Here is a 144,179-nt window from a genome sequence, read left to right on the forward strand (position 1 = left end):
ACATGTATGCTCAAACTGTCAGGAAATATATAAATGCCAGATTCATCAGCCGTACCCTCAAGGTAGAGCAAAACATCACCCGTTCATAACGCAATGCCATCCAGGCTCTCAAAACTAATCACAACATTGTCTTCAAACCAGCAGATAAAGGAGGAGCCATTGTCATTCAGAATAGAACAGATTACTGCAAGGAAGTGTACCGACAACTGAACAACCAGGAACAGGCAACTACCAGCTGATCCGGCCAAAGAACAAACCCATGAATTAAACACACTGATCAGAACTTTGGATTCAGTCCTTCAGAGTTCTCTACGCGCCCTCTTCCCACGTACTTCTCGTGTAGGCGACTTCTACTGCCTTCCAAAGGTACACAAAGCCAACACACCGGGACGTCCCATCGTGTCGGGCAATGGGACCCGATGTGAGAATCTCTCTGGCTATGTGGAAGGCATCTTGAAACGTATTGTACAGGGGATCTCCAGCTTCTGTCGCGACTCTACAGATTTCTTACAGAAACTCAGCACCCATGGACCAGTCGAACAGGGAACATTCCTCGTTACAATGGACGGTTCCGCACTCTACACTAGCATCCCCCACAAGGATGGCATCGTGGCAACAGCCTCAAAAGCTAATGTGCTTCCAATTAAACCTGTTGGACTATAACCTGGTGTTGTGTGATTTTTAACTTTGTACACCCCAGTCCAACACTGGCATCTCCGAATCATGACCCACCAAAAGAAAGTCGTGATGCGTGCCTTCCGTGCAGCCAGGAGCATGCGCATTTTCTTCCTGACACCGGCAGTATGCGCTCTGGCGATGCTGACAGAATTTAAGTGTCCAAATGCCATGTGAAGTAAAAATAGGGGAGAGTCACAATTTTTTTCCCAGGTGATATTTACCTTTCCAATACGCCTCATGATTTTATAATTCGAAATAAGGTCACCCATCAACCTGTGGTCGTCAATAAGGCGACCAGAACTGTACTCCCAATCTTAGCCACATATCCCAATCTTGAATCAGACTGGTTCTATTAACCAAAGTAGGAATTTATAAAATATTACATGGATTGACTGCCTGCAGTTTGTGTGCTTTTTGAGCAAAATTGAATATGGCTTCACCAATATTGCAAAAATCCTGTACAACCTCAACATGATGTCCCAATTCTTACACTGAACGGCTTTAACAATGAAAGCAAGTGTGCTAAACGCCTCTTGCACCACCCTGTCTACCAATGATGCAACTTTCAAAGAATTATGTACCTGATTTGGAGATGCTGGTGTTGGACTGAGGTGTACAAAGTTAAAATTCACACAACACCAGGTGATACTCCCAACAGGCTCATTTGCAAGCACAGCTTTTGGAGCGCTGCTCCTTCATCAGGTGGTTGTGTCTTCTGATCCTGCTCCACAAACACCCAATGAAGAAGCTCGTGCTGCCAACCTGATGATGTGTGAATTTTAACTTTATGTACCTGAACTCCTCCACCCCACCCCATGTCTCTGTTCTACAAGACGAAGCAGGGCCCTACCATTAACTGTACAAGTCCTGTCCGTCCTTGTTTTAGTAAAATGCAACTCCTTACCTTCATCTGTTACTCTCTCAGACACACCCAATACTCACACCGTCTCACAGGCTTATACTCCATCCATCACACACTTCATTAGCATGCATGCATAAACACGCATTCACACACAAGTCTCTGGAGTGACTTTGCATTTGGAGAATTATATTTTCAGATATATTCAATTTTGCTCAAAAAGCACACAAACTGCAGGCAGTCAATCCATGTAATATTTTATAAATTCCTACTTTGGTTAATAGAACCAGTCTGATTCAAGATTGGGATATAGACTCAAACCTCACACCTTTTTTGCAGTATCTGAGCTGAGATGTCACCTATTTTTATAAAACATCTCGAGAAGGTGAATTAAAAATAGTTCAGGGGTTTACATATTAACGAACTGAAACCTGCAACCCATGGTAAAAGATGAAAGACTAATCCACAATCTAGGTTTGTACAATATATCCTTTTAGTTGTATGACACTGTGAGCTTTTGTTCTAAATTCTGTGTCTTATGATCCTGCTCCACAGCTACCTGATGAAGGAGCAGCGTTCTGAAACCTAGTGCTTCCAAATAAACCTGTTGGACTTTAACCTGGTGTTGGGTGATTTTTAACTTTATCCACCCTAGTGGACACAGCCCACACCTCCCAGCGCTGCCAGGAAACTGTACAATGCCGATGACGTGATGTAGTACCTGCACTCCTGAAAAATTTACAATTTCTAACAATACTGGCTACTCATTCACTGCTGCAACCGGTACACAACATTGGAAACATAGTACAGGAGGTTATAAGAAATTAGCACAACAGGTCAGGCAGCAACCGAGGAGCAGGAACATCAACGTTGCCCGATATGTCGATTTTCCTGTTCCTTGGATGCTGCCTGACCTGCTGTGCTTTGCCAGCACCACTCTAATCTCCAGCATCTGCAGTTCTCACTTTCACTTGTAAGAAATGAGCAGTTTTAAAACAAAAACCTGTCGCAGTTCAAAGCTCTCAATGAGAGTCTGAGCTCGGTGGGAAGTTCAGGTAATCTTTTTTGCGACCCAACTTTGTTACAGCTTCAGAAGCTCCCAGCAGAAAGGCGTAGAAAAAGTAGCAATTTTTAAACAACAGCTCAAGGTCAAAGTGCACACACCCCCTCCAACCCCTCACTTTCTTCATTATTGGTCACCACCAAGTTGTCCCTTTGTAATTGGATCCTTGGTACAGCCTTAACCCGGAGGAAGTATTGCCTCACTCAGCAATTTCAACCCATACCTTGTCTCCAAGTAAGTTGGACGGGCAGGTGTAGAGTCAACCAGACTGCTGTGGGTCTGGAGTTACATGTAGGCCAGACTGGGTAAAGGATGCAGCTGGGACGACTGAGTGAATCCTCTCCCACAATGACAGTTTACTTCCCTAAAAAGGAACTGAGTGAATCAGATGGGGTTTTTTTTCCACCCCCAGCCCACCATCAATGGTTTAATCGTTAAATTCCAACCTCCAGATTTCGGACCAAATTCCAATTCCACCATGTGTCGTGGTGGGAATCGAACCGGGATCCCTGGAATTGGGTTGATAGTTCAGTCGGTAATGATGGCCGTTAGTCCTTCAATCCCCCTGCAATGGCATGTGAACTCACAGGTGGGAGAAGCGGGTGAAGGCCTTCCCACACTCGGGACAGCTGAAGGACCTCTCCTCTGTGTGGACCCACTGGTGGGTCAGCAGGTCGAAGGAATTGCTGAAGGCCTTCCCGCACTGGGGGCAGCTGAAGGGCCTGTCCCCCTTGTGGACCCGCTGATGCCTAGGCAAGGCAGAGGAATCGTTGAAGGCCTTCCTTCACTCAGGGCAGCTGAAGGGCCTCTCCCCTGTGTGTGGATCCGCCGGTGGGTTAGCAAGTTGGAGGCCTGGGTGAAGGCCTTCCCGCACTGGGGGCAGCTGAAGGGCCTGTCCCTCGTGTGGATCCGCTGGTGGGTCAGCAGAGCAGAGGAATGGCTGAAGGCCTTCCCGCACTGGGGGCAGCTGAAGGTCCGCTCCCCCGTGTGGACCCGCCGGTGGGTCAGCAGGTTGGAAGCCTTGGTAAAGGCCTTCCCGCACTCAGGGCAGCTGAAGGGCCTCTCCTCTGTGTGGACCTGCTGGTGGGTCAGCAGGGTGGAGGCCTGGGTAAAGGCCTTTCCACACTTGGGGCAACTGAAGGGCATCACCCCCGTGTGGATCTGCTGGTGGGTCAGCAGGTTGGAGGCCTTGGTAAAGGCTTTCCCGCACTCAGGGCAGCTGAAGGGCCTCTCCCCTGTGTGGACCCGCTGGTGGGTCAGCAGGTTGGAGGAATTGATGAAGGCCTTCCCACACTTGGGACAGAAGAACGGCCTCTCCCCCGTGTGGATCCGCCAGTGGGTTAGCAGAGCAGAATAATGGCTGAAGGCCTTCTCGCACTTTGGGCAGCTGAAGGGCCTCTCCCCTGTGTGGACACGCTGGTGGGTCAGCAGGGTGGAGGCCTGGGTAAAGGCCTTCCCACACTCAGGGCAGCTGAAAGGCCTCTCCCCTGTGTGGACCCGCTGGTGGGTCAGCAAGTCGGAGGAACTGATAAAGGCCTTCCCACACTCGGGGCAGCTGAAGGGCCTCTCCCCGGTGTGACTGCGCCGATGAGTCTCCAGAGCAGACGGGACACAGAAGCCTTTCCCACAGTCGTCACACTTCCACAGTTTCTCCACGGGACGGGAATCCTCGGGTTTCTCCATGGCCAAAGCTTCAGCCGCACACAAATGTGTGTACAGCCCCTCCCCGGCGTGAATTCCTCTTTCTGGGCTGTACAACTGTTTCAGACTCCACTCTCCGTGTACCGCAATGGTAGGGTCTCTCAGCCAGTCCCACGGATGCTGAAAACGTACTCAAACAGGAACCACAAAGCTTTGCTCCTTCTCACAGAATCATAGTTGAAAACAATTGTGGTCCCAATGGATTGAGTGACTGTCAGACATTGACGTCAAAGTGAGGACTGCAAACGCTGGAGAGTCAGAGTCAAAAAGTGCAGCGCTGGTAAAGCACGGCAGATCAGGCAGCATCCGAGGAGCAGGAGAGTCAACGTTTTGGGTAGAAGTCCTTCATCTATTAATTTTGAAACTTTCGTCTTCAGATCTTCAAATACTCTGTAAAAAAAGAGATTACAAATGTCTCACTGTCAGTCCAGCGTGGGAATTCTGAACAAGCAATTCTACTTTCTGTGGAACATTCTTTTCTTTTATTATTCCACAAAATTGAAAGCACCATCCCACTCTCTCTCCCCCTCTGTTCTCACTCCGTTCTAACTAATTCTCCTGAAGGTGCTGATTCAGGATCTCACAGGGGCAGAAAAGCAAAAACATTAAGACTGACACGGGGAGAATTTTGGATAACTCCACCTGAAAGTTAATATCTTTCACAACATTGGGATACTGCTGAGAGTGAGCAAGTCTGATTTTGGGAAGCAAAACAAAAGTTCTCTTTTCTTTAGAGAATCCCCACAGTGTGGAAGCAGGCCACTCGGCCCAAATATTCCACACTGTCCCTCCGAAGGGTAACCCAGCCACACCCATTCCCTTACCCCTATTGCTCAGCATTTACCCCCTAATTAATGTGCCTAACCTGCATGTCCCTGGGCACTATGTAATTTAGCACGGTCAATCCATCTTAACCTGGACAAAGTTAAAAATCACACAACATCGGGTTATAGTTCAACAGGTTTATTTGGAAGCACTCGCTTTCAGAGCGCTGATCCTTCATCAGGGGACTGTGGATGAATAAGATCATAAGGGTGGCACGGTGGTTAGCACTGCTGCCTCACAGTGCCAGAGACCCGGGTTCAATCCCTGCCTCGGGCAACTGTCTGTGTGGAGTTTGCATTCTCCCCGTGTCTGTGTGGGCACCCTCTGGGTGCTTCGGTTTCCTCCCACAGTCCAAAGATGTGCAGGTTATGTGAATTGGCCATGCTAAATTGCCTGTAGTGTTAGGTGAAGGGGTAAATGTAGGGGAATGGGTCTGGGTGGGTTGCTCTTCGGAGGGTCGGTGTGGACTTGTTGGGCTGAAGGGCCTGTTTCCATACGAAGTAATCTAATCTGAGACACAGAATTCATAGGAAAACATTATAGTGTCCTGCCACTGAAATGATGTATTGAACAAAACTGGATTATTAAGTCTTTCATCTTTTAGAATGGTTTCCAGTTATTATTACCATGTAAATCCCAGAAGTTCTTGTCGGTCACTTTCTCAAGATAACTTGATTTGAAAGCAAAATGTGACAGCTCAGACAATGCATTAAAGGTGCGAGGTCAGAGTCTGTCTGTTTCCCAATCTTGAGTCAGACTAGTTCTATTTCCAAAGCAGAATTTACAAACTATTACATGGATTGACTGCCTGCAGATTGTGCAGTTTTTGAGCAAAATAGAATGTATATGCATTTATCATTCTCCAAGTTCAAATTCACCCCCATGGACTTAAAAGTCTGTATGTGCATGAGAGAAAAAGAAAAGTCTATTTCTATGCTGTATATTTCTGTGCCTGTTTGATAACAGTCATGATTTAGAGATGCCGGTGTTGGACTGGGGTGGACAAAGTTAAAAATCACACAACACCAGGTTATAGTCCAACAGGTTTAATTGGAAGCACACTAGCTTTCGGAGTGACGCTCCTTCATTAGGTGGTAGTGGAGGGCTCAATCCTAACACAGAATGTATAGCAAAAATTTACAGTGTGATGTAACTGAAATTATACATTGCAAAATTGATTGTCTGTTAAGCCTTTTATCTGTTAGAATACAGTGATAGTTTCACTTCTTTCATGTGTAAATCACAAAACCTTTTTTTTTAAAAAAAGTTGCATTCTCGGGTTAGCATTCTCAGGACAGGCAGCAGAGAAAAGTGTTCGAGCAGAGGCTGATAGCTAAGTTCGGTACCCATAGGGAGGGCCTCAACCGGGATCTTGGGTTCATGTCACATTACAGATGACCACCATTGCACTATACGCACACACACAGATACTCCTACACACACACACAGACAGACACACACACACACCCTTACAGACACACACACTCCCACATTCACCCCCTCACAGACTTAAGACACTCTGCACTCACTACACACACACACTTTCTCACACTCTCAACCCCCAACCCAGACAGACAAAGACCCACATGCACACATACGTCTATTTTACTGCTCCTCGGATGCTGCCTGAACTGCTGTGCTCTTTCATCACCACTTATCCAGAATCTGTTATAGTGACATGTTACAGTGACTTTCCATCTGTTTTTACTGGGGCTTGTGCTTTTTACCCTCACTGTTTTTTTAATTCCTGTGCTGTTTACCCTTTGCTGTTACTTGTGCAATTGCCTAGGGTAGTGTGTAAATACTAGTGAAGGAGATTATGCACCAGCATGTATATGTTACCCAGTCACTGAAGGGGCAGGACCTGTTCAGAATGGTTAGTAACGCATGTGATGCACCAACCCTTGTTAACATGGATATAGTTTGTCATTTGTCAAAGTATACTTTTTATTATTTAGTGCCATAGAGTTGTACAGCTCGGAAACAGATCCTTTGGTCCAACCCGTCCATGCCGACCAGGTATCCTAACTCAGTGTCGAGAGTGTAGTGCTGGAAAAGCACAGCAGGTCAGGCAGCATCCAAGCAGCAGGAGAATCAACATTTCGGGCATAAGCCTTTCATCACGAGGGTTGGTGGCAGGGAGGAGCGGAAGGGAGGGGGAAGGACTGGGAAGGGAGTTGGGGATGGGAAGGGAGGTTATTTGAATTGGAGAACGCAATGTTGAGTCCTCTGGGCTGTGGACTGCTCAGGAGGAAGGTGAGGTGTTGTTCCTCCAATTTGCGGCTTAGTTTGTTGTGGCAATGGAGGAGGCCAAAGATGGTCATGTCAGAAAGGGAGTGGGAACGGAAATGAAAACGGGTGGTCCGTACGGCCTCTGCAGACCCGGCTGCAATGCCTGGCGAACCATTCCCCAAGTTTACGCTTGGTCTTCCCAATGTAGAGAAGACCACAGTTGGCAAACACATGGCAAATGCAGTACCACAATGTGAAGTCATAGCTTTTGTTTAAATGGAGATGTATTTGGATGTGGAGGAAGTGAGAACTGCAGATGCTAGAGATCAGAGTCAGAAAGTGTGGTGCAGGAAAAGCACAGCAGGTCAAGCAGCATCCAAGGAGGAGACTCGACATTTCGGGCACAGGCCCTTCATCAGGAATGGCGTGTGGGTGTACAAAGTGGCCTCAGCGTCCTCCTACACCAGTCAATGCCACTCATCAGACAGATGCAGCAAGCAATCAGCAAGAGGAATTGAGTTCAGAATTGGGGATATCTCCCTGCAGTTAGGGGGTCCTTGAATATATTCAAGGCTGAGTTCATCTGATTTTGGAACAACACAGAAGTGGATGTTTATGGGGGAAGGCAATAAAATGGTTTTAAGACCAGTACAGAAAAGTGACAGAGTCAGACAGCACAGAAACAGACCCTTCAGACCAACTAGTCCATGCGGATTGTGTTCTCAAACCAAACTAGTCCCAGCTGCCTGTGTTTGGCTCATATCCCTCCAAATCTTTCCTATTCACGATACATAATCAAAACATTGTAACTGTATCTGCATCCACCACTTCCTCTGGACATTCATCCCACACACGAACCACTCTATGAAAAAAATGATGCCCCTGAAGACTTTTTAAAATCTTTCTCCACTCACGTTCAAAATTTGCTTTCTAATCTTGAAACCACCACCCGAAGGAAATGACACCTGCCATTCAACTCATCTATCCCCCCCCCCCCCCCCCCCATGATTTTATAAACCTCGATAAGGTCACCTCTCAACCGTCTATGCTCCAGTGCAAAAGTCCAGCCTATCCACCTCGATTGTAGGTAGATCCATATCCAGTTATGATGTGTTCAATACTGGTGCAGGGTCAAAAGACCAAATGGCCAACTCCTGCTCCCATTTTCTCTCTCTGTGTCCTGGACAGCAAGAGACCATAGGACATAGAAGCAGAAATGAGGCCATTCAGCCCATCAGGTCTGCTCATACCATTTAATTGCAGCCAATACGTTTCTCAACCCTATTCTCCCACTTTTAGAAAAGTGAAAACTGAGGGAGTGTGTGGGATGGAGATATTTAGCTTCTAGGGAATAAGAGAGGAAAGAGAGTTCACTATAAATTAGAATTGATTGGATTGGCCGAGCAGTGGCAGATGCAATTTAATTTAGAGAAATGTCAGGCTTGAATTTTGGTCAAGCAGGACTGACACAGTCAAGGGGGATGTTGCAGAATAAAGACACCTTGGAGTGCAGGTTCATAGTTCCTTGAAAGTGGAGTCACAGGTCGACAGGATAGTGAAGGCGGCATTTGGTATGCTTTCCTTTATTGGTCAGAGCATTGAATATAGGCGTTGGGACATCATGTTGTGGCTATACATTATTTTGGCCTATTTTGGAATACTGCGTTCAGTTCTGGTCTCCCGGATATAGGAAAGAACTTGTGAAACTTTGAAAGGGGTTGGAAAGCTTTACAAGACTGTTACCGGAGTTGGAGAGGCTGAGTAAGCCAGGGAAATTTTCACTGAAGCATTGGAGGCCGAGGGGTAATCTTGTTGACGTTTATTAGGGGCATGGATAGGGTGAATACCCAAGGTCTTCTCCCCAGGGTAGGGGAGTCCAAACTCGAGGGCATATGTTAGAGGTGAGAGGAGAAAGATTTAAAAGGGACCTCAGGGACAACGTTTTCACGCAGAGGGTGGTGCATGTATAGAATGAGCTGCCAGGGGAAGTGGTGGAGGCTGGTACAATTACAACATTTAAAAAGCATCTGAGTGCGTACATAAATTGGAAGGGTTGAAAAGGACATGGGCCACATGCTGGCAAATGGGAATCGATTGATTTCGGATATCTGGTTGGCATGGACGAGTTGGGTCGAACTGTCTGTTTCCATGGTGGAGGACTCTAATCATCTTTGGTGAAAGCAGAAGTATAGTGTGAAGACTGGACTTTCAGAGCAGCTTTCATAGATGCTTTGCCCTTACTGGGACCGGAAGAAGTTACAATGAAATCTTTCATTTGTGAGACAGCAAGCAACTAAATTAGTACATCCGGGATTTTGGTGGAAAGTGGGAATTCGTTGCACTGTGGGGATGAAGCCATACCCTATCCAGTTATTTCTGCTGATGGTTTAGACTAGGCCAAAGGATTTGGAGGATGGGATTTAGAACACAGATGAGGAGGAACTACTTTTCCAGGAGAGTAGTGAATCTATGGAATTCTCTGCCCAAGGAAGCAGGAGAGGCAGCTTCATTACAAATATTCAAGACACAGTTGGATGGGTTTTTGCATGGTAGGGGAATAAAGGGTAGTTGGGATAATGCAGGGAGGAGAAGCTGAGATGATGTAAAGCTCAGCCATGATCTTAACGATGGTGGAACAGGCTGGACGGGCCAAATGGCCTACTCCTGCTTCTCTTACTATGAAACTATAACCCTGCATTTCCCATTGGCTTACCCACCTAACCTGCACATCCATGGACACTCTGGGCAATTTAGCATGGCCAATCCAAATCAAGGCTGGTGAGTGATGTGGAAAACGATCAGAACTAAAGAAAGGGACAAAGAGAAAAAATATACCAGCGATCAAAACTGGATTCTAAGGATCACAAAAACTGAAACTAAAAACGGTGTGTCTGAAAGTGTGATGCATTGTAACAAAAGTGAATGAATTGACTGCACACATTGAAGAGAATAATTATGATCAGAGACTCCTTACAGAGACCCGCCTTCAGGATGGCAGAAATGAGATCCTGAATATACAGGGTTTGGTCAAATGGGAAGCTAGGTAAAGGTAGAGGGTTGGCACTGCTAATCAAAGCACTGACCACAGGGTAGTCTGGTGTCAGCTCGGATTTCAGGTCCTGATTTCTCTGTCCCCTGTTGATCTCCCTGTTCCCACAGAGCAAGATGTGTGTCTGTTCTCTGCTCTGCTGGATTTCTGCTCAAGCTCTGACCCCCTGCTACACCTTCCGGAACAATAAAACATTCAGTCCATTGAGACCCAACCCACAATTGACCAGCCTGTCAACCATCCAGACGTGGAGTGTAGTCATAGCAGGGTTAACAAGCAAATAAAATGAAACAAAACTAGAAATAAATAAGTGCTTGTGTTTAATGTTTGTTCATTGGGAAGTGTATTGGAAAATTAACATTTGTTGTGAAATCTATAAAAGCATAGGGGAACAAAGAAGTAAGGGCCTGACTTTGCAGAGGGCAAGCATTGCAGACAGACAGAAAAATGTAAAGTTAAACCGACCTAACAGTAGACTTTCAAGGCCAGTAAACTACTATATCAACAGTCAAGTAATGAGAAAAACAATTCCATATATGGAAAGGAACTCGAGTGTTCCAGGCTCCTAGCCTTGAGGTGTTGATAAGGAAAAGTGAATTATATTATAAAGGGAATATGGGAAAGCTATCAGGCACCCCTTACATGAGGCGTCTTGCCAATGTATCACGTCCCTTTGCAGAGGTTAAAAATAAACTTTTTCTTTGCTCTTGCTAATAGTCGAGTCGATTTAATTTGCATGATAGTAAACTTGGGGGCTCGCCCAGGACCCCGCAACTGGGGAAGATTCTGAAGATTCCAAGGAGGTGTAGGCGCCAGCGCATTGAAGGACTTTCACTTCATCTCGAGCGCTAAATTGGCCCCTTTCGCAAGAGGGTTGGGAATCTGTGGATCATCCTGGCGCCGGGATCCGAATCAAATAGGTTCCTGGTAAGAGTCGTGGTTTAAGTAATCCTACATCGAGACTCGTTCTAAGAGAATAAATAAATCAGGAGGAGGGTCCAGTGAACTCTTGCGTGGTATTGGAGTAAAACTCAAGAGAAAGGATTGCTGTCTCTAGAGTGTTTAAGAGAGAGCAGGTTTAAGGGTGGTTTTAGCCCTGGAACCACCACTGGCTGAGTTGGACTTGCCCGGATGCGCCCAATGAGAGGGAACCTCTGGAGATAAAAGTCATATTAGCAAAAAAAAAGATAGAGACAGACAGAGAGAGAGAGAGAGAGAGAGACACACACACACACACACAGACAGACAGACACAGAAAGAGAGAGAGACAGACAGAGAGACAGAGACATTCCCAGTATGAATGGACATGACCAAAATTGCAATGTGTAAACAACACGAAGGTGAGACAGTGTCCCAGTACCTTCCGCGCCTCACTCTAATCCATAATGCCTGGAGTGGACTGACACCACCCGAGGACATAACGACGGCAGAAATCACACCGTATGAGGCACACCTGAGCAACAGCTTCATCAATGGAATGAAGGACAAAATAGCAAAAAAAGGTAAAAGACACATTTATTACCTGGGACACGGGAAAGCTCAATTTGATAGAACAACACGCGATACATGCTGAAAAATTGCTGGCTCAAGAGAAGGATAAGCTCAGCTTGCTATGATGCAAATGGTCGCCCAGCCGTTGGAGGGAGATGCTGTGGGAAAAGGGAGAGGCAGAGGTGGAGGTCACGGAAGAGGGGCTGGCAGAGGTAGATCTGGCAGGTGCTTTGTTTGTGGAACAATGGACCACCGGGCGAGGCAGTACCCACACAGACAACCTCAGTCAGCCCTGAAGGCTGGACAGCAGGGTGACTGACGGGGGAAGGCTAAGATGGAGGTGGGCAGCCCACAAGGGACAGTTAAGCCTCTTTCCTTTATTCTTGGCAATGAAGACTCGCTTATGCTAATCTCTTCTACTAACCTTACAGGCACTGAAACATGTCCCACCTCCACAGTGAGTGCTGAGATTGCGGAGCGTGGACCATACGTTCACTATAACATTGATGTGTATAGGTTGATGCCTACCTCTAGGTCATACGTGGAACGTACACCAGTTACCTTTTTGGTAGGTACAGGGACAACATATTCAGTCCTTAAAATCAAGCCAGTTCAGAGAGTCAACGCAAATAAAGATGAGTGGAAGGTTCCTGGACTCAATGGGTGCATCAGGAGTTGTGATAAGAGTGGGGTTTACCACATCCCTGTTGTGCAAAACCAGTAATTGGGAAACATTCCAATTCTCAGTTTTGTTATCGGAATTCTGTCCTTTAAATCTGATGGCTCAGGATCTCAGTGAGACTGGGGTTGGATTTGCTCAGTATCCCGACAGGCTTGCAGGTAATACGAAAAGATGATTTACCAGTGCAGGCTGTAAAATACAACTCACGACCCCTGATGTATGTCTATGAATGACGATTAAGCCAGACAGCGATAAGTTCAGTGAGCGATTCACTCGCCCTGGAAGCAAGTAACCATGTTCATCCTGTTAACACCGATTTTCTCGCTGGGGATATGCTGCACTGCACAGCACACATACACCGCAATAGCCCTGACAAATCATATGGGAAGGATTGGTTCAGGAGACGGGTTAAACCAGATCAATTGTCATTGTGCGAATTTCATTGGAATGACGACAGATGTGCAGTCAGTGTGAACTTATCTAAGGTCTCTGTGATGGCAAGGAGAACCTATCTTTTTGACGTGGAAGGCTCTTTTTCTCATGTGTCATTGGCGAAAGCGTCCGGCAATGGGTGGCAGGATTTGGGACCATGGGTATGAAAGGCATAAAAAACAAAAAGATTGGGTCTTGAGGGACGATGTGGGTATCTGGTTCAGTGAAGATATGTGGACATAGAGGAAGAAACTAAATTGGCTAACTCAGGCAGATAGTGCAGTCCAGGTAACCCCGGCTAGCCCTGGAGAGCCTAGGAAGGTAGCCTTATACTATATTGGCATTTTGCTAAAGTAGAAATCTCGGACCCAAGATTGAGAAAGGTCCCTACTGAGCTGTGGGCAAAAGGCAAACATGACGTGGGGCTCATATGAGGCTGTGAATCCATACAAATAACCCCCAAGTCTGAGTATCGGCCTTGCAGAGCACAACACCCGTTAAAACCCGAGGCTATCGAAGGAATTACTCCAGTCTTTGAATCCCTCCTAAAGGCTGGAGTGATAATCCCCGGTGAAAACTCACTAGCGAGAACACCCATTTTTCCAGTCAAAAACGCAAATATTCCGGGTGAACCAGAGGAATGGAGGTTTGTTTAAGACCTGCAGGCAGTCAATAACGCTGTTGTTCCACACGCCCCAAATGTTCCCAACTATATAACCTCACATTCCACCGGACAGTAAATGGTTCTCTGTTGTGGATTTAGCAAATGCTTTCTTTAGTGTAACCAGTACACCCAGAGAGTCAATCTGGTTCACTTTTTCATTCAAAGGAAAATCGTATACCTTTACGTGACTTTGTCAAGGTTACTGTGAGTCCCCCCACCATATATAATGAGGCTCTATGCAGGAGTCTAGAGTCTCTTGTTTTAACCCCAGGGTCAGCGCTTCTGCTGTATGTAGATGATTGCTTAATAGCAGCACCAACAGAGGAACAATGTGAGAAAGATACCCTTGCATTGCTCTGCCATCCAGCAAGGGAAGGGCACAAAGCTAGTCTCGCAAAGCTACAATTTGTGCAACAACTGGTGAAGTTCTTAGGTCACTTAATATCTGAACAAGGGAAGGCCATTGGTCAAGACAGAGTTCAAGCAATCCAGCAAATTCCAAAGCCTCACACGAAGAAACAATTGCTGTCCTTTTTGGGCATGTGCTCCTACTGTAGAATGTTTATCCACATTACACAACCCTTGAGGCATCTCTAAGTGACATAGCCCATGGCAAAGGGTTGCTGAGCCAGAGTCCGTTGCAGTGGACCCCAGAGGCCAAGAGTGCCTTTGCTGAATTGAAAAAGACCCTCCAAACTACACAGACACCGGGGATTCCGAATCCAAACAAGCCTTTTGTACAAACGGTAGATGAGAAGCATGGCTGCATGACATCTGTGCGGTTGCAGGATCATGGGGCAAAATTGAGACCGGTAGCTTATTCTTCGGCAAAACTAAACCCCATAGTGGAGGATTGCCTAAATGCCTGCGAGCTGTGGCTGCAGCTAAAAGGGGTGTTGTAACATCCAGGGATATAGTCGGCTATAGTGAATTAACCCTACTGGCCCCACATGCAGTATCTTTACTGCTACCCACGAGGTAGTCAAAGCGGGATCACTCCCTTCTCATCTGTCAGCGCAAGTAGCAGAGCTGATAGCCAAATTACATGTCTCAGTCAAGGCAAAGGAAAGGACAGTGAATATTTACACAGACAGCAGATATGCATTTGGGGTTGTACATGATTTTGGAACCCTATGGAAACACAGGGGCTTCTTGACCTCCTCTGGAAAGCCCATCACACACCCTGGCCTGATGTCTGACCTCCTGGAAGCGGTCCTATTGTCCAAATCACTCGCTGTGTGTAAGTGTGAAGCCCACAAAAAAAAAACGATTCCATTTCTCAAGGCAATGCGAAGGCAGACTCAGCAGCAAGGACAGCAGCCCAGCAGCCGCCAAGCGATCAGTCTGACGGTGTATGACAAAAATTTGTACCCCAACAGCAGACATATGGGAGTTACAGTCACAGGCCACGCCGGAGGAGAAGCGTGAGTGGACAACGGCAGGATGCAGCATGAAGGAAGGGGTGTGGTGTGGCCCCAATGGTAAACCCTGTCTACCGCGATCATTATTCCCATTCTATGCCAAACTGACACACAGTAAGGATCATGTGTCAAAAAGGTGGTTGGTGGGGGGGGGAAATGTACAACAGGATTGTAGCACACTGATACACTAAGGGATTTACTCACTACTCCTAGAAATATTGTGAATGATGTGTTATCTGTGCCCCTATTCGTGTGGGGAGGGGAATACAGATGAGTCAGACAGCACACCCCCAACCCCAAAGACCCTTTGAACATTTACAGATGGATTTTATTGAACTAACACACAGCTAAGGGAAAAGGTATTGCTTGGTAATAGTTGGTATGTTTTCCAAATGGGTGGAAGCATTCTCCACGTCTAAACAGGATGCCAGTGCCGTAGCCAAGGCTTTGCTAACTGAAATAATTCCAAGATGGGACATCCTTGAAAGGCTAAGTAGCGACAATGGGACACCATTTGTCAATAATGCCTTACAGCAGATCAGTGATTACTTGGGAATAAACATGAGACAACACTGTGCCTACCACCCAGTGAGCGATGGGACAGTGGAACGAGAGAATGCTACCCTAAAAAATAAATTGACAAAATGCTGTGAGGAACTCGGGGTGACATGGACAAAGGCACTTCCAATTGTGTTAGTGTATATGAGATCTAGGAGGAGAGGAAGACCCAATCTTAGCTCGTTTGAGATTTTGTTTGGTAGGCCGCCCAATACAGGAGTTGGCCCAAGACCTAAAGCAAGACAAATAACAGACCACTGTGAGGATGAGATGTTGTGTTACTGTATAAAACTCTAGACTTTTGTCTCAAATACAGAATCAAGTGAAAGCGGCACTACCCCAACCAGCAGGAGGGAAACTGCACGATCTAAAACCTGGAGACTGGATAGTGATGAAAGAATTCAGGAGGAAAAGCTGGAAGGCGAAGAGATGGCTGGGGCCGTTTCAAGTGCTCCTTACAACACAGACAGCTGTTAAGATCACCGAAAGAACCACCTGGATACATGCCAGCCATTGCAAATGTGTAGCTGGACCTGAGGAGACATCGGACAGCACCGGAACCAAATAAGTGCAAGCAGTGAAACTCCGATAACCAGATTGGACTTATATAATTGGGGATTGTAAGGTTGCTAGATGCCTCATATAAATTTGGGGCTGCCCCAGCTCACATTATCAGTAAGCGCCCTGGCAGGACTATTCCCAAGGGCAGGGGCGTCTGAGATACAGCTGCAGACGGTAATCATAACCGAGGGTGCTAAGGGGACCTTTAAATGCAACCCATGGCTGTTTAGTAACCAGGATGACTATAAATGGGATGATAAATATTTATGCAGGGGTCCTTGTGTCCCAGTGACTGGCACTTAATAGTGGCCACCACGGCGACAAGGACACCTGACACGGGAAATAGGTATTCTATTATCAAGGAAGGAGGTCCCAAGACACGGGTAATAATAACCAAGACTCAGAAGAATGATGAGGGTGTCTGGTGGTGTGGAATAGATAGACCCTTCTCCGACATTTATAGAAAGGTGAATATAGTGGTACAGTCCAACCCCCCCCCCCCCCCCCCCTCACTCGGCAGAAGGTCCTACAGAAGATAGTAGCACCAGGCACGGCAACCAAACAAACCAAATCATGGACATAACCCCAAGCAGGGCAAAGGGCATTAATGTCACACCAGAACCTAGAGGGAGTCAGCCGGGGCTCAGGAGCGAGTCTAACTCGGTAGTGGAATTGGCCCTCCATGAGATAAATGGTGTAAGTGTGATGCTAGTAGGTTGGGAGGTGCGAAGGGCCATCGCTAGATGTAAAGGGAACAGGGCTTGTGCCTTGGCCCAAATACAACACCGGAGATTAGAGGTTGGCTACCCTTGTTGGATATGTTTGCACACCGCCCAATGGTGGACTGCCAAACCAATAACAGATCCCAGCAAGAAATGCTAGCTGCCTGCTTCTGCGGGCAGCAACTGCCCTGACCCTGATAGGGGGAGCAATAAGGGCAAAACTCGCGCCAGCACCCAAACGCAAGGCTAACTGCAGTCCAAAGGCTGACACGCTCCCAACCACAGCCTTCCATATAGTGGAAGGCAGGGGAGAAACGTGTTTTTGCACAAATCAGGGGAGACTCCATTTGGGGATCTCCCAATGTATTACAACATTGTACTTGAATGACGATTCTTGCTCAGCAACTTACGCAAATGGTACGATCAACATTACTTGTTCCTTTAATCAGTACTCAGACCATGATGGTGGGTATAATATGGGCCTGTGGAGAGAGAGGGTACCACCACCTCCCTCTTGGTCCCAAAAGCTAGTAATGGGCAAACCCGAAGGGACATGCCACTGCATTGGAAGGGGAACACACTCGCAGACCCCTGGACTACACCAGGAGCGAACATTGGGTGGTCCATTCTCTTGGGAGCTGGGACAACATTGGCAATAAACAAGATTAATGGCCTGGCATATAGTATATTACTGTTAGCAAATGAGACGGAGGAAGGTCTAGCACTCACCATTACTGAATTTACAGCAGTAAGGGAAGCAGCGATACAAAATCGATTAGTACTAATCATACTGATGGCACAAAGAGGGGCGTCTGCAAATTGTTATGCACCTCCTGCTGTTTTAATATTCCCGATGAGTCCCAGAATATCACTAGTGTGATAAATCATATGAAGGCGGCAGTAAGACCGCCTCCCCCAGCATATAACTCTTGGTTCCAAAGCTTACCGCCCTTTGGGGAGCTTGGGGGTATTGGATCCTACACGCTCTAGTAGTTGTAGGGCTGGTCATACTGATAGTGCTTTGTATAAGGACCCTGTTTGTGTACCAGCCTATGGCGTTTGCTTATGAGTGCAGCAGGATACCAAGAGGTAAAACGACCAGAGATTCCACCGCAGGAAGACCTGATTGCGTGGATCCCACCATACAGTAACGTTGAAGTGTGTGACGTGTGAAAATGAGCTATGTACAGGGCAGCAGGTCAGGCAGCATCCAAGGAGCAGGAGAATCGACGTTTCGGGCATGAGGCCTTCTCCAGCATCTGCAGTCCTCACTTTCTCCTATGTATAGGGCACACCAGAGCAAGTGCCAATAACACCAGAAAGCTGTGTTACAGGTAGGTGATGTTGGAGGAAAGGCCTGGTGCTCCCTAAGCAGTCTGATGTATAGCTATCTGGCTCAGTATATTTTCATGTCATTGTTGTCATGAAATGGAAAATTAACATCCATTGTGAAATCTATAAAGGCATAGGGGAACAGAGAAGTAAGGGTCTGACTGGAACTAAGGGTATTGCAAACAAACAAAAATGTAAAGGCAAACCGACCTAACAGCAGACTTACAAGGCCAGTTAAACTACCATATCAGCAGCCAAGAAATGAGAAAATCAACTCCATATATGGAAAGGAACTTGAATGTTCCAGGCCTCTAGCCATGCAGGAGCTGATAAGGAAAAGCGAATTATAGTATAAAGGGAGTATGTGAAAGCTATCAGTGCCCCTTACATGAGGCGTCTTGCCAATCTATTGGGTCCTTTTGCAAAGGTCTGAAATAAACATTTGAATCGAGTCGATTTAATTCCCACAACAGTTGTTACTATGTCATCATGCTCAGTGTCTGACGATAAACAATGTATATGAGCTCTATACAAACTCTGGTAAAGTCAGCGGATTATTTTGGCGGTCTAGAAGTACTCATCCTTCTGGGCTGATCAGAGTCTACCGACCCGGCCATACCAAAGAATAAACAATTGCTTGTGTGATTAACAAAGCGTCATTTCCAGGTGCATTTATTGACCAATCCCAGAAACCCAAAGACCCAGACAGCAGTCCAGATCATCAGAACAACCAGACAGGAAATGGTTAATGTCCCCAGGATGTGGGGAGCAAAATGAGACATCAAGGCATTAACACCAACACCAGAGAGAAACTGAACAAACAGACATGGCAAACGTTAGAGAGTTACAGCAGAGAATAGTCCCTTCCGTCCAACTCATCTATGCCGACCAGAAATCCTAAATCTATCTCGTCCCATTTGCCAGCGCTTGGCCCATGTCCCTCTAAACCCTTCCCATCCATATACCCATCCAGATACCTTTTAAATGCTGTAATTGTACAGCCACCACCACTTCCTCTGGCAGCTCATTCCTTATATGCACCACCCTCTGAATATAGGAGTTGCCCCTTAGGTTCCTTTTAAATCTCACCCTCACCCTGAACCTATGACCCGTCCAGGGAAAAGACTTGTCTATTTACCCTATCCGTGCCCCTCATGATTTTACGAAAGTTTGTAGGGTCACCCTCAGCCTCTGGTGCTCGAGAGAAAACAACCCCAGCCTGTTCAGCTCAAACCCTGACAACATCTTTGTCAATCTTTTCAGAACCCTTTCAAGTTTTGCAACATCCTTCCTGTAGCAGAGAGACGAGAAGTACACACAACATTCCAAAAGTGGCCTAACCAATGTCTGGTGCAGCTACAACATAACTCTCAGCATTCCCAGCTCGTATAATCAGAGGATTGGGAAAGTTTTCAAACCCCAGAAAAGACAACCGGGAAAGAATGGAGGGACAAACCGAACTTTTGCGGGTCAGCTTGGCCATCAGGGCGGGGGATGGGAATGAGGGAAGGAAGCTGAATGTGCTGGAGCCAAGGCGCAGGAAGAACAGAGGATACAAAACCGGCTTCAAGCTGCAATGAGGAATATTGCATGTGCTGTACTTGTACCTGCTGCAGTTACTTGTGGGAATCGGGTGCATTTTAAAAATAAAAACAGAAAAGCCATCTACCCTCCGCCTTCCCAACGTCGATCCTTCTCTTCCACCTCACCCGGATAACTAAGACACATACCTGAGTTTGCGGAGTCTGCTCCCTCCCTGGATTCACTCCAGTTGCTACAAGTGACCAATTTCCCCTCCTGCCATCTCTGGCTCCCTCCCAGGACGAAGAGCTGCCCAGAGGGAGGGGGATTCATTATGAAACTGACAGGGCCACTTCCGCCTTGTGACGTCAATAATGGAACGAGGGGCGGGGCGAAAAGCGGAGCAAAATGACGGTAAAGGCGGCGGGACGAGACCGAGAGTGGCCATTGCACTGCGCATGCGGTGCCTGGCAGCACAAGGGGAGGACAACACCCCATAAGACATAGGAGCGGAAGTAAGGCCATTCGGCCCATCGAGTCCACTCCGCCATTCAATCATGGCTGATGGGCATTTCAACTCCACTTACCCGCATTCTCCCCGTAGCCCTTAATTCCTTGTGACATCAAGAATTTATCAATTTCTGCCTTGAAGACATTTAGCGTCCCAGCCTCCACTGCACTCTGTGGCAATGAATTCCACAGGCCCACCACTCTCTGGCTGAAGAAATGTCTCCGCATTTCTGTTCTGAATTTATCCCCTCTAATTCTAAGGCTGTGTCCACGGATCCTAGTCTCCTCGCCTAACGGAAACAATTTCTTAGCGTCCATCCTTTCCAAGCCACGTATTATCTTGTAAGTTTCTATTAGATCTCCCCTTAACCTTCTAAACTCCAATGAATACAATCCCAGGATCCTCAGCCGTTCCTCATATGTTAGACCTACCATTCCAGGGATCATCTGCGTGAATCTCCGCTGGACATGCTCCAGTGGAGATGTCCCTCCTGAGGCGTGGGGCCCAAACCTGGACACAGTACTCCAAATGGGGCCTAACCAGAGGCTCAGTAGCACATCGCTGCTTTTATATTCCAACCCTCTTGAGATAAATAAACTTCAAAGAATCCCCACAGTGTGGGAAGCAGGCCACTCTGTCCGACGTGTCCACACCGACCCTCCCAAGGGTAACGCATCCACATCCATTCCCCTACCCCCACTGCTCTACATTTAACCCTGAGTAACGCACCTTAGCTGCATATCGCTGGACATTATGCATGATTTAGCATAGCCAACTCACCCGAACCTGCACTCCCTGGGCACTATGGGTAATTTAGCATGGCCAATCCACTTTGTCCAGATTAAAGTTTAAATCTCAACTCCAGGTTGTAGTCCAACAGGCTTCTTTGGAAGCAGTAACATTTGGAGTGCTGCCTCTTCATCAGGTGGTTGTGGAGGATAAGATCATAAAACACAGAATTTATAGCAAAACATTAAGGCATCCTGCCACTGAAATGGTATATTGAACAAACCTGGATTGTTAAGTCTTTCACCTTTTAGAATGGGTTGCAGGTATCATTCCAATGTAAACCACAGAATTTCTTGTTGTCACCTTCTCGAGATAACAAGGTTTTATAGCAAAAGGTGACATCTCAGCTCAGACAATGCATGAAAGGTGTGAGGTCAGAGTCTGCCTGTATCCCAATCTTGAGTCAGACTGGTTCTATTTCCAAAGTGGAATTTACAAACTATTACATGTATTGGACTGCCTGCAGATTGTGCATTTTTTGAACAAAATGGAATGTATCTGCAAATATACCTCCCCAAACACACACAAGTTTGTTGGGTGAATTTGTACTTGCAGAATTACATCTTTACTCAAAACTGCATGAATCCATGTAAGATTCTGTAAATCAGTTTAACCATTGTGGCACAGACAGTATCACACAGTGGAGCTCACACCTTCAATACATTATCTGGGCTGACACGACACCAATTGCTAAAGTTCACATGAGAATTTAACTTTTAAAAAGCATTGTGATTTACATATGAAAGAACTGAAACCAACATGGTCATTCTAACAGATGAGAGACTTAACAAATCCAGGTCTTATTCAATATATAATTTCAGTTACATCACACTGTAAACTGTTGCTATAAACTCTGTGTCTTACAATCTTATACTCCATAAACACCTGATGAAGGAGCTGCACTCCGAAAGCTAGTGCTTCCAATTAAACCTGTTGGACTATAGCATGGTGTGTGTGATTTTTAACTCTGCAAATATAATTCTGTAAATACATTTACTCCCATGGACTTATGTGTGCGCGTATGTGCATGAGAGAGAGAAAAGTCTACATCAGTGTTGGATGCCTTTATGTCTATTTGATAACAGGTGCTTTATTTCTATTGATGTAAATATTGTAGTAAATCTTAGCTGGGTACTAATAGTTAGATGTAAGAGAGAGAGAATTCTTCAAGTAGGGCATGATAAGAATCCTGGGAGACCCCTATTTCTTGTTTACTTCCTAATGAACAAACATTACGCTCAATCGTCTATTTATTTCTAATTTTGTTGCATTTTCATTGTTTTATTCCTTGTGGTGATGTGGGAGAATTGTGAGATTTGGGTCAGCCATTTTGTCACATATTAAAGCCTGGAAACCATTTTGAATCTCATCTTAGTGCTTGCTTGCTAAAAGTTATATGTTTCCTAGGCTAAGATTGTGTTTCCCAGGCTCAGCAGAGACGGTTGGCCTTGCAGCTGTACTGCTCCCTGATAAACAAATTCTTTCTTTGCATGGGATTTTATTTCCATCCCCCACAGTTGGCGAGTCAGGCAGGAGATACCCGGGTCCTGCCAGGTCACTGGCTGATACCCTTTGAGAGATGAAATATAGAGGGTGGTTGCTGCTTTGTTGTGTCCAAATAAAAAGGAAAGCTGGCCAGGGACAAAAATGGTGACACAATTCTCGCTACTCAGCCACAAGATACTAGTGAGAGTGTCCTGACGTAATGCTGCTGAGAGCAGCTTATGCTTTAAAAAATTAGTAATGAAGAATTTGCTTGCCCCAGGGTTATGGCTGGTGAAACCCTCTTTGATAAGACCTGGACCCACACTGAGGTCTGCGGCAGGCTTCAAAATGCCACCGATCCATTCAAATGCCCAACATTAGTTTTAATTGGCTAGTAAAATTCTGCAATAAGTATAATTGCTTGCTTCAGGACGTCCAGACTTGAATAAATTTGGCATAGAGGATGCAGTGGGCAACTATTAAAGACTCTGTTGTATTTCCCCTGGGTTGTGGACTAATGCAGAGACACTAACAACTTGCCTTGAAAACAGTGTACAATTTGCAAATGGAACAGCTGACAGGTATTTAGAGTTTGCACACTTGGTTAGGCAGCTATGTGTCACAGCCAGGATTTATGAGGCTCAACTCCCGAACTTGGACTGTTCTGGAATGAGTGCCTCATTACCCTTGGAAGGAAGAAATAAACAAAAACTGACAAACTGAAATTCGAAGAAAGTTGAAAAATATTGCAGAGAGAGATATGTCGGCAGAGAGAGAGAGACGCGCAGGCAAGCAGAGAGAGAGAGGGGCGCAGGCAGGAAGAGAGAGAGGGGCGCAGGCAGGAAGAGAGAGAGAGACAGAGAGACGCAGACAAGCACAAAAAGAGAGAGGCGCATCGGCAGGCATAGAGAGAGACAGACAGGGAGAGACTGACTCAGTGCCGACACAGAGGAGAAAGCGAGGACTGCAGATGCTGGAGACCAGAGTTGAAAAATGTGGTGCTGGAAAATCACAGCAGGCCAGGCAGCATCCCAGGAGCAGGAGAATCGACGTTTCGGGCCTGAAGAAGGGCTTATGCCTGCTGTGTTTTTCCAGCACCACATTTTTCAACTCAGTGCCGACACCCTCCAGGTTGCATAAAGGTTAACACTTTGTAATCTGGTTTGAATGCACATTTGCCTGGGTATGGTGCTGAAATCACAGGGGATGCCCCTGAAGAAGAGCACAAAGTATGGCCTCAAATAGGGTACTCCCTCCACACCCAAACAAAAATGTGGGTGACCCCTGCTGGACTGGTTTGTGTTCCTTCTTTGCTGCTGCCTATTTCATTTGATTATACCCAATATTGTACACACTTGGGCAAGGAGGGAATGGATAATACTCTGTTACAAACTTGGTGACACCCAGATTTTCAGAAAGCAGTGAGGAAAAGAGCTGAAGAGTGTTTAATTTGTAAATAAACAACATGCATGCTGTAAGAGGGCTGCCCTGAATTTGTTAACCACTTCCTTGCCTAGTGGGCCTTTTTACCTGTCTACAACTTGCTCTTATAGAATTACGTTGCGTATGTTGTTATGAATATTGTCTAATAAGAGTAGATGTATTTAGTAGATGAATCAAAACCATCCCAATGATTGAAACAGCTGCCACTATAGTGTTGGACAAATGCGAAATATTTGCATCAGTTAACCAAAACTCTTCAAAGTTTGCATTCACAGATACACCAAGCCTAAGAATTAGTACTGGGCATATTGGAGCCGAGATGGAAGGGCCCATTCCTAGTCCTGTTGGTCACCCATTCAGCAGTCAAGGTCAAGGGAGGCCGCATGGACACACACAACACAATGCAAAAGAGCGCCACCTCCTGGAGGAACACCAGAAGACCCGTCAGAGACACATCTTCAGCCTTCATCCGCAAATGGCTCAGCCTGATCATTCTGCCTTTCACTGCACTCTTTCTTACCTTTTTTTCATGAACTACATTTGATTGGACCTGATAACCTCTAGTAAACAGGAATTACAGTTTAATACTTTTCTTTCTACACAGAAGGTCAACCACTCTAGCTGCTGGGTATGTGCCCATATCCCCATCCATCCCAAACTTGCAACAAGCGAGCCCTTATAGAATTTGACAGACTTGCAGCTTTCTTTTCCCCTGCCTTTGGAACTGCTCGACTGAAAATCAAAGTCACCCCACAGATAATCCTGTGGACGGCTCAGTTCACTGTTGTGGCCCTCCTCTCCAGCGATCTCTCAGATGCCGAGATTTCCCCATCTTGATGATGATTCCCAACCCCTGGAGCCTTCTGCCCCTGTCCTTACTGAACCAGAGGACTATCTGTCTGATCTCCAACCACCACCCCCTGACAATCCCCCTGGCTCTGGGTATAATTCCCTTTTTGCTGACACCCCGAATCTCTTCTTTTTAATAAATAAATGGAGGGATTGTGGGAGAATGTGACCAAAATTGACACAAAACTGCATGGAAGTCATTTTGTCACAAAGCAATGTTAGCAGTAAAATGTAGCCTGTTAACATAATGCTGTCTGAGCCCTGGCTAAGGAATTCTGTGTTGATAGCCTGACCTTGCAACTGCAGGCTGTCTCTGCTCCTCAGGCCATTAGACTGTGCTGCTTCATAGAATGATGGATTGGTTCTCTCTGTTCCTTATCGGTAATTCGAGCCGAGCTAAATCTGCAGTAGAAGATAACATTCAGTTTTGCAGACATTAAGAAATGTGAACCTTACAACTGCCCCTCCGTTGCATAATTAATGGACAGTAGGCTTGTGTTTTACCATAAAACTTGTAACATTCTGTATTTCATTGTTCAACACAAAGTCAACGTATTCCAAATAGGTCTTCCCCATGGCAATGAATAAAGCTAGTTAATTGCTCAAAGTCTCCTCTCCTGACTACTTTGCTTTAAATGATTTGGCACACGAGTTACTTTGCCCCAACAGTACTAACAGTTACATCTAAGGGAGACAGAATTCCTCATGTAGGGGACATCAGAATCCTGGGAGACCTCTATTTCTGGTTTACTTCCTAATGAACAAACATTAAGCATTTATTTTATTCTAATTTTGTTTCATTTTTCTTCTTTGATTCCCTGCTATGGCTACACTATGTGTCTGGATGGTTGACAGGCTGGGAGATTGTGGGTAGGCTTTTGATTGACTGAAAAGACATTTGGATAAGTACATGAACAGGCAAGGTTGAGAGGGACATGGGCCAAGCACTGGCAGGCAGGACTTGTTAGGTTCGTGAATATAGTCAGCATGGACCAGTTGGACTGAAGGGTCTGTTTCTGTGCTGTATGATTCTGTAAGTGTTCTATACTGGTTTTAAAAAATCATGCCTTCCCCTATAAACTTCCACTTCTTTGTTGTTCAAAGATCAGATGAACTCAGCCTTGAATATATTCAATGAGCCCCTAACTACAGGAAGACATTTCTGAACCCATTTTCTCGTTCCTGATGAAGGGCCCGTGTCTGAAGCATCGACTCTCCTGCTCCTTGGATGCTGCTTGACCTACTGAGAGTTTCCAGGGCCACACTTTTTGACGCTGATCTCCAGTGTCTGCAATGCTCACTTTCTCCACATCCCAATGTATCACTATTTAAACAATACACCTCCTTTCTGCTTTTTTTTTTCCACAGCAAAAGCTATAACTTCACATTGTGGTAGTGCATTTGCCACATGTTTGCCAATTGTGGTCTTGTCTACATTGGGTAGACCGAGCATAAACTTGGGGAACAGCTCGCCGAGCATCGCAGCTAGGTCCACAGAGGCTGACCGAACCTCCCAGTCACCACCTATTTTAATTCCCCTTCCCACTCCCTTTCTGACGTGACCATCTTTGCCACCTCCATTGCCACAACGAACCAAACCACAAGTTAGAGGAACACCACCTCACCTTCCGCCTGGACAGCCTACAACCCAGAGGACTCAATAACTGAGTTATCCAGTTTCAAATAACCTCCCTTCTCAGCACCAACCCTTCATTTCCACTGCTCCCTGCCACCAACCAGATTCCTTCTTCCTACTGACCAACCAGATCGTACCCTCAGCCTGTCTTCACCTATCCCCACTTCACCCCCCTGCCCTTTGCACCCCCTTTATCTGCATCTCCTCCTACACCCGTCCCCAGTCCCGAAGAAGGGTTACACCCGAAACGTCAACTTCTTCATCTACTGAAGCTGCCTGGTTTGCGGTGTTCTTCCAGCCTCCTGCCTGTCAATTTTGCCAATTGAGACACATCTGCACCAACGTTTCCAGAGTCCGGATTCACTCCCTTTTCTTTCGATTGCTGCAAGTCAACAATTGCACTACACAATGAAAAAGAAATGGGAAAAGGAATGAGAAAACAGAGTGCCATACTCACAGAAGTTGGACAGAGGAAAGAATTTACAGTCTGGGTGAAGCTTAATCTTCATTCACAGACAGGAGCAGGAGAAGCTCATGGTCCAACGGCCGCATTCAGACGATAGCGTGACTCTGAATGGCAGGAGGACCAGACTCCTTCCGGTCCTCCAGGGCTCTCTATTGGTCCATCAAGAAAAGGTCGCGCGCCTTTTTCTGTGGACAGCAATGAGCATGCTCAGTGTTTTGCTGACACTGGTGGACATGCGTACTGCTTTGCTGACACCGGCAAACATGCGCGGTATGCTCTACGCGGGTGCTGGTGTTACTGACAGATTTTAAATATCCAAACGCCAAAAGGAAAAAAAAAGGCAGAGCCACAATTATTTTTCCCATGTGGTTCAATATATTATTGCTTTTGCATTTTGTCTCGTTGCTCAACTTTTATATGTTTTTTCCCCTTGTTGAGAGAGAGTGTGCCCCAGTGAGCTGACTGTGGGAAGGAGCCATAACCAGTTACACAGACTAAAGAAACATTACACTATTCGCAGCAGCGGGATGACTGTACACGTTTCCTGAGTGTGATCCCAGTTTCAATTGTTCAGCGGAAACACAGAGCCAAAAGGACACCAGAACTGCGGAGAAGTTGTGGAAATGTGGGGACTGAGGGAAGGGATTCCATTCCCTGTGGTCACTGGAGATTCATCAGCTCAGTCGCAGTGCGGCGAGGCCGTTCTTCAAAAAAAATTACCATCAGTATTTACTGTGGAAAAGGATATGGAAGATATAGACTGTAGGGAAATAGATGGTGACATCTTGCAAAATGTCCAGATTACAGAGGAGGAAGTGCTGGATGTCTTGAAACGGTTAAAGGTGGATAAATCCCCAGGACCTGATCAGGTGTATCCGAGAACTCTGTGGGAAGCTGAAGAAGTGATTGCTGGGCCTCTTGCTGAGATATTTGTATCATCAAAAGTCACTGGTGAGGTGCCGGAAGACTGGAGGTTGGCAAACGTGGTGCCACTATTTAAGAAGGGTGGTAAGGACAAGCCAGGGAACTATAGACCAGTGAGCCTGACCTCGGTGGTGGGCAAGTTGTTGGAGGGAATCCTGAGGGACAGAATGTACATATATTTGGAAAGGCAAGGACTGATTCGGGATAGTCAACATGGCTTTGTGCGTGGGAAATCATGTCTCACAAACTTGTTTGAGTTTTTTGATGAAGTAACAAAGAAGATTTATGAGGGCAGAGCAGTAGATGTGATCTATATGGACTTCAGTAAGGCGTTCGACAAGGTTCCCCATGGGAGACTGATTAGCAAGGTTAGATCTCATGGAATACAGGGAGAACTAGCCATTTGGATACAGAACTGGCTCAAAGGTAGAAGACAGAGGGTGGTGGTGGAGGATTGTTTTTCAGACTGGAGGCCTGTGACCAGTGGAGTGCCACAAGGATTGGTGCTCGGTCCTCTACTTTTTGTCATTTACTTAAATGATTTGGATGTGAGCATAAGAGGTACAGTTAGTAAGTTTGCAGATGACACCAAAATTGGAGGTGTAGTGAACAGCGAAGAGTTACGTCAGATTGCAACAGGATCTGGACCAGATGGGCCAATGGGCTGAGAAGTGGCAGATGGAGTTTAATTCAGACGAATGCAAGGTGCTGCATTTTGGGAAAGCAAATCTTAGCAGGACTTATACACTTAATGGTAAGGCCCTAGTGAGTGTTGCTGAACAAAGAGACCTTGGAGTGCAGGCTCATAGCTCCTTGAAAGTGCAGTCGCAGGTAGATAGGATAATGAACAAGGCGCTTGGTATGCTTTCCTTTATTGGTCAGAGTATTGAATACAGGAGTTCGGAGGTCATGTTGCGGCTGTACAGGACATTGGTTAGGCCACTGTTGGAATATTATCTGCAGTTCTGGTCTCCTTCCTATCGGAAAGATGTTGTGAAACTTGAAAGGGTTCAGAAAAGATTTACAAGGATGTTGCCAGGGTTGGGGGATCTGAGCTACTGGGAGAGGCTGAAAAGGCTGGGACTGTTTTCCCTGGAGCGTCGGAGGCTGAGGGGTGACCTTATTAGAGGTTTACAAAATTATGAGGGGCATGGATAGGATAAATAGACAAAGTTTTTTCCCTAGGGTCGGGGAGTCCAGAACTAGAGGGCATAGGTTTCGGGTGAGAGGGGAAAGATTGAAAAGAGACCTAAGGGGCAACTTTTTCACTCAGAGGGTGGTACGTGTATGGAATGAGCTGCCAGAGGATGTGGTGGAGGCTGGTACAATTACAACATTTAAGAGGCATTTGGATGGGTATTTGAATAGGAAGAGTTTGGAGGGATATGGGCCGGGTGCTGGCAGGTGGGACTAGATTGGCTTGGGATATCTGGCTGGCATGGACAGGTTGGACCGAAGGGTCTGTTTCCATGTCGTACATCTCTATGCCTCTATAACATTATTTCCCATTGACAAAAACACATTCACGCTGCCTGATTACTTTGAACTTATACAAGTGCCCTGTCATAACATCTTTAATAATAGCTTTGAACATTTTCTCTATGACATATCTTAAGGTAAACGGTCTGCAGTTTCCTGTTCTCTATCTCCCTTTTTGAAGAAAAGAGTTTACCAATCTTAAGAAACCTTCCCTGAGACTAATGAGGTTTGGAAAATTTAAACCAATGCATTAACTATTTCACTAGTTAGTTTTTCTTTAAGAGTCTTGGGTGAAATCCTTCAGATACCTGGGACTTGTCAACTCGTAGTTCCATAGTTTACTCAGTAATACTTCCCTGGTAATTGTAATTTTCTTCAGGTCCTTCTTCCCTTTCAATTCCTGATTTACAGCTAGTTCTAGTGTGTTACTTGTATGTCTCTAGTGAAGACAGATTCAAGCTCTTTTCAATTCATCTGCCATCTCTTTAGCCTCTGTTATTGAATCCCCAGACTCATGTTCTGCAAAACTAACACTTAATTTGTTAACTTTTTTAAAAAAAGCTAATGAAACTTTCCTACTTGTTTTTATATTTTTTGCTAACTTTCTTACCCTAATTGCTGTGCTCCTGCCTGTATTATTTCTGATATTTTGCCCCAGCTCTCAACTCTAGCATCAACCTGTCTGCTTATTCTATTGAACTGACCTTGGTTAAGTGTTGCAAAACACACAAGGGCAAATCTTTCCTCTCCAGAAAGTCTTAGTACTTAACACGATAACATTCACTTTGAAGTATTGTTCATTAAAACTTTACCATGCACACACTACAGATTCAAAATCCCACAATGGCACCCAGTTTTGGAATGACCTTTAATTTTGAAGAGAAATCTGAATATCCAGTGATTAACTGGAAGAACTGTTTGCAAAGTTTTCACATTTTTAAACAAAAAAAACTGGAGTAACTTAGCAGAATAGCATGTATGGCCTTAAATTGTAAATCTAGTTTTCTTTCGAGTGATGGAGTAGGTCCACACCAGATGAGGATCTAAAATCTGGATTTAGGCTGTTGTCAGGAGCAACAAGTGTGTGTAAGCTTTTATGAACCACAAAATGGCATCTCAATATAAATTAAAATGACAAAATGGCTTCAGGCTGCAAATTAACACTGTGTTTAAAATGGCTAAAAACTGCATTCCTGAGCTAACTGAATTACAGATTAACCAAACAATGCCTTCTTCATCGTATGGATCTAATTAAGCTCGAAAGGATATTACTGACCATCCTAGCTAACCTTGAAGCATAAGTATGAGGAGATAATGCATGTGAAACAACATTGTTTCCTAGGAAACATCATTGGCCTGTGGTCCATTATGTAATTTTATTACATTTTATTGGATTTATTCTGTAATTAAGGCTGTACTGTCTCTGAAGAAACATTTGAAATTGCTTTTGGTTCCAAGTTAATCACGCATTTTCTCCAAGGAACACAAAAACTTTCAACGTCTGTGTTGCTGGACAAATCTTTGCCCGGCCGTTACCACTTAAAGTATGAAACCTTGCTGAAGCAGACCATACTCCTCATGTTCATTTGACCGATTGCAGAACTGAGAGAGCCCTCCCAGGGGTTGAGATCTTCAATTCTCACTATGCTTTTGGTGTGACCCATGGTTACAGATCCTTGTGGGAACATAAAGAACTTTTAACCCCCATGGACGGACTAATAGTAACAACATTTTGTCCAAGCAATCTGGCAGCTATCAAGATGTTCGGCTCATGCTGAGGCAATGGATACAGTCTCCAAAGGAATGAGCAGATGGATGCTGCTGCCAAGCAGGCAGCCTGACACCCCAAACTTCTGGTCCCATTGGGTCCCCAGCAAAACCGGATAGAGACAATATGGGGACAGGTACGCCAGGCCTGGCTATGGGACTGAAATCACAGGGGAGGCCCCCTGCTGAACAGCACAAACTATGGCTTCAAATAGGGTTCTCCCTCAATACTCAAACTGAAATGTGGGTGGCCCCTGCTGGACTGCTTTGTGTTCATTCTTTGCTGCTGCCTATTTCAGTTGATTATGAGCATAATTGTACACACTTGGGCAAGGAGGGAATGGTTAATACTCTGTTACAAACATGGTGGCACCCAGATTTTCAGAATGCAGTGAGGAAAAGAGCTGAAGCGTGTTTAATTTGTAAACAAACAAGATGCATGCTCCAAGAGGGATGCCCTGTGTTTGTTTGTTAACCACCTCCTTACCTGGTCGGCCTTTTTACTTGTCTATAACTTGCTTTTATGGAATCACCTCGCGTATTGTTATGAATATTATCTAGTAAGAGTAGATGTATTTAGGAGATGAACCAAAACCCTCCCAATGACTGAAACAGCTGACACTGTAGTGTTGGACAAGTGGGAAATATTTGCATCAGTTAACCAAAACTCTTCAAAGTTGACAGTCACGGGTACGCCAAGCCTAAGAATTAGGGCTGAGGGATATTGGAGCCAAGATGGAAGGGCCCATTCCTAGTCCTGGTGGTCACCCATTCAGCAGTCATGGTCAAGGGGAGGCCGCATGGACGCACAGGACGCAATGGAAAAGAGCGCCACCCACTGCAACACCAGAAGTCCCTGTCAGAGAGACATCTTCAGCCTTCATCTATGAATGGCTCAGCCTGATCGTTCTGCCTTTCACTACACTCTTCCTTATCTTTCTTTCACTAACTATGTTTGATTGGGATACAATGGATAACCTGATAACCTGTAGTAAATGGGAATTACAGTCTAATACTTTTCTTTACAGGACATACCTTTATGCAGAAAAGGACAATCGTTCCACCTGCTGGGTTTGTGCCCATATTCCCATCCATTCCAAGGGAGGGATCCCCCGAGATCCATACCTTTTAATGAATCTGACCCTGCTGAATGGGGGCTGCATCAGGGTCGTTCTGCTGCTGTCACAACTTTTCACACCCCCTGGTTTCCTTAAGTTGGTGGGCGTCCAAACACTTCCAGAGATAACTCTGGTGATCAGTGGATATAAGATGGACACATTTAAATGTTGTATCCAGCCTCAATACAATCATCCCGTACACCTCCCTCCCCGTTCCTCACCAATCTCTCGGCCACGACTCCACCTCTAGGAATATTTGCATCAAGAGCAAGCATCCCTCAGGATGGCAGGCTGGTTTCAGTAAGTGTCTGCACTCCCTGCTCATTACTTCAACAGCTTACCGGTCCATTGTGGACAGGAGCATATCTAACCTCAGGGTTCCCAACAAGACCACCATCAATTCCTCGTTTCCCACGTTTTGGACTGGAGCCCAATGCAATAATCTGTTGCCCTTCAAGGGCACTGATTTCTTTTGTGGTCATATGGCCTACTCCTGGCTGCCTACCTCCTGGACTGGTAGCTGGTATTTAGGTTATGATGTCTCTTTCCTTTAACACTCCCACACTTTGTCTTTTGAGAATTCCAAACCACAAATCAAGAGAGCGCTCAACCTTTCAGCACCTTTTCTCTATCTTCTCCCCTCCCTATGCTACCCTCCACCTTCAGTCATAGAGTCATAGAGATGCACAGCATGGAAACAGACCCTTCGGTCCAATCCGTCTATGCCGACCAGATATCCCAACCCAATCTAGTCCCACCTGCTAGCACCCGGCCCATATCCCTCCAAACCCTTCCTATTCAAATACCCAACCAAATGCCTCTTAAATGTTGTAATTGTACCAGCCTCTACCACATCCTCTGGCAGCTCATTCCACACACGTACCATGCTCTGTGTGAGACGGTTGCCCCTGAGGTGTCTTTTATATCTTTCCCCTCTCATCCTAAATCTATGCCCTCTAGTTCTGGACTCCCTGACCCCAGGGAAAAGACTTTGTCTATTTATCCTATCCCTGCCCCTCAATCTTGTAAACTTCTATAAGGTGGTTGAGGTTCGGCGAATTGCTACCACTCTGGAAGAGATTGCCAATGCCACATCTTCAGCCTTTGACCTGCTCAATGCAGGGATGGTCACTGTCTGCACCATTACTCTCCAAAATCACATTGCCCTCGACTACCTGTTAGCCGAGAATGGAGGCACTTGTACCCTTATCAGCTCTGACTGCTGTGCCTGCATCCCTGACTCCAGTGAGAACATTACTATCATGGCCGCCCACATTCACAAGGCAGCCTCCTCCCTCCATGACACTACTCCCCGTTGGGACCTTTGAACATGGGTGGGTGGCTGCTTGGCTCTTGGGCTTCTGCCCTCCTCCAGGGTCTTGTGCTTCTCATTGCTGGTTTTGTTCTGCGAACACTTAGCATTATTTTCCAGAAACAGTGCTGTGCCCATTTCGGCTGCCTTCTGATGCTGAATATCCCAGCATCTTCCCAACTTGTGCTGCTTCCCTTTTCTGACATTCCCCCACCAATGGATGGTTTCACTGACTCTGACTCTCTCGATCCTGGTGACCCTGACTATGACAGTTACCGAGGCGACTCTAAACCCCCACCACCAACACACACCATTGGGTCTGCTACGTCCCTCCTTTGGCCGGTTCCTCTGAACTTCCCTTCTGATTTGGTGAAAAGAAGGAAGCAATTGTGGGAGAATTATTATATTCTGGTCAGCCATTTTGTCACATATTAAAAACCTAGAACCATTTTCAAGCTTAGCTTAGTGCCTGCTTGCTTAAGCTTGTTTCCAGGCTAAGATTGTCTTTTTCAGGCTCATCAGAGACAGTCGGCCTTGCAGCTGTACTGCTACCTGTTAAACACATTATTTCCTTGCATGGGAATATTCTTCTCTTTGCAAGGACCTATTATATTCTTATCAACTACTAACCAACACTGTCTAGACACTAAATCACTGGGCAAAGTGACTTAGTTTGCTAATTGTGAAATTTTTGTAACCTATATAATCACACAACTCTCTCTTTCTCGTTGGAGTGACTTGTGACCATTAGGTTGACTTGGCTCTCCCCGTGAGCTCCTGAATGAACAGTCAATAACCCAAGGTTTTGTGTCATGATTACATATCTAAATTGGACTACTACAAGCAAGTCACCCACAGCACAATCTACTTCCATCCCCAGCATGGATCAAGGGGCCACCCTTTTTTGCCAGACAAGTAAATGTGTCAAGCTGAGGAAACAAAGCCTGTCAAACATTAATAGACACAAATCTAGACCAACATTTTCCAGAGTCTGTCCCTTCCCCTCGATTGACTTTCTTTTTCCCTCAGCTCCTACAGACCAACAGCTGAACCCAAGGATGAGAAAAGAAATGGAAAAGGGGGGTGAGAAAAAAGAGTGCGGTACTCCCAGATGTTAAACAGAGGAAGGAAGTTGCAGTCTGGGGTGAAGCTCAATCTTCTTTCAGAGAGAGAGGAGCAACAGCAACTTCAGCAGCTCGTGGTCCAACTTCCGCATTCAGACAATAGGGGGGCTCTGATTGGCAGGAGGACCAGTCTCCTTCCGGTCGTCCAGGGATTTCCAAAGGTTAATCTCCCCGTCCATCAGAACGATGGACATCTCACATCTCACACATGCGCACCATGAACACTACTCACGGCCGATAGAGCGGTTTCTGGATCGCCTGGGATTATGGGGGCGACATCGGCCATTACCGAGATGAAATCAAGAGTCCCACATGCCTTCTTAATCGTCCTTTTCCATGTGTTGGTAACATACACGTCATGAGCCAATCTTTAATCGATTTTAAATTGATACACTGAATGAAACGCTACAGCTATTCAACTTTAAACTCTATTTCCAAGTCAGTGTCAGCACATCGCTCTTTATCTGTCCTCAAATAAGGACTGAATCAAAGCCTGACATCTATCCCACCTGAACGTCGATTTTTTTTTAAACTTGCGGGTTCCAACCCTCTGTTTCAACCATGGGCATGTCTGGCTGGCCAGCATTTATTTCCCCTTGAGAAGGTGGTGGTGACCTGCCTTCTTCAACTGCTGAAGTCCACATGCTATACGGTGACCTGCAATGCCCTTATGGAGGGAATTCCAGGATTTAGCTCCAGCGACACTAAAGGAACAGCAAGTTGCTTCCAAGTCAAGATGGTGAGTGGCTTGGAGGGGTACTTGCAAGAGGTTCTGTTCCCAAGTATCTGTTGTCCTAGTCCTTCTAAATGGAAGTGGTTTGTGGTGTGGAAGGTATTTTCTAAGTATCTTTGGTGAATTTCTGTGGTGCAGCTTGTAGATCGGACACACCTGGGTCCCTGGTGCTATGAGGCAGCAGTGCTAACCACTGAGCCACCTGTAACCTGTTCTTGTTGCCATTGTGGCTGTGGTTAGTCTAGTTGAGTTTCTGGTCAATGGTAAACCCCAAGGATGTTGATAGTGGGGTGTTTAGTGACAGTAACACTATTGAATATCACGGGGCAGTGGTCAGATTATCTCTTTTGGGGATGAGTCATTGTTTGGCATTGGCATGGCATAAATATTACTTCCCACTCGTCAGCCCATTGGATATTGTTAAGATCTTGTTGCATTTCAAACTGAAGTTTGTGAGGAGATGTGAACAGTGCTGAACATTGTGCAATTATTGGCGAATATTTCCACCTCTGACCTTTTGATGGAGGAAGGTCATTGATGAAGATGGTTGAGCCTAGGACACTACCCTATGAATTCCTGCAGAGACGTCCTGGAACTGGATGACTGACCTCCAACAACCATAGCAATTTTTCTATGTGCCTGGTATGGCTTAACAATTAAGACACACAAACAATATTTCAAAACTAATTGAAGGAATACATACAAGACACCCCTCTTCTGGGAGTCTCCAGTGCAAGCTTTTCTGTTCGAGAAACAATCTGATAAGTGTTGACTTTCATCAACCTTTTTGATCTTTGCCACTCACTGCGTCCCCTGTCCATTCCCCCCACCACCCACAGCTCCCCTTGTGCATTCTCTCTCCATCCCCAGCATCTTGTCCATTCTCCCTCTATACTCCGACCACCCTGTTCATTCTCTCTCATGCAACCCTCTGCACCCCTGTTGTTTTTCTCCCCACCCTCTGCTCCTTTCCAATCCTCCTACCCACCCTGTGCCCCCATCTATTCTTTCTCATCACACCCTCTATCCCATGTCCATTCTTCCAACCCCCCACCACCCATTCTCTCTTTCTCCCTCCCACCCCACCCCCACCATCTGCCACCCCCGCCCATTCTCTCTCCCCTGCTGTGGGAAAAACACTAGGCTTAGAGTCAGAATTGGGGTTCAATGACAGAGTTTATTGGATAATGAAATACTGGAGCTCTGGGGAGAGAAAGACACCAACAACACAGTGTCAGCTGCGGGTCTTCTCTCGACCCGGAACACATGTCAAGAAACGTTTATGCATCTTGTGATACAATCGATCAGTGATGAGATTATTGTCTTTGTAACATAGAGTCATAGATATGTACAGCATGGAAACAGACCCTTCGGTCCAACCCATCCATGCCGACCAGACATCCCAACCCAATCTCGTCCCACCTGCCAGCACACAGCCCATATCCCTCCAAACCCTTCCTATTCATATACCCACCCAAATGCCTCTTAAATGTTGTAATTGTACCAGCCTCTACCACATCCTTTGGCAGCTCATTCCATACACGCACCACCCTCTGCGTGAAAAAGTTGCCCTTTAGATCTCTTTTGTATCTTTCCCCTCTCACCCTAAACCTATGCCCTCTAGCTCTGGACTCCCCAACCCCAGGGAAAAGACTTTGTCTATTTATCCTATCCATGCCCCTCATATGATTTGCTTATGGTAATCATTGCAGAATCGTTTATAGTTTCGATACAGTCTTTGTCAGTTCCAGCACAACCTCTGTTAATTTCCGCACAGTCTTTTCAATTTCAGTGCAGACATTGTCAATTTCAATGTCTGCATGGAAATCTTTTGTTGTGGTAATGGGCGCTAATTGCTCTTCCTGAGAAGGACGATTCCTGCAGCCCCGGCTATTAGCATTTTGTATTGAGTCTGTATCAAGCTGTTGGCTGGACTCAGACACTTCGGCGGGCAGTGTTCATTACTCATGTGTATTTTCTACCCCACCCGCCTTAAACTAATCAACTGGGTTGCGATCCATTGTGGTGGGCCCAGGCAGTATCTGTATCTGCTCTGCTGTTTCCCTCCCTATTGTGATCCGGGGGCCTTTTTGTGTGTCAAGTTGGCCAACGGATGGCTCAATGGCCATCTTGTGTATCCGTGTGCCAAGTGTCACCCTGCCCTGTGCCAGCTCCCACTTCTATCCCTGGCCATTCTCTCTATCAAGCGTACTCATTCTCTCTGTCTCTCTGTCCCACCCTCTGTACCCCCCAGTCTCTCTCTACCCCCATCCTCTGCCCCCGATGAAGGGTTTTTGCCCAAAAAGTCGATTTTGCTGCTCCTCGGATGCTGCCTGAACTGCTGTGCTCTTCCAGCACCACTAATCCAAAATCTGGTTTTGCAGCATCAGCAGTCATTGTTTTTACCTAATGAAGGGCTCCTGCGCCTCGGTTACTGTCTGGCCTGCTTTGCATTTCCAGGTGAACTTTAATCTTGACTGTAAAGGGGTGAATGGCCTAGTCCAAGTCTTGTGAAGTAGATTTCGACGATCTAAAAATAGAGTCACAGAGCACAGAAACATACCCTTCGGTCCACGCCGACCAGATATCCTAAATTAATCCAGTGACCCATTTACCAGCATTTGGCCTCTTATCCCTCTGAATCTTTCCTATTCATGTTCCCATGCAGGTGCATTTTAAACATTATCATTGTACCAGCCTCCACCACTTCCTCTGGCAGCTCATTCCATACACGCACCGCCCTCTGTTCAAAACGGTTGCCCATCAGAAATCTTTCCCCTCTCACCCTAAATCTCTGCCGTCCAGTTCTGGACTCGCGCCCCTACCCTGGGGAAAAGACGCATACAGGTTGAGCAGCCAGACTGATTGCAAAAGCAATAAAATGTCGAATCACAGGGAAAAACAGATTGTGGCTCTACCCCTCTTTTCCCTATTGGCATTTGGACTCTGAAAACACCAGCGCCCGCAGTGAGCGGACTGCGCATGTTTTCCGGTGTCAGCAAAACTGTAGCATGCTCATCGCTTTCCGGAAAAAAGCGCGCGACCTTCCTCTGATGGCCCAATAGGGAACCAGGGAGGACCGGAAGGAGACTGGTCCTCCTGCCAATCAGAGCCAGCCCATTGTCTGAATGCGGAAGATCGACCATGAGTTTCTGAAGCTTCTGAAGGGTCTGTTTCCACTTCTCTCTTTCTGAACCAACATTGAACTTCACCCGGACTGCAAAATCTTTCCTCTGTCCAAGATCTGTGAGGACGGCACGCTCTTTTCTCGCCCCCTTTTCCATTTCTTTTTCATTCTGGGGTTCAATTGTTGACTTGCAGCAACTGAAAAGAAAGGGAGTGATTCCGGGAGGTGACAGACTCTGGAAACGTGGTCCAGGTCTGTGTCTCAATTGGCAAAATAGACAGGCAGCAGGCTGGAAGGACACAGCAAGCCAGGCAGCTTCAGGAGGTGGAGAAGTCGATGTTTCAGATGTAACCCTTCTTTAGGATTGGGGATGGGTGCCAGGGCCGGGGGCTAAAGTGGGGATAGATGAAGATAGGGAGGGGATACGATCTGATTATTCAATGGGAGGAAGAAATCAGGTTGGTGGCAGGAAGGAGTGGAAATGAGGGGCAACGGGCTGAGAAGGGAGTCAGGGGATGGAAAGGGAGGTTATTTGAAATTGGAGAACTTAATGTTGAGTTCTGCAGGCCATAGGCTGCCCGGGTGGAAGATGAGGTGTTGTTCACCCAATTTGTGGTTTGGTTTATTGTGGCAATAGAGGAAGCCTAAAGTGTTCTTGTCAGAAAAGGAGTGGGAAGGGGAATTAAAATGGGTGGTGACTGGGAGGTCTGGTTGGCCTCTGTGCACCTGGCTGCGATGATCGGCGAACTATTCCGCAAGTTTACGTTCTGTATCCCCGATGTAGAGAAGACCACAATTGACAAACACACAGCAAATGCAGTACCACATTGTGAAGTAATAGCCATTGCTGTGAAAAAAGCAGAAAGGAGGTGTATTGTTTAAATGGTGATATATTGGGATTTGGAGAAAGTGAGAACTGCAGACGCTGGAGATCCGAGTCAAAGTGCGGCACTGGAAAACACAGTAGGTCAGGCAGCATCCAAGGAGCAGGAGAGTTGACGTTTCGGGCACGATCCCTTCATCAAGAATGATGTATGGCTGTACAAATGATCAATGTCCTTCTACACCAGTCACTGCCAGTTGTCAGACAGGTGCAGCAAGCAATCAGCAAGGCAAGTGGGATATAGCAACAGGAATAGAGTTCAGAAGTGGGGATATCTTCCTGCAGTTAGGGGGTCATTGAATATTATTCAAGGCTGAGTTCATCTGATTTTGGAACAACAAAAAAGTGGATGTTAATGGGGGAAAGCAAGAAAATGATTTTAAGACCAATATAGAAACAGACCCTTCAGTCCAAGCCAACTATATTCACAAACTAAACTAGTCCCACCTGCCTATGTTTGACCCATATCCATCCGAACCTTCCTTATTCATGTACTTATTCAAATGGTTTTTAAATGTTGTTACTGTACCTGCATTCACCACTTCCTCTGGACATTCATTCCACACACAAACCACTCTGTAAAAGAAAAGGTGCCCCTCCTGCCTTTTTAAAATCTTTCTCCTCTCACTTTCAAATTTACTGCCTAATCTTGAAACCCCCACCCTAGGGAAAGGATACCCAGCGGTCACCTCATCTATCCCCCTCATGATTTTATAAACCTCTGTAAGGTCACCTCTCAACCTCATGTGGTCCAGTGAGCAAGTCCCAGCCTATTCAGCTTGATGTCGGCAGATTCACAACCAATCTGTTGAATGTTGGTGCAGGCTTGAAAGACCAAATGGCCTACTCCTGCTTCCAATTCTCTCACGCTGTGTCCAGGACAGCAAGAGAACATAAGACATCGGAGCAGAAATTAGGCCATTCAAAGTCTGCTCTGCTATTCAATCATGGCTGATAGGTTTCTCAACCACATTCTCACACTATGTCTCTATAACCCTCCATCATCTTGATATTCAAGAACGTCTCTATCTCAGTCTTGAATATCCTCAGTGACCTGGTCTCCACAGCCTTCTGTGGCAGTGAATTCCACAGATTCACCACTCTCTGGCTGAAGAAGTTTCTCCTTATCTCCATTTTAAAAGGTTTCTCCTTTACTCTCAGGCTGTACCCACTGGTTCTAGTCCCTCCAACCAATGGAAACATCTTCCCAACTTCCACTCTGTCCAGGCCATTCAGTATTCTTTATGTTTCAATTAGAACCCCCCTTAGTGTGGGCCTGTTAATCAGCATGAACCAGACCCTTCAGGATAACGTATGGCAGGGATTAGGTGAGCAAACTGAGAATACAGGGAGAGCGTATGGGATGGAGATTTTCAACTTCGAGGGTATAAGAGAGGGAAGAAAGTTCACTATGAATTAGAATTGATCGGATGGGCTGATGGGCCAAGGAGTGACAGTTTACTTTAGAGAAATGTATGGTTTGCATCTTGGACAAGTAATCTAGACAGGACTGACACAGTTAAGGGGAGTGTTGCAGAACAAAGAGACCTTGGAGTGCAGGTTCATAGTTCCTTGAAAATGGAATCACCAGTAGACAGGATAGTGAAGGAGGTGTTTGGTATGCTTTCCTGTATTAGTCAGAGTAGAGAGTACAGGAATTGGGAGGTCATGTTGTGGCTGTATAGACCATTGGTTAGTCCACATTTGCAAGACTGCATTCATTACTGGTCTCCCTGTTATAAAAAAGATTAGATTAGATTAGATTAGATCAGATCACTTACAATGTGGAAACAGGCCCTTCGGCCCAACAAGTCCACACTGACCCGCCGAAGCGCAACCCACCCAGATCCATTCCCCTACATTCACCCCTTCACCTAACACTATGGGAGGAAACCGGAGAACCCGGTTGTGAACATTTGAAAGGGGTCAGAAAAGATTTACGAGGCTGCTGTCAGAGTTCGAGGGTTCAGGCTACAGGGAGAGGCTCAATAGGCTGGGGATATTTTGCCTAGAGCATTGGAGGCTGAGGGGTGACCTTATAGACATTCATCAGAGGCATGGATAGGGTGAATATCCAAGGTCTTTTCCCCAAGGTAGGAGAGTCCATAACTAGAAGGCACATGTTTGAGGTGAGAGGAAATTTTAAAAGGCATCTGAATTGGTACATGAATAGGAAGGGATATGGGCCACATGTAGGCAAATTGGATTAGATTAATTTAGGATATCTGTTTGGCTGGACAAGTTGGACCAAAGGGTCTGTTTCCGTTCTGTATGACTCTAATCTCCTTCGGTGAAAGCAGAAGTGTGATTGTGAAGGCTGGAGTTTCAGATCAGCTTTCAAAGATGTTTTGCCCTTAATGGGAGCAGAAGAAGTTGCAGTGAAATCTTGCATTTGTGACACAGCAACTGAGTGAGTGAGTACATCCGAGGTTTTGGTGGAAAGTGGGATTTCATTGCACGGTAGGATGAAGCCCTCCCCTATCCAGTCATTTCTTCTGGTGAATGAAACCAGGCCTCAATATTAGGAGGAGTAGATTTTGGACAGAGATGAGGAGGAATTGCGGTTTCTGGAGAGTAGTGAATCTATGGAATTTTCTGCCGAAGGAAGCAGTAGAGGCAGCTTCATTAAGTATATTTAAGACACAGTTGGATGGGGTTTTGCAATGGTAAGGGAATAACGGGTAGTTGGGACAATGCAGGGAGGAGGAGCTGAGACAATGGATAGATCAGCCATGATCTTAATGAATGGCTGAGCAGGATAGGCGGGACAAATGGGCCTACTCCTGCTTCTATTACTATTTCCCATGGCTATCCCACCTAACCTGCACATCCCTGGACACTATGGGCAATTTAGCATGGCCAATCCAAATCAAGGCCCGTGAGCAATGTAGTCGTGTGGGAAATGAACATCAGAGAATGACAGAAAGGGACAAGGAGAGTAAATGTACCAGCAATCAAAACTGGATTCTAAAGATCACAAAAATTGAAACTAAAAACAGTGTCTGAATGTGTGCTGCATTGTAACAAAAGTGAATGAATTGACTGCACACATTGAAGAGAATAATTATGGTCTGAGACTCCTTACAGAGACATGGCTTCAGGATGACAAGGATTGGATCCTGAATATCAAGGGGGTAGTCAAATGGGAAGCGAGGTAAAGATAGAGGGTTGGCACTGCTCACCAAAGCACAGATCACAGGGTCAGCTGGTGTCAGGTCAGATTTCAGGTTCTGATTTCTCTGTCCTGTGTTGATCTCCCTGTTCCCACGGAGTAAGATGTCGGTCTGTTCTCAGCTCTGTGGGATTTCTGCTGAAGCTTTGACCCCCCCCCCCCCCCCCTTTACACCTTCTGGAACAATAAAACATTCAGCCAATCAACTCCCAACCAAAATCTCCCAGTCTGTCAACCATCCAGGCACAGTGTAGTCACAGCAGGGAATCACACAAAAAAAAAACAAATTTGAAAGAAATAGGTGCTCATGCTTAATGTTTGTTCATTAGGAAGTAAACCCGAAAGGGGGTCTTCCAGGATTCTTATAGTGCCCAACCTGACGAATTCTCTCTCCCTTACATCTAACTATTAGTACCCAGCTATGATTTACAACAATATTTACACCAACAGAAGTGAGGCATCTGTTCTCGAATAGATATAAAGACATTCAGGATGGAAATAGACATTTTCTCTCTCACATGCACACACAAACATAAGTCCATGGGAGTGAATGTATATTTTTGCACAGCTGAGCTGAAGTGTCACTTTTTGTTATAAAGCCTTAAGTTATCTCAAGAAGGTGCCTTACAGGAAGTTCAAGATTTACATATTAATGATGCCTGCAACCCATTCGAAAAGATGAAAGACTTAACAATACAGGTTTGTTCAATATATCATTTCAACGGCAGGTCATTATAATGTTTTTCTATACATTCTGTGACTTATTCTCCATACCCACCTAATGAAGAAGCAGCGCTCCACATTCTAGTGCTTCCAAATAAACCTGTTGGACCATAACCTGGTGTTGTGACTTTTAACTTTGTCCAGGTTAGGGGGGGATTTGTTACGCTAAATTACCCATAGTGCCCAGGGATGTGCAGGTTAGGGTGGATTGGCGGTGCTAAATTACCCATATGCCCAGGAATGTGCAGGTTAGGTGTATTAGTCAGGGGCTAAATGTAGAGCACTAGGGGTAGGGGAATGAGTGTGGGTGGGTTACCCTTGGGAGGGTCGGTGTGGCCTTGTTGGGCCGAGTGGCCTGCTTCCACGCTGTGGGGATTCTCTGGAGGGAAGGGAATTTCTGCAAACTGTGCAAGGCAGCGCAGGTGCAGCGTTGGGTCCCACTGCTGGCTGAGCCCTGGATCTCGCCCCTCCCCTTTCTCTTGCCCCTTCTCCCGTACCCTACCCCACCCAACCCATTGATGGCGTCACAACACAGAAGTGGCCCTGTCAGTTTCAGAGTGAAGCTCCTTCCCGCTGGGCAACTCTTCCTCCTGTGTGTGAGAGAGAGGGGAGGGGGGAAATCTATTCACTTGTAGCAACTAGAGTGAATCCAGGGAGGGAGCAGACTCTGTAAACTCAGGTATGTGTCTTAATTACCCGGGTGAGGAGGGACAGAAGGATGGGGTAGGGCTGTTTTCCCCATCGCGCCAGAGTCTGATAGGTGACATTATGGACTTTTATAAAATGATGAGGGGCATGGATAGGGGAAGTAGACAAGGCTTTTTCTTTGGGATGGGGAAGTCCAGAATTCAAGGGTAATAGGTTTCAGGTGAGGGCGGAGGAGATGTAAAAGAGATCTCAGGGGCAGCTTTTTCATGGAGAGGATGGTGCATGTATGGAAGGAGCTGCTGGAGGAAGTGGTGGGGGCTGGTACAATTACAACAGTTAAAAGGCATCTGGATGGGTGCATGAATACAAATGGTTCAGACAGATAGGGGCCAAGTGATAGCAAATGCGACTGGTGTCATAGAGGTGTACAGCATGGAAACGGACTCTTCAGTCCAATTCGTCCATGCCGACAAGATAGCCAATCCAATTTAGTCCCACCTGCCAGCATCCGGCCAATATCGGGGCCAAATAATGGCAAATGTGACTTGATTAATTTAGGATATCTGGTAACTCAAATGAGGTGGGCCAAAGGGTCTGTTTCGATGCTGTCTGATGCTAATTGTCTTCGGTGAAAGCAAAAGTGTAGTTGTGAAGACTGGACTTTCAGCGCAGCTTTCAAGTATGTTTTGCCCTTACTGGGAGCAGAAGAGTTTGGTTGAAGTGTGTCTGTGTTAATGCCTTGATGGTCTCATTTTGCTCCCACCTTCCTGGGGATGTTAACTATTTCATGTCTGGTTGTTCCTCAAGAAGCTGCATGGCAGGTTCACCCTGAATTGATACACTTTTTTTTGCTTCCCAAAATCAGACCTGCTCACTCTCAGCAGATCCCAGTGTTGTGAAAAATATTAACTTTCAGGTGGAGTTATCCAAAAGTCAGAGAGATGTCAGTCTTGACATTTTTGCTTTTCTGCCCCTATAAGATCCTGAATCAGCACCTTCAGGAGAATGAGTTCGCACAGAGGGGGAAGAGAGTAAGTGGAATGGTGTTTGCAAATTTGTGGAGGGGACGGCACTGTAGCTCAGTGATTAGCACTGCTGCCTCCCAGCGCCAGGAACCTGGGTTCGATTCCAGTCTTGGGCGACTGTCCGTGTGGTGTTTGCACATTCTCCCAGTGACTGCGTGGGTTTTCTCTGGATGCTCCGGTTTCCTCCCACAGTCCAAAGATGTGCAGGTTAGGCGAATTGGCCATGCTAAATTGCCCGTATTGTTAGGTCCATTTGTCAGAGGGAAACGGTTCTTGGTGGGTTACTCCTTGGAGGGTCAGTATGAACTTGTTGGGCTGAAGGGCCTGTTTCCACACTGTCGGGAACCTAATCTAGAAACAAAAGAAAATAACATTCTGCAGAAAGTAGAATTAACTGTTCTGAATTTCTACCCTGGATTGACAGTGATGACTTTTGTAATCTCTTTTTACAGAGTATTTGAGATCTGAAGTTTCAAAATGAACAGCCTTGATGTCTCATTTTGGAGGGGACGGCCTTTTGGCCCTATGTCCAAAACAGACTCTCCTGCTGCTCTGATGTTGCCTGACCTGCTGTGTTCTTCCAGTGCTGCACTTCTCGACACTCACTGTCTAGCGTCTGCAGTCCTCACTTTGACGTCAAAGTCTGACAGTCACTCAATCCATCGGGACCGCAACAATTTTCAACCATGATTCTGTGAGAAGGAGCAAAGCTTTTTGGTTCCTGTTTCAGTACATTTTCAGCATCAGTGGGACTGGATGAGAGACCCTGCTGTTGCAGCGCACTGTGTGTGGAGCCTGAAACAGCTATCCGGCCTGGAAAGAGGAATTCACACCAGGGAGGAGCTGTACACACGATTGTTTGCAGCTGAAGCTACGGCCATGGAGAAACCTGAGGAATCCCGCCCCATAGAGAAACCGTGGAAGTGTGCCAACTGTGGGAAAGGCTTTCGTGCCCCGTCTGCCCTGTAGACTCATTGGCACAGCCATACCGGGGAGAGGCCATTCTCCTGCCCCCATCTGTGGGAAGGCCTTCAGTGATTCCTCCTGAGGCACCGGTTGGTCCACACAGGGGAGAGGCCCTTCAGCTGCCCCGATTGTGGGAAGACCTTCAGCGATTCCTCCTCCCTGCTGACCCACCAGCGAGTCCTCACTGGGGAGAGGCCCTTCAGCTGCTCAGAGTGTGGGAAGGGTTTCACCCACTCCTCCCACCTGCAGAGGCACCAGCGAGTTCACGTGCCATTGCAGGGGGATTGAAGGAGTGGTGGCCGAGTGCCATTATTGACTGGACTATCAACCCAGTTCCGGGGACTCCCGGGTATGAATTCCGCCGTGGCAGTTGGTGGAATTGGAATTCTGTTGGAAGTCTTGGAGTTCAGAATCTATAAATGAAACCATTTTCATGGTGGGGGGGGAATCCCATCTCATTCACTCACATCCTTTTGAGGAAAGGATTCACTCAGTCACCCTAGCTGTATCATTTACCTGGTCTCACCAACAGGTGACTCCAGACCCACAGCAGTCTGTTGACTCTACACTGCCCCAACTCTCCAATCACCCTCCCCCAGCAGATGGGCTGGAGAATCTTACAGGGAGACAGGGTATGGGTTGCTGAGGGAGGCAATACTTGCTCTGGATTAAGGTTGTACCAAGGATCCAATTACAAAGGGACAACTTGGTAGTTACCAACAGTAAAGGAAGTGAGGTGGGGTGGTATTTGCGCGCTTTGACCTACAGTTGTTTAAAAAGCAGCTACGTTTTCCATGCCTTTTTACTGGGGGATCTGAAGCTGTAACAAAGTTGGGTCACAATAAAGGTTACCTGAACTTACCGCCGGGCTCAGACTTTCATTGAAAGCTTTGAGCTCCAAGAGGTTTTTGTTTTAAAGCTGCTAATTTCTTTCAGCCTCCTACACTAAGTTTCCAATGTCGTGTACCAGATGGAGCAGTGAATGAGGAGCTAGTATTGTTAGAAATTGTAAACTTTTCAGGAGTGCATGTACTGTGTTGTTACATCAGCATTGTAAAGTTTACTGGTAACACTGGGAGGTATGGGCTGTATTCACTAGAAACGATGTGGAGGAGCCAGTGTTGGACTGGGGTGTACAAAGTTAAAATTCACACAACACCAGGTTATAATCCAACAGTGCTTTATTTGGAAGCACTTGCTTTCGGAACACTGCTCCTTCATCGGTTAGCTGTGAGAGAGGTATGAATAAAGGTGAGGGCTTGCATTTTCCTAAAACAGGGGTGGGCAGGACTTGTACAGTTAAGGGTAGAGCCCTGGACCATGTTGTGAAACAGAGAAACATTGGGGTGGAGGGGCATTTAGATACATAGTTCTTTGAAAGTTGCATCATTAGTGGACAGGGTGGTTAAGAAGGCATTTAGCACCATTGCCTTTATTGTTCCCCCCACTGCGTATAGGAGTTGGCCCATCATGTTGAGGTTGTACAGGATGTTGGTGAGGCCACTTCTAGAGTACTGAGTACAGTTCTGGTCACTCAGTTACTGGAAGAATACTGTGCTGTACATCTCTATGACTCTATAAAAGAGCCATTACAAATTTGATGGACAAAACAATTGCCTTTTGAGAGAGATAAATGGGAGCATCAATATTTAAGTAAACTTCCAATTTTTGTTTTCCTCCCAAAGTCTCTGTTTTGTCGGGGACAGTGCAAGCCAGTAGGCCTTGCAACTCAATCTCATCTTGTCCCCACCCAATATTTAAGGAAAATAAGGGATGATGAAAAATACTGGCTTTGCCAGTGATGCTCACAGTCCATGAACAAATAAAACAGATTAGGGTGCTGCCATCACTGCATGTGTCAGAATTAAGTGATCAGAAAAATTCTGAACTCACACTACACACAGTTTGCGCACAATGCCATCATGTCTACTAATTCTGATCATTTCAATTGATATTCAGTCTGTACCAAATTCAGAGCAGCCACGGTTTATGTTTCATTGGCAATTCTACATGTTTACTCTCTATTATCACAATCTCTTTGACGTTGTTATATGTATTTAATCTTTAGATTGGTTGTGTCTTTAATTGTGAAACAGACTGAAAATTCACAACTTCACCAAATGCCAAAACGTTTTTTTTAGGATGTTTGGGCACCAGCACTGACAAATAAAATATCAAAGAAATACAAAGTTATCAGGAGAGATACATATCTTGTTTAACCAAATACATTGGCAGTGCAGAGAATTTCAGCAAAGTGCAATAAATATTCACTTTGTACCCCTTATTCAACTCATTCAAGAATTTCAAATTGAGCTTGAGGTAATTCAAGAGCAAATGGCAACATTCGTTTGTTAATACACTCACCATAAACTCTGATAAAAATAATCTTTCAAAGTCACAATGTTTAATCCCAAATGGAGCAATTAAGTGCAAAGTTACTTTCAACCATTTGATAAAACACTGCAGATTTTATTTCTTATGAAAAACAATTTTATAGTTTTGATAAGATCTTTACAAATATATTAAACAAAATAGCTTTCCTGTGTATCAATATTTACAACAGTTATGCAGCTATTATTTGGCAATTGACCAACTAATTGAAATAACTTCAGAATAAAGTAGCTGCTTCATTATAATACATTAAGATATTTTAATAAAGTCATGAAAACGAAATCTTTAACACAAAGTTAAATAAAATACAAAACCATCTTACAGAATTCAATTCAAATCATATCTGTTGAATCACTAAAAGATGATGCTCAATGTACCAATGACAGACAATCACTGGTAATGAAGGAAAAACATTGTGAAGAACATATATATCTCAATTATATCTTAAATGAATATCTACTTTGTCTTGGACAACAATGACTGAAAGTTTTTTTGTCAAATTGAAAACTACAATAGCAAAGCTTTAGAAAATCCATCACTGAGCCCAACCTCGAATCAATGTTTTTTTCAGGAAATCCTTTTCAGATTTCAGGCTTTTCCAGCTACAATTAGCACAAAGGGAAAGGATGAGCAATAGCAATATCTTGGCTCTCACCCAAGTATTCTCCAAAGGAAAAAAAAATGCATCTCGATGGGAACATGAATAAGGAAGGAATCAGAGGGATATGGGCCAAATGCTGGCAAATGGGTCACTAGGTTACTTTAGGATATCTGGTCGGCCTGGACTGAAAGGTTTGTTTCTATGTGCTCATTACAGATACTCCTCTTCTGTGATCCCCAGTCATCTCCCCATACCAGCTGTACTTTTCATGAAATAATGTGACAATTGTTGACTTCTATCAACCTCTTCAATCCTGAGAAATTTCCTCTCTCTGCAAAATGTGGTTCACGTTGGCAAGTTCAATCCTCCTCTGTTCCTCAGGAACGCACTTTATAATGTGCAATGTTCTCAATAGCTGTTTAACATTCAATGGGGAAACTACTTTCAGTCCAACAGTTAGACAGAATTTCTCTGAAATGTTTATAGCAAATGCACTGCTCCCACGAGAGCTCGTGGGGCCACAGTTAAAATGCTTTTAACAGTCTTTTCCTTTTAAATTTCCCTGCCTTTCCAGGATAGAAATTTTCTCCCAGAAATTATTTGCCCTGAAAAAAATCCAGCAGTAAAATGATTATGGAGCTATCAGTAAAAATGTCTCAGTTGGATTATCCAAGGTTAGAAATGGAAGAACATCTCTCTTCAAGGTTACAGCTCAATTTGCCCTTTCAGCGTTCCTTGAAATTAAGGTGTTCCATCATAGTGTTTAATCATGATCCATTAAAAGCAGTATCTCCTCTCATCTGAGTGCAGAACCAACTCAACTGACTGAACAAGCAAAACAACTTTTCTGTATGCACTTTAGATGTGACATCCTCTCTCTCTCTCTCTCTCTCTCTCTCTGTTGACCCAACAGGATTATCAGGGCTATCGAGTAACGATTGCTGATCTACAGTTTGCTTCTGCTGGTTAACATAAGCATTTAATAACTGCCAGCCTGGTCATCCCCAAAGTCAAAGAACAGACTGTTCACCTGTGCCTGAGCAGAGGATAAATTTCACTTGGAACAGATCACAAAATGACAACAGTTACCAGTCCCACAACTCATGAGTTTCCATGGACAAAGTTAAAAATCACACAACACCAGGTTATAATCCAACAGATTTGTTTGGAAGCACTATCTTTTGGAGCACTGCTCCTTCATCAGGTGGTTGTGGAGAATGAGATCATGGTCACGGAATTTATAGTCAAAGGAGTCAAGTATTATGGAAATGTGATACATTAAACAATTTTAGATTAAATCTTTCATCTTTTAGAATGGGTTTCTGCTCTTTGGTATGTTAATCCCAGAATTTGGTTTTAATTAACTTCTCAAAAATGCCATTGAAATGCAGAGCTTTTTGAACAGAGGTGTGAATTCTGTTTGTGTCCCAATGTCCATTCAGACTGACATTTTTCTTAGAAAAGCTCTGTACTTAAATTACATTCTTGAGAAGGTAAATTATAGATCATGGTGGATTGGCAGTGCTAAATTACCCACAGTGCCCAGAGATGTGCAGGTTAGGGTGGATTAGCCATGGAAAATATGGAGTAAGGGGGTGTGTATGGATGGGTAGCAATATGGAGGGCCAATGTGGAATAGATGGGCCGAATGGCCTGCTTTCACATTGTCAGGATTCTGTGACCCTCCCCAACAAAGGCACATTTTATCTGCATCTATCCTGTCAAGCCCCTTTCAGAATTCTACTGGTTTCAATAAGATCACTTCTGATTCAGAGAGATATACAGCACAGAAACAGACCCTTTGGTTCAAATCGTCCATGGATTCTCAAACTGAACCTCGTCCCACTTGCCTGTATTTGGCCCATATCCCTCTAAACCTTTCTTTTCATGTACCCATCCAAATGTCATTTAAACGCTGTAACTGTCCCTGCATCTCCCACTTCCTCAGCAAGTTCATTCCTCATGTAAACCACCCTCTGTCAAAACGTTGCTCCTCAGGTTCCTTTTACATCTCTCTTTACACCTTAAAAAATGCCTCCTACGTTTGAGCTGCCCTACACTAAGAAGACCCTTTTTATTCACCTTAGCTCCACTCCATGACTTTATAAGTCTCAACGAGTGCAGCCCTCAACCTCCTGTGTTCCGGCAGCTGGAACTGACAACTGGAAGCGGCAGAGACAAACCACTATAAATGCCGGAGGAAACATCACAAAAGCACTTCAGAGGAGGCTCCCAAGCACTCAGGATGTCACCTAGACAGGGGACGAAACGTCTGCAACACAAATTCCCAGCTCGGCGAACAGAACCACAACAACGAGCACCCGAGCTACAAATCTTCTCCCAAACTTTGAAGTATTCTTCCTCTTACAGGGTCACCCAGAGCTGTACTCAGTACCCGGAAAGTGGCCTCACCAACATTCTGTACCTCAACAAGGTGTCCCAACTCAATGGTGTGAACAGTGGAGGCAATGCTGCTGAATGCCTTCTTAACCTCCCTGTCTAGCAATGATACAACTTTCAAAGAACTATGTACCTTAACTCCCCCCATGTCTCTGCTTTACAACATGACCCAGGGCCCTACCATTAACTGTACAAGTCCTGCCCTTCTTTTAGCAAAACGCAACCGCTCGCTGTTATTCATACCTCTCTCATACACACGCTCTCTCTCTCTCAGTTATATACATGTACACACCCCCCCACACCCCCGAACACACTCACAGGCTTATACTCCATCACACTCACACTTTACCAAATGTTCACAGTCTTACGCACACTCGCATGCACAAACTGACATGCACACAATCACACTCTCTTATGCACGCACAACTTTATGGAGTGAATTTGTATTGGCAGAATTATATTTGCAGATATTCAATTTTGCTCAAAAAGCACAGAATCTGCTGGCAGCCAATGCAGCCAGTCAATCCATGTAATATTTTATAAATTCCTATTTTGGAAATAGAACCAGTCTGATTCAAGATTGGGATACTGATAGACTCGAAGCTCACACCTGTAATGCATTGTCTGAGCTAAGATATCACTTTTAAAAAAAAACCTTCAGTCATCTCAAGACTATGACTTAAAAGTAGTTCTGGGATTTACGTATTAACGAACTAAAACCTGCAACCTATTCTAAAAGATGAATGGCTTAACAGCACTCTAGGTTTGTTCAATATATCCTATTAGTGGCATGATACTGTGATTTTTGTAATAAAATATGTGTCCTATGATCCTGCTCTACAGCTACCTGATGAAGGAGCAGCGCTCCGAAAGTTAGTGCTTCCAAATAAACCAGTTGGACTATAACCTGGTGTTGTGTGATTTTTAACTTTATCCACCCCAGTCCAATGCTGGCATCTCCACATCATATCTCGTTAACACAGCCCACACCTTGGTGCTGCCAGTAAGCTTTACAATGCCGATGAAATGACGCACTCTACACTCCTGAAAAATTTACAATTTCTAACGATACTCATTCACTGATCCATCTGATACACGACATTGGAAACTTAGTGCAGGAGGCTGAAAGAAATGAGCAGCTTTAAAACAAAAACCTGTTGGAGCTCAAAGCTTTCAGAGTCTGAGCCCAGCAGTAAGTTCAGGTTACCTTTATTGTGATCCAACTTTGTGACAGCTCCAGATCACCTCAGCAAAAAGGTGTTGAAAAAGTAGCTGCTTTTTAACAGCTCAAGGTCAAAGCACAACCCCCCCCCCCCCCCCCCCTCCCCAATCACTTTCTTTACTATTGGTCACCACTGACTTGTCCCTTTGTAATTGGATCCTTGGTACAGCCTAAACCCGGAGGAAGTATTGCCTCACTCAGCGATTTCAACCCATACCCTGTCTCCAAGTAAGTTTCTCCCCGCCCAACTGCCGGGAGGGAAAGAAGTGGGGGGAAGCAGGTGGAGTCAACCACACTGCTGTCGGTCTGCAGTCACGTGTAGGCCAGACCAGGGAAAGGATGCAGCTGGGACGACGGAGTGAATTCTTTGCCACAACAGCAGTTTCCTTCCCTAAAAAGGACGTGACTGAATCAGAATGGGGCTTCCCCCCATCCTGCCCGATGGTTTCATTGTTAGATTCTGACCTCCAGATTTTTGACCGAATTCCAAATCCGCTGTCTGCTGCGGTGGGATTCAAACCTGGGAGTTCCAGAACTGGGTTGGTAGCCCAGTCCACAATGGCACTCGACAGTCGCTCCTTCAATCCCCCTGCGATGGCACGTGAACTCCTTGGTGCCTCCGCAGCGTGGCTGCCCGGGTAAAGCCCTTCCCACATTCAGGACAGCTGAAGGGCCTCTCCCCCGTGTGGACCCGCCGATGCTTCACCAGGGCAGAGGAATCGCTGAAGGCCTTCCCACATTCGGGACAGGGGAATGGTCTCTTCCCCGTGTGGACCCGCTGGTGCTTCAGCAGGGTGGAGGAATCGCTGAAGGCATTCCCGCACTTGGGACAGATGAAGGGCTTCTCCCCCGTGTTGACCCGCTGGTGCGTGCGCAAGTTGCCCATCTGAGTGAATCCCTTCCCACACTCAGGGCAGCAGAAAGGCTTCTCACCTATGTGGATCCGCTGGTGGATCAGCAGGACCGACGCCTGGGTAAAGCCCTTCCCACACTCGGGGCAGCTGAAGGGCCTCTCTCCTGTGTGGACCCGCTGGTGCTTCAGCAGGGAGGAGGAATTGCTGAAGATCTTGCCGCACTCTGTGCAGGGGAAAGGCCTCTCCTGCGTGTGGACCCACTTGTGGGTCTGCAGGGCAGAGGAATCGTTGAAGGCCTTCCCACACTCAGGGCAGCTGAAAGGCTTCTCCCCAGTGTGGACCCGCTGGTGCGTCCGCAGCTTGCCCTCCTGAGTGAATCCCTTCCTGCACTCGGAACAAGGGAATGGCCTCTCCCCAGTGTGGACCCGCCAGTGGGTCAGTAGGGTGGAGGAGGTGCTGAAGGCCTTCCCACACACAGTGCAGGAGAATGGCCTCTCCCCCGTGTGGACCCGCCTGTGGGTCTTCAGGTCAGAAGAATAGCTGAAGTCCTTCCCACAATCGGGGCAGCTGAAGGGCCTCTCCCCGGTGTGGACCCATTGGTGCCTCAGTAGGGCGGAGGAATTGCTGAAGGCCTTCCCACACCTGGGGCAGGTGAATGGCCTCTCTCCGGTGTGACTGCGCCAATGAATCTCCAGGGCAGATGGAGCACAGAAGCCTTTTCCGCAGTCGCCACACTTCCATGATTTCTCCACGGGGTGGGATTCCTCAGGTTTCTCCATGACCGAAGCTTCAGCTGTACACAAATGCGTGTAGAGCCCCGCCTCACCGTGAATTCCTCTTTCCAGGCTGTACAACTGTTTCTGGCTCCACGCTCAGTGCGCTGCCAACAGTAGGGTCACTCACCCAGTCCCACTGATGCTGAAAATGTACTCAAACAGGAACCAAAAAGCTTTGCTCCTTCTCACAGAATCACAGTCAAACATTGTTGCAGTCAGACATTGAAAACAAAGTGAGGACTGTAGTTACTGGACAGTCAGTGCTAGAAAAGCACAGCTGGTCAGACAGCATCTGAGGAGCAGGAGCGTCGACGTTTCAGGCATAAGCCCTTCATCTGTTAATTTTGAAACTTCCGTCCTCAGATCGCCAAATACTCTGTAAAAAGAGATTACAAAAGTCATCAGTGTCAGTCCAGGGTAGAAATTCAAAACAAGTATTTCTACTTTCTGTTCTTTAGTTATTCCACAAAATTGAAAGCACCATCTCGCTCTCTCTTTCTTGGTTCTCACACTAACGTCCCTGGGAAGTGGGGGGAAAGGAGACATCAAAGCATTAACACCGACACCATATGTTAGTAGAAAGCCAGAGTCATAGAGATACACAGCACAGAAACAGACCCTTCGATCAATCTCTTCCGTGCCAACCTGATACCCAAAATCAATCTAGTCCCATTTGTCAGTACTTGGCCCATATCCCTCTGAACCCTTCCTACTCAAACACCCATCCAGATGCCAGCATCCACCATTTCCTCTGGCAGCTCATTCCTTACACACATCACATTCTGCATGAAAAAGTTGCCCCTTAGGTCCCTTTTAAATCTTCCCCCCACCTTAAACCTATTACCTTCTGGTTCTGGACTCCCCCATCCCAAGGAAAAGCCCTTGTATATTTACCCTATTCATGCCCCTCATGCTTTTCTAGAAGTCTATAAGGTCACCCCTAAGTCTCTGGCGCGGGAGGGAAAACAGCCCCATCCCATCCCTCCTCACCCGGGTAATTAAGACACATTCCTGAGTTTGCAGAGTCTGCCCCCTCCCTGGAATCACTCCAGTTGCTCCAAGTGAACAGATTTTACCCGCACTCCCTCCCAGGAAGAAGAGTTGCCCAGAGGGAGGGAGTTTCACTCTGAAACGGACAGGGCCACTTCCGCGTTATGACGTCATAGATGAAGCGAGGGGGCGGGGAAAGGCCGACAACAGCTCTGCGCACTGCGCCTGCGCAGCCCTGCAGTTTGCAATTGGGTAATCCCTTCCTTTCAGAGAATTCCCAGAGTGTGGAAGCAGGCCACTCGGCCCAAGGAGTCCATACCGACCCTCCGAAGGGTAACCCACCTACACCCATCCCCCTATTGCCCTGACTAATGCACCTAACGTGCACATCCCTGAGCACTACAGATAATTTAGCTTGGCCAATCCAACCTAACCTGGATAAAGTTAAAAGTCAAACACCCAACAGGTTGATTTGGAAGGACTGGTGTTAACAGCGCTGCTCCTTCATCAGGTGGTTGTGGAGAATAAGATCATAAGGCACAGAATTCATGGAAAAACATTACAGTGTCCTGCCACTGAAATGATATATTGAACAGACCTGGATTAAGTCTTTCATCGTTTAGAATGGGTTGCAGGTATCAATAATCTGTAAATCCTAGAACTTCCTGTCAGTTACGTGTGTGCATGCATGCATGAGGGAGAGAGAAAGTCTCTTTCCGTGCTGTATATCTCTATGTCTGTATGATAACAAATGCTTTATTTATGTTGGTGTAAATATTGTTGTAAATCATAGCTGGGTACTAATAGTTAGATGTAAAGGAGAGAGTATCCCTCAAGTAGGCAGCTCATTGTATAAGAATCCTGGGAAATCTCTATTTCTGGTTTACTTCCTAAAGAACAAACATTTGGGGGTAGCATGGTGGCTCAGTGGTTAGTACTGCTACCTCACAGCAATAGGGACCTGGGTTTGATTCTGTGTGGAGTTTGCACATTCTACCCGGGTCTGAGTGGGTTTCCACCGAGTGCTCCTGTTTCCTCCCACAGTCCAAAGTTGCGCAGGTCAGGTGAATTCGTCATGCTAAATTGCCCATAATGTTAGGTGCATTAGATAGGGGTAAATGTAGGGGAATGGGTCTGGGTGGGTTACTCTTTGGAGGGTCAGTGTGGACTTTTTGGGTGGAAGGGCCTGTTTCCATACTATAGGAATCTAATCTAATTAAGCACCTATATATTTAACTTTGTTTCATTTTTCTTGTTTGATTCCATGCTATGACTACACTCTTGTGTCTGATTGGTTTGAGAGACTGGGAGATTGTGGGTTGGGTCTCAATTCACTGAATGTTTTATTGTTCCAGAAGGTGTAAAGGGGTAGGGGTAGGGGTAGGGGTGGGGGTGGGGTCAAAGCTTCAGCAGAAATCCAGCAGAGCTGAGAGCAGACCCACATTTTACTCTGTTGGAACAGGAAAATCAACAGAGGAGAGAGAAACCAGGATCTGAAATCCGAGCTGACACCAGATTACCCTGTGATCAGTGCTTTCATTAGCACCTCTCCCATTGTCTTACTTTCCCCCCTCATTGACTACCCCCCCTCAATTTTCAGGATCCAATCCTTGTCATTCTGAAGCCATGTCTCCATTAGGAGTCTCAGATCATAATTATTCTCTTCAATGTGTGCAGTCAATTCATTCGCTTTTGTTACAATGCAGCACACATTCAGACAAACCATTTTTAGTTTCCATTTTTGTGATCTTTAGAATCCAGTTTTGATTGCTGGTATATTTACTCTCCTTGTCCCTTTCTATCATTCTCTGATGTTAATTCTCCAGATCACGACATTGCTCACTGGCCTTGATTTGGATTGGCCGTGCTAAATTGCCCAGAGTGTCCAGGGATGTGCAGGTTCGGTGGGTTAGCCATGGGAAATGCAGGGTTATAGTTCCATAGTAATAGAAGCAGGAGAAGGCCATTGGCTCATCGAGCCTGCTCTGCCATTCATTAAGTTTGAACTTTATTGCTGGAACAGCACAGCAGGTCAGGCAGCATCCAGGGAACAGGAGATTCGACGTTTCGGGCACAGGCCCTTCTTCAGGAATGAGCAGAGAGTGTTCAGCAGGAGAAGATAAAAGGTAGGGAGGAGGGACTTGGAGGAGGGGAGTTGGAAATGTGATAGGTGGAAAGAGGTCAAGGTGAGGGTGATAGGTCGGAGTAGGGTGGAGGCGGAGAGGTCAAGAAGAAGACTGCAGGTCAGGAAGGCGGTGCCGGGCTGGAAGGATCCGGCTGAGACAAGGTGGGGGGAGGGGGGATGAAGAAACTGGTGAAGTCCAAGTTCATGCCCTGCGGTTGGAGGGTTCCCAGTCGGAAGATAAGACGCTCCTCCTCCGACCGTCGGGTTGTTGTGGTTTGGCGGTGGATGAGTCCAATGACCTGCATATCCTCGGTGGAGTGGGAGGGGGAGTTGAAATGCTGTGCCACAGGTTGGTTGGGTTGGTTCGTCCGGGTGGCCCAGAGGTGCTCCCTGAATCGCTCCGCAAGTAGGCGGCCTGTCTCCCCAATATAGAGGAGGCCACACCGGCTGCAGCGGATGCAGTAGATGATGTGGGTGGAGGTGCAGGTGAATCTGTGGCGGATATGGAAGTTTCCCTTGGGGCCTTGGAGAGAAGTGAGGGGGGAGGTGTGGGCGCAAGTGTTGCACCTCCTGCGGTTGCAAGGGAAGGTGCCGGGAGTGGTGGTTGGGTCGGTGGGGGGTGTGGATCTGACAAGGGAGTCGCGGAGGGAGTGGTCTCTACGGAAGGCTGATAGGGGAGGGGAGGGAAATATATCCTTGGTGCTGGGGTCCAAACAGACCCCAGCACCAAGGATATATTTCCCTCCCCTCCCCTATCAGCCTTCCGTAGAGACCACTCCCTCCGCGACTCCCTTGTCAGATCCACACCCCCCACCGACCCAACCACCACTCCCGGCACCTTCCCTTGCAACCGCAGGAGGTGCAACACTTGCGCCCACACCTCCCCCCTCACTTCTCTCCAAGGCCCCAAGGGAAACTTCCATATCCGCCACAGATTCACCTGCACCTCCACCCACATCATCTACTGCATCCGCTGCAGCCGGTGTGGCCTCCTCTATATTGGGGAGACAGGCCGCCTACTTGCGGAGCGATTCAGGGAGCACCTCTGGGCCACCCGGACGAACCAACCCAACCAACCTGTGGCACAGCATTTCAACTCCCCCTCCCACTCCACCGAGGATATGCAGGTCATTGGACTCATCCACCGCCAAACCACAACAACCCGACGGTCGGAGGAGGAGCGTCTTATCTTCCGACTGGGAACCCTCCAACCGCAGGGCATGAACTTGGACTTCACCAGTTTCTTCATCCCCCCTCCCCCCACCTTGTCTCAGCCGGATCCTTCCAGCCCGGCACCGCCTTCCTGACCTGCAGTCTTCTTCTTGACCTCTCCGCCTCCACCCTACTCCGACCTATCACCCTCACCTTGACCTCTTTCCACCTATCACATTTCCAACTCCCCTCCTCCAAGTCCCTCCTCCCTACCTTTTATCTTCTCCTGCTGAACACTCTCTGCTCATTCCTGAAGAAGGGCCTGTGCCCGAAACGTCGAATCTCCTGTTCCCTGGATGCTGCCTGACCTGCTGTGCTGTTCCAGCAATAAAGTTTCAACTTTGATCTCCAGCATCTGCAGACCTCACTTTCTCCTGCCATTCATTAAGCTCATGACTGACCTATCCATCGTCTCAGCTACTCCTACCTCCATTGTCCCAACTCCCCTTAATTCCCCTACCATTGCAAAAACCCATCCAACTGTGTCTTGAATATACTTAATGAAGCTGCCTCTCCTGATTCCTTGGCAGAAAATTCCATAGATTCACTACGCTCCAGGAAAAGCAGTTCCTCCTCATCTCTGTCCTAAATCTATTCCCCCTATTGAGTCCGAGTCTCATCTACCAGCAGAAATGACTGATAGGGTAGGGCTTCATCCCCACAGTTCAATGAATTCTCACTTTCCAAGATGTATTCACTCATTCAGTTGCTGTCTCACAAATAAAAGATTTAATTGCAACTTCTTCTGTTCCCAGACAAGGCAAAACATCTTTGAAAGCTGCTCTGAAAGTCCAGTCTTCACAACCACACATCTGCTTTCACCGAAGATGATTAGAGTCATAAGCACAGAAACAGACTCTTCAACCCAACTCATTTGTGCCAACAAATCCTAAATTAATCTAAATCATTTGCCAGCATTTGGCCCATATCCCCCTAAACTCTTCCACTTCATATTCCCATCCAGATGCCTTTGAAATTTTGTAGTAATTGTATCAGACTCCATCACCCTCTGTGAAAACGTTGCTCCTCTGGTCCCTTTTAAATCATTCCCTCTCACCGCAAACATATGCCGTCTAGTTTTGGACTCCCCTATCCTGGGTACTCATCCTATCCTGCCCCTTATAAACATCTATAAAGTCACCCCTCAACCTCCAGTGCTCCACGGAAAATTTTCACCGGCCTATTTAACCTCTTTCTGTGTCTTAAACACTCCAACTCTGGCAACAGCCTTGAAAAACCTTTCTGAACCCTTTCAAGGTTTCACAACATCTTTCCTGTAGCAGGGAGACCAGAACTGAATACAGTATTCTAAAAGTGGCCTAACCAATGTCCTGTACAGCCACTCCATGACTTCATAAGACTCACTTTCAAGGAACCATGAACCTGCACTCCAAGATCTCTGTTTTGTGACACTCCCCTTCACTGTGCCAGTCCTGCCTGGATTGCTTGACCAAAATGCAACACCTCATATTTCTCTAAATTAAACTCCATCTGCCACTCCTCGGTCCATTGGCCCATCCGATCAATTCTAATTTACAGCAAACTCTTTTTCCTCTCTTATTCCCTGGAAGCTGAAAATCTCCATCTCACACACTCTCCCTCCATTCTCACTTTGCTGAACCTAATCCCTGCTGTACCTCATTCTGAAGGGTCTGGTTCATGCTGATTAACAGGTGGCACAAAGCTAGTTCCTTTTTTGACTAAAAGCTTTTCCCTGGCTCAAGGAGACTCTGTCCATGACTTTTTCAGAGAGGTAATAAACCGGCCGAGTTCTGATCAGTCTGGTTTGAACGTGGATGAAACGGATTTTGAAAGGCCTTTTGTTTTTATGTAAACAGGTGTGACTTCAGGCCAAATTGGTCATGTTTTAGAAGTGACCTGTATGAAGAAAGGGGAGTGAGCTGAGCAGTTTTAGTTCAGTATTGAACTGGTTGGCAGTTCAACAGGGAGCTATGCGGAAACTCTCTCTCTTTTCCGCCTCTCAACTTCAACCTATAAGCATGTGTTCCATTTATACTGGTTTTCAAAGGGAGTTGGCTTATTGGGACTGTTGTGCATATTCAGAACAGCATAACTGAGTCTAGTTGGATAGGCTGAGTTCTGTAGGGGTTATTTATTCTGATCTTTATGTTTCATTGTGTAATTTTGTGAATAAATTTTTGTCTGTTTTAAAATCTAGTAGTCAACCGAGCTAACTTACTCCAGGTAATTTTCACTGTGCACTTACCAAATCAAATTGCAAAGTTAAGGTCTGGGGCTGCCTGCTTAAGAATGTTTTGAGTGGTCTGGCTTAGTCCATAACACAGGCCCACACTCTCACTCAGGGGAGATATAATTGAAACATACAGAACATTGAAAGGCCTAAACAAAGTGGGCATTGGGAAGATGTTTCCATTGGTGGGAGAGACCAGAGACTAGAAAAGGGAAGACCTTTTAGAAGGGAGATAAAGGAGAAACTTTTCAGCCAGAGAGTGGTGAATCTGTGGAATTTATTGCAACATGAGGCTAGGTCACTGAGGGTATTTAAAACTGAGATAGATAGGTTCTTGAGTATCAAGGGGATCAAGGGTTACGGGGAGGAAGTGGGAGAATGAGGTTGAGAAACTTATCAACCACGGTGTGTGGTATGAGCAGACTTGATGGGTTGAATGGCCTAATTTCTGCTCCTATGTTTTATGGTCTCTTGCTGTCTTGGACACAGTGTGAGAGAATTGGGAGCAGGAGTAGCCATTTGGTCTTTTGAGCATGCACCAGCACTGAACAGATCATAACTGGATATGAATATACCGACATCTAAGTGGATAGGCTGGGACTTGTTTCACCGGAGCACAGGAAGTTGAGAAGTTTATAAAACCAAGAGGGTTGTCAATGAGGTGAGTGGCTGGTGCGGTTTCCTTCAGATGGGGGTTTCAAGATTAGGGAGCAAACTTTTAAGGAGAGAGGAGAAAGATTTTAAAAAGACATGAGGAACACCTTTTTTTGAAAGAGAGTAGTTTGTGTGTGAAATCAATGTCCTAAGGAAGTGGTGGATATAGGTACAGTAACAACATTTAAAAGACATTTGGATAAGTACATGAGTAGGAAAGGTTCAGAGGGATATGGGCCAAACTACATGGGACTAGTTTAGTTTGTGAATATATTCAGCATGGACTAGTTGGGCTGAAGTGTCTGTTTCTGTGCTGTATGACTCTGTAACTGTTCTGTACTGGTCTTAAAACCATTATTTTTGCCTTCCCCCATCACCATCCACTTTTTTGTTGTTCAGAAATCAGATGAACGCAGGCTTGAATATATTCAATGGCTGCCTGATCACAGAAAGCAATCCCAACTTCTGAACTCTTGCTAATATACCACTTGCCTTGCTGATTGCCAGTCTGACAACTGGCAGTGACTGGTGTGGAAGGATGTTGACGCCCCTTTGTACATCCACACATCATTCCTGACAAAGGGCTCGTGTCCAAATCACCAACAATCCTGGTCCTCGGATACTGTTTGACCTGCTGTGCTTTTCCAGCACCACACTTTTCGACTCTAATCTCCAGCATGTGCAGTCCTCACTTTGTCCACATCCCACTATATCACCATTTAAACAATGCACCTTTTTTTCTGCATTTTCTTCCACAGCAAAGGCAAAATCATCACATTGTGGTAATGCGTTTGCCAATGAGGACACAGACCTGAACCAACGCTTGCAGAGTCTGTTCCCCCAACCCCCGATTCACCCCATTTCCTTTCAGTTGCTGCAAGTCAACAACTGAAGCTCAGAATTTAGAAAAGAGAGTGCGGTACTCACAGATGTTGGACAGAGGAAGGAAGTTGCAATCGAGGGTGAAGTTCAATCTTGATTCAGAGAGAGAGGAGCAACAACAGCAACTTCCGAAACTCATGCTCCAACTTCCGCATTCAGACAATAGGGGCGCTCTGATTGGCAGGAGGACCAGTCTCTTTCCGGTCCTCCAGTGCTTCCTATTGGTCCATCAAAACAAAGGGCGCGAGCCGCGTGCGCGGACAGCGAGCAGCTGGCGCAGTTTTCTTGCTGGCTCCGAGGAGCATGCGCAGTGCTTGCTGCCACAGAGACGCTGGAGACCCTGGGAGGTGGTATTAGTGACAGATTTGAAGTGTCCAATTGCCAATAGGAGAAAAAAGGCTGGAGCCACTTTCTTTTCCCCATCTGTGGCTCGACTTCTTAGTCCTTTTGCATTTGTTTGGCTGCTCAACTTTTGTATATCTTTTCCCCAGGGTCGGGGTCCTAAACGAGAGGGCATAGGTGTAGGGTAAGTGGGGAAAGATTTGAGAGAAAAACAGTGTGAAAGTTAACTGGCCTTAAGAATTGCCCTCTCTTACACCCCAACAAAAATAGATTGTTCACAGCCTATTGGATCACTCAGTGGGAAGAATGTTGTGAAACTTGAAAGGGTTGAGAAACGACTTGTAAGGATGTTGTTAGTGTGAGAAACAAAAGCTCACTCACTTTAATAATTTCAGTCCGAGACAAATATCTGAATCCGCCATTTATTTATACACCTATAGGTGGGTGCCCTGTCTCATTACCAGGTAAGGTAATGACAAAATGCACACTAAATCCAACAAACTCTCGAAATTTATACAGTTTGAATCCCCATATTTTTCCTTATTCCATTGTCTGTTCCCTGCTTCGCTTACGTCACTCATTTCCTTCAGACTGATCCCACAACTTCTGTTTATCCTGTTTTGTCCGTGACAAACTCTTATCTCTGACTCCCATAAGGGTGTTTGACGTCAGTCTATTATAGATTATTGATTAGGCATATCTTTTCTTCTATCAGCATCTATTTCCATCCAGAGGCCACTTTGACCTCTTTGATTAGGGTTTGTTCCTGTGTCCCCGTGTAAGGGGGAAACAGATGCTTTCCTGTTTGCCCATATATCCACCATTGTTCTGTAATCCCGTCTCATGCTTTCTTTTTGCTGAATATGTATTTTCTCATTCCTATTCTGTATCAGAATTTATACTTGCAGAAATAACATTAATTTATTTATATCCCACAATTTCCCCTTTTTCTTTTCATTACAATCTGTTATCTTCTGCATTTTTGTCTCTTTCTTTTTTAAACATTGTTCCCAAAATTCGCAAGCATCATTTCAGAGATTTCATCCATCTTAGTCTCACTCATCTCCTTATTATTTAGTTGATAAAGTTCCTCTGTCAAATGTCCCCTCAGGGGCATTCGTTTCACCAAGGCTGTTTCAATCAGCCTCTGGGTGAGCCCTCGTATACAGGGTATGACACAACAGCCAATGGCCACCAATACCCCGACTACTACTATCAGGGAAGTAAGGATGGAAACCACCACCCCCTTTCTCTGCTAAAATCATATCAAGGGCTATTCTGTTTTCCTATGCCATCCTACTTGTCGCATCAAGCTGTTCTGATATTCCTTTAACCGCCTCTCTTGTATAATTTATAAATCGCTGTTGATTATAAAAAATGTAATTTATCCAATCTACATTTTTATTAATTGTTGCCCACCAAAAGAGAGCTGACTCAAAGCCTGCTGCAATCTGGTTACGAGCTTTGAATTCAGGTACTCCCCTAGGGACTCCTACCGAATCAAGATAAATCCTGTCATCAAAAGAATTATCTAACAGTAATCTCTTACCCCTTCCCTTTTTCCCTACTATCTTTTCCTTCTCAAATGCCAGGGTAAATGGAATTGCCAATTGTACAATTGCACATATCCCTCTCCAATCCGGAGGTAGGGTGGGTCTCAATATTTCTCCTCCACAGTACCACCACAGATCCGCTCGGGGAACCTTTAATGCTGAGTAGTTCCCTCCCTTCTCCGTTTCGGTAACATTCTTAATCTCTGGACATAATTTCAGCTCCCCCAAATCTCTCGACCGATTTGTACCTCGCCTGTGCACACATGACGTGTGATTTCCAACTGCGGCGGAAAATGTGGGGGGAACTTTTGCATCTTTCTCCTCCAAGGGAGGGAACATCAGAGATAGGGAGGTACAATTCCCATCATTCCATGCAGTCTCATCCTGGTACAGGGCTATCATACATTTCATGCACTTCCTGTCTTGCTTCCACCCGAGCGGAAAGGGAACCACCTGGGCCACTGGCCTACCGGAGGCACATGCATAACAATTGCTTTTGTTCAGACTTTTTACAGTATACTTTACCCATTCAACCCAGGCATTTGTATCCCCGTACCCAGTCTCTATCTCGATGGTCTGTTTCAAATCCTTTACCTCTATAATTTTTACTACTTTAGGATCATCGGGAGGGGTGAAGGGTTGTATCTCATTACCCAGTAATTCTACCTATTTTTCCCTGTCCTATGCTAATTCGAAAACAACAGCCCACAAACTCCTTCCTATTTGCTTTCATTTCAATCCCAAATGTTTCATTTAATTGTACCTCATAAGTGCCACCTCCCAAAACCGCTCCGTGCCATGTGGTTTTTCTTATCGTTAAATATATGGGGTTACAGTTTTTATTGGGACAATCGCGTGCTGGTCGGAAGGGGGCCCGGTGTATTGTGACAAGACCATTATACCAGGTACCATCCCCGAGGCCATCCCCATAGGACTTAAGATGTATCTCTGAGTTGCGGTATTGTCTCTGATTAGCTACATTCCCACAATTTACTAAGCTACATATATCAGTGTCTATTACTTGTGGATTATCAGACTCAGGAACCATTAATAATACATATGAAAATGATATGTGACAAAATCCTAATACCAAGAGGGCTAGCATCATAACTCTAAGCATTCCCAGTATTCTGATCATTATGCTAAAATACAAAAAGGCTTAATATACAATCTTACAGAAATAATCCCGCGCCCGCATCGCCACTGTATAGTCAATTACTCAAAGTCTCTTTAGTCTGAGTTTCAGCGGGTCTTGCGTTGATTCGGCTGTCCAGACTTCTTCCTCAACTGGAGGGTCCACTGGCCCTTTGATCCGAATGTAGTGAGTCCAGCCTTTCTCCACCGTCCTTATTGCCGTTTCGGTAGTCAAAAGAGCCTGGTACGGCCCTTCCCAGTCTGGCTGCAGCTTAGTCTCTGTCCATGATTTTATTAAGACCCAATCTCCTGGCCGGATGGGATGAACAGCAAATTCAAGGGGCGGAGTCTGTGCCAATAGACCCTGTTTTCTGAGGAAAGATAAAGAGGAGGACAAGCCCAGTATATACTTCTTTAAAAACAAATCTTTAGTTTCGGGAATTGGCAATTCTCCCTGTGTTCCCAGATAAGGTAATTCAAATAAGATTTCATAGGGGGATAGTCCCAAATCTTTCCTCCGCCAAGGGACAAGCCCAAAAGGCATCCTTTAAATCTATCACACTAAACCATTTGTGATCATGAGGGATCTTACTTAATAACGTGTAGGGGTTTGGCACCACTGGGTGCCTGATCTGTACTATTCGATTTAATGTTCTCAAATCCTGCACCAATCGATAAGTTCCATCAGATTTCCGCACTGGTAGAATTGGGGTATTATAAGGAGACATACATGGCTCCAACAAACTATCTCTAATCAGTCCCTCAATTACTGGCTGCAGTCCCCGTTTACCTTCTATGGAAATAGGGTTTTGTCGTTCACAGACAACGTCCCCTTTCCGTTTAAATTTATTAAAAGGGGAGGGATCTGTAGTTTTCCACGATTCCCTTCTCTAGCCCATACAATAGGGTCTATCTCTCTCTCTGCATCCTCTGTCAATATTGCCAGTTGTACAACTAATTCTTCTTCCTGAATTCCAATCTCCAGTCCTAAAAGGATAATTAAATCTCTCCCCAGTAAGTTACTTCCTCTATCAGGGATATACAGCAGTTCCCCTGTGATCCTATCCTTAGGACCTTCTATCATCATAGGTTCAAATACTGGAACAGTAAATCCTTCCCCTTTCACCCCCGAAACAGTAATTGACCGTGTAAACATTTCTACTTTCTTTGGTTTAAAATTCGGCGATGTCCGTGCTGCCCCGTATCTACTAGGGAGATTACCTCCTCCCTACACGGTCCCACCTTCAAGTTTATCAAGGGTTCCTGGTGGGCCCCTGAGGGCAGGAACCCCTGACACCCCTATTCTTCATCAAAATTCATAAGCGGAATTGCCTTTTCTTCCCTTTGTAGATCAGGATACTCCCGCTTAAAATGCCCTATCTTTCCACAATAATACCATCCTGCCTGTAGCGACTTCCATCTCTGCCCCTGTCGCTCAAACCCTCTATCAAATGTTCCCCCTTGTCCTCTCCCTCTTTACAAACACTTTCTGTGCCTCTCTCAACAATTCATCTAATGGTTTTTCACTCCATCCTTCTATCTTCTGTATCTTTCTCTGTATGTCTGGCCATGCTCTTGTCACAAAACGTACTTTCAAAAGACCCTGTGCCACTGGGTCCTCAGGGTTCATTCCAGAGTATTTCCGCATTGAGTCCCTTAATCTTTGCAAGAAAGCTGAGGGAGTCTCATCTTTCTCCTGTCTAATTTCAAAGGCTTTAATCAAAATCTGTGACTTCGGAACTGCCTCCCTTATTCCTTTTAGAATCAGGTCTTTCAATTCCCTCATTTCTTCTCTATGCTCCGGGTTTTGGTTTTCCCACTGGGGGTCTCTGAGGGGAAACTTCATCTCTCCCTGTCCAGCTCCAATCGGGTGTTCCCTGTCCCATATTTTAATGGCAGTTCCTCGTACAAGTCCCCTTTCCTCCCCAGTAAATAATATATTCAAAATAGACATTAATTCAGCCCAGGTATACAGACTGGGCCCCAAAAAATTGATCAATTTGTTCAGACAACCCCACTGGATCCTCAACCAGGACCTCCATTTCCTTTTTAAATGTTCTGACCTCCCCACTGGTGAGGGGGCACTTACAAACCCAATCTCTTTGTCCCCTATGGGTACCTCCCAAAGGGGATAAGTCGTTACGTTTTTCCCCTTTTCTTTTTTTTTAAAGAAATATTGCAATATTTCTAGCTCCCCATAACTTCAAACACCAATTCATCAATTCATGCTTGACTAACCTTCAAAGCCTGTTCCTAACTTATAAATATATTTATATATATTTACATATATTTACGTTCATTTCTTCAGTATTTAATAGTTAAAATGCAAAATGCATACAGTTCCCAATTTTGCAATTCACTGTAATTACCCAGTTTTAGTCCTTTAATTTAGATCCAGAATTAGTTTCCTTAAATAGTCCTGACCAATCATTGCTCAATTACAATACTATAAGTCGTAAAATAATCAGAACTTGCCTTAAAAGAATTTGTCTACTCAAGCTTTTTTTAAAAAAAAAACTTCTAATGCATGAACAATGGCTGAATCCAAGGTCACAGATATTAACTATAGAATTTTGCTTTTACTACAATCTAATGTTGAACTGAAACTTCAACTGTCCCCCATAAATCGCTTTTATGTAAAGATAAAAGAGATTAGTTAGAAACTGATAGTAAGGCAGTCATGATCTGTAAAAAGAACAGAAGTTATCTTTCCTTTTTTTTTTCTTCATAATCACAATAGAATCCTTAACCTTAAAAGAAATCATGTTAAATTTCCATAACAAAAATCAGATTCAAAACAGTCCTGGAACTCAAGCTCCAGGGAATAAAACACAAACATTCAATCACCAACAAACAAATGTTCACTCAAACCAAATCACAAAGGGTTAAACTTCCTACCAGCTATACAGCTCTTTTCATTCTCTCACTCTCTCACACATTGACATATAAACTCAGATATTCACAAACCCAGTCTTCGTCCGATCTGTACTTTGGCCAGAAGACAGCGGGACGAAGAATGGAGTCCTTAGTCCATACAAAGCAACAATATTTAATCATCTTTCTTCCTTGTACAAGTATTATTTTGCCAATTTCCACAACATCCTGCCCAAAGGACTTTCCGGAGGAATGTTGTAAGGGACCCCGCCTCCATTTCCATTGTCTTTTCCTTACTTTGTTTCTCCGGAGGCTTTTTTTCTTACCCAAAGCGCAAGCCATATTGAGTTCCTTCGTTAGTCCCTTATTAACTACTAAAACTCAATCCCGGCCACCAAGGCAATACTTAAAAGTCAATTTTCTTACCTTGGTCTGTGCACAGAGTTGCCTGGCCCCTTTTGTCACCGTATTTTCTATCGAGCTCCTATCACTGTCTGATTCAGATGTCTCTCTTATAGGATTCACATCAGTCACCCAAGGGAGCAGACCAAAACGGGACACGAGACCGTTCCTCAATGGGGAACGGGACGCGTCTTCCCAGTGTCCAAGGCCAGCCACTCCCCCTGGTGATGAAGAAAATCCCGGACGAGCCCCCAATTGTGAGAAACAAAAGCTCACTCACTTGAATAATTTCAGTCTGAGACAAATATCTGAATCCGCCATTTATTTATACACCTATAGGTGGGTGCCCTGTCTCATTACCAGGTAAGGTAATGACAAAATGCACACTAAATCCAACAAACTCTCGAAATTTATACAGTTTGAATCCCCATATTTTTCCTTATTCCATTGTCTGTTCCCTGCTTCGCTTACGTCACTCATTTCCTTCAGACTGATCCCACAACTTCTGTTTATCCTGTTTTGTCCGTGACAAACTCTTATCTCTGACTCCCATAAGGGTGTTTGACGTCAGTCTATTATAAATTATTGATTAGGCATATCTTTTCTTCTATCAGCATCTATTTCCATCCAGAGGCCACTTTGACCTCTTTGATTAGGGTTTGTTCCTGTGTCCCCGTGTAAGGGGGAAACAGATGCTTTCCTGTTTGCCCATATATCCACCATTGTTCTGTAATCCCGTCTCATGCTTTCTTTTTGCTGAATATGTATTTTCTCATTCCTATTCTGTATCAGAATTTATACTTGCAGAAATAACATTAATTCATTTATATCCCACATTAGGTTTGGAGTTACAGGGAGAGGCTGAAAAGGCTGGGACTGTTTTCCCTGGAGTATTGGAAGCTGAGGGGGGTAACCTTATCGAGGTTTATAAAATCATGAGGGGCATAGATAATGTAAATACACAAGGTATTTCCCCTGGGGTGGGGAGGTCCAGAAGTAGTAGTTGTTTAGGGTGAGGGGGGTAAAACTTAAAAGTGTCCTATGGGGCAACTTGTTTCATGCAGAGACTGGTGCGTAAATTGAATGAGCTTCCAGAGGAAGTGATACAATTACAACATTTATAAGGTATCTGGATAGGGACATGAATAGGAAGGTTTACAGGGATATGGGCAAAGTGCTGGCAAAAGAGACTAGGTTAATTTAGGATATCGGTCAGAACCGAAGGCTTTGTTTCTGTGCTCTACAATTCTATGATTCTTTTTTGACATAGTCTGAGTCAATTTCACAAGACGAGGAATAGGCCATTCACCCATTACAGCCTGTCCTCACCTGTGGCCTAACTGCACATATTTCAATGTGAGTTTCAAAAGATGTCTGCAGCTTTTTTTATGAAATTGAACATGCTTTAATAATGTTTCTGAATATATCATTTTAGCTATTCTTAATTTTAAAAATAAGCCATTTCCCAGGTAGAGACACCACCATCCATTCTCTCTCCCTCTTCTTATCGGTTCCTGAATCCTGGCACCAGGCAGACACCAATGTAATCTGGCCTCCAGCTGGCAACTGCAGAGAACAGAGACAATCCCTGACCCAATCAGAAGGCTGTCCTGAGGGGAATGACTGTCTCCCAGAATAAAGTGTCCGGTTAAGATCCCCCCACCCACCACCACCACCGTGTCTGCAGCCTGGCTTCCAGCTGAATCTATCTGAGCCGAAGGTCCTCCAGCGTGTGTTTACTCTGGATGATAGCATCCAGAGCCTCCCACCTTCTGTGAGACAAGTGCCACTCTATCCTCTCCAATGTGTGTTATGTCACTGCTTAACTGTTTTCAGTGGCTGAGCAGAGGTTGATGGCCAAGTTCATAACCCATGAGGATAACCTTGGGTGACCCCACTCCACCCTACACTCTCTCACCCTCACACAGACCCTCTCTCATACACATGGTCTCTCTCAGACACACACAAATCCACCAATGCACACACCCTCTCACAGGCTCATACTCCATCATACAAAAACACACACACACTCACACTACTCTCTCATGCACGCACATACATACATGTCCATGGGATGAATTTGCGTTTGCAGTATTATATTTGCAGATAGATTCAACGTGTGCTTTTTGTGGAAAAATCGGCAGGCAGCTAATGAAAGCAATCAATCCATGTAATATTTTATCAACTCATACTTTGGAAATAGAACCAGTCTGATTCAAGTTTGGGGGGATACAGACAGACCGAACCTCTCACCTTTCATGCATTGTCTGAGCTGAGATGTTACCTATTTTTATAAAACCTTAAGTCATCTTGAGAACATGAATTAAAAGTGGTTCTGGGATTTACATATGAATGAACAGAAACCTGCAAACCATTCTAAAAGATGGAAGACTTAACAGCAATCAAGGTTTGTTCAATATATCCTATCAGTTGCATGACACTGTGATCTTTTGCTATAAAATCTGTGTCTTCTGATCCTGCTCCACAGCTACCTGATGAAGGAGCAGTGCTCTGAAAGCTAGTGCTTCCAAATAAACCTGTTGGACTATAACCAGGTGTTGTGAGATTTTAACTTTGTGCACACCAGTCCAACACTGACACTTCCACAACGTTTCTGGTGAACACTTCCGCCAGGAAACTTTACACTGCTGATAAAACATTGCAGTGCCTGCATTCCTAAAAAAATTACAATTTCTAATGATACTAGCTACTCATTCACTGCTCCATCTGATACATGACATTGGAAATTTAGCGCAGGAAGCTGAAAGAAATGAGCAGCTTTTAAACAAAAACCTCTTGGAGCTCAAAGCTTTCAATGAGAGTCTGAGCCCGGCAGTAAGTTCAGGTAACCTTTATTGCGACCCAACCTTGTTACAGCTTCGGATCCCCCCAGCAAAAAGGTGTAGAAAAAGTATCTTTTTTTTTAAAAACAGCTCAAGGTCAAAGCGCACACACTTCTCCCCCCGCCCCCTCACCCCCACTTTCTTTACTATTTGTCAGCACAGAGTTGCCCTTTTGTAATTGAATCCTTGGTATAGCCATAAACTAGAAGTATTACCTCATACACCAATTTAAACCCATACCTTGTAGGTTTCTCCCCCCTCATTGGCTGGAGTTGGGGGGGGGGGGGGGGGGGGAAGGAGTGCAGAATAGTCAACCAGACTGCTGTGGGTCTGAAGTCAAGTGTAAGCCAGTCCAGGTAAAGGATGCACTGGGACGAGTGAGTGAATCCGTTCCCACATCAGCAGTTTCCTTCCCTTAAAAGGTTGTGAGTGAATCAGATGGGGGTTCCCCCTCCCCTCCCTGACAATTGTTTCGTTGTTAGATTCTGAACTCGATTTCTAACCAAATTCCAATTCTGCCATCTGCCTTGGCAGCTCCCGGAACTGGGTCGATAGTCCAGTCAATAAAGGCACTCAGCCGTCGCTGTTTTAAACCCCCTGCGATGCCATGTGAACTCTCTGGTGTCTCTGCAGGTGGGAGGAGCGGCTAAAGCTCTTTCCGCACTGAGAGCAGCTGAACGGCCTTTCCCCTGTGTGGACCCGCTGGTGCCTCAGCAGGTCAGAGGCCTGGGTAAAGCCCTTCTCGCACTCTGGGCAGCTGAAGGGCCTCTCCCCCGTGTGGACCCGCTGGTGCTTCAGCCTGTCGGAGGAACTGTTGAAGGCCTTCCTGCACTCTGTGCAAGGGAATGGCCTCTCCCCTGTGTGGACCCGCTGGTGGGTCAGTAGGGCGAAGGAATTGCTGAAGCCCTTCCCGCACTCGGTGCAGAGGAACAGCCTCTCCCCAGTGTGGACCTGACGGTGGGCCAACAGGGTGGATGCCTGGGTAAAGCCCTTCCCGCATGCGGAGCACCTGAAGGGCCGCTCCCCCGTGTGGACCCACCGGTGCCTCAACAGGTCAGAGCAATTGCTGAAGGCCTTCCCACACTCGGGGCAGCTGAAGGGCCTCTCCCTGGTGTGGACCCGCCGGTGCCTCACCAGGTCGGAGGAATTGCTGAAGGCCTTCCCGCACTCTGTGCAGGGGAATGGCCTTTCCCCGGTGTGACTGTGACGATGAATCGCCAGAGCAGATGGGAAACGGAAGTCTTTCCCACAGTCGCCACACTTCCACGGTCTCTCCATGGGGCAGGATTCCTCGGGTTTCTCCATGGCCAAACCTTCAGCCGCACACAACACATGTAGAGCTCCTCCCCTCCGTGAATTCCTCTTCCCAGGCTTTATAACTGTTTCAGGCTCCACACTCCGTGCACTCCAACAGTAGAGTCTCTCGTCCAGTCCCACTGATGCCGAGAACGGACTGAAACAGGAACCAAAACGTTTTGCTCCTTCTCACAGAATCAGTCAAAAATGGTTGTGGTCCCGATGGATTGAGTGACTGTCAGACATTGACGTCAAAGTGAGGACTGCAGACACTGGAGAGTCAGTATCGAAAAGTGCGGCACTGGAAAAGCACAGCAAGTCAGGCAGCACCTGAGGAGCAGGAGAGTCGACATTTTGGGCATAAGTTCTTCATCTGTTGATTTTGAAACTTCCGTCTTCAGATCTTCAAATACTCTGTCAAAAGAGATTACAAAATTCATTACTGTCAGTCCAGAATAAAAATTCAGAACAAGCAATTTGTTTGTGTTGTTATTCCACAAAATTGAAAGCACTATCCCACACTCTCTCCTCCCCCCGCCCTCCGCTCTAACTCATTCTCCTGAAGATCTTATAGGGGCAGAAAAGCAAAGACGTCAAGACTGACATCTCTGAGTTTTGGATAACTCCACCTGAAATTTAATATCTTTCACAACACTGGGATATTGCTGAGAGTGAGCAGGTCGGATTTTGGGAAGCAAAAAAATCTCAATTCAGGGTAAATCTGGAATGCAGCTTCTTGAAGAACAACCAGACAAAATGGTTAACATTCCCAGGAAGTGGGGAGGAAAGCAAAACGAGACATCAAGGCATTGACACCGCCACCAGAGAGAAACTGAACATAGACATGACAAACATTTGTGGAAAGCCAGAGTCATCGAGATGTACAGCACAGAAACAGACACTTCGGTCAAATTCCTCTGTGCCCAACCAGATATCCAAAATTAATCTCGTCCCAGAGCTTTGCCCATATCCCTTTGAACCTTTCCTTTTCATACACTCATGCTGATGACTTTTAAATGTTGTCATTGTACCAGCCTTCACCACTTCCTTTGGCAGCTCATTCCATACATGTACCATCCTCTGCGTGAAAATGTTGCCCCTTAGGTCTCTTTGCAGTCTCCCTCCCCCTGCCCTCACCTTAAATCTATTACCCTCGAGTTCTGGACTCCCCATCCCAAGGAAAAGACCTCGTCTATTTACTCAATCCATGTCCCTCATGATTTTAAAAAAGTCTATCAGGTTACCCCTCACACTCTGATGCACTAGGGAAAACAGCAGCACCCAATCCTTCCAACCCTCCTTCCCCGGGTAATTAAGACACATATCTGAGTCTGCAGAGTCTGCTCCCTCCCCGGGTTCACTCCAGTTGCTACAAGTGAACAAATTTCCTCCTCCCGCACTCCACCCACCGCTTCCCCCCTCCCCCCACACTCCACCCACCGCTTCCCCCCTCCTCCCCTTCCTGAACAGTTTACAAAAATCCCTTCTCTTCAGAGAACCCTCACTGTTCTAACAAGTCCACACCAACCTCCGAATGGCAACCTCACCACACCTATTCCCCTACTCCTATTGCTCTACATTTACCCCTTGACTAATACATCTAACCTGCACATCCCTGAGCACTATGGGTAATTTGAACTTGCCAATCAAACCTTACCTGGACAAAGTTAAAAATCACACAACACCAGGTGATCGTCCAATGGGTTTATTTGGAAGCACTAGCATTTGGAGCGCTGCTCCTTCATCAGGTGGTTGTGGAGTGTAAGATCATAAGACACAATTTCTGGAAAAGCATTAGTGTCCTGGCATTGAAATGATATATTGAACAAACCTGGATCGTTAAGTCTTTCATCTTTTACAATGGATTGCAGATATCATTAATATGTAAATCCCTGGGCAGAGAATTACATAGATTCACGATTCTCTGGGAAAAGCATTTCCTCCTCATCTCTATCCTAAATCTACTCCAACTAATCTTGAGGTCTGATCTCACCTACCAGCAGAAATGACTGGATAGGGTAGGGTTTCATCCCCACAGTGCAATGAAATCCCACTTTCCACCAAAATCTCAGATGTACTCACTGACTCAGGTGCTGTCTCATAAATGAAAGATTTCATTGTAACTTCTTCTGCTCCCAGTAAGGACAAAACATATTTGAAGGCTGCTCTGAAAGTCAAGTCTTCACAATGACACTTCTGGTTTCACCAAAGACCCAGAGAGTCATACAGCACAGAAACAGACCCTTCAGTCCAACTCATATGTGCCGCCCAGATATCCTAACTTAATCTCGTCCCATTTACCAGCATTTGGCCCATATCCCGCTAAACGCTTCCTATTCTTGTACCCATCCAGATGCCTTTTAAATGCTGTAATTGTATCAGGCTCCACCCCTTCCTATGACAGCTCATTCAATACATGCACCACCTTCTGCGTGAAACAAGTTGCCCTTCATGTCCCTTTTAAATCATTCCCCTCTCTCCTCAAACATTTGCTCTCTAGTTTTGCATTCACCCTATCCATGCCCCTTATAAATATTTATAAGGTCACCCCTGAACATCCGATGCTCCAGGAAAGTATCCCTGACCGATTCAGCCTCTCTCTGTAGATCAAACCCTCCAACTCTGGCAACAGCCTTTCAAGTCTTTTCTGACCCCTTTCAAAGTTTCACACCATCTTTCCTGTAGCAGGGAGACCAGAACTGAATGCAGTATTTTAAAAGTGGCCTAACCGATGTCCTGTACAGCCACAACATGACCTCCCAACTCCGATACTCAATGCTCTGACTAATAAAGGAAAGCATACAAAATGCCTTCTTCACTGTTCTGGCTACCTGAGACTGCACTTTCAAGGAACAATGAACCTGCACTCCAAGGTCTCTTTGTTCTGAAACACTCCCTTAACTGTCCTGCCTGGATTGCCTTACCATAATGCAAACATCACTTTTCCCTAAATTAATCTCCATCTGCCACTCCCTGGCCCATTGCCCCATCCAATCAATTCTAATTTATAGCAAACTCTCTGTAATTCTTATTCCCTGGAAGTACAAAATCTCTATCCCACACACTCCCTCCATTCTCACTTTGTTGAACCTAATCCCTGCTGTACCTCATCCTGAAGGGTCTGGTTCATGCTGATTAACAGGGTCACACTCAGGGGAATCTAATTGAAACAAACAGAATACTCAATAGCCTGGACGAGTTGATGTTGGGAAGATGTTTCCATTGGAAGGAGAGACTAGCAGCCGAGGGCACAGCCTTAGAGTAAAGGGAAGACCTTTCAGAACCGAGATTAGGAGAAATTTCTTTAGCCAGAGAGTGGCTGTAACTGTTCTTAAAACCATTTTTTCTGTTCCCTCATAACCATCCACTTCATTGTTGTTCAAAAATCAGATGAACTCAGCCTTGAATATATTCAATGACCCCCTAACTGCGGGAAGGCCCTACCCCACTTCTGAACTCAATTCCTCTTGCTAATACACCACTTGCCCTGCTGACTGCTTAGTGCATCTGTCTGACAACGGGTATTGACTGGTGTAGAAAGACACTGAAACCTCTTTGTACATCCACATAACATTCCTGATGAACGGCTCGTGTCCAAAACGTCAACTCTCCTGGTCCTCGGATGCTGTCTGACCCGCTGTTCTTTTCCAGAGTCACACTTGTCAACTCTGATCTCCAGCATCTGCACTCCTCACTTTCTCCATATCCCAACATGTCACCATTAAAACAATGCACCTCCTTTCTGCTTTCTCACAGCAAAGGCTATATTATCACATTGTGGTAATGCATTTGCCATGTGTTTGCCAATTGAGACACAAATCTTTGAAAGTTGCCACCCAGGTAAATAGTGCGGTGAAGAAGGCATATGGCGTACTAGCTTTTATTGGTAGAGGAATTGAGTTCCGGAGTACTGAGGTCATGTTGCAGTTGTATAAGACTCTGGTGCGGCCGCATCTGGAGTATTGTGTGCAGTTTTGGTCGCCATACTATAGGAAGGATGTGGAGGCACTGGAACGGGTGCAGAGGCGGTTTACCAGGATGTTGCCTGGTATGGTAGAAAGATCATATGAGGAAAGGCTGAGGCACTTGGGGTTGTTTTCATTGGAGAAAAGAAGGTTTAGGGTGACTTGATAGAGGTGTACAAGATGATTAGGGGTTTAGATAGGGTCGACAGTGAGAATCTTTTGCCACGTATGGAGTCAGCTATTACAAGGGGGCATAGCTTTAAATTAAGGGGGGGTAGGTATAGGACAGATGTTAGGGGTAGGTTCTTTACTCAGTGAGTCGTGAGTTCGTGGAATGCCCTGCCAGTAGCAGTGGTGGACTCTCCCTCATTATGGGCATTTAAGCGGGCATTGGATAGGTATATGGAGGATAGTGGGCTAGTGTAGGTTAGTTGGGCTTGGATCGGCGCAACATCGAGGGCCGAAGGGCCTGTACTGCGTTGTATTCTTCTATAAATCTGGACCAACATTTCTCGACAAAAAAAGTGAGAACTGCAGATGCCGGAGATTAGAGTCGAGAGTGTGGTGCTGGAAAAGCACGCAGGTCAGGCAGCATCTGAGGAGCAGGAAAACGTCGATTTTCTTGCTCCTCGGACGCTGCCTGACCTGCTATGCTTTTCCAGCACCACACTCTCGACCAATATTGCTACACTCTGTCCCCTCCCTGAATTCACTCCCTTTCCTTTCAGTTGTTGCAAGTCAACAATTGAACGCCAGAATGAAAAAAAAAGTGGAATAGGTGGCGAGAAAAGAGAGTGCTGTACTCACAGTTGTTGGACAGAGGAAGAAAGTTGCAGTTTGGGGTAAAGCTCAATCTTCATTCAGAGAGACAGGAGCAGCAGCAGCAACTTCAGAAGCTCATTATCCAACTTCCGCATTCAGGCAATAGCGGTGCTCCGATTGGCAGGAGGACAAGACACCTTCCGGTCCTCCCGAGTTTCCTATTGGTACATCAAAAGTAGGTCATGAGTCGTTTGTGTGTACAACCAGGAGCATGCTCGGTCTTTTGCTGACACCAACGGACATGCGCAGTGCTTGCTGACACCAAGGGGCATGCGCATTATGCTCTTCAGCGATGCTTACGTTACTGACAGATTTGAAGTGTCCAATTGGACTGCATTCTGGGGAAGGTGGGACCTGTACAAGCAGGACGGGTTGCACCTGAACCAGAAGGGCACCAATATCCTGGGGGGTAGGTTTGCTAGCACTCTTCGGGGGGGGTTTAAACTAATTTGGCAGGGGGGTGGGATCCGGACTTGTAGTCCAGCAAGTAGGTTAGCTGTTTGTCAGGATGTCCAAGAATGTAGGGAGGCTGTGAAGAAGGTAGCACAGACAGGGAATACTTGCGGACACAGAGATGGGTTCAAATGCGTATACTTCAGCGCAAGGAGTATCAGAAATAAGGTGGGTGAACTTAAGACGTGGATCGGTACCTGGGACTACGATGTTGTGGCCATCACGGAAACGTGGATAGAAGAGGGACAGGAATGGTTGTTGGAGGTTCCTGGTTACAGATGTTTCAGTAAGATTAGGGAGGGTGGTAAAAAAGGAGAGGGGGTGGCGTTGCTAATTAGAAATGGTATAACGGCTGCAGAAAGGCAGTTCGAGGGGGATCTGCCTTTGGAGGTAGTATGGGCTGAAGTCAGAAATAGGAAAGGTGCAGTCACCTTGTTGGGTGTTTACTATAGGCCCCCCAATAGCAGCAGAGATGTGGAGAAACAGATTGGGAAACAGATTTTGGAAAGGTGCAGAAGCCACAGGGTAGTAGTCATGGGCGATTTCAACTTCCCAAATATTGATTGGGAGCTCTTCAGATCAAATAGATTGGATGGGGCGGTGTTTGCGCAGTGTGTCCAGGAAGCTTTTCTAACTAGTATGTAGATTGTCCGACCAGAGGGGAGACCATATTGGATTTGGTACTCGGTAATGAACCGGGACAAGTGATGGGCTTGTTAGTGGGTGAACATTTTGGTGATGGTGACCACAATTCTGTGACTTTCACCTTGGTTATGGAGAGAGATAGGTGCGTGCAACACGGTAGGTTTTACAATTGGGGGAAGGGTAATTATGATGCTGTAAGACAGGATCTGAGTAGCATAAGTTGGGAGCATAGGCTGTCAGGGAAGGATGTCGTGGAAATGTGGAACTTTTTCACGGAACAGATACGACGTGTCCTTGATATGTATGTACCTGTCAGGCAGGAAAGAGATGGTCGTGTGAGGGAACCTTGGTTGACGAGGGAGGTTGAATGTCTTGTAAAGAGGAAGAAGGAGGCTTACATAAGGTTGAGGAAACAGGGTTCAGACAGAGCAGTGGAGGGATACAGGATAGCCAGAAGGGACCTGAAGAAAGGGATTAGGAGAGCTAAGAGAGGGCATGAAAAATCTTTGGCGGATAGGATCAAGGATAATCCAAAGGCATTTTAAGCGTATGTGAGAAACATGAGAATGACAAGAACGAGGGTAGGTCCGATCAAGGACAGTAGTGGGAGACTGTGTATTGAGTCGGAAGAGATAGGAGATGTCTTGAATGAGTACTTTTCTTCAGTATTTACGAACGAGAGGGACCGTATTGTTGAAGAGGAGAGTGTGAAACGGACTGGTAAGCTAGAGGAGATACTTGTTAGGAAGGAAGATGTGTTGGACATTTTGAACAACTTGAGGATAGACAAGTCCCCCGGGGCCTGACGGGATATATCCTAGGATTATGTGGGAAGCAAGAGAGGAAATTGCAGTACCATTGGCAATTATCTTTTCATCTTCACTGTCAACGGGGGTGGTACCAGGGGACTGGAGAGTGGCGAATGTTGTGCCCTGTTCAAAAAAGGGAATAGGGATAACCCCGGGAATTACAGGCCAGTTAGTCTTACTTCGGTGGTAGGCAAAGTAATGCAAAGGGTACTGAGGGATAGGATTTATGAGTATCTGGAAAGACACTGCTTGATTAGGTACAGCCAGCACGGATTAGTGAAGGGTAGGTCTTGCCTTACAAGTCTTAATGAATTCTTTGAGGAGGTGACCAAGCATGTGGATGAGGGTAGAGCAGTGGATGTAGTATACATGGATTTTAGTAAGGCATTTGATAAGGTTCCCCATGGTAGGCTTATGCGGAAAGTCAGGAGGCATGGGATAGAGGGAAATTTGGCCAATTGGATAGAAAACTGGCTAACCGGTCAAAGTCAGAGAGTGGTGGTAGATGGCAAATATTCAGCCTGGAGCCCAGTTACAAGTGGAGTTCCGCAGGGATCAGTTCTGGGTCCTCTGCTGTTTGTAATTTTTATTAATGACTTGAATGAGGGAGTCGAAGGGTGGGTCAGTAAATTTGCAGATGATACGAAGATTGGTGGAGTTGTGGATAGTGAGGAGGGCTGTTGTCGGCTGCAAAGAGACTTAGATATGATGCAGAACTGGGCTGAGGAGTGGCAGATGGAGTTCAACCCTGCCAAGTGTGAGGTTGTCCATTTTGGAAAAACAAATAAGAATGCGGAATACAGGGTTAACGGTAGGGTTCTTAGTGGAGGAACAGAGGGATCTTGGGATCTATGTTCATAGATCTTTGAAAGTTGCCACTCAGGTGGATAGAGCTTGTAAGAAGGCCTATGGTGTATTAGCGTTCATTAGCAGAGGGACTGAATTCAAGAGTCGTGAAGTGATGTTGCAACTGTACAGGACTTTGGTTAAGTCACATTTGGAGTACTGTGTGCAGTTCTGGTCGCCTCACTTTAGGGAAGATGTGGAAGCTTTGGAGAGGGTGCAGAGAAGATTAACCCGGATGTTGCCTGGAATGGAGAATAGGTCGTACGAGGATAGGTTGAGAGTGCTAGGCCTTTTCTCGTTGGAACAGCGAAGGATGAGGGGTGACTTGATAGAGGTTTATAAGATGATCAGAGGAATAGATAGAGTAGACAGTCAGAAACTTTTTCCCCGGGTGCAACAGAGTGTTACAAGTGGACATAAATTTAAGGTGAAGGGTGGAAGGTATAGGGGAGATGTTAGGGGAGATGTCAGGGGTGGGTTCTTTACCCAGAGAGTGGTGGGGGCATGGAATGCGCTGCCTGTGGGAGTGGCAGAGTCAGAATCTTTGGTGACCTTTAAGCGGCAATTGGATAGGTACATGGATGGGTGTTTAAGCTAGGACAAATGTTCGGCACAACATCGTGGGCCGAAGGGCCTGTTCTGTGCTGTATTGTTCTATGTTCTAAATGCCAATCGGAGGAAAAAAAAAGTTGAACCACAATTTTTTCCCTCCTGTGGCTCAACATTGTATTCCTTTTGCATTTTGGCTGGCTGCTCAACTTTTGTACATCTTTTCCCTTGGTTAGGGGAGTCACAAACTGGAGGGCATAGGTTTAGGTTGAGTGGGGAAAGATGAGGGACCAAAGGATGAGAAAAAACATGAGACATTTAATTTATCTCAAGAAATGCCAGAACTAGAGGACATTAGTTTTGGGTGATTGGGGAAAGGTTTAAAAGGGACCTGAGGGGTAACTTGTTTCACGCAGAGGATGGCAAATGTATTGAATGAGCTGCCGGAGTGGAGGCTGGTACAATTACAACTTTTAAAAGGCATCTGGATGGGTGTACGAATAGGAAGGTTTAAAGGGTTTGGGCCAAGTGTTGGCAAATAGGAGTAGATTAATTTAGGATATCTGATCGGCACAGACCAAACTGTTTCATTCCATGCTCCATGACTCTATTTCTTCATAGTCTGAACCAATTTGACAATATTAGAATGGGCAACTCACCCCTTCCAGCCTGTCCTCAACTGTGGCCAGACTGCACATGTTTCAACGCAAGTTTCAGTAAGATGCCTGCAGCTTTTTTAAAAATAGAATTGAACATGCTTTAATGTTGTTTGAGTAGCTATGCTCAATGTTAAAGATCAGCCATTTCTTGTGCACCCCCATCTCCCAGGTAGTCATCATCATCTGTCTCTCTCTTCTTAGAAGGGCTTGATACAGCGATCAAAGAGGGATGGAGGCATGAGAAATAATAGGTGGTGGGGAAAGAGAATGGTTGGGGGGGGGGGGAGCTGAGGGTGGGTGTCAAGAGAGAGAAAATGGACAGGGGGACAGAAAGATAATGGACAGAGGACAGTGACACTATAAATCCCACCTTTCCCAGGACCACAGTAATCATTTCTCAATATACAAATGGCTAAAGCAGTAGAATCACATAATCCCTGCAGGCTATTCAGCCCATTCACCTCACACTGACCTTCCAAACAGCATCCCACCAGACCAACCCACTTACCATACCCTACGCACCCGAAAATGCATATCCCTGGACACTTCAGCACAGCTGATCCACCCGAAACTGCAGATCTTTGGACTGTGGGAGGAAACTGGAGCACCTGAAGGAAACCCACGTAGACACAAGGGGGACAATGTACCAAAGTCACCTGAGGCTGGAATCAAACCCAGCACTGTGAGGCAGCAGTACTAACGACTGAGCCACCATGCCACCCAGAGCTTTGATGTTCTGCTTTGTTTTCATAGCTTCTGACTTCTCATGCGCCCTCAGCAGAAGCTCTCCCCTCCTGAGATTTATGGACCACACCCACTGCAGCCTCCCTTTCCCACTTCTCCTGTCCTGAGCACGTCGGTTCCTGAACCTGATACCAGACAGACACTGATGCCATCTGGCCTCCTGCTGCTAACTGCAGAGAAAGACGACAATCACCTGTCAATATTCTGCCCCTTACCCCCAGCACCCCCCCCTCCCACCACTCAGCCAGTTAGCTCTTCCCCACTGCCCAATCTCAGATCCCCTTTACCTGTGTGATTCACACTCTCACCCTTCTGACCCTGTCCAATGACCTAATCAGAAGGCTCTGTCCAGAGGGGAATGACCATCTTCTGGAATAAAGTGTCCGGTTAACTTTCCCCGTGACATGTCTGCAGCCTGGCTTCCAACTCCATCTCTCTGAGCCAAAGGTCTTCCAGCGTGTGTTTACCCTGAATCACAGCTTCCAGAACCTCCCACCTTCTGCAAAGTGAAAGACAAGTCTCACCCTGCCCTCTCCAATGTGTGTGCGTGTAGATTAGATTTGATTCCCTACAGTATGGAAACTGGCCCTTTGGCCCAAAATGTCCACACTGACATTCCAAAGAGTAATGTGAGTTAAAAGTAGTTCTGGGATATACATGTTAATGAACCGAAACCTGCAACCCATTCTAAAAGATGAAAGACTGAACTGCAACTGGACTGGTTCAGGAAATCTTATCAACTGCATGACACTGTAATGTTTGGCCATAAATTCTATGTCTTATGATCCTGCTCAACAGCTACCCGATGAAGGAGCAGCGCTCCAAAAGCTAGCACTTCCAAATAAATCTGTTGGGACTATAACCTGGAGTTGTGTAGATTTTAACTTTATCCACCTCAGTCCAACACCAGCAACTCCACATCATTTCTAATTAACACAGCCCACACCTCCTGGTGCTGCCAGTAAACTTTACAATGCCGATAAAACGAAACAGTACCTGCACTCCTGAAATATTTGCAATTTCCAACGATACTAGCTACTCATTCACTGCTCCATCTGATACACGACATTGGAAACTTAGTGCAGGAGGCTGAAAGAAATCAACAGGTTTAAAACAAAAACCATTTGAAGCTCAAAGCCTTCAAAGAGAGTCTGAGCCTGGCGGTAAGTTCAGGTAACCCTTTATTGTGACACAACTTTGTTACAGTTTCAGATTCCCCCCAGCAAAAAGGCGTGGAAAAAGTAGCTTTTTTTTTAAAAACAGCTCAAAGTCAAAGTGCACACACTCCCTTTCTTAACCTGTAGGAAGTATTGCCTCATTCAGCAATTTCAACGTATACTCTATATCCAAGTAGGTTTCTCCCTGTTCATTTGCTGGGGAGAGGGAGGGGCCCAGTGGGGAAGAGAAGGGAGTGGGGGTGGGGGGGGGGCGGTGGAAGGCAGTGTAGAGTCAACCATAGGCCAGACAGGGTAAAGGATGCAGCTGGGACGACTGAGTGAATCCTTTCCCACAACGGCAGTTTCCTTCCCGAAAAATGACGTGAGTGAATAAGATGGGGGTTTTCTTCCCCCTCCACCCCAAAAATGGCTTCATCATTAGACTTGGAACTCCAGATTACTGACTGAATTCCAATTTCACCATCTGCCACAGCAGGATTCGAACCCAGGAGGCCCTGGAACTGGGTTAATACTCCAGTCGATAATGGCACTCAGCCGTCACTCCTTCAATGCCCCTGCTATGGCACGTGAACTTGCTGGTGCCTCTGCAGGTGGGAGGAGCAGGTGAACACCTTACTGCACCTGGGGCAACTGAAGGGCCTCTCCCCTATGTGGACCTGCTGGTGTTTCTGAAGTGTGATGGCCTGGGTAAAGCACTTCCCGCACTCGGGACAACTAAAGGGCCTCTCCCCCGTGTGGATCCGCTGGTGGGTCTGGAGGTTGGAGGCCCGGGCAAAGCCCTTCCCGCACTCGGGGCACCTGAAGGGCCTCTCCCCGGTGTGGGACTGCTGGTGTCTCAGCCGGGCAGAGGCCTGGGTAAAGCACTTCCCGCATTCACAGCAGCTGAAGGGCCTCTCCCCTGTGTGGACCCGCTGGTGGGTCTGCAGGGTGGAGGAATCGCTGAAGCCTTTACCGCACTCTGGGCAGCTGAAGGGCCGCTCCCCTGTGTGGAGCCGCTGGTGGATCAGCAGGGCAGAGGCCTGGGTAAAGGCCTTCCTGCACTCGGAGCAGCAGAAGGGCCTCTCCCCCGTGTGGACCCGCCGGTGGGTCAGCAGGTGGGAGGAATCACTGAAGGCCTTCCCGCACTCGGGGCAGGAGAGTGGCCTCTCCCCCTTGTGGATTCGCTGGTGCCTCAGCAGGGCGAAGGAATTGCTGAAGACCTTCCCACACTCGTGGCAGCTGAAAGGCCTCTCCCCTGTGTGGACCCGCCTGTGGGTCAGCAGGGCAGGTGCCTGGGTAAAGCCCTTCCTGCACTCGGGGCAGCTGAAGGGCCTCTCCCCGGTGTGACTGCGCCGATGAGTCTCCAGAGCAGACGGGGCACAGAAGCCTTTCCCACAGTCGCCACATTTCCACGGTTTCTTCACGGGGCGGGATTCCTCGGGTTTCTCCATGGCCGAAGCTTCAGCTGCACACAAACGTGGGTACAGCCCCACCCTGCCGTGAATTCCTCTTTCCAGGCTGTATAACTGTTTCAGGCTCCATACTCACTGCGCTGCAACGTAGGGTCTCTCATCCAGTCCCACTGATTCTGAAAATGTATTCAAGCCAGAAGCAAACGCTTTGCTCCTTCTCACAGAATCACAGTCAAAAATCATTGCAGTCCCGATGTCCCAGTGTCACTGTCAGACATTGATGTGAAAGTGAGGACTGCAGATGCTGGAGAGTCAAGAGTTTAAAAGTATGACGCTGGAAAAGCACTGTAGGTCAGGCAGCATCCAAGGAGCAGAAGAGTCAATGCGTCGGACATAAGGCGATTTTGAAATTTCCGTCTTCAGATCTTCAAATACTCTGTAAAAAGAGATTACAAAAGTTATTACACTTAGTGCAGTGTAACAATTCTGAACAAGCAATTCTACTTTCTGCAGATTATACTTTTCTTTTGTTATTCCACAAAATTGAACGCAACATCCCACTCTCTCTCCCCCTCTGTTCTCACTCCACTCTAATTCTCCTCAAGGTGCTGATTCAGGATCTTACAGATGCAACCAACAGAGTCATAGAGATGTACAGCATGGAAACAGACCTGAACCCAGGGAAAAGACTGTCTATTTATCCTATACATGGCCCTTATAAATTTGTAAACCTCTATAAGGTTATCCCTCAGGCTCCAAAACTCCAGGGAAAACAGCTCCAGTCTGTTCAGCCTCTCCCTCTTGCTCAAATCCTCCAACCCTGGCGACATTCTTGTAAATCGTTTCTGAACCCTTTCAAGTTTCACAACATCTTTTCGTTGGAAGGAGACCAGAATTGCACGTAATATTCCAACAGTGTCCTAACCAATGTTCTGTACAGCCGCAACATGACCTCCCAAGAGTTCAAAATTTACATGAAAGAAGTCTTCGATAAGCATTTGGTCCTTGAAGTTTGACAAGGCACTGATGAAATGCATCCAACAATCTTGAAGGAAGGGACTTGGAGGAGGTGCCAGAAGACTGGAGAATTGCAAACATTGCAGCCTGGTTTAAGAAAGGTTGTAAAGTTAATCTCAGCAATTATAGAGTCACAGAGATGTACAGCATGGAAACAGACCCTTCGGTCCAACCCGTCCATGCCGACCAGATATCCCAACCCAATCTAGTCCCACCTGCCAGTTTAAATTTGGTGGAGAAGCTTCCAGTAATACTTATTCTGGTCAAAATTAGTAGTCACATGGAGAAAGGTGGATTGATTAGGAAGAGTCTGCATGGGATTTCTGACGGGGACACTGAATTTAACTAACTTGTTAGAGATTTGTGAAGACATTACAGGCTTGATAAGGATAACACTTCAGCTCTCCTGTATGTTATCCATCCTGGCTATCTTGGGGAGCCTGGTACCCCTCTAGCCTTGATATTATTCTGAATGGCATGCATTTGAGGCGATTAAAACACCAAAGTGTGACTTCAGATTACTTGGCTACACGGGTGTCTCGGTTTTGCTATCCTATCTTTCCCATAAAGGCTGACAGAACAGGCTGTGTACAGGAGTCTGCTGGGCACCACCTTCATTAATCAAAAGGGAAAGAGCTATTGATTCAGCACCTCAGTAAATCTTGAGGCAGTTTTGGCTCCTATGCACATGTTGGGATACATGTAAGGAGATGTTTATATTTTGCTTCTGTACTTAGAATTCAGAAATTGAAGCCAATGTACATTTTAAAAATCTTCAAGATTAAAAGCACAGAGGAGATCAATATTATACAACAATCCAACAACCCCGTCCCAAGACAACAGGCGCCTGACCCTCACAAAGCTGGCGGCCGGTTGCCCGGGCAACCCGAGAGCTTCTTCGCCGGTGAAGTAAACACTGGGCCTGTGGGGCTTTTATTGGAGGCCTGAGCCTCCCCCTAGGAGTTTATAAACTCCCCAGTCTCCCTCCTCCCGCGGGTCCCAATCCTACCCTGTCTCACTGTCTCCTCTCCCCGGGGGCAGGAGCCAGGTCTTGGCGCTCGGGCCTGGCGACCTCCCCGGGATGTTCCTGAAACCTGGTCCTGTTCTGAAGGAGGATCCCCGGACCCGAAACACCTCCTCACATTCCTCCCGACACGAGCTGCCGGACCTGCTCAGCTTTTCCAGCGGCTCCTGTTCTTCTTCCTTCAGCCGCCGGCGCCATTCCTCTCCCACACTCAGTAACACTGCCTCTGTCCGGCCGCGGGACCGACACTGCACATGCGCCAACACAGGGGGCGTGGTCCCGACGACGTCGTCACCAACGGAGGGGGCGTGGCTGGGGAGCCCACCCACCAATAGGGGACAATGGGGGTTGGTTTTCCCCGCCCCCAGCCTGTTCAGGAATGTTACTCCAGACCTTTGGAAAGCTGAAACATCGGGAAACTTCCAGACACAAACAAAGGGATTTTCAAAAATGAATAGAAATAGGTAAGGTAAATTACGAAAGAAGCCTAGCATAAAATATCAAAAGCTTCTGTTGGTCTGCCAAAGGGAACAGTGTCGCTAAAGTAAATGTTGGTTCCTTGGAAGGTGAAGCAGGTGAGTTAATAAGGGGAACACTGAAATGACAGAGCTGCTAAATCAATACTTTTCCTCAGTTTTCACGTTAGAGGACGGCAGTACCATTCGTATTGGAACGAGCAGGTCAAAGGTTATAGAAAAGGTAGAACTTAAACAATCAACGTCGATAGGTACACTGTTAGGATTGAGGGCAAACAAATCCCCTGGGCCTGATGGCCTACATCCTAGGGTACTAAAGGGAGTGGCAGTGGAGATTGTGGATTCATTAGTTACAATATTCCAAAATTCCCTGGACATGAGAAAGATTCATTGAGTTAATTTAATACAGAGATAGGTAGGTTCTTGATTGTCAAGGTGATCAAAGAAAGCGGGAGAATGGATTTGAGAAACGTTTCAGCCATGATTGAATGGCTTAGTTTCTGCTCCTATATCTTAGGATCTTATGGTTCCAGTGGATTGGAAAAATGCTAATGTAATGCCTGTATTCAGAAAGGGAGGCAGGCAATATGTGGGAAATTGCAGACCAGTTAGTTTAACATCTGTTGTTGGGAAGGTGTTAGAGTCCATTATCAAGGAAGCAATATCAGGACGTTTGAAAAGTCAAAACTCTATCCATCAGAGTCAGCATGGTTTTATGATGGGCAAATCAGATTTGACTAAGTTCTTCATAGATGTAACAAGTGGATAATAAGGGTCCTGTAGATGTAATATATCTGGCTTTTCAGAAGGCATTTGCTAAAGTGCCACAGAAAGCGTTAACTTGCAAGGTTAGATCATATGCGATATGGGCTGATTTATCAGCTTGGATAGGTGGCTGGCTGATGGGCAGAAGACAGACAGTCCAAATTGATGGGTTTTTTTTTCTGGATGGCAAGAAGTAACTAGTCAGGTGCCACAGGGTTGGGTCCTTGGACCCCATCTATTTACAATCTACATTAGTGACTTGGATACACGTATAAAAGGCTCATTTGCCAAATTTGTGGATGACACATAAATAGGCGTGATGGTAGATTGCAATGAGGATATATGAACCTTACAAATGGATCTGGATAGGTTAGGAGAGTGGGCCAAAATGTGGCAGATGGAGTTTAAGGTGGATAAGTGTGAGGTCATGCATTTTGATCAAAAACAAAACCAGCAAAGCAACCTATTATCTAAGAGAGGGTTTGGGGTGATCTGGTGCAGAGGGATCTGGGTATCCTCATTAATGAGTCACAGAAAACTAGCATGCAGGTACAGTAGATAAGTAAGAAAGTGAATGCAGCATTCGCTTTTATCGCTAAAGGAATAGAACATAAAGGGAAGGAAGTGTTGTTGCAACCAAACATAGCATTGCTGAAACTGCACCTGGAGGATTGTGCCCAGTTTTAAACTCATTTCCCCTTATATGGTTATGGTAGGGGATTTAACTTTCCAACCATAGACCAGGACTGCCATAGGTTTAAGGGTTTAAATGGAGAGGAATTTATTGAGCGTGTTCAAGAAAGATTTCTGACTTAGTATGTGGATATATCTATGGAGAAGGTGCAAAACTTGACCTACTCTTGGGAAATAAGGCAGGACAGCTGACTGAGGTGTCAGTGGGGGTGCACTTTGGGGCCAGCAACCATAATTCTCTTAATTTTAAAATAGTGATGGAAAAGGATAGACCAGATCTAAAAGTTGAAATTCTAAATTGGAGAATGTCTCATTTTGACAGTAATAGGCAAGAACTTTCAAAAGCTGTTTGGGGGCAGATGTTTGCAGGTAAAGAGACGGCTGGAAAATGGGAAGCCTTCAGAAATGAGATAACGTGAATCCAGAGACAGTATATTCCTGTTAGGGTGAAAGGAATGTCTGGTAGGTGTAGGGAATGTTGGATGACTGGAGAAATTGATTGTTTGGGTCAGAAAAAGAAGGAAGCATATGTCAGGTATAGACAGGATAGATTGAGTGAATCCTTAAAGTATAAAGGTAGTAGGAGTATACTTAAAAGGGAAACCAGGAGGGCAAAAACTGGACATGAGATAACTTTGGCAAATAGGGTTAAGGAGAATCCAAAGTGTTTTTACAAATACATTAAGGACAAAAGGGTCACTGGGGAGAGAATAGGGCACATCAAAGATGAGCAAGGCAGCCAATGTGTGGAACTACAGGAGATGGGGGAGATACTAAACAAGTATTTTGCATCAATGTTTACTCTGGAGAAGGACATGAAAAATATAGAGTGTAGGGAAATAGATTATAACATCTTTAAAAATGTCCATATTACAGAGGTGGTGGTGCTGGATGTCTTGAAACACGAAGGTGGATAAACCTCCAGGACCTGATCAGGCGTACCCGAGAACTCTGTGGGAGGCTACGGGAAGTGATTGTGGGGACCCTTGCTGAGATATTTGTATCATTCATAGTCACAGGAGAGGTGCCAGAAAACTGGAGGTTGGTTAACGTGGTACCACTATTGAAGAAAGGTGATAAGGAAAAGCCAGAGAACCTGACATCGGTGGTGGGCAGGTTGTCGGAGTGAAACCTGAGAGACAGGGTTTATACATATTTGGAAAGGCAAGGACTGATTAGGGATCGTCGGCATGGCTTTGTGCATGGGAAATCATGTCTCACAAACTTGATTGAGTGCTTTGAAGAAGTAACAAAGAAGATTAATAAGGGCAGAGCAATGGACATGATCTATATGGACTTCAGTAAGGTGTTTGACAAGGTTCCCCAAGGGAGACTGGTTAGCAAGGTTAGATCTTATGGAATACAGAGAGAACTAGCCCTCTGTATACAGAACTGGCTCAAAGGTAGAAGGTGGTGGTGGAGAGTTGTTTTTCAGACTGGAGGCTTATGACCACTGGAGTGCCACAAGGATCGGTGCTAGGTCCACTCCTTTCTGTATTTTTTTATGCAAATGACTTGGATGTGAACATAGATGTATAGTTAGTAGGTTTGCTGATGACACCAAAATTGGAGGTGTAGTGAACAACGAGGAAGGTTACCTCAGATTACAATGGGATCTTGATCAGATGTGCCAATGGGCTGAAGAGTGGCAGATGGAGTTTAATTTAGATGAATGCGAGGTGCTGCATTTTGGAAAAACAAATCAGAGCAGCACATCTACACTCAATGGTAAGGTTCTAGGGAGTGTTGTTGAACAAAGAGACCTTGGAGAGTAGGTTCACAGTTTCTTGAAAGTGGAGTTGCAGGTAGATAGGATAGTGAAGGTGGTGTTTGGTATACTTTCCTTTATTGGTCAGAGTATTGAGTATAGGATTTGAGAGGTTATGGTGTGGCTGTACAGGAGAATGTTTAGGACCCTTTTGGAATAAGTGTACAATTCCGGCATCCTTCCTCTTGGAAGGATGTTGTGAAACTTGAAAGGGTTCAGAAAAGATTTACAAGGATGTTCCCAGGGTTGGAGGATTTGAGCTATAGGGAGAAGTTGACTAGGCTGAGGCTGTTCCCCCTGGAGTGGAGGCGGCTGAGGGGTGACCTGAGAGGTTTAAAAAATCATGAAAATCACGGATAGGGCGAATAGCCAAGGTCTTTTACCCCCCGAAATGGAGGAGTCCAAATCTAGAAGGTATAAATTTAAGATGAGAGGGGGAAAGATTTTAAAAAGGAACCATGGGGCAACGTTTTCACGCAGAAGGTAGAGCGTGTATGGAATGAGTAGCCAGAGGTAGTGGTGGAGGTGGGTACAATTACAACATTTAAAAGGTTGAATAGTTCGGATTTAGAGGAATATGGAGCAAATGCTGGAACTTGGGACTGGGCCAGATTGGAACATCTGGTCGGCATGGATGAGTTGAACTGAAGTGTCTGTTTCTGTGCGGTGTGACTCTGAGTCTATAACTGCTATGACCGAAACGAGACCTTTTTACTGATAATCTTCCTGCTGGATTTTTTTAGTGCACCCAGTTTCAGTCGATTTCTGGTGGGGAAAATTGGCATATGTCCTGTATCCTGGAAATTCTGAAAAATAAAAATAAATAATTCTCCCTGTGAATGGTATAATCCACACCCCGTGATGTGAATGGTACAATCCTCCCCGCCCCTTTTCCTCCTCCACACCCCTCCACCTTCGAATGATGCAATCGTCCCCCTCTGAATGGTATAATCCTTTACTCCCCACAGCCATTAAGGGTACAATCCTCCAAGGTCTCAATGGTACGATCCTTTCTACACCACCCCGAATGAATGGTACAATCCTCCCCCTGAGCTGGGATTCCCCAATCCCTTTCTGTTTCACATTTACGAAGCCTTTCCCATTTTGAGAAGAGTCTCTGTTTCTGGTCTTCCCACCAAAGTGCATAACCTCAGACTTTACCACATTGTATTCCATCTGCCCCTTCTCTGACCATTCTCCTGGCCTGTCCAAGCATTCTCAGCATGGACCCCTTTGGAACTCCAAAGACCCCTTTATGCCAACTCTCTGCCTTCTGCCAGTCAGCCAATCCTCTATCCGTGCCAGTACCTTGCTCCTACACCAGGGACACTTATCTTACTTAGCAGCCTCCTGCACGGCACCTTGTCAAAGGCCTTCTGGAAATCCAAATCGCTCACGTCCACTGGCTCTCCCTTTGTCTAACTTACTCATTACCTGCTCAAAGAATCCTAATAGATTTGTCAGACATGACCTCCTGTTGTCAAAGCCATGCAGACTCGGTCCTGTTTTAACATGCACCTCCACATACTTCCCACTTTCACCCTTCATAAAACCTGTTAAGTTTACCCATTTTTACCATAAATACGTTGTTGTGCTCTTTAAAATGAATTCAAGTTTAAAGATTTCATATTATGTATGTACACTACCTTTGCCCCTCATAATATTTTATCCTTCTGAAGAAGACCTTCAAAAGAGATTAGCACAAGGTATGAAACTGACTGTGTGACTGCATCAAGTAAAGGAGTCAGTAAGAATGAGAAAGGAGTGGCTAAATATCTAAACCTACCCATGCAACGGTCAAGAAGGCACAACAACACCTTTTCTTCCTCAGGATGCTCAAGAAATTCAGCATGTCCATAATGACACTCACCAACATTTACAGATGCACCACAGAAAGCATTGAATCTGGGTGCATCACGTCCTGCTATGGCAACTGCTCTGCCCAGGACCGGAAGAAACTACAGAAGGTGGTGTGCACAGCACAGTCCATCACGGAAGCCAACCTCCCACCCATGAGATCCATCTTCACTTCTCATTGTCATGGAAAGGCTACCAACCTCAAAGACCCCTCCCACCCCGGGAATGATCTCTTGCACCATCTTCTGTCAGGCAGAAGATACAGAAGCTTGAACACATGTACCAACAGGTTCAAGAATAGCTTCTTCCCTGCCATTATTAGATGCTGAATGGTGCTCTCCAATTTGAAATCTAATGTTGCTTCTGCGCATCTCTTGTGCAGCTGTAACCCTGTATGCCTCACTCTGTCTAAGCGCAGTATGACCTGCATGTCCTTGGTTTGCTCGGATCTGACTGGACTGCTGATAAAACAAAACTTTTGACTCTACTTAGGTATATAGCACAGTACAGGCCCTTCGGCACTCGATGCAGTACCGGCCCTTTATCCTACTCTAAGATCAGACTGACCTACATACCATTTATTGTACTAACGTTCATGTACCTATCCAAGAGTCGATTAAATGTCCCTAATGTATCTGACTCTACTACCACTGTTGACAGTGCATTTCACACAGCCACCACTATCTGAGTAGAGAACCTACTCTGACATCTCCCCGAAACCTTCCTCCAATTACCTTGAAATTATGCCGGGAGTGTGGTGCTGGAAAACCATAGCAGGTCAGGCAGCAGCTAAGGAGCAGGAGAATTGACGTTTTGGGCATAAGCCTTTCATCACGAACGAGGCTTGTGGGCCGGGGGTGCTGAGAGATAAATGGTAAGAGGGTGGGGTAGGGGGACAAGGTCGCTGAGAATGCCACAGGTAGATGAAGGTAGGTGTGTGTGTGTGTGTATATATATATGTGTGTGTGAGGTGGGGGTTGGGGTGGCAAGATGATGGTTCAAAGGGGATTATGGTGCAGATAGATAGGAAAAAATGATGGACAGGTCAGAAGGGGCAGCGCCACGTTGGAGGCTTGAGACTGGGATAAAGTGGGGGAGGTGAGGAAACTGTTGAAATCCACATTTGTCCTGTGTGGTTGCAGGGTTGCAAGGCAGAGTATGAGGTGTTCCTCCTCCAGGCATCGGGTAGTAACGGTTTGGCGATGGATAGGTTGGAGAAGTGGGTGGAGCTGATAGATTGAAAAGTTGATGGACAGGTCAAGAGGGCGTGCTGAGTTGAAGGCACGGGACTGGGATAAAGTGGGGGGGGGAGGGGGGGGCGGTGGAAAATGATGTCTGGCATTTGCAGTCCTCATTTTCTCCTCAAAATTATAGACATTTGTAAGGGGCATGGATAGGGTGAATACCCAAGGTCCAGTACTAAAGGGGCATAGGTTGAAGGTGAGTGGGGAAAGGGACCTGAGGGGCAACATTTTCACTCAGAGGGTGGTGCGTGTATGGAATGAACTGCCAGCAGAAGTGGTGGAGGCTGGTACAATTACAACATTTAAGAGGCATCTGGATGGGGATATGCATAGGAAGGGTACAGATGAACATAGGCCAAATGCTGGCAAATGGGCCACTAGATTCATTTAAGGTATGGACTGAAGGGTTTGTTTCAGGCTCTACAACTCTATAACTATGTCTACATAGTTGAAACCAATTTCACAAAATGAGGAATAGGTCATTCACCCCTTACAGCCTGTCCTGAGCTGTGGCCTAACTGCACATATTCCAGTGCAAGTTTCAGAAAGATTTCAGCAGCTCTTTTAAAAAATTGAAATGCGTTTAGACTTCAATGATGTTTCTGAATATATCATTTTAGCTAATCTCAATTTTAAAGATAAGAGTTGAGTGAACACAGCCCACACCTCGCAGTGCAGCCAGTAACCTTTACAAAGTTGATGAAACGATGCAGTACCTGTTTTCTCTCCCCCACCCCCACCGCCCCCCCCACCCCCACCCCACAGAAAATGGTTTCATCGTTAGATTCTGACCATATTCCAATTCCGCCATCTGCCGCGGTGGTATTCAAACCCAACAGATCCCAGAACTGGGTTAATAGTCCAGTCGATAACGGCACTCGGCAGTCGCTTTGTCAATCCCCCTGCGATGGCACGTGAAGTCGCTGGTGGCTCCGGAGGTGGGAGGAGCGGGTGAAAGCCTTCCCACACTCAGGGCAGCTGAAGTGCCTCTCCCCCGTATGGACTCGCCGGTGAGTCAGCAGGGAGGAGGAATCGCTGAAGGCCTTTCCACACTCGGAACATTTGAAGGGCTTTTCCCCCCGTGTGGACCCGCTGGTGTCTCAGCAGGGAGTAGGAATAGCTGAAGGCCTTCCCGCAATCAGGACAGCTGAAGGGCCTCTTCCCCCGTGTGGACCTGCTGGTGGGTCAGCAAATTGGAGGAACGGCTGAAGGCCTTCCCGCTGGTGCCTCAGTAGGGTGGAGGAATTGCTGAAGGCCTTCCCGCACTCGGGGCAGCTGAAGGGCCTCTCTCCCGTATGGACTCGCCGGTGGGTCAGTAGGGAGGATGAATCGCTGAAGGCCTTCCCACACTCAGGGCAGCTGAAAGGCCTCTCCTCCGTGTGGATCCACTGGTGCCTAAGCAGGGCAGAGACCTGGGTAAAGCCCTTCCCGCACTTGGGACAGGAGAACGGCCTCTCCCCGGTGTGATTGCGCCGATGAATCTCCAGGTCAGACGGAGTACGGAAGCCTTTCCCACAGTTACCACACTTCCACGGTTTCTCCATGTCCGAAGCTTCAGCCACAAGTAAATGCATGTACTGCCCCTCACTGCTGTGAATTCCTCTTTCCAGGCCGGATAACAGTTTCAGGCTCCACACTCAGTGCGCAGCAACAGTAGGGTCTCTCATCCAGACCCACTGATAATGAAAATGTACTGAAATAGGAACCAAAAAGCTTTGCTCCTTCTCACAGAATTGTAATAAAAAAATCGTGGCTGTCCCAGTCGATTGAGTGACTGTCAGATATTGAGGTGAAAGTGAGGACCGCAGATGGGGAAGAGTCAGTGTTGAAAAGTGCGGCGCTGGAAAAGCACAGCAGGTCAGGCAGCATCCAAGGAGCAGGAGAGTCAATATTTCGGGCATAAGGCCTTCATCTGTTCATTTTGAAACTTCTGTCTTCGGATCTTCAAATACTCTGGAAAAAAGAGATTATAAAAGTCATCACTGTCAATGCAGGGTAGAAATTCAGAACAAGCTATGGAGCATTCTTTTCTTTTGTTATTCCACAAAATTGAAAGCAACATCCTTCTCCCCCTCTCCCTCTCCCCCTCTCTGTTCTCACTCCGCTCCAAGTAATTCTCCTGAAGGTGCTGATTCAGGATCAGAACAGCAAAAACGTCAAGACTTACATATTGGATAACTCCACCTGAAAGTTAACATCTTTCACAACATTGGGATACTACTGAGAGTGAGCAGGTCTGATTTTGGGAAGCAAAACAAAATGTGTCAATTCAGGATGAATCGGGAATGCAGCTTGAGGAATAACCAGACACATCAAGGTATTAACACAGACACCAGAGAGAAACTGAACAGAAGAGACGTGGCAAACCTTAGTAGAAAGCCAGAGTCATTAAGGTATACCGCACAGTAACAGACCTTTTGGTCCAATTCGTCTATGCTGACCAGATATTGTAAATCAATTTAGTCCCATTTGCCAGCACTTGGCCCATATCCCTTGGCCAATCCACCCTACCTTGCACATCCCTGGACACTACGTGTAAGTTAGCATGGCTAACCCACACAAACCTGCACCTCCTTGGGCACGATGGGTACTTTAACACGGCCAATCCACCCTCACCTGCACATCCCTGGGCACTATGCATAATTTAGCATAATCCACCCTAACCTGGGCAAAGTTAAAAATCACACAAACGCGCGTTATAGTCCAACAGGTTTATTTGGAAGAACAATCGTTCAGAGCACTGCTCCTTCATCAGGTGGTTGTGGAGAATAAGACCATAAGGCACAGAATTTATGGAAAGACATTTGTGGCCTGCCACTGAAATGATATATCGGTCAAATCTGGATTGTTAAGTCTTTCATCTTTTAGAATGGATTGCAGGGATCATTAATATGTAAATCCCAGAACTTCCTGTAAGGCACCCTCTCAAGATAACATAAGGCTTTACAACAAAAGGTGGCATCTCAGCTCAGACAATGCACTAAAGGTATGAGGTCAGAGTTTGCCTGTATCTCAGTCTTGACTCAGACTGTTTCTATTTCCAAAGCAGGAATTTATAAAATATTATCTGGATTGACTGTCTGCATGAACTGCCGAGTCTCATCCACCAGCTGAAATGACTGGATAAGGAGGGCTTGATCCCCACAGTGCAATGAATTCCCACTTTCCACCAAAATCCCAAATGTCCACGCTCACTCAGTTGCTCTCTCACAAATCAAATATTTCATTGTAATTTCTTCTGCTCCCAGTAAGGGCAAAAAAATCTTTGAAAGTTGCTCTGAAAGTCCAGTTTTCACAACCACACTCCTGCTTTCACCGAAGACAATTAGTCATACAGCACGGAAACAGACCCTTTGGTCAAACTCGTCTGTGCCAAACCGATATCCGAAATTAATCTAGTCCCATTTGCCAGCATATGGCTCTTATGGTTCTAAACCATTCCTATTCATGTATCCAGCCAGATGCATTTTAAAGATAATTGTACCAGCCTCACCACTTCCTCTGGCAGCTCGTTCCATACATGCACAACCCTCTGCGTGAAAAAGTTGCCCCTCAGGGCCCTTTTAAATCATTCCCCTCTCACCTCAAACATATGCCCTCTAGTTTTGGACTCTCCTACCTTGGGGAAAAGACCTTGGATATTCACCCTATCCATGCTCGTTATAAACCTCTATATGGCTGCCCCTCAGCCTCCGATTCTCCAGGGTACTTCAAACCCTCCAAGTCTAGCAACATCCTCGCAAATCTTTTCCGACCCCTCTCAAAGTTTCACAAGTTCTTTCCGAAAGCAGGGAGACCGGAACTGGAAGCACTATTCCAAAAGTCGCCTTACCAATGTACAGCCACAACATGATCTCCCAATGCCTATACTCAATACGCTGACCAATAAAGGAAAGCATACCAAACACATTCTTCACTATCCTGTCTACCTGCGACTCCACTTTCAAGGAGCTATGAACCTGCACTCCAAGGTCTCTTTGTTCTGCAACACTCCCCTTCACTGTGCCAGTCCTGCCTGGATTGCTTGACCAAAATGGAAAACCTCATTTCTCTAAATTAAACTCCATCTGCCACTCCTTGGCCTATTGGACCATCCGATCAATTCTAATTTATAGTGAATTCTGCTTCCTCTCTTATTCTCTCAAAGCTGAAAATCTCCATCCCACACACTCTCCCTCCCTTCTCACTTTGTAGAACCTAATCCCTGCTGTATCCCATCCTCAAGGGTCTGGTTCATGCTGTTTAACAGGCCCACACTCAGGGGAGATCTAATTGAAACATTCAGAATACTGAACGGCCTGGACAGAGTGGACGTTGGGAAGATCTTTCCATTGGGAGGAGAGACTAGGGCTCGAGGCATAGTCTTAGAGTAAAGGGAAGAGCCTTTACATTGGAGATAAGGAGTAACGTCTTCAGCCAGAGAGTAATGAATCTATGGAATTAACTGCCACAGAAGGCTGTGGAGGCTAGGTCACTGAGGATATTTAAGACTGAGATAGATAGGTTCTTGAGTATCAAGGGGATCGAGGGTTACGGGGAAAAAGCAGGAGAATGTGGATAAGAAACTTAACAGCCACGATTGAATGGTATGAGCAAACCCAATGGGCTGAATGGCCTAATTGCTGTTCCTATATCTGACGGTCTCTTGCTGTCCTGGACACAAACTGCATGAATCCAAGTAAGATTCTGTTAATCCATTTTTTAAGATTAGAATCAATATATCCATTTTGGTACAGACAGCCTCACACAGGGAAACTCACACCTTCAATACGTTATCTGAGACAACATGATACCAATTGGGAATGTAACTTTTAAAAAAGGTTTTGCTATTTACATATGAAAGAACTAAAACCAACATGGTTATTCTAAAAGAGGAGAGACTTAACAATAACCCAGGTCTTTTTCAATATATAATTTCAGTTACATCCCACTGTAAACTTTTGCTATAAATTCAGTGTCTTACAATCTTATTCTTCACAACCACCCGATGAAGGAGCAGCAGTCTGAAAGCTAGTGCTTCCAAATAAACCTGTTGGACCATAATCCTGTGTTTTTGATTTTTAACTTTGGACACAGAGCGTGAGAATTGGGAGCAGGAGTTGGTCATTTGGTCTTTGGAGCCTGAACCAGCATTGAACAGACCATAACTGGATATGAATCTTCCTACATCTCGGTGGATAGGCTGGGACTTTCTTCACTGGAGCACAGGAGGTTGAGAAGTGACCTTATAGAGGTTTATAAAATCATGAGAAGTATACATGAGGTGATTGGCAGGTGTCATTTCCCTCAGGTGGGGGTTTCAGGATTAGGCAGCAAATTTTGAAAGGAGAGAGGAGAAAGGTTTTGAAAAGACTTGAGGCAGCTTTTTTTTTTAAATACAGTAGTTCATGTGTGGAATGAATGTCCAGAGGAAGTGATGTTACTTTCAAAAGACATTTGGTTAATTACATGAATAGGAAAGGTTTGGAGGGATATGGGCCAAATACTGGTAGGTGGGACTAGATTAGTTTGTGAATATATTCAGCGTGGTCTAGTTGGACTGAATGGTCTGTTTCTGTGCTGTATGACTCTGTAACTGTTCTGTACTTGTCTTAAAAACATTTTCTTGCTTTCTCCCATAAACATCCACTTTATTGTTGCTCAAAACTCAGATGAACTCAGCCTTGAATATATTCAATGACCCCTAACTGCAGGAAGGCATCCACAATTCTGAACACAATTCCTCTTGTTAATATACCACTTGCTTTGCTGATTGCTTGCTGCACCTGTCTAACAACTGGCAGTGACTGGTGTAGAAAGACACTGAACCCTCTTTCTATATCCACATATCATTCCTTATTCCCTTGTGCCTGAAACATCGACTGTCCTGCCCCTCAGATGCTGTCTGACCTGCTGTGCTTTTCCAGCGCCACACTTACTGACTCTAATCACCAGTATCTGCATATCTCACTTTCTCCACATCTCAGTATATCACCATTTAAATAATACACTTCCTTTCTGCTCTTTTTCACAACTTCACATTGTTGTACTCTTTTTCTCATGTTTTCCAATTGTAGTCTTCTCTACATTGGGGAGGCTGAGCATAAACTTGGGAACGGTTTGCTGAACGTCGCAGGCAGGTCCACAGTCACTGCCCACTTTAATTCCCCTTCCCACTCCCTTTCTGAAAAGACTATCTTTCTCCATTGCCACAATGAACCAAATAGTAAATTGGAGGAACAACACCTCATCTTCCGCCTGGGCAGCCTATAGCCTAGAGGACTCAACATTAAGTTCTCCAGTCTCAAATAACCTCACTTCCCATTCCCCCCACCCACCCCCAACGACTCCCTTCTCAGCTCCTCCCCCTCATTTCCACTCATCACTGTCACGAACCAGATTTATTCCTCCCATTCACCAACCAGGTCAGACCTTTCACCTATCCCCAATTCACCACCCTGCCCCAAGGACACTCTTTATCTGCACCCATCCCCAATCCTGAAGAAGGGTTACCCCTGAAACGTCGACTTCTCCACCTCCTGATGCTACCTGGCTTGTTCTTCCAGTCTCCTGCCTGTCTATTTTGCCAATTGCGACACAGACGTGGAACAACGTTTCCAGAGTCTGTCCACCCCGATTCACTCCCTTTCCTTTCAGTTGCTGCAAGTCAACAACTGAAGCCCTGAATGAAAATAAAGAATTGGAAAAGGTGGTGAGAAAAGAGAGTGCAGTACTTACAGATGTTGGACAGAGGAAGGAGATTGCAGTCTGGGGTGAAGCTCCATCTTCATTCAGAGAAACAGGAGCAGGAGCAGCAGCTTCAGAAACTCAGGGTCCAACTTCCGCATTCAGACAATGGGGTGGCTCTGATTGGCAGGAGGACTAGACTCCTTCTGGTCCTCCTGTACTCCCTATTGGTCAATCAAAAGAAGATCGCGCGCCTTTTTGTGCGGACTGCGATGATCATACCCAGTGTTTTTGCTGACACCGGCAAACACGCGCTGTATGCTCTATCGGATGCTGGTGTTCCTGACAGATTTCAAGTGTTCAAATGCCAATAGGAAAAAAAGGGGTCGAGCCACAATACGTTTTCCCCGTGGTTCGACATTTTATTGCTTTTGCATTTTGTCTCGCTGCTCAACCTTTGTACGTCTTTTACCCTTGTTGAGAGAGTCTCCCCGTGAGCTGACTGTGGGCAGCGCTTTAACCAGTTACACAGACTGAAGAAACATTACACTATTCGCAGGAGGGTGTGACTGTACACGTTTCCTGAGTGTGATCACACTTTCAATTGTTCATCGGAAACACAGAGCCAAAAAGTCACCAGAACTGCGGAGAAGTTGTGGAAATGTGGGGACTGAGGGAAGGGATTCCATTCCCTGTGGGCACTGGAGATTCATCAGCTCAGTTGCAGTACGGAGAGGCCGTTCTTCAAAAAATTATTACAACATTATTTCCCATTGACAAAAACACATTCACGCTGCCTGATTACCTTGAACTTATACAAGCGCCCTGTCATAATATCTTTGATAATAGCTTTGAACATTTTCCCCATTACATATGTTAAGTTAAATGGTCTGCAGTTTCCTGTTCTCGGTCTCCCTTTTTGAAGAAAGGATTTTTCCAATCTAAAGAAACCATCCCTGAAACTAATGAGGTTTGGAAAATTAAAACCAATACATTAACTATTACGGGGAGAATGCGGGTAAGTAGAGTTGAAATGCCCATCAGCCATGATTGAATGGCAGAGTGGACTCGATGGGCTGAATGGCCTTACTTCCACTCCTATGTCTTATGGTCTTATTTCACTCGCTAATTTCTCTTTAAGAGTCTAGGATGAATTCCTTCAAATACCCGGGACTTATCAGCTCGTAGTTCCAACAGTTTACTCAGTACTAATTCTTGGTGATTGTAATTTTCTTCAGTTCCTCCCTCCCTTTCAATTCCTGATTTACAGCTAGTTCCAGGGTGTTACTTGTATCCTCTCTAGTGAAGTCAGATTCAAACTCTTTTCAATTCATGTGCCATCTCTTTATCCTCCGTTACTGAATCCCCAGACTCATTTTTGTTAACTTTTTTTTTTAAGAAAAGCTGACAAAACTTTCCACCTGTTTTTATAATTTTTTTAGCTAACTTTCTAACCTTAATTGCCGTGCTACTGCCTGCATTATTTCTGATATTTTGCCACAGCTCCCAACTCTCGCATCAACTTGTCTGCATATTTTATTGAACTGACCTTGATTACGTAATGCAAAACACACATGGGCAAATCTTTCCTCTCCAGAAAGTCTTAGTACTTAACATGATAAAATTCACTTTGAAATATTGTTCATCCAAATTTTACCAAGCACATACTACAGATTCAACATCCCACAATGACACCCAGTTTTGTTATGATCTTTAATTCTGAAGAGAAATTTGAATACCCAATGATTAACTGGGAGAACTCTTCATTAAGTTTTCACATTTTTAAACAAATAAAAATTACCAATTAATTGGAGTCTTGATAGTTTATTCACTTTCTGGGAATAGTCCAAGGGATGCAACATCTCTCTAGGATTCACTTGAATCCTTCTCAGGATTCCAAGTATTCCTGGTAATTGTATGTGGGAAAAGATCTGGCAACCCACAATAGGCCCACAAAAGCAAAATTGGCCAAACTGTACCAAAACACCCAGAATATCTTAGCAGGGACCAAGCAGGCTGACAAGTGAAACTAGACAGCACTTGCAGACAAGGGAATACCTGTACAGCTCAAGTACCCACTAACAATGACAGAGTACCACAGCTATCACAAGGCCCTGAGGGCAGTTTCACAACACAGCAATACCAAAGCCACACAAAGAACAGGTCAGACAGAGAGGCACCAGCAAGAGCATTGCTCCCAGGACAGGACAATGGAAGCACCTCACCGCTTCAGAGGAGACATTAGCACCTACCTGCGAAGACGAATGGAAGCTCCTGATCCATCGATACTGTCAGAATGTTGCTTTGTGTAGAGAATTAGGACATTCCTCTGATAACTGTTTTGCGATTAGCATCATTGTAACTAGATTACTCCATTTCCAGCAGCAACATTTCACTGCCACCCAGAGAATTGGCTATGAGGTTGCTTTACTATCCAAAGCCATCATGTCCCTACAATGTGCCCCTGCCCTAAACCCCACCACCCTGCTTCCACTCACTCTGACCACTATTACGGATGAACACAACTGTTTAGACCTTGTCCAGCAGGTCGTTGCCCCATGCCCTGACCTCTCTGAAACACCTCTAGACAACTCTGACCTCATATTCTACACATATGGCTCATCCTTCAGGCCCTCAGACCACTGCACACTGGCAGGATGTGCCCTCTGCACTCCTTTCATAGTTCTAGAGTCAGCTGCACTGCCAAATGGCACATCTGCACAAGCTGCAGAGCTGTTTGCACTCACTAGGGCTTGTGTCATTGCTAAAGGACACACAGCAAACATTTATCCTGACTCCAGATATGCCTTCGGAGTCATCCACGATTTTGGCACATTCTGGAAACAGAGAGGCTTCATCACGTCAGCAGGGAGGCCACGACAACACGCTACGCTGATTTCTAATCTCCTGGAAGCAGCCCTGTTACCCTCAGCCCCAGCAATTATCAAATCCCGTACCCATACCTCAGCCACTGACCCGGTCACCCTCGGGAATGCCTCAGCTGACACAGCAGCCCGGAAGTTGCACTGCACCCCACCATCTACATCCTGCAGGCTTCCATATTCCCTGACCCCATGGAGGCTGTGCAAGCTACCCAAGAAACTGCTCCACAGCAGGAAAAGGACAGTTGGGCCTGCACTGGGGCCACACAATCTCTTTCCCTCAACCTGCTAATACACCCTGATGGCCACATCATTTGCCCAAGTGCCCACCTACACACACTGGCCCTAGCAGCCCACAGCATTGGCCATACAGGCAAGAGGGGCATGATACACACTGTAACGCAGTCCTGGTATGCACCAGGATTCACTGCCGCTGCCCAAGTCCTGCTGTCACAGTGCCTCATCTGCCTGCAGAACAATGCAGGGAAGCCAGTTGTCAAGTACCTGCCAGTTCCTGAGGGGCCTTTCAGCCTCTTACAGATTGACTTCACACACAAATACAGGGTTACAAGTACATCCTGGTCATCAGAGACATGTTCTCCGAATGGATGGAAGCATTTCCCACAAGAAAGGATGATGCATGTATGGTAGTAAAATGCTCCTAAAGGATGTCATCCCCAGATTTGGAGTTCCCAGTAGCATAACGACGGAGAGGGGGACTCACTCACGGCTTAGCTCGTGACCGGCATTAGCGAGGCACAAGGGATACCACAGCGACACCCCATCCCCAACCAACCCGTTGTCAGGCATGGTTGAGCGGATGAATGGCATCCTGAAGACCACACTAACTAAAACCACCCAGAAAACAGGACTGACCTGGTCAGACACCTTGCCACTTGCCCTCTATGCTACACATACGCAGCCAAACTGAACAGCTGTGCTCACCCCTTTTCAAGTACTTATGGGGCAGCCTATGCCCACTGCCACCAGACCCCTGACACTCACCACAGACACAGCCCTGCTTCTGACACAAGAGGCCCCACTAGAGTATGTCCAGGCCCTTAGCAGGAGCATTAGTGCTCACACAACCAGGTCAGGGCTGCATTGCCCACACCCCAATCATTGCCCATTCATCTGTTCTGACCTGGGGACTATGTCATGATCAAATCACTAGAAAAAGATTCTCTCTCCCCCCTCGGTGGAAAGGTCTGTACCTGATCCTGATGACAATCCGGACTGCTGTGAAACCGGAAGGATGGCCCGAATGGACACATATCACCCGCTGCAAGAGGGCTCCACAACCTCTGAACAGGGACCACACAGAGGAAGGCACCACTCCGAACACAGAGGATGAATCCAGCTGCTCGCGGCAGCCATCACCATCTGATCTGTCTGACCATCACACTGTGGCTTGCTGGTAAACAGGGCCAAGGGGCAGCACATTTCATAATCCACTGTGATTTGCAGGCCAACACCTTCCTCAAAATGGCTCATGGGTATGCGATTTAATCAAACCCGCTGCTGGGTCTGCACTAGGTCCCTGTCCACTCTCACGGGGGGTATTTCCTTAGCCTCAATCCCCTTAAATATCTCTGACATGGCGGAATGGTGCCTGGAGCCAGACAGGTCCCCTGAAGTTACCACACTCAAAATACCACCATCAATGACCAAATATGGGGACAACAGCCCAGCCCGCTGGAGGTCTGCAGGTTACCACGTGGAAAAATATAAAGGGTGCTTTTACCCGGCCTACAACCTCTCCCATGAGCCCCCAGCCCTGACCATTGCTGACACTAACACACACGGGCCACCTGCAGGTTCCATCTGTTTGAAACACACACAGCCATCTGGATGGGAGGCTGACTAGAGCCGGTGCACTGACTCCCTGCTCCTAACTCCCGCAGCACGCCGATCCACTGCAGAAGGCAGCATTTTAAACCGACAGGTCCTCAACAAGATCACCCAGAATACCACCTTCCTCACCAGCTGGACAGGGACCCAGACACTCCATCTCCAGACCGACAATGGCACCTATTTTATCTGTGGCCACAAAGCCTACTGCTGTCCTGGACTGGGAGCTACAATGTTGGGTATGCGGTACCATTAATTTATCACTCCCAGTCCCCTCCCTTCCCAAAGCCCATGCCAGGCAGCAGACGACCCCTCGCTGCCATTGAAGCAACTCTCTACCTGATGTCACCCCACTCTGCAACCTTACAGTTACAGGTAGAAGCCCACAAACTCGCTGTCACAGTACAGGAGGTGGCAAACTCCACAGCAGACGTATTCGCCCATTTGAATGTGGACGCTGTTGCCATCTGTACTGTGACTCTGCAGAACACGATAGCCCTGGACTACCTACTCGCTGTGAAAGAGGGCACGCGCAGAGCCTGACTGCAGGGACTGATAGCCCTCATCACTATCATTGCCAGGCTTAGAGTGCTAGCCATGGCTATCCGGCTGTGCTGTTCACGCCTACGTACAATTCTGTTACCCTCTGTCCCCCTCACCACTCAGCTAGCACAGATCCACTGGGAGAACATCCCTGCCCCTAAAATAGCCTCTCCTGGACCAGACTCGGACACAGAGAGCTATCTGTCTGATACCGAGACCCCCACCCGACAATCCCCCTGGCTCCGGCTTCATTGCCCCTTCTCGTCCCTCCCCTGAGCAAAACAAAAAGAAAAGGGGGGGAAATTGTGGAAAAAGATCTGCCACTCTGCCAACCCACAATAGGCCCACAAAAGCAAAATTGGCCAAACTGTACCTAAAACACCCAGAATGCCCATGCAGGCTCGCAAGCCAAACCAGACAGCACACACGGACAAAGGAATGCACTTCAACCTCACTACAATGACAGAGCACCACAGGTATCTCAAAGCCCCAAGGACAGTTTCACAACCCAACAATACCAAAGCCACATAAAGAGCAGGTCAGACAGAGAGGCACCAGCAAGGACTTGCTTCCAGAACAAGAAATGGAAGCACCTGTGGTGTAAAATTATGTCCCAATACATGTGTGAATCATAATGTAACACATGTATTGGGCCAAGCAGTGGAATGTGGTGTAAAATTCCAAGCAGTGGAATGTGGTGAAACGGTTAAAAATTATGTCCCAATACATGTGTGAATCTAACCGGAATGGAGGTGTTGCTTAGTCCCGTGTGAATCTTCTTATCTGTATGTAACCAGAATGGAATGTGTTTTTTAGCCTTGCTCTGCTGTTCACATGCATGTTTATATCTGGACAAGAGTATATCAGCTGGAAAAGTCTCCAGTTCGGTGAGTCTGCTCCGGGGTTACGTTTAACCGCCGAGCGTGGGTTGTTGGCAACCGCTCTACGAGAACTGACGGCTCCCAGTTTTGGTAACATGTAGAGTGAGTATAAGCCAGACCCGTTCTGGCGACGCTGCGGGGAATAAAATGCCCATATTCTAGCAGACTCGCCTCTTGGTCGTTTGTTCTGTGTCAGACTACTCTCCTACGAACCTGACCTTGAGAATTTTTTTAAAACAGCACCTCACCACTTCAGAGGAGAAGTTAACACCTACCTGTGAAGAGGAATGGAACCATCGATAGTCAGGATGTTACGCTGTGTGAAGGAACAGGACATTCATCCGATAACTGTTTCCAATTAGCATCCTTGTAACTAGATTACTCCATTTCCAGATACATTGTATATTCCCCATTTCTGAATCAGCCTTATCGTACAGCATTATTATAAAAACTGGTCTCATCCTCAGCTCTTAGAAGAGAAATTCTGATCTACCTGTACAGACTGTCAATTCTGTGTCAGTCTAGTCAGTTTCTCTTCCAGTGACATTGCTTGTAATAAAGTGTTTGTCAATTTCACTTTGTGATCTCTAACTTATTGGGCAAATTTCTCCGACATGCTATAACAGGGCAAAAAAAAACTGTACTCAGTACTCTGAAAGTGGTCTTACAAACATGATGTCCCAACTCCTATACACAACGCTGTGAACAATGAAGGCAAGTGTAATGAACGCCTCTTAACCACCCTGTCTACCAATGATGCAACTTTCATAGAACAATGTACCTGAAACCCACCATGTCTCTGTTCTACAACGCAACCCAGGGCCCTATCATTAACTATACAAACCCTGCCCTTCCTTGTTTTAGCAAAATGCAACCCCTCGCTTTTATCCATACCTCTCTCATACACATGCTCTCTCTGAGACACTCACACCCTCTCACAGGCTTCTCCTCCATCACACTCACACTTCAAGCATGCACACACGCAAACAGACACACGCACTCTCATGCACACACACTCTCTCATGCATGCACAGGTCTATGGGGTGAATTTGCATTTGCAGATATATTCAATTTTGATCAAAAAGCACACAACCTGCAGGCAGTTGATACATGTAATATTTGTAAATTCCTACTTTGGAAATAGAACCAGTCAGATTCAAGATTGGGATACAGACAGACTCAAACCTCACACATTTCATTATTGTCTGAACTGAGATGAAACCTATTTATATAAAACCTTAAGTCATCTCGAGAATCTGACTTCAAAGACTTTCTGGGATTTACACATTAATGAACTAAAACTTGCAATCTATTCTAAAAGACAAAAGACTTCACAACAATCTAGGTTTGTTCAATATATCCGATCAGTTGCACTACACTGTGATCTTTTGCTATAAATTCTGTCTTATGATCCTGCTCCACAGCTTCCTAATGAAGGAGCAACGCTCCGAAAGCTAGTGGTTCCAAATAAACCACTATAACCTGATGTGTGATTTTTTAACTTGATCCAACCCAGTCCATCTCTGGCTCCTCCACATCATTTCTCGTGAAGGCAGCCCACCCCTCCCGGTGCTGCCAGTAAACTTTACAATGCTGATGAAACGATGCAGTACCTGTACTCCTTAAAAATTTACAATTTCTAATGATGCTAGCTACTCATTCACTGCTCCATCTGATACACGACATTAGAAACTTAGTGCAGGAGGCTGGAAGAAATGAGCAGCTTTAAAACAAAAAACCTCTTGGACCTCAAAGCTTCCAATGAGAGTCTGAGCCCAGCAGTAAGTTCAGGTAACCTTTATCAAGACCCAACTTTACTACAGCTTCAGATTCCCCCAGCAAAAAGGTGTAGAAAAAGTAGCTTTTTTTAAAAAACAGTTCATGGTCAAAGAGTACACAGTCTCCCCACCCCCCACTTTCTTTACTATTAGTCAGCACCAAGTTGTCCCTTTGTAATTGGATCCTTGGTACAGCCTTAACCCGTAGGAAGTATTGCCTCACTCAGCAATTTCAACCCAGACCCTGTATCCAAGTGAGTTTCTCCCTGTTCATTTCTGCAGGTGGGGGAGTCAACCACACCGCTCTAGGTCTGGAGTCACATGTAGACCACCCGGGTAAAGGATGCAGCTGGGGCAACTGAGTGAATCCTTTCCTGCAAAGGCAGTTTCCTTTCCTAAAAAGGACATGAGTGATTCAGATGGGGGATCTCACGCCCCCGCCCCCAAAAATGGTTTCATCGTTAGATTCCGAACTCCAGACTTCTGACCGAATTCCAATTCCGCCATCTGCCACGACGGGATTCAAACCCAGGGGTCCAGTCGATAATGGGACTCTGTCATTGCTCCTTCAATCCCCCTGCGATGGCATGTGAACTCGCTGGTGCCTCTGCAGGTGGGAAGAGCGGGTGAATCCCTTCCCACACTGAGAGCAGGTGAATGGCCACTCCCCAGTGTGGACCCGCTGGTGGGCCAGCAGGGTGGAGGCCTGTCTAAAGCCCTTCCCACACTCAGGGCAGCTGAAGGGTCTCTCCCCAGTGTGGACCCGCTGGTGCTTCAGTCTGTCGGATGAATTGCTGAAGGCTTTCCCGCACTCGGGGCAAGTGAAGGGCCTCTCCCCGGTGTGGACCCGCCGGTGGGTCAGCAAGGTGGAGGCATGGGTAAAGCCCTTCCCGCATTTGGGGCAGCTGAAGGGTCTCTCCCCTGTGTGGACCCGCTGGTGCTTCAGTCTGTCGGAGGAATTACTGAAGGCCTTCCCGCACTCGGGGCAGCTGAAGGGCCTCTCCCCCGTGTGGACCCGCTGGTGCCTCAGCAGGGCGGAGGAATTGCTAAATACCTTCCCACACTCAGGGCAGCTGAAGGGCCTCTCCCCAGTGTGGCCCCGCTGATGCCTCAGCAGGGCTGAGGAATTGCTGAAGGCCTTCCTGCACTCGGTGCAAAGGAACGGCCTCTCCCCGGTGTGGACCTGCCGGTGGGTCAGCAGACTGGAGGCCTGGGTAAAGCCCTTCCTGCATTCGGGACAGCTGAAGGGTCTCTCCCCCGTGTGGACTCGTTGGTGCTTCAGCAGGTCAGAGGAATTGCTGAAGGCCTTCCCACACTCTGTGCAGGGGAACGGCCTCTCCCCGGTGTGAGTGCGCCGATGAGTCTCCAGGGCAGATGGGAAATGGAAACTTTTCCCACAGTCACCACACTTACATGGTTTCTCTACAGGGCGGGATCCCTCAGGTTTTTCCATGGCCAAAACTACGCACAAAAATGTGTAGAGCCCCTCCCTGCCGTGAATCCCTCTTTCCAGGCTGTATAACTATTTCTGGCTCCACACTGTGCACTGCAACAGTACGGTCTCTCATCCAGTCCCACTGATTCTGAAAACATACAGAAACAGGAACCAAAAAGCTTTGCTCCTTCTCACAGAATCACAGTTGAAAATTGTTGCGTTCCCAATGGATTGAGTGACTGTCCGACATTCACATCAAAGTGAGGACTGCAGACACTGGACACTCAGTGTCGAAAAGTGCGGCGCTGGAAAAGCGCAGCAGGTCAGGCAGCATCCGAGGAGCAGGAGAGTCGATGTTTCAAGCATAAGCCCTTCATCTGTTGATTTTGAAACTTCCAAATTAGATCTTCAAATAATCTGTAAAAAGAGATTACAAAAATTATCACTGTCAGTGCAGAGTAGAAATTCAGAACAAGCAACTCTACTTTCTGCAAAACGTTTTTTTCTTTTGTTACTCCACAAAATTGAAAGCATCATCCCACTCTCTCTCTCTCTCTCTCCCCCTCTGTTCTCACTCTGCGCTAATTCTCCTGAAGGTGCTGATTCAGGATCTTACAGGGGCAGAAAAGCAAAAATGTAAAGTCTGACATCTCTCTGAATTTTGGATAACTCCACCTGAAAGTTGATATCTTTCCCAATATTGGAATACTGCTGAGACTGAACAGGTCTGATTTTGGGAAACAAATACTGTGTCAATTCAGGGTGAACCTGCAATGCAGCTTCTTGACGAATAATGAGACATGAAATGGTTAACATCCCCAGGAAGGGGGAGAAAAGGAGACATCAAGGTATTGACACCGACACCAGAGAGAAAGTTAACATGCCGATCAGGTATCCAGAAACAATCTAGGCCCGTTTGCCAGCACTTGGCCCATTTTCCTTTAACCCCTTCCTATTCATATACCCATCCGGATACCTTTTCAATGTTGTGATTGCACCAGCCTCCACCATTTCCTCTGGCAGCTCATTCCTTACACACACCGCCTTCTGAATGAAAACGTTGCCCCTTACGTCCCTTTTAAACCTTCCCTTCCCCACCCCACCTGCCCACCATGAACCTATTACCCTTACATTCTGGAGTATCCCATCTCAAGGAAAAGACCTTGACTGTTTACCCCATCCATGCCCCTCATGATTTTATCAACTTCAGCCTCCAGCGCGCAAGGGGAAACAGCCCCAGTCTGTTTGGCCTCTCCCTGTCACTCAAACCCTCCAACCCTGGCAACATCCTTGTAAATCTTTTCTGAACCCTTTCAAGTTTCACAACATCCTTCTGATAGGAGGGAGACTAGAACTGCACACAACCTTCCAAAAGTGGCTATGGTTCTGCTGAACAATGGCAATTTAATTCCAAAATATTAATTTCTTCATGAGAAGGGAATAATTGGCAATGTAGCTGTAAGAGGCCTCTTGCGGAAGAGTGAAGAACTGAGTGAGAGAACTTTCCATTAAAATGGAGAGGAACAGAGTGATTCTGAGACTGGGGACTTAAATCTAAAGCAAGGAAATTACAATGGCAGCGGCACAAACAGGCCACAACAAATGAAGGAACATTTTTGAAAGAAATGACAAACATTTAAAGAGCACCTGGAGGAACTGCAACAGTTGTCCATTCCTGTCTGAAAAAATAAAACACAGAAGGTGACACAGCCACGGCTAACAAGGGACATGATGGATAGGACTAGATCCAAAGGAGTGGCGTACAAATTGGCTCAAAATAAAGTAGCAGATCTGAAGACTGGGAGCAGTTCAGGTTTCAACAAAAGGATTGGTCAAAAGGGGAAAATGGGGTATGTGAAGAGGAAAATAAAATTAGAGAAAACAATAACAATGAGAACAGGCAAAGTTCTCATGTGGAACAAAGAGATGGCAGACCAATTAACCACATATGTTGCTTCTATCAAAACACAGGTAACATCTCATGTTGGGGAACACATGGTCCAATGAGAGCAGAACTGAAGGAAATGAGCAGTTGTGGGGAAGTGGTGTTGGGGAAACTGATGGGATTAAAAGTTTACAAATCCCTGTGCTGGTAACCCACACCCCAAACTATGGTCTGAGGTCATGCAATTGGAAAATCTTGGGCTGATCTTAGCAGAACTGTTTAATGGTAAGGTCCTATGGAGTGTTACTGAACAAAGTGACCTTGGAGTGCAGGTTCATCGCTCCTTGAAAGTAGAGTCATAGATAGATAGGATAGTGAAGAAGGTGTTTGGTATGCTTTCCTTCATCGGTCAGAGTATTGAGTACAGGAGTTGGGAGGTCATGTTGCAGCTGTACAGGACATTGGTTAGGTCACTTTTGGAATACTGTATGCAATTCTGGTCTCCTTCCTATCAGAAGGATGTATGAACCTTGAAAGGATTCAGAAAAGATTTACAAAGATGATGCCAGGGTTGAGAGATTTGAGCTATAGGGAGAAGTTAAACATGCTGGCGGTTTTCCGTGGAGAGTCGGACGCTGAGGGGTGACCTTATAAAGGTTTATAAAATGATGAGATGCACGGATAGAATAAATAGACAAAGTCTTCTTGCTGGATTGGGGTAGTTGATAACTCTAGAACATAGGTTTAGGGTGAGAGGGGAAAGATTTAAAGGAGATGTAAGCGGCAATTTTTCATGCAGAGAGTGGTAAGTGTATGGAATGAGCTGCTGGAGGAAGTGGAGGAGGCTAGTGCAATTGCAACATTTAAAAGGCATCTGGATGGGTATGTGAACAGGAAGGGTTCGGAGGGATATGGGCTGGGTGCTGGCTCAAGTTATCCCTCCTCCTGCATTGAATTTCAAATCCATCTTCATCATGTCTTTCCTCCACTCCTGGCGTTCTCTTTTCTCCTGTCTACAAACTGAAAATAACATCAACACATCAATGCTCTCCTGGTCACTGCAGTCTTGGAAGTACCCAGTTTCTGTTCCAGCTCCACAAATGATCAGATTCATTCACCTCAAATTCACAGTCCGCCTTCGTGTCATTCTAGATGTCTCTCTCCCTCCCACTCCCTTTTTCCTGTTTTAAGGCCACACAAACCAAGCTCAGGGCCAGGTCTCTCAGAGTGAAATGAGGAAATTCTAGTTGAATGACACCAACTGTCACTTAGGTAAAAACAATGACTGCAGATGCTGGAAACCAGATTCTGGATCAGTGGTGCTGGAAGAGCACAGCAATTCAGGCAGCATCCGAGGACAGGCAAAATCGACGTTTCGGGCAAAAGCCCTTCATCAGGAATAAAGGCAGAGAGCCTGAAGCATGGAGAGATAAGCTAGAGGAGGGTGGGGGTGGGGAGAGAGTAGCATAGAGTACAATAGGTCAGTGGGGAAGGAGATGAAGGTGATAGGTCAGGGAGGAGAGGGTGGAGTGGATAGGTGGAAAAGGAGCTGGGCAGGTTGGACAAGTCCGGACAGGTCAGGGGATCGAGTTTCTGGAGGTTAGAAGCTAGGATGAGGTGGGGGAAGGGGAAATGAGGAAACTGTTAAAATCCACATTGATGCCCTGGGGTTGAAGTGTTCCGAGGCGGAAGATGAGGCGTTCTTCCTCCAGGCGTCTGGTGGTGAGGGAGCGGCGGTGGAGGAGGCCCAGCACCTCCATATCCTCGGCAGAGTGGGAGGGGGAGTTGAAATGTTGAGCCACTGGGCGATGTGGTTGATTGGTGCGGGTGTCTCGGAGATGTTCCCTAAAGCGCTCTGCTAGGAGGCGTCCAGTCTCCCCAATGTAGAGGAGACCGCATCGGGAGCAACGGATACAATAGATGATATTAGTGGATGTGCAGGTAAAACTTTGATGGATGTGGAAAGCTCCTTTGGGGCCTTGGATGGAGGTGAGGGAGGAGGTGTGGGCACAGGTTTTACAGTTCCTGCGGTGGCAGGGGAAAGTGCCAGGATGGGAGGGTGGGTCGTAGGGGGGCGTGGACCTGACCAGGTAGTCACGGAGGGAACGGTCTTTGCGGAAGGCGGAGAGGGGTGGGGAGGGAAATATATCCCTGGTGGTGGGGTCTGTTTGGAGGTGGCGGAAATGTCGGCGGATGATTTGGTTTATGCGAAGGTTGGTAGGTGGAAGGTGAGCACCAGGGGCGTTCTGTCCTTGTTGCGGTTGGAGGGGTTGGGTCTGAGGGCGGAGGTGCGGGATGTGGATGAGATGCGTTGGAGGGCATCTTTAACCACGTGGGAAGGGAAATTGCGGTCTCTAAAGAAGGAGGCCATCTGGTGTGTTCTATGGTGGAACCGCTCCTCCTGGGAGCAGATACGGCGGAGGCGGAGGAATTGGGAATACGGGATGGCATTTTTGCAAGAGGTAGGATGGGAAGAGGTGTAATCCAGGTAGCTGTGGGAGTCGGTGGGTTTGTAGAAGATGTCAGTGTCAAGTCGGTCGTCACTGATGGAGATGGAGAGGTCCAGGAAGGGGAGGGAGGTGTCAGAGATGGTCCAGGTAAATTTAAGGTCAGGGTGGAATGTGTTGGTGAAGTTGATGAATTGCTCAACCTCCTCGCGGGAGCACGAGGTGGCGCCAATGCAGTCATCAATGTAGCGGAGGAAGAGGTGGGGAGTGGTGCCGGTGTAATTACGGAAGATCAACTGCTCTACGTAGCCAACAAAGAGACAGGCATAGCTGGGGCCCATACGTGTGCCCATGGCTACCCCTTTGGTCTGGAGGAAGTGGGAGGATTCAAAGGAGAAATTGTTAAGGGTGAGGACCAGTTCGGCCAAACGAATGAGAGTGTCGGTGGAGGGGTACTGTTGGGAACGTCTGGAGAGGAAAAAACGGAGGGCTTGGAGGCCCTGGTCATGGCGGATGGAGGTGTAGAGGGATTGGATATCCATGGTGAAGATGAGGTGTTGGGGGCCGGGGAAACGGAAGTCTTGGAGGAGGTGGAGGGCGTGGGTGGTGTCTCGAACGTATGTGGGGAGTTCCTGGACTAGGGGGGATAGGACAGTGTCGAGGTAGGTAGAGATGAGTTCAGTGGGGCAGGAGCATGCTGAGACAATGGGTCGGCCAGGGTGGTCAGGCTTGTGGATCTTGGGAAGGAGGTAGAACCGGGCAGTGCGGGGTTCCCGGACTATGAGGTTGGAAGCTGTGGGTGGGAGATCTCCTGAGGTGATGAGGTTCTGTATGGTCTGGGAGATGATGGTTTGGTGATGGGGGGTGGGGTCATGGTCAAGGGGGCGGTAGGAAGAGGTGTCCTCGAGTTGGCGTTTGGCTTCAGCGATGTAGAGGTCAGTGCGCCAGACTACCACTGCGCCCCCTTTGTCCGCTGGCTTGATGGTGAGGTCAGGATTGGAGCAGAGGGATTGGAGGGCTGCGCGTTGTGAGGGTGAGAGGTTGGAGTGGGGTCGACAGGTTGAGGCGGTTAATGTCCCGGCGGCAGTTGGAAATGAAGAGGTCGAGGGCAGGTAATAGGCCAGCGCGGGGTGTCCAGGTGGATGCAGTGTGTTGGAGGTGGGCGAAGGGGTCCTCAGAAGGTGGGCGGGAGTCCTGATTGTGAAAGTAAGCTCGGAGGCGGAGGCGACGGAAGAATTGTTCGATGTCACGGCGTGTATTAAATTCATTGATGCGTGGACGGACGGGGACGAAGGTGAGTCCTTTGCTGAGGACTGATCGTTCGTCCTCAGTGAGGGGGAGGTCTGGGGGGATGGTGAAAACTCGGCAGGGCTAGGAGCTGGGAGCTGGTGTGGGTGTAGAGCTGGGAGTGGGGTCGGAGCCAGTACCTGGAGTGGGTGTGATGGTGGGGGGAATGGGGATAGAGTCATGAGCAGGGGTAGTGTTCCCCTCAGGGTTCTGGGGGGTGGGGATAGTGACAGTGGGGTCTGTGGGGGGCGTGTCAGCAGAATGCAGGTGAGTGGCGCTGGTGGGGGCGGAAGTGGTGGCAGACACGGCAGTAGGGGTGGCGGAAGTCACTTCTCTCCCGGAAATGACAGCTGATGGTGCCCTCACCAAGATGGCCGCCCGCGCTCCCCGCCCCAAGTCAACATGCGCCTTATCCTTACAAAGATGGGACCCTGTTGCCCGGGCAACCCGAGAGCTCCTTCGGTGGTGAAGTGGGCCTGGGGAGGTTTTATTCGCGGCCTCAGGCCTCCCCATCGGAGTTTATAAACTCCCCAGTCTCCCTCCTCCCGCGGGTCCCAATCCTACCCTGTCTCACTGTCTCCTCTCCCCGGGATGTTTCTGAAACCTGGTCCTGTTCTGAAGAAGGATCACCGGACCCGAAATGCCTCCTCGATTTCTCTGGACAGGCGCTGCCGGACCTGCTCAGCTTTCCCAGCGGCTCCTGTTCTTGTTCCTTCAGCCGCCGGCGCCATTCCTCTCCCACACTCAGTAACTTTGCCTCACCGCACGCATGCGCACAGCGAGGGCCCTATAGGGAGGTTTCTCGATCGCATGGGATCGTGGGAACTGAAGGCGCCATTAATGTCATGAAATCCAGTATCCCATATGCCTTCTTAACTGTCCTATTCACGTGTTAATGAAGTTAATGAAGAAGGGCTCATACCCGAAACGTCGATTCTCCTGCTCCTTCGATGCTGCCTGACCTGCTGCGCTTTTCCAGCAACACATTTTCAGCTCTGATCTCCAGCATCTGCAGTCCTCACTTTCTCCTCCTTAATGAAGTACACGTCAGGGGTAAATCATTCATCGATTTTAGATTTATACATTGAGTGGAACACTACAGGTGTTTAACTCTAAACTCTAGTTCCAATTCAGTGTCAGTATAATCGCTTTTTATCTGCTCTAAAATAAGCATCGAATCAATGCTCTCCATCTGACCCTTCTTAACGTTGATTTTCTTTAGTTTGCAGATTCCAACACTGCTTCAATAATTTATTAAAATCTACTTCTGGTACATGGGCGTCACTGGTTGGCCAGCATTTGGTTCTCCTTGAGAATGTGGTGGTGAGCTGCCTTCTTGAACCGTTGCAGTCCAAACCCTGTACGGTGACCCACAGCATCTTGAGGGAAGGAATTCCAGGATTTGGACCAGTGACACTGAAGAAACATTTCCAAGTGAAGATGGTGAGTGGCTTGGAGGGGTACTTGCAAGAGGTTGTGTTCCCAGGTATCTGTTTTCCTGGTCCTTCCAGATGGAAGTGGTTGTTAGTTTGAAAGGCAATTTGTAAGGTGCTTTGGTAAATCTTTGCAGTGCATCTTGTAGGTACTACACACTACTGCTTCTGAACAGTGGATATGGTACCAATCAAGCAGGCAACATTGACCTGGATGGTATGAAGCGTTTCAAATACAGTTGAAGCTGCAACCCCATCCAAGCTAGTGGGGAGTATTCCATTACACTGCTGACTTGTGGCATGTAGAAGTTGGAACAGGTTTTGGAGAGTCAGGAGGTGAGTTACTCACTACAGTATTTCTGGCCTCTGACCTGCTTTTGTAGCCACTGTGTATATATGGTTCATCTAGTTGAGTTTCTGTTCAATGGTAAACCCCAAGGATGTTGATCGTGGGGTATTTAGTGACAGTAACATTGTTGATATCACAGGTCAGTGGTCAGATTATCTCTTTTGGGGATGAGTCATTCTGTGACATTTGCATGGCATTCATGTTACTTGCCACTCATCAGCCCATTGGATATGGTTAAGATCTTGTAGCATTTCAAACTGAACTGCTTCAGTTTGTGGGGAGTTGTTTATAGTGCTGAACAGCTGCAATTATTGCGACATCTCCACTTCTGAACTTATGATGGAGGAAGGTCATTGATGAAGATGGTTCGGCCTATGAACTCCTGCAGAGTTGTCCTGAAGTCGAGATGACTGACCTCCACAATTCATAGCCATCTTTCCATGTGCTAGGTATGACTTAACAATTAAGACATATAAACTAATTGAAGGAATAGGTATGAGACAACCCTCTTCAGGGTGTCTCCAGTGCAGGTTTTTCTGTTCTCGAAACAATCTGATAAATGTTGACATTCATCAGCCTTTTGATCTTGGTAGTTTCCTTTCTCTCCAACATTTGTTTCACGTTAGCAAGTTGAATTCTTCTGCATTTTTCAGGAAAATGTTTTACAGAAGGTAACATTCTTAATATCTGTGTAATATTCCGTGGGAAAACTGTCTATAGTCCACCAGTTGGAGAAAATTTCTCTGAAAAGGTTTGTCAAATGCCCTGCTTCCACAAGACCCAGTGTTCCCAAAGTTGAAGTACTTTTAACAGCCCCTTTATATTTTCCAGAATTCCCATGATAGGAGACATGTGCCACTTGTACCCACCACAAATCTCCTGAAACTGGGTGCGCTACAAAAGTCAAGCAGGAAGATTATCAGTAAAAAGGTCTGGTTTCAATCACAGAGTTATAGACATCTGGAGACACACTGCACGGAAACTGATCCTTTTGTTCAACTCATCCATGCTGACCAGATGTCCCAAGCTGATCCAGTCCCAAGTTCCAGCCTTTGGCCCATATCCCTCCCAGATGCCTTTTAAATATTGTAATTGTACCCATCTCCACCACTTCCCTGGCAGCTTGTTCCACACACACACACACACCACCCTCTGCATAAAAAAAATTGCCCTTGAGGTCACTTATTCCTTTTGTTGCTACCCACAGCACCTCTTCTCTGTTCCCCACCACCCTCAGCATCCCCTGTCCATCCACAGCGCCTCCTGTCCATTCCCACCTTGCCACCCACAGTGCCCCATGTCCATTTCCCTCTCCCCACCCTCTGCCCACCCATCCATCCTCCCTCTCTCCCCCCACCCTCCACTCTCCATCTCTCTGTTCCCTGTCTATTCTCTCTCTCCACCAATTCTCTGCTGCCCATTCTTCCACTGCCCCCACCCTCTCCTTGCCACTCATTCTCTCTCTCCACCCACCCTCTGTCCCCGTCCATTCTCTGTCTCCCCTCACATTCTGCACCCCACACCATTCTCTCTTCTGCCCCCCCCCCCCCCAACACTCTACTCCCACATTCTCCCTCTCAGACCCTTCCCCCCCATTCCCTGGGTCCCCCACGCTCAGCCCCGCAGGCCTTTCTCTCCCCCCCAAGTCCTTCTCCTCTCCCTCACCCTCTGCTACCCTGTCCATTCTCTCTCTCTCTGTTCTCCACAGCTCCACCCAGCCCCCGTCCATTCTCTCTCTATTCTCCCCAGCCTCCGTCCATTCTCTTTCTGTTCTTCCAAGCCCCACCCTAGAGCCCCCATCAATGAGAGGAAGGTGGCAGGGAGGAGGAGGAGCTAGAAAGATTGGGAGCTTATTTGAAATTGAGTTCCCCAATGTTGAGTCCTCCCAACTCTACGCAGCCCGGGCGGAAGATGGGATGTTGTTCCTCCAATTTGCAGTTTGATTCATTGTGGAAAGGGAGGAGGCCAAAGATAGTTATGTCAAAAAGGGAGTGGGAAGGGGAATTAAAATGGCTGGTGACTGGGAGGTCCGGTCAGCCTCTGCGGGCCCAGGTACGATGCTCGGTGAACTGTTCCCCAAGTCTCCCCGATGTAGAGAAGTTCACAATTGGCAAATGCAGTACCACAATGTAAAATTATAGCTTCTGCTGTGAAAACAAAAGCAGAAAGGAGGTGTATTGTTTAAATGGTGATGTATTGGGATGTGGAGCAAGTGAGGACTGCAGATGCTGGAGATCAGAGTCGAAAAGTGTGGCACTGGAAAAGCACAGCAGGTCAGACAGCATCCAAGGAGTAGGAGAGTTGACGTTTTGGGCATGAGCCCTTCATCAGGAATGATGTGTGAATGTACAAAGGGGGCTCAGCATCATTCCACACCAGTCAGTACCAGTTGTCAGACAGGTGCAGCAAGCAATCAGCAAGGCAAGTGGTTTGTTAACAAGAGGAATTGAGTTCAGAAGTGGGGATTTCTTCCTGCAGTTAGGGTGTCATTGAATGTATTCAAGGCTGAGTTCGTCTGATTTTTGAACAACAAAGAAGTGGATGTTTATGGGGGAAGGCAAGGAAATGGTTTTAGAACAGTTTCAGTCCATGCTGACTATGTTCTCAAACTAAATTAGTCCCAGCTGCCTGTGTTTGGCCCATATCCCTCCAAACATTTCCTATTCATGTACTTGTCCAAATTTCTTTCAAACGTTGTTACGTTTCCTGCATCCTTCCTCTGGACATCTATTCCACACACAAACCACACTCTGTGTTTTTTTTAAAAAACTGGTGCCCCTCATGTCTTTTTAAAATCTTTCTCCACTCACCGTCAAATTTTGCTCCCAATCTTGAAACCACCCCAGAGAAAGAAGACCCGCCGTTCACTTCATCTATATCTTTCATGATTTTATAAACCTCTATATGGTCACCTCGCAACCTGCTGTGCTCCAGTGAAAAAGTCCCAGCCTATCCACTTAGATGTAGTTAGATTCATATCCAGTTATGATCTGTTCAATGCTGGTGCTGGCTCCAAAGACCAAATGGCTGACTTCTGTTCCCAGTTCTCTTACTGTGTCCAGGACAGCAAAAGACTATAAGACATAGGAGCAGAAAGTAGGCCATTCAGCCCATCAAGTCTGCTCATACCATTCAATTGTGACTCATAGGTTTCTCAATCCCATTGTCTTGCTTTCTCTCCATAACCCTCGATCCCCTTGGTACTCAAGAACATGTGTCTCAGTCTTAAATATACTCAGTGACCTAGGCTCTGCAACCTTCTGTGGCAATGAATTCCATAGATTCATCACTATCTGGCTGAAGAGGTTGATGTTTATCTATGTTCTAAAAGGCCTTCTCTTTACTCTGAGGCTGTGTCCTCGGGTCAGAGTCTCTCCTACCAACAGAAACATCTTCCCAACGTCCGCTGTGTCCAGGCCATTCAGTATTCTGTGTGTTTCAATTAGATCTCTCCTGAGTGTGGGCCTGTTAGTCAGCATGAAGCAGAACCTTCAGGATGAGGTACAACAGGGATTAGGTTTGGCAAATGGAAAGAGAGTATGTGGGATGGAGATTTTCAGCTTCTAGGGAATAAGAGAGGAAAGAGAGTTCATTATAAATTAGAATTGTTCAGGTGGGCCAATGGGCCAAGGAGTGGCAGATGGAGATAATTTAGAGAAATGAGAGGTGTTGCATTTTGCAGTTGTATAAGACATTGTTTAGGCCACGTTTGGAATACTGTGTTCAGTTCTGGTCTCCCTGCTATAGCAAAGAGGTTGTGAAACTTTGGAAGTGGTTGGAGAAGATTTACAAGGCTGTTGCCATGCTTGTGACCTACAGTGAGAGGCTGAAGTGGCCAGGGATATTTTCCCTGGAGAATTGGAGGCTATGGCGTGATCTTATAGATGTTTATGAGGGGCATGGATAGGGTAAATACCCAAGCACTTTTTGCCAGGGTAGGGGAGTCCAAAACTAGAGGGCATATGTTTGAGGTGAGAGGGGAATGATTTAAAAGGGACGTGACCGGCAAGGTTTTCATGCAGAGGATGGTGCATGTGTGTAACAAACTACCAGATAATGACATTTAACATTTAAAAGGCATCTGGATAGGTACATGAATAGGAAGGATTTAGAGGGATATGGGCCAAATGCGACTAGGTTAATTTAGGATATTTGGTTGGCATGACAAGCTAGGCCGAAGGGTCTGTTTCCATGCTTTATAACTCTAATCAGCTTTGTTGAAAGCAGAAGAGTCAGAGCACTTTCAGAGCAGCTTTCAAAGATGTTTTGCCCTTACTGGGAGCAATAGGCAATAGGTGCAGGAGTAGGCCATTCTGCCATTCGAGCCTGCACCACCATTCAATATGATCATGGCTGATCATCTTTAATCAGTATCCTGTTCCTGCCTTATCTCCATAACCCTTGATTCCACTATCCTTGAGAGCTCTATCCAACTCTTTCTTAAATGAATCCAGAGACTGGGCCTCCACTGCCCTCTGGGGCAGAGCATTCCACACAGCCACCACTCTCTGGGTGAAGAAGTTTCTCCTCATCTCTGTCCTAAATGGTCTACCCCGTATTTTTAAGCTGTGTCCTCTGGTTCGGCACTCACCCATCAGCGGAAACATGTTTCCTGCCTCCAGAGTGTCCAATCCTTTAATAATCTTATATGTCTCAATCAGGTCCCCTCTCAGTCTTTTAAACTCAAGGGTATACAAACCCAGTCGCTCCAGTCTTTCAGCGTAAGGTAGTCCCGCCATTCCAGGAATTGACCTCGTGAACCTACGCAGCACTCCCTCAATAGCCCGAATGTCTGTCCTCAAATTTGGAGACCAGAACTGCACACAATACTCCAGGTATGGTCTCACCAGGGCCCTGTACAGCTGCAGAAGAACCTCTTTGCTTCTATACTCAATCCCTCTTGTTATGAAGTCCTGCATGCTATTAGCCTTCTTGACTACCTGCTGTACCTGCATGCTTACCTTCATTGACTGGTGTACAAGAACACCCAGATCTCTTTATACTGTCCCTTTACCTAAATTGATTCCATTTAAGTAGTAATATGCCTTCCTGTTCTTGCCACCAAAGTGGATAACCATATATTTATCCACATTAAACTGCATCTGCCATGCATCTGACCACTCACCTCACCTGTTCAGGTCACCTGTAATCTCCTAACATCCTCCTCACATTTCACCCTGCCACCCAGCTTAGTATCATCAACAAATTTGCTAATGTTATTACTAATACCATCTTCTATATCATTAATATATATTGTAAAAAGCTGCGGTCCCAGCACTGATCCCTGCGGTACCCCACTGGTCACTGCCTGCCATTCCAAAATGGAGCCGTTTATCACTACTCTTTGTTTCCTATCAGCCAACCAACTTTCAATCCAAGTTAGTACTTTGCCCCCAATACCATGCGCCCTAATTTTGCTCATTAACCTCCTATGTAGGACTTTATCAAAAGCTTTTTGAAAGTCCAGGTACACTACATCTACTGGATCTCCCTCGTCCATCTTTAGAGTTACATCCTCAAAAAATTCCAGAAGATTAGTCAAGCATGATTTCCCCTTCATAAATCCATGCTGACTCTGACCTATCCTGTTACTACTATCCAGATGTGTCGTAATTTCATCCTTTATAATAGACTCCAGCATCTTTTCCACCACTGAGGTCAGACTAACTGGTCTATAATTTACTGCTTTCTCTCTCCCACCTTTCTTAAAAAGTGGTACAACATTAGCCACCCTCCAATCTGCAGGAACTGATCCCGAATCTATCGAACTCTGGAAAATAATCACCAACGCATCCACGATTTCTCGAGCCACCTCCTTCAGTACCCTGGGATGTAGACCATCAGGCCCCGGGGACTTATCAATCTTCAGACCTAACAGTCTCTCCAACACCAAATTATGGCAAGTATAAATTCCCTTAAGTTCAGGTCCTTCAGCCACTGTTACCTCAGGGAGACTGCTTGTGTCTTCCCCAGTGAACACAGATCTGAAGTACCAATTCAATTCTTCTGCCATTTTTTTGTTCCCCATAATATATTCCCCTGTTTCTGTCTTCAAGGGCCCAATTTTAGTCTTAACCATATTTTTGCCTTTCACTTATCTAAAAAAGCTTTTACTATCCTCCTTTATGTTTTTGGCAAGTTTACCTTCGTACCTCATTTTTTCTCTGTGTATTTCCTTCTTAGTTATCCTCTGTTGTTCTTTAAAAGCTTCCCAGTCCTCCATTTTCCCACTTATCTTTGCTATGTTATACTTTTTCTCTTTTAACTTTATATGTTTCTTAACTTCCCTCGTCAGCCATGACCACCTATGCCTCCTCCTCGGATCTGTCTTCCTTTTTGGAATGAACTGATCCTGCATCTTCTGCATTATACACAGAAATATCTGCCATTGTTCCTCCACTGTCATCCCTGCTAAGGTATTGCACCATTGAACTTTGGCCAGCTCCTCCCTTATAGCTCCATAGTTCCCTTTATTCAACAGAAATATTGTCACTTCCGATTGTACCCTCTCCTTCTCAAATTGCAGATTGAAGCTTATTGTATTATGGTCACTACTTCCCAATGGCTCCTTCACTTCGAGGTCCCTGATCAATTCTGGTTCATTGCACAGAACAAGTTACAGTGAAATCTGTAATTTGTGGGACAGCAACTGAGTGAATGAGTACATCCAGAATTTTCGTGGAAAGTGGGAATTCATTGCACTGTGGGGATGAAGTGCTTTAAGGTTTACCGCAGTAAGTACAGTGTGCTGAGTGGGGAGCTGAGTGAAGGGTTAGGTGGGTTCTTGTTTTAAACTGCTCATTTCTTTCAGCCTCCAGCATTGTATTTCCACTGCTGTCCATCAGAAGGAGTGAATCAGTCACTATTATCATTAGAAACCTTACGGTTTCAATACCGCATTGTTTCCTGAGCATTTTAAAGTTTACTGACAGCAGCGGGGTTTAGGCCGTGTTCACTGTAAACGATTAAGCAGACAAATAACACACATACGAGAGGGCAGGGTGGAACTTGTCTTTTGATTTGGTGGAAGGTGGGAGGTTCTGCGCGCTGTGATCCGGAGCAAACACGACTGCAGTAAATCATTCAATCTCTACAGTGTGTAAGTAGGCCATTCAACCCCTCTGAAGAGCATGCCATCCCAACCCACGCCCACCAGCTCCCTGTCCTGTCCAGTAGTTCTTGCTGGGGGATGAGACTCGGCCATAAAATTAGGGGGAGTAGATTCAAGGTAGAGATGAGGAGGAGCTGTTTTTCCCGGAGAGTAGTTAATCTGTGGAGGGTGAGGGTGGATTGGCCATGCTAAATTGTCCCACATGGTCCAGGGATGTGCAGATTAGGGTGGATTCGCCATGTTAAATTACCCATAGTGCCCAGGTATGGGCAGGTGAGGTCTATTCGGGGGGTAAATATCGGGAAGGAGGGGAAGGGGAATGGATGTGGGTGGGTTACCCTTCGGAGGGTCGGTGTGGTCTCATTGGGCCGGGTGACCTGCTTCTACATTGTGCGGATTCTCTGAAGGGAAAGGATTTTTGCAAACTGTGCAGGGCAGTGCGGGCCATCAATCCGGAGCAGGCGCAGTGCGGAGCCGCCGTTCGCCCCGCCCCTTCGTCTCGTCACGCCCCGTCTCGCACGCCGTCACTCGACACTTGCTCCTCCCACTGTCCCGGCCGCACTCCGCCTCTGTACCCGCCTCTCGCTCCACCCAGTCGCTCCGCCCCTGACCCCGATCGTCACTCCGCCCCCCTCCCCGCTGCTCGCTCCTCCCCTTCCTGTCTCTCCCTCCGCCGCCTCGACCCATCGATGACGTCACAACGCGGAAGTGGCTCTGCTCGGTTCAGAGTAAAACCCTTTCGCTGGGCAACTCTTCAATCTGAGAGGGAGAAAATCTGTTCACTGGTAGCAACTGGAGTGAATCCAGGGAGGGAGCAGACTCTGCAAACTCAGGTATGTGTCTTAGTTGCCCGGGTGAGGAGGGACAGAAGGATGGGGTGGGGCTGTTTCCCCAGCCCGCGCCAGAATCTTAGGGGTAACCTTATAGACTTTTATAAAATCAAAAGGAGCATGGATATAGTAAATAGACATGGTCTTTTCCTTGGGGTGGGGGAGTCCAGAACTAGAGGGTTTAGGGTGAGGGCGGCGGGGGAGGGGCCGTGGAGATTTAAAAGAGATCGAATGAGACAACTATTTCACGAGGTTTGGGCGGGTGTGAATGTGTGTACGGAATGACCTGCCAGAGAAAGTAGTGGAGGCTGGGACAATTACAGCATTTAAAAGGCATTTGGACGGGTGTGTCAATACGAACGGTTCAGAGGGCCAGGGAACACGTGCTGGCCAATGTGACTAGATTAATTTAGGATATCTGGTCAGCACAGAAGAGTTTGACTGAAGTGCCTGTGCCTGTTTCTGTGTGTATATGACTCTGGCTTTCCACTAACATTTGCCACGTCTGTATGTTCAGTTTCTCTCTCTGGTGTCGGTGTTAATATCTTGGTGTCTCATTATGCTCCCCTTCCCGGGGACATTAACCATTTCTTGAGGTTGTTCCTCAAGAAGCTGCATTGCAGGTTCATCTTGAATTGGCACACTTTATTTTGCTTTCCAAATCAGACCTGCTCACTCTCAGCATTATGCCAATGACGTGAAAGATAGTAACTTTCAGGTGGAGTTTCAGAGAGATAAGATTAGATTAGATTAGATTGCTTACAATGTGGAAACAGGCCCTTCGGCCCAACAAGTCCACACCGCCCCGCCGAAGCGCAACCCACCCATACCCCTACATTTACCCCTTACCTAACACTACGGGCAATTTAGCATAGCCAATTCACCTGACCCTGCACATCTTTGGACTGTGGGAGGAAACCGGACCACCCGGAGAAAACCCACGCAGACACGGGGAGAACGTGCAAACTCCACACAGTCAGTTGCCTGAGGCGGGAATTGAACCCGGGTCTCTGGCGCTGTGAGGCAGCAGTGCTAACCACTGTGCCACTATGCCGCCCATAAGTCTTGACGTTTTTGCTTTTCTGCTCCTGTAAGATCCTGAATCGGCACCTTCAGGAGAATTAGTTAAAGTGGAGTGAGAACAGAGGGGGAGAGAGAGAATGGGATGGCGCTTTCAATTTTGTGGAATAATAAAAGAAAAGAATGTTCTCCAGAAAGTAGAATCGCTTGTTCTGAATTTCTACCCTGGACTGACAGTGATGGCTTTTATCTGAAGATCTGAAGTCAGAAGTTTCAAAATCAACTGTAACATCAACTCTCCTGCTCCTCGGATGCTACTTGATGTGCTGTGAATTTTCAAGTGCCGTGCTTTTTGACAGTGAGTCAGAAGTCCTCACTTTGGTGTCAATGTCTCACGGTCACTCAATCCATCAGGACCACAACGATTTTTGACTGCGATTCTATGAGAAGGAACAAAGCTTTTTGGTTCCTGTTCGAGTACATTTCCAGTATCAGTGGGACTGGATGAGAGACCTACTGTTGCAGTGCACTGAGTGTGGAGCGTGTAACAGCTATACCGCCTGTTAAGAGGAAATCACGGTGCGAAGGGGCTCTACATGCGTTTGTGTGCGGCTGAAGCTTCGGCCATGGAAAAACCTGAGGAATCCTGCCCTGTGGAGAAACCATGGAAGTGTGGTGACTGTGGGAAAGGCTTCTATGTCCCATCTGCCCTGGAAACTCATCGGCGCAGTCACACCAGAGAGAGGCCCTTCAGCTGCCCTGAGTGTAGGAAGGGCTTTACCCAGGCCTCTGCCCTGCGGACTCACCAGCGGGTCCACACAGGGGAGAGGCCGTTCCCATGTCCCGAGTGCGGGAAAGCCTTCAGCAATTCCTTCAACCTCCAGACACACAGGCGACTCCACACTGGTGAGAGGCCGTTTTCTTGCTCCGAGTGCAAGAAGGCATTCAGACATTCCTCTGACCTGCTGACCCACTGGCGGGTCCACACGGGGGAAAAGCCCTACAGCTGCCCCGAGTGTGCGAAGGCCTTCAGCAATTCCTCCCACCTGCTGACTCACCAGCGGGTCCACACAGGGGAGAGGCCGTTCACCTGCCCCAACTGCGGGAAGAGATTTAATCAGGTGAGCAACTTGTGGAAGCACCAGCGTCTCCACACTGGGGAGAAGCCCTTCAGCTGCCCCGAGTGCAGGAAGGCCTTCAGCAGTTCCACCACTCTGCTGACCCACCGGCGGATCCATATGGGGGAGAGGCCATTCCCCTGCACAGAGTGCGGGAAGGCCTTCAGCAATTCCTCCATCTTGCTGAGACACCAGAGGGTTCACACAGGGGAGTGGCCCTTCAGCCGCCCTGAGTGCAGGAAGGGGTTCAGCGATTCCTCCAATCTCCAGACCCACCAGCGGATCCACACTGGGGAGAAGCCCTTCGGCTGCACAGAGTGTGGGAAGGCCTTCATCCGCTCCTCCCACCTGCGGAGGCACCAACGAGTTCACGTGCCATCGCAGGATGATTGAAGGAGCAACAACCGAGTGCCATTAGGGACTGGACTATCAACCCAGTTCCTGGGACTCCTGAGTTTGAATCCAGCCGCAGCAGATCACGGAATTGGAATTCGGTCAGAAATCTGGAGTTCAGAATCTGATGATGAAACCGTTTTTAGGGTGGGGTGAAATTGCTGAGTGAGGCAATACTTCCTCCAGGTTACGGCTGTACCAAGGATCCAATTACAAAGGACAACTTGGTGATGACCAACAGTAAAGAAAGTGAGGTAGGATGGGGGGTGTGAGAAGTATGCACGCTTTGACCTTGAGCTGTTTAAAAAGCAGCTACTTTTTCTACACCTTTTTGCTGGAGGGATCTGAAGCTTTAACAAAGTTGGGTCACAATAAAGATTACCTGAACTTATCGCAGGCTCAGACTCTCATTGAAAGCTTTGAGCTCCAAGAGGTTTTTGTTTTAAAGCTGCTTATTTCTTTCAGCCTCCTGCACTAAGTTTTCAATGTTGTGTATCGGGTGGAGCAGTGAATGGGTAGCTAGTATCATTAGATATTGTAAATTTTTCAGGAGTGCAGGTACTGTGTTGTTTCATTGGCATTGTAAAGTTTACTGGCAGCACTGGGAGGTATGGACTGTGTTCACTAGAAACGATGTGGCAGTGCCAGTATTGGACTGGGGTGGATAAAGTTAAAAATCACACAAGACCAGGTTATAGTCCAACAGATTTATTCGGAAGCACAAGCTTTCGGAGTGCCGGTCCTTCCACAGGTAGCTGTGGAGCAGGATCATAAGACACAAATCTTATAGCAAAATTCATAGTGTCATGCAACTGATGCCTTTTAGAATGGGTTGCAGGTTTCGGTTTATTAATATGTAAATCCAAGAACAACATCTAAGTCATGTTCTTGAGATGACTTATGGTTTTATATTTTTTTAAAAAAGTGACATCTCAGCTCACACAATACATTAAAGTTGTGAGGTTCGAGTCTATCAGTATCCCAATCTTGAATCAGACTAGTTCTGTTTTTAAAGTAGGAATATATAAAATATTACATGGATTGACTGCCTGTAGATTGTGTGCTTTGTGAGGAAAATTGAAAGTATCTGCAAATATAATTCTGCCAATACAAATTTACTCCATAGAGTTGTGTGTGTGTGTGCATGTGAGTTTGTGTGTGAGAGTGCATGTAAGAGTGTGTGCATGCTTGGTAAAGTGTGAGTGTGATGGAGTATAAGTCTGAGTGTGTGTGAGCATGTTAGAGCTGAAAATGTGCTGCTGGAAAAGCGCAGCAGGTCAGGCAGCATCCAGGGAACAGGAGAATCGACGTTTCGGGCATAAGCCCTTCTTCAGGAATGAGGAAAGTTTGTCCAGCAGGCTAAGATAAAAGGTAGGGAGGAGGGACTTGGGGGAGGGGCGTCGGAAATGCGATAGGTGGAAAGAGGTCAAGGTGAGGGTGATAGGTTAGACTGGGGTGGGGGCGGAGAGGTCAGGAAGAAGATTACCGGTTAGGAAGGTGGTGCTGAGTTCGATGGATTTGACTGAGACAAGGTGGGGGGACGGGAAATGAGGAAACTGGTGAAATCCGAGTTCATCCCTTGTGGTTGGAGGGTTCCTAGGCGGAAGATGAGGCGCTCTTCCTCCAACCGTCGTGTTGTTGTAGTCTGGCAATGGAGGAGTCCAAAGACCTGCATATCCTTGGTGGAGTGGGAGGGGGAGTTGAAGTGTTGAGCCACAGGGTGGTTGGGTTGGTTGGTCCGGGTGTTCTCTGAAACGCTCCGCAAGTAGGCTGCCTGTCTCCCCAATATAGAGGAGGCCACATCGGGTGCAGAGGATGCAATAGATGATGTGTGTGGAGGTGCAGGTGAATCTGTGGCGAATATGGAAGTTTCCTTTGGGGCCTTGGAGGGAGGTGTGGGCGCAAGTCTTGCACCTCCTGCGGTTGCAGGGGAAGGTGCCAGGAGTGGAGGTTGGGTTGGTGGGGGGGTGTGGATCTGACAAGGGAGTCACGGAGGGAGTGGTCTTTACGGAATGCTGATAGGGGAGCGGAGGGAAATATATTCTTGGTGGTGGGGTCCGTTTGGAGGTGGCGGAAATGACGGCAGATGATGCGCTGTACATGGAGATTGGTGGGGTGGTAGGTGAGGACCAGTGAGGTTCTGTCCTGGTGGCGGTTGGAGGGGCGGGGCTCAAGGGCGGAGGAGCGGGAAGTGGAAGAGATGTGGTGGAGGGCATCGTCGACCACGTCGGGGGGGGGAAATTGCGGTTCTTGAAGAAGGAGGCCATCTGGGTTGTACGTTTCTGGAACTGGTCCTCCTGGGAGCAGATGCGGCGGAGACGAAGGAATTGAGAGAATGGGATGGTGTTTTACAGGGGGCAGGGTGGGAGGAGGTGTCGTCCAGGTAGCTGTGGGAGTCGGTCGGTTTGTAGTAGATGTCCGTGTTGATTCGGTCGCCTGAGATAGAAATAGAAAGGTCGAGGAAGGGGAGGGAGGAATCTGAGACTGTCCAGGTGAATTTGAGGTCGGGGTGGAAGGTGTTGGTGAAGTGGATGAACTGTTCAACCTCCTCGTAGGAGCATGAGGCGGCGCTGATACAGTCATTGATGTAGCGGAGGAAAAGGTCGGGGGTGGGGCCAGTGTAGTTGCGGAAGTTGGACTGTTCCACATACCCTACGAAGAGGCAGGCATAGCTGGGGCCCATGCGGGTGCCCATGGCTACTCCTTTTGTTTGGAGGAAGTGGGAGGATTGGAAAGAGAAGTTGTTCAGGGTGAAGACCAATTCAGTCAGTCGAAGGAGGGTGTCAGTGGAAGGGTACTGGTTGGTACAGCGGGAAAGGAAGAAGCGAGGGCTTTGAATCCTTCATGAAGGGGGATGGAGGTGTACAGGGACTGGATGTCCATGGTGAAGATAAGGCGTTGGGGACCGGCGAAGCGAAAATCATGGAGGAGGTGGGGGGCATGGGTGGTGTCCTGAACGTAGGTGGGAAGTTCTTGGACTCAGGGGGACAGGACCGTGTCAAGGTCTGCGGAGAGGAGTTCGGTGGGGCAGGAGCAGGCGGAGACAATGGGTCGGCCGGGGCAGTCAGGTTTGTGGATTTTGGGCAGGAGGTAGAAGCGGCCGGTGCGGGGTTGTGGGACTATGAGGTTGGAGGCGGTGGATCGGAGATCCCCCGAGGTGATGAGGTTATGGATGGTCTGGGAGATGATGGTTTGGTGGTGGGGGGTGGGGTCATGGTCAAGGGGGCAGTAGGAGGAGGTATCTGCGAGCTGGCATTGGGCCTCAGCGGTGTAAAGGTCGGTGCGCCAAACTACTACCGCGCCTCCCTTGTCTGCTGGTTTGATAGTGAGGTTGGGGTTGCAACGGAGGGAGTGGAGGGCTGCGCGTTCCGAGGGTGAGAGGGGTGGGGGAGTTCAGGTGGCGGTTAATATCGCGGTGGCAGTTGGCTATGAAGAGGTCGAGGGCAGGTAGGAGGCCAGCACGGGGTGTCCAGGTGGATGGGGTGTGTTGGAGGTGTGAGAAGGGGTCGTCAGAGTGTGGGCGAGAGTCTTGGTTGAAGAAGTAGGCGCGGAGGCGAAGGCGGCGGAAGAATTGTTCGATGTCACGCCGTGTGTTGAACTCATTAATCCGAGAGCATAGGGGAATGAAGGTGAGGCCTCTGCTGAGGACTGATCCTGTGAGCATGTTAGGGTGTGCGTATATGAGAGAGGTATGAATAAAAGCAAGGGATTGCATTTTTACTAAAACAAGGAAGGACAGGACTTGTACAGTTAAAACAGAGAGCTGGGATGGTTCAGATACATAGTTATGCAACCTGCAAAGAACTGGTAGACTGGATGATTAAGAAGGCATTTAGCACCATTGCCACCCAGACCCACCCCCTTACTTCATATTTCTCATAGCTAATCCACCCTACCTTGCATATCCTGAACAATAAGGGTAATTTAGCATGGCCAATCCAGCCTAATCTACACCCTAATCTAAAAACAATACCTTCTCAAGAATGTAATTTAAATGCACAACATTTCTAAGAAAAATGTCCATCTGACTCAACACTGGGACCCAGACAGAATTCACACCTATTGTTAGAAAAGCTGTGCTTTTGAATGATTTTCTTGAGAAGGTAATTAAAAACAAGTTCTGGAATTAACATGCCAAAGAGCAGAAACCCATTCTAAAAGATGAAAGATTTAATCTAAAATTGTTTAATATATCACATCTCCATGACACTGGATTCCTTTGGCTATAAATGCCATGATCATGATCTCATTCTCCACAACCAACCTGATAAAAGAGCGGTGCTCCAAATGTTAGTGTTTCCAAATAAATCTGTTGGTTTATAACCTGGTGTTGTGAGATTTTTAACTTTGATAAGGAAACACGTGTTGTGGGATTGGTAACAGTTGTTATTTTGTGATCTGTTCCTCCTGAAATTTCTCCTCTGCGCAGGCACGGTTGAACAGTCTGTTTTTGTGCTTTGTGCGAGATCAGGCTGGCAGCTTTTAAATCCTTATGTTTAGCAGCAAAAGAAAACTGTAGGTCAGCAATCGTATTTCGAGAATGGTACTTCCAGCTCTGGTAGTCCTGTTGGGTCACCAGAGAGGGACGGAGAGAAGATGTCACATCTAAAAAGCAAACTGAAAAGTTGTTTTGTTTGTTCCGTCAGTTGAGTTGGTTCTGCACTCTGATGAGACTGGAAACTGATTTTAATGGATCAGAATTGAACCCGACAATGGAACACCTTAAATTTCAAGAACGTTGAAAGGGCAAATCAAACTGTAACGTTGAAGAGATATGCTTCCATTTCTAACCTTGGGTGATCCAAATGAGACATTGTTACTGATCACTCCATTTCAGAGTGCTGCTCTTTCATCAGCTGGTCGTGGACAGTAAGGTCATGATCACAGAATTTATAGCCAAAGGAGTCCACGGTCATGGAGATGTCCTTCACTAAACAATTTTAGATTAAATCTTTCATATTCTAGAATGGGCTTCTGTTCTTTGGTATGTTAATCCCAGAACTTGTTTCAAATTACCTTCAAGAATGTCATTTAAATGCAGAGCTTTTCGAACAACAATGTCAGTCTGACTCGATATTGGGACACACACAGAATTCACACCTATTGTTAGAAAAGCTCTACGTTTAAATGACATTCTGAAATGGCTGATCTTCAACATTGAGAATAGTTACATTGATATATTCAGAAACATTGTTAAAGTCTGAAAGCATGTTCACTTTTTGAAAAGAGGTGCTGAAATCTTTCTGAAACTTGCATTGAAACGTGCATAGTTAGGCCACAGCCCAAGACAGGCTGTAAAGGATGAATGGCCTAATCCTAGTTTTGTGAAATTGATTCTGACTATGTAGAAATAGAGTCATAGAGTTGTAGAGCACAGAAGCAAACCCTTCAGTCCAGACAACCAAATATCCTAAATTAATCTAGCGACCCATTTGACAGCATTTGGTGCATAGCCCGCTGATTCTTTTCTATTCATGTCTCCAACCAGATGCATTTTTTTCTTCTTCAGCTAATTGAAGCTGGAGAAGCCTGAAATCTTTAAAGGATTTCCTGCAAAACACTTTTATGCAAGATTTGGTTCAGTGGTGGATTTTCCAAAGCTTTGTTATTGTAGTTTTCAATTTGTCAAAAAAACTTTCAGTTGTTGTTGTCCAAGGCAGAGTAAATATTCATTTAAGATATAATTGAGATATATACATTCTTTACAATATTTTTCCATCATTACAAGTGATTGTCCATCATTTGGTACATTGAGCATCATCTTTTTGTGATTCAACAGATATGATTTGAAGTGAATTCTGCAAGATATTTTTGTATTTTATCTAACTTTGCTTTGTGTTAAAGATTTCCTTCGTGACATTTTAATTAAAATATCTCGATGTATAATAATGAAACAGCTAATTTATTCTGAAATTATTTCAATTAGTTGGTCGATTGCCAAATAATAGCTGCATAACTGTTGTAAATATTGACACCCAGGAAAGCTATTTTGTTTAATATATTTCCTTTGTAAAGATTTTATAAAATGATTGTATTTTCATATGAAATAAAATTTGCAGTGTTTTATTGAATGGTTGAAAGTAACTTTGCACTTAATTGCTCCATTTGGGATTAAACAGATTATTTTTATCAAAATCATACACTCACCATAAATTGTGAATATTAACAAACAAATGTTGCCATTTGCCATCGAATTGCCTCAAACACAATTTTAAATTCTTGAATGAGTTGAATAAGGGGTACACTGTGAATATTTATTGCGCATTTCTGAAATTCTCTGCACTGCCATTGCATTTGGTTAAACAAGATATGTAACCCTCCTCATAACTTTGTATTTCTTTGATATTTCATTTGCTATTGCTATTGGTATTGCCCAAATAACTTCATCAAATGCCAAAACGTTTTTAAGCTCTGAATTTTCGGTCTGGTAATGTCATTCAGTTGTGAACAATCTGAAGATTAATTTCAATACATATAAGAATGTCAAAGAGATTGTGATAATAGAAAGTCAACATGTCGAATTGCCAATGAAATGTAAACCAAGGCTGCTCTTAATTTGGTACAGACTAAATTGCAATCAAAATGATAAGAATAAGTAGAAATAACGGCATTGTGCACAAACTGTTTGTAGTGAGTTCAGAATTTTTCTGATCATTTAATTCTGACACATGCAGTATGCAACACTTATTTGTTCATGGAATGTGAGCATCGTTGGCAGAGCCAGTATTTTTCATCATCCCCTCTTTCCCTTGAAAACTTGACTGCTAAGCACCCATATGAATATTGGGTGAGGAGACCATGAGGTTGAGTTGCAAGGCCTACTGTGGCATAACAAATTGTACTGGCTTACACTGCACCCTGACAAGACAGATTTTTGGGAGGAGAACAAAAATTGGAATTCCTACTTAAATAATAATGCTCCTATTTGTATCTCTCAAAGATATTGTTTGCTCCATAAATTTGTAATGGCTCTTTTGTTGAATTATTTTCCTGCGTCCGCATATATCTGGAATCATTTTCTTTTCAAGAATTTTGTATTAACGTTTGCGACTTACTGCTGCCATCATCCCTTCAAGATCATTCCAAATCGTAATAACTTGCTTACTTTCTTAAAAATTAAATCTTATCCCCCACGCCCCTTCTCCCCCACGCCCCGGCCCAAATCCCTTTTCTTATAAAGTGGCTGCACTATTTCGAACATGGTCACGCTTTCTAAATATTACCATGTACTTTTAATTATGAGATTTCAATGTGTCTTTTTAAATATAAAAATGCCCCTTCAAATGCAGTTATGCCCTTTAAATGTGCTGTGTTCCTCTAAGCGCAATCTTGCCCCTCGATATGACTATGTCTCTTAAAGGGTCATTTCTACTTATAAATAGGGCAACGTCTCTTCGAAATGTAGATTCATTTAGATATGACTGGGACATTTTGCATATTAAGATATCCCTTTGAATGTGCCTACATCCCTTTTGAAATGTAATTTTGTCCATTTCAATCTATTTGCAGAAATAGCCCGTTAAATGTCCATGTCCCTTTTAAAATGCAGATTTCCCGCTTCAGGTAGCAGCAGTTGTAGCGCGAGGTGGCTGTTGCTTGGTGACAGTGAGGATCCCCCGGCCCCGCCCATCCCCCCCGTGCAGACGTCACGCGGACGCGAAGGCGGTTGGGAGGAGAAGTCGCTCGAGCGGGGAAGCGGCGGGAGGGCGGCCGTTAGGAAAATGGCGCCGCGCGGCCCGGGGCAGACACCCGTCACTGGGCACCGCCGCCTTCCTGGCGCAGCTGCTGTGTCACGGCCACACCGGCCGGCTGTACAGCAGGCAGGAGCCGGGGAGCATTCTGGAGGCGGATGTTCCTCAGTCATTGAAGGGGCCGGACCTGTTGAGAATGGTTAGGGAAGTGTGTGGTGTACTGAGCCTTATTAACATGGATATAGTTTGTAATTTGTCAAAGTATACATTTTATTATTTAGAATGGTAGAGATGTACAGCACGGAAACAGACCCTTCGGTCCAACCCGTCCTTCTAACCAGATATCCTAAATTAATCCGGTCCCACTTGCCAGCACTTGGCTCATCTGCCTCTAAGCCCTTCCTATACGTATATCCATCCAGAGACCTTTTAAGTGCTTTAATTGTAGCAGCCTCCACCACTTCCTCGGGCAGCTCATTCCATTCACGCACCACCCTCTGCATGGAAACGTTGCCCCTTAGATAACTTTTATATCTTTCTGCTCTCACCCTGAACCTAGGCTCTCTAGTGCAGACCTTCACCCCCTACACTACGGAAAAGACATAAGAAAGTTGAGCAGCCAGACAAGACGGAAAAGCCACAAAATATCAAGCCAGATGGGGGAAAAAAGTTGTGGTTCCATCTTTTTTTTTCCTATTGGCATTTGGACACTTCAAAATCTGTCAATAATGCCAGCATCACCACTGAGCATATTGCATACGTTCCTCTGTGTCAACAAGCATTGCGCATGTTCCTTGCTTTGGGTGTCACCCTTGTTCAGGACTGGGGGTGGGTGTTGGGAGAGCTGCAGAACAAGGGTGTGCTGGGAGCAGGGTGGAGAATTGGGGATAGGTGGAGACAAGTAGAGGGTACAAACTGGTTGGTCACTGGGAGGAAGGAACCTGGTTGGGGGCAGGGAGGGGTGGGGGTGGGGAAGAGCCTGGGAAGGGATTTGAGGAGTGGGGAAGGAGGTTATTTGAAATTGGAGAACTCAGTGTTGGCTGCCCAGATGGAAGATGCTGTGATGTTCCTCCAATTTGTGGTTTGGTTTGTTGTGGCAATGGAGGCGGCCTAAGATGGTCATGTCAGAAAGGGAGTGGGAAGGGGAATTAAAATGGGTGGTGATTGGGAGGTCCGGTCGGCCTATGCAGACCCAGCTGTGACACTCAGCGAACCGTTCCCCACGTTTACCCTCTGTCTCCCGAAGACCACAATTGGCAAACACATGGCAAATACAGTACCCCAATGTGAAGTTAGAGCCTTTGTGGTGTTAAAAAAAAGCAGAAAAGAGATGCATTGTTTAAATGGTGACATATTGGGATATGGCGAAAGTGAGGACAGCAAATGCTGGAGATCAGAGTCAAAGTGTGGTGCTGGAAATGCTCAGTCAACATTCGATGAGCAGGAGAGTTGCGCTTCAGGCACGGGCCCTTCATCAGGAATGACGTGTGGATGTACAAAGGGGCCTCAGCGTCCTTCTACAACAGTCAATGCCAGTTGTCAGGTGCAGCGAGCAATGCAAGTGGTATATTAGCAAGTGGAAATGAGTTCAGAAGTGGGGATGCCTGCCTGCAGTTAGGGGATCATTGAATATATTCAAGGCTGAGTTCATCTGATTTTTGAACAAGAGGAGGATGTTTATGGGGGAAGGTGAGAAAATGGCTTTTAAGACCAGTACAGAACAGTTACAGAGTCATACAGCATAGAAATAGACCCTTCAGTCCAACTAATCCATGCTGACTATGTTCTCAAACTGAACTAGTCACACCTGCCTGTGTTTGGCCCATATCCCTCTGAACCTTTCCTCTTCATGTACTTATCCAAATGTCTTTTAAATGTTGTTACTGTACTTGCATCCACCACTGTGTCGGGATGTTCATTCCACATACAAACCACTCTTTAAAAAAATAATGCTGCCCCTCAAGTCTTTTTAAAATCTTTCTCCTCTCACCTTCAAAGTTTGCTCTCTAATCTTAAAATCCCCGCCCGTGGGGAATGACACCCACCATTCACCTCATCTACCCCCCTCATGATTTTATAAACCTCTAAGGTTACCTCTCAACCTCCTGTGCTCCAGTGAGAAAAGTCCCAGCCTATCCACCTAGATGTAGGTAGATTAATATCTAGTTATGTACGGGACTTTGGTGGAAAGTGGGAATTCACTGCACTGCAGGGATGAAACCCTACCCTATCCAGACATTTCTGCTGGTGGATGAGACCAGGCCACATAATTTGGAGGACTGGATTTCGGACAGAGATGAGGAGGAACTATTTTTCCTGGATACTACTCAATCTATGGAATTCTCTGCCCGAGGAAGCAGTAGAGACAGCCTCATTAAGTATATTGAAGACACAGTTGGTTAGGTTTTTGCAGGTAGGTTAATTAAGGATAGTTGGGATAATGCAGGGAGGAGGCGCTGAGACGATAGACAGTTTTACCAATATTTTAATGAATGGCGGAGCAGGCTGGATGGACCAAATGGCCTACTCCTGCTTCTATTACTATGAAACAATAACCCTGCATTTCCCAAGGCTAACCCACCTAACCTGCACATCCCTGGACATGATGAACAATTTAGCATGGCCAATCCAAATCAAGGCTGGTGAGCAATGTAGTGATGTGGGAAATTAACATCAGAGAATGATAGAAAGGGACAAGGAGAGTAAATATACCAGCAATCAAAACTGGATTCTGAAGATCACAAAAGTGAAAACAAAAAGTGGTGTTTCTGCATGTGTGCTGTACTGTAACAAAAGTAAATGAATTGTCTGCACACATTGAAGAGAATAATTATGATCTGAGACTCCTTACAGAAACATGGCTTCAGGATGACAAGGATTGGATCCTGAATATCGAGGTGGTAGTCAAATGGGAAGCTAGGTAAAGGTAGAGGGTTGCCACTGCTAATCAAAGCACTGACCACAGGGTAGTCTGGTGTCCGCTCTGATTTCAGGTCCTCATTTCTCTGTCCTCTGATCTCCCTCTGCTCACAGAATAAGATGTCAGTCTATTCTCAGGTCTACTGGATTTCTGCTGAGTTTTGACCCCCTCTTTTTACACCTTCTGGAACAATAAAATATTCAGTCAGTCAATCAAAGCCCAATGCACAATCTCCCAGTCTCCCAACCAACCAGACACAAAAGTGTAGTCATAGCAGGGAATCAAACAAGAAAAATGAAACAACATGAGAAACAAATAGGTGCTAGTGCTTAATGTCTGTTCATTAGGAAGCAAACCAGAAATAGGGCTCTCCCAGGATTCTGATTGTGCCCAACTTGAGGATCCTCTCTCCCTTACATCGAACTGTTAGTACCCAGCTATGATTTACAATATTTACATCAGAAATGAAGCATCTTATCAAATAGAGATAGACACGTACAGCATGGAAGTAGACTTTCTCTCTCTCACGCGCGCGTACACACAAGTCCATGGGGGTGAATTTTTATTTGCAGATACATTCTATTTTGCTTAAAGATGCACAATCTGCAGACAGTCAATACATATAATATTTTGTAAATTTGACTTTGGAAATAGAACAAGGTTTGGACTCTGACCTCACACATTTAATGCTTTGTCTGAGCTGAGATGTCATCTTTGTTACAAAACCTTAAGTTATGTTGAGAAGTGCCTTACAGGAAGTTGGAGATTTACATATTAATGAGGCCTGCAACCCATTTGAAAAAATGGAAGACTTAATAATCCAGGTTTATTCAATATATAATTTCAGTGGCAGGACACTGCAATGTTTTTCCATAAATTCTGTCCCTTATGATCTTATTCTCCACAACCACCTGATGAAAGAGTTTCGTGCCGAAAGCCAGTGCTTCCAATTATCTTGGTGTTATGTGATTTTTTTTTTTTACTCCTGTTTATTGTTTTTTACTCCGTTTTTTTTAACCCCCCACACTACCGCCTAACCGCGGTAGTGCTTATTTTTTTCCCCAGCACTCATGGTGTGTGTGTGCAGGTATGAGACACCGTGAAAGACACAAAGTGAACGAATCTTTATTCAATTTCCACCACCAGGAAGATAGGAAAACACCCGAGTGGCGAGTGACAAGCAGTGCCCTTCACATCAAAGGGCAGCGCTGTGTGATCAAAACAGTGAAGGGGAGGCTAGGGACTAAAGCAAAATAGAGTTGGAGGGGGAAATAATGCACTCCGCTCCCTGCGGCGCCCACCTCTCCCTGAACAACTCCAGGGTGTTGGTGGACACCGCGTGCTCCTTCTCCAAGGACACCCGGGCCCTAACATAACCACGGAAGAGGGGCAGGCAGTCGGCCCGAACGACCCCCTCCACAGCCCGCTGCCTGAACCTGTTGAAGGCCAGTTTGGCCAGGCCCAGGAACAGACCCACGAGGAGGTCTTCAGACCTGCCCTCCCTCCTCCGTACCGGGTGCCCGAAGATCAGGAGCGTGATCAGGGACTGAAGTGCAACCAAAAGCAGAGGAGGAGGTTTTTAAGAAAATCAAAAAGGGAGTGCAAACGCCCACACCCAATATATTATGTGATTTTTAACTTTGTCCAGGTTAGGGTGGATTGGCCATGCTCAAATTACCCATAGTGCCCAGGGATGTCCAGGTTAGGTGCATTAGTCAGGGGTGAATGTAGAGAAATGGGGGTAGGGGAGTTACTTTCTGGAGGGTCGGGTGGACTTGTTGGGTCGAGTAACCTGCTTCCACACTGTGGGGATTCTCTGGAGAGAAGAGATTTCTGCAAACTATGCAGGGCAGCACAGGTGTCTCCATGTGAGTTTGTGCGTGAGTGTGTTTTTGCATGCGTGCTTGCTTGGTGAAGTGAGTGTTATGGAGTATCAGCCTGTGCGAGGGTGAGTATTGGGGATGTGCGTGTGTCAGAGAGTATGTGCATAAGAGAGGTGTGGATAAAAGCCAGGGGTTGCATTTTGCTAAAACAAGGGCGGGCAAGAGGGTCTGCAGAGGCTGACCAGATGTCCCAGTCACCACCCATTTTAATTCCTCTTCCCTCTCCCTTTCTGACATGACCAGCTTTGGCCTCCTTCATTGCCACAACGATCCAATCCACAAATTGGAGGAACACCTCATCTTCCACCTGGAGTTGTCTAATTTCTCCCCTCCCATCCCCCAACTCCCTTCACGGCCTCTGCCCCTCCCATTCACTCTTCCCTGCCACCAACCAGATTCCTTCCTCCCATCGACCATCAGGTTGTACCTCTGTCTTCACCAATCCCCACTTCAATACCTTGCCCCCAGCACCCCTTTATCTGCATCTTGTTCTACACCCATCCCCCATCCGGAAGAAGGATTACACCTGAAATGTCGACTTCTCCACCTCCTGATGCTGCCTGGCTTGCTGTGTTCTTCCAGCCTCCTGAATGTCTATATTGTCAATCGAGACACAGACCTGGACCAACTGTTCCAGAGTCTGTCCCCTCCCTGGATTCACTCCCTTTCCATTCAGTTGCTGCAAGTCAACAATTGAACCCCAGAATGAAAAAATAAATTGAAAACGTGGGTGAGAAAAGAGAGTATTGTACTCACAGATGTTGGACAGAGGAAAAAGGTTACAGTCTGGGGTGAAGCTCAATCTTCATTCAGAGAGAGGAGCAGCATCTGTAATCAAATAGACAGAGTCATAGATGTACAGCATAGAAACAGACCCTTCACTCGAACCTGTCCATGCGGAGCAGATATCCTAACCCAATCTAGTCCCACTTGCCAGCACCTGACCCATATCCCTCCAAACCCTTCCTATTCATAAACCCATCCAGATGCCTTTTAAATGTTTAAGTGTGTCCACCACTTCCTCTGGCAGCTTACTCCTTAAATGCACCACACTCTGCGTGGAAAAGTTGCCCCTCAGAACTCAGATCTTTCCCCTCTCACTGAAAACTTATGTCTCTAGTCCCCCCCCCACCGCCACTGACTCCAGGGAAACTACCTTGTCTATTTATCCTCAGCCTCTGACCCTCCAGAGAAAATATCCCTGGCTTACTCAGCCTCTCCTTGTTGCTGAAACCCTCCAACTCTGGCAACAGCCTTGTAAATCTTTTCTGATCCTTTTCAAAGTTTCACAACATCTTTCTGATAGAAAGGAGACAAGAAATGGATGTAGCATTCCAAATGTGGCTTAACCAATGTCCTGCACAGCCACAACGTGACCTCCCATACTCAATGCTGTGACCAATAACGGAAAGCATACCAAACACTGCCTTCACTATTCTGTCTACCTGAGACTCCATTTTCAATGAAGTATGAACCTGCTCTCCAAGGTCTCTTTATTCTGCAACACTCCCCAGTCAGTCCTGCCTGGATTGCTTGACCAAAATGTATTTCTCTAAATTAAACTCCATCTCCCATTGGCCTATCTGATCAATTCTAATTTATAGTGAACTCTTTTTCTCTCATTCTGCAGAACCTGTAAGTCTCCATTCCTTCATACCCTCCCTTGATGCTGCCTGACCTGTTGTGCTTTTCCAACACCACACTCTCGACTCTGATCTTCAGCATCTGCAGTAGTCATTTCTCCAACATTTCCAGAGTCTGCCCCCCCACCCCCCGATTCACTCTCTTCCGTTTCAGTTGCTGCAAGTCAACAACTGAAGCCCCAAATGAAAAATAAATGGAAAAAGAGGGTGAGAAAAGAGTGCCATACTCACAGATGTTGGACAAAGGAAGGAAGTTAGTCTGGGGTGAAGCTCAATCTTCATTTAGAGAGAGAGGAACAGCAGCAGCTTCAGAAGGACATGGTCCACCTTCCACATTCAGACAGTAGGGGGGCTCTGATTGGCAGAAGGATAAGTTTCCTTCCAGTCCACCAATGCTCCCCATTGGTCCATGAAGGTCGCGAGCCGTTTCCGGGGACAGCGATGAGCATGCAGTTTTTGCTGACACCGGCTAACCCGCACAGACCTTGCTGACACCGAGGAGCATGTGCAGTATGCTCTGCAGATGCTGCTGTTACTGACAGATTTTAAGTGGTCAAATGCTAATAGGAAAAAAAAAAAGAGTAGAGCCACAATTGTGTTCTCCTGTAGCTTGACGTAACCGTCCATGCTCGTCGCTATTTTTGCTATTTGTCTTACCGACACCACTCATGATTTTCTAAGTCTCAATAAGGTCACCCCTCAACCTCCTGCACTCCACTGAAAAAAGTCCCAGTCTCTCCTTAAAACACAATCCCTCCAGTCCTGGCAACATCCTGGAAAATGTTTTCCAAACCCCCTCCAATCGTATTCTTCCTATTACAGGGCGACCAGAACTGTACTCAGTACTCAAAGTGGCTTCACCAACATCCTGGACATCCTCAACATGATGTCCGAACTCCTATCTCAACGGTGTGAACAATGAAGGCAATGCTGCTAAATGCCTTCTTAACCATCCTGTGTCCCAGCAATGCACCTTTCAAGAACAATGTACCTGAAAGCCACCATGTCTCTCTGTTCTACAACACGACCCAGTGCCCTACCATTACCTGTACAAGTCCTGCCCTTGTTTTAGCAAAATGCAACCCCTCGCTTTTATCCACAACTCTGTCATAAACATGCTGTCTCTCAGACACACACACATATGCACCACTCACCCCAACCAAAATACTCACCCTCTTACAGACTTATACTCCATCACACTCACACTTTACCAAGCATGCACACACGCAAACACACACACACTCACACACAGATAATAGTCTATGGGGTGAATTTGCATTTGCAGATACATTCAATTTTGCTCAAAAAGTGCACAATCTGCAGGCAGTTAATCCATGTAATATTTTATAAATTCCTACTTTGGAAATAGAACCAGTCTGATTCAAGCAAGAATGGGATACAGACAGACTTGAACCTCACACCTTTCATGCATTATATGAGCTGAGATGTCACCTATTTTTATAAAACCTTTATAAAACATTTGAGAATGGGGACTTAAAAGTAGTTCTGGGGTTTACATATGAATGAACTGAAACCTGCAACCCATTCTAAAAGATGAAAGACTTACTATCATTCTAGGTTTGTTCAATATATCCCATCAGTTGCATGACACTGTGATCTTTTGCTATAAATTGTGTCTTATGATCCTGTTCTACAGCTACCCGATGAAGATCAGCGCTCTGAAAGCTAGTGCTTCCAAATAAACCTATTGGACTATAACTGGTGTTGTGTTTTTAACTTTGTCTACCCCAGTCTAACACTGGCTCCTCCACATCATTTCTAGTGGAGACAGCCCATACCTCCCGGTGCTGTCTGTAAACATTACGATGCCGATGAAATGATGCAGTAACCGCACTCCTGAAAAATTTACAATTTCAAATGATATTAGCTCGTCATTCATTGCTCCATCTGATACATGACATTGGAAACTCAGTGCAGCCTCTCCCCGGTGTGAATGCGCCGATGAGTCTCCAACACAGACGGGAAACAGAAGCCTTTCCCGCAGTTGCCACACTTCCACGGTTTCTCCACAGGGCAGGATTCCTCGGGTTTCTTCATGGCTAAAGCTTCAGCTGCACACAAAATTGTGTACAGGCCCTCCCTGCTGTGAATTCCACTTTCCAGGCCCGTATATCTGTTTCAGGCTGCACACTCAGTGCGCTGCAACAGTAGGGTCTCTCATCCAGTCCCACTGATACTGAAAACGCACTCAAGCAGGAACCAAAAGCTTTGCTCCTTCTCATAGATCCATAGTTGAAAATTGTTGCGGTCTCAATGGATTGAATGACTGTCAGACATTGACATCAAAGTGAGGATTGAAGACACTGGATAGTCAGAGTCGGAAAGTGCGGCACTGGCAAAACACAGCAGGTCAGGCAGCATCTGAGGAGCAGCAAAGTCTGTTTCGGGCATAAGTCCTTCATCTGCTGATGTTGAAACTTCGGTCTTCAGATCTTCAAATACTCTGTGAAAAGAGATTACAAAAGTCGTCACT

At 46.3% G+C, this 144,179-nt stretch overlaps 4 protein-coding genes, 1 long non-coding RNA gene and 2 pseudogenes across 7 annotated transcripts; 2 read left to right on the forward strand and 5 right to left on the reverse strand.

Moving 5' to 3' along the window:
* Positions 1 to 2,276: 2,276 nt before the first annotated feature.
* Positions 2,277 to 4,527, reverse strand: LOC148142945 (uncharacterized; annotated as a pseudogene).
* Positions 4,528 to 52,752: 48,225 nt separating this feature from the next.
* On the reverse strand, positions 52,753 to 55,297 carry LOC148142946 (uncharacterized). Its single transcript, XM_087973897.1, has 2 exons — positions 55,206 to 55,297; positions 52,753 to 54,591 (listed from the first exon to the last, which is right to left on the reverse strand). Exon 2 carries the CDS (start codon positions 54,216 to 54,218, stop codon positions 53,166 to 53,168), a length of 1,053 nt encoding a protein of 350 aa, XP_087830023.1. The 5' UTR covers positions 54,219 to 54,591; positions 55,206 to 55,297; the 3' UTR covers positions 52,753 to 53,165.
* Positions 55,298 to 70,960: 15,663 nt separating this feature from the next.
* LOC122545418 (uncharacterized) lies at positions 70,961 to 72,790 on the reverse strand (annotated as a pseudogene).
* Positions 72,791 to 83,399: 10,609 nt separating this feature from the next.
* On the reverse strand, positions 83,400 to 87,037 carry LOC148142947 (uncharacterized). 3 transcript variants are annotated; one of them, XM_087973908.1, is made up of 2 exons: positions 86,981 to 87,037; positions 83,400 to 85,231 (listed from the first exon to the last, which is right to left on the reverse strand). In XM_087973908.1, the coding sequence occupies exon 2, from the start codon at positions 84,832 to 84,834 to the stop codon at positions 83,962 to 83,964; it is 873 nt and encodes a 290-aa protein (XP_087830034.1). In that variant the 5' UTR covers positions 84,835 to 85,231; positions 86,981 to 87,037; the 3' UTR covers positions 83,400 to 83,961. The 3 variants fall into 3 exon arrangements, with proteins under 3 accessions (XP_087830034.1, XP_087830035.1, XP_087830033.1); XM_087973909.1 differs by lacking the exon at positions 86,981 to 87,037 and adding an exon at positions 86,955 to 86,971; XM_087973907.1 differs by lacking the exon at positions 86,981 to 87,037 and adding an exon at positions 86,822 to 86,946.
* Positions 87,038 to 108,340: 21,303 nt separating this feature from the next.
* LOC148142948 (uncharacterized) lies at positions 108,341 to 110,072 on the reverse strand. The gene has a single exon (XM_087973906.1). It carries the CDS (start codon positions 109,691 to 109,693, stop codon positions 108,809 to 108,811), a length of 885 nt encoding a protein of 294 aa, XP_087830032.1. The 5' UTR covers positions 109,694 to 110,072; the 3' UTR covers positions 108,341 to 108,808.
* Positions 110,073 to 115,982: 5,910 nt separating this feature from the next.
* Positions 115,983 to 118,136, forward strand: LOC148142949 (uncharacterized). The gene is made up of 3 exons (XR_015751062.1): positions 115,983 to 116,347; positions 116,517 to 116,737; positions 117,908 to 118,136. It is a non-coding gene; the product is annotated as an uncharacterized LOC148142949 (long non-coding RNA).
* Positions 118,137 to 126,302: 8,166 nt separating this feature from the next.
* On the forward strand, positions 126,303 to 129,664 carry LOC148142950 (uncharacterized). The gene has a single exon (XM_087973901.1). It carries the CDS (start codon positions 126,634 to 126,636, stop codon positions 127,546 to 127,548), a length of 915 nt encoding a protein of 304 aa, XP_087830027.1. The 5' UTR covers positions 126,303 to 126,633; the 3' UTR covers positions 127,549 to 129,664.
* Positions 129,665 to 144,179: the final 14,515 nt, after the last annotated feature.

Source organism: Chiloscyllium plagiosum, unplaced genomic scaffold (genome assembly GCF_037043375.1).
Source record: "Chiloscyllium plagiosum isolate Xiang-an unplaced genomic scaffold, Cpla_swu_hap1 HiC_scaffold_27, whole genome shotgun sequence".
Taxonomy (NCBI): Eukaryota; Metazoa; Chordata; class Chondrichthyes; order Orectolobiformes; family Hemiscylliidae; genus Chiloscyllium; species Chiloscyllium plagiosum.

Excerpts from the sequence above, each read along its gene's own strand:
- LOC148142947 (XM_087973908.1), bottom strand. The coding sequence starts at position 84,834 with ATGGAGAAACCCGAGGAATCCCGCCCCGTGAAGAAACCGTGGAAATGT.
- LOC148142950 (XM_087973901.1), top strand. The coding sequence starts at position 126,634 with ATGCGTTTGTGTGCGGCTGAAGCTTCGGCCATGGAAAAACCTGAGGAA.
- LOC148142948 (XM_087973906.1), bottom strand. The coding sequence starts at position 109,693 with ATGGAAAAACCTGAGGGATCCCGCCCTGTAGAGAAACCATGTAAGTGT.
- LOC148142946 (XM_087973897.1), bottom strand. The coding sequence starts at position 54,218 with ATGGAGAAACCTGAGGAATCCCACCCCGTGGAGAAATCATGGAAGTGT.